This window comes from Rhinopithecus roxellana, chromosome 1 (genome assembly GCF_007565055.1).
Source record: "Rhinopithecus roxellana isolate Shanxi Qingling chromosome 1, ASM756505v1, whole genome shotgun sequence".
Classification (NCBI taxonomy): Eukaryota; Metazoa; Chordata; class Mammalia; order Primates; family Cercopithecidae; genus Rhinopithecus; species Rhinopithecus roxellana.
Window position 1 is genome coordinate 190,160,967 of NC_044549.1, and position 117,399 is coordinate 190,278,365.

A 117,399-nucleotide genomic window follows, 5' to 3' on the forward strand; every position below is an offset into this window, starting at 1 on the left:
GCCACCTCTGCCTCTCGGGTTCAAGCGATTCTCCTGCCTCAGCTCCCGAGTAGCTGGGACTACAGGCGTGTACCACCATGCCTGGCTAATTTTTGTATTTTTAGTAGAGACAGGGTTTCATCATGTTGGCCAGGCTGGTCTCAAACTTCTGACCTCAAGTGATCTGCCCACCTGGGCCTCCCAAAGTGCTGGAATTACAGGTGTGAGCCACTGCACCCGGCCATAAATCTTAAAAGGGAAAAAATGATACAAGGTACATAAGGAAAAAAGATAAGCACAAGTATTTTTTTGCCTGTAAGACTGACCATATTAGCTATTTAGATTATTAAAAGAAAAAGATTGTACAGACATGGTGGCTTACACCTGTAACCATAGCACTTTGGGAAGCCGAGGCAGGAGGATCATGAGGTCAGGAGTTCGAGACCAGCCTGGCCAATGTGGTGAAACCTCGTCTCTACTGAAAACACACACATACACACACACACACACACACACACACACACACACACACACACACATTAGCCAGATGTGATGGTGGGCACCTGTAATTCCAGCTACTCAGGAGGCTGAGGCAGGAGAATCACTTAAACCTGGGAGGCAGAGGTTGCAGTGAGCCAAGATCATGCCATTGCACTCCAGCCTGGGCAACATAGCAAGACTCGTCTCAAAAAATAAATGAATAAATAAGAATAAAAATAAAAGAGACACTGAATTTTCTTGAATCATCTGGGAAAAATCATTGCAGTTGTTCAGACTTATTTGTTCTTTCTTTCTTTCTTTTTTTTTTTTTTTGAGATGGAGTCTCGCTCTGTCACCAAGGCTGGAGTGCAGTGGCACCATCTCAGCTTGCTGCAAACTCCACCTCCTGGGTTCAAGTGATTCTCCTGCCTCAGCCTCCTGAGTAGCCGGGATTACAGGCACCTGCCACCATGCCCAGGGAATTTTTGTATTTTTAGTAGAGACGGGATTTCACCATGTTGGTCAGGCTGGTCTCAAACTCCTGACCTCGTGATCCTCCCACCTCAGCCTCCCAAAGTGCTGGGATTACAGGCACTTTGAGCCACCGTGCCTGGCCTGTTGTGTTAATAAATATTGGCGCCTGCCATGTGCCAGGCTCCATGATGGTTCTGAGACATATGCTAGGTTTTGTCTCTTTAGGATTTTTAGATTGCAAACTGTTTTTATTCCCCCTGTTTATCAGTAAATCTTCACATCTCACTGAATGAAGATGAATTTTGTACTTTCCATTTTTTCCTGTGTTTTTTGCACTGAGCATTTTTTTTTTTTTTTAATTAGGAAAAAACATAAGATTTAAAGCCAGGCAGGACCCATCATCATTGGAGGGGGGTATGTGACACATGCACAAGCTGGTACTGGCCATAACCACCCCCCAGAGAACCCACCCCTTCTCCCCAGAGGGCATCAGCCTGAGTACAGGAGTAAGGCCGTGACTCTGGGCCCAAGCCAGTGGCCTCCCTGGACAGAGCCAGCAGCTGGTGTCTGAGATTGGGCCAGGTCAGTGGTTCCACAATCTAGACCATTAACTGTCTGGTCAGGGGTGGAGTTTTCACCAAAACTCAGAGAAATGAAAGAAAGGATAATGCAGCAAGCTTTCATATGCTATTTCATATGCTATTCACTTTAAAATATGAGTAGTTAACATGTGTTCTTTCATGAGGTAGTTATATTTGACAGAATAAACACTAGAGACCCTATTAACTATCCTCAAAATTTTATTTTGAAATTTTACTGACCCATAAGATCTTAAAATCTAGGAACCCCTGGGCTGGATGACCTTGAATGACCTTCCAAGTGTAGGGAAACATTTGTGTTTCAATGGAAAACCATGCATTGTCTGGAGAAGTCTCTACAACTTTTCCTGTGAAAGACCAGATAGTAAACATTTTAGACTTCGCAGATGCAACTTCTTAACTCTGCCTTTGTCTTGTGAAAACAGCCATAGTAAGTGTTCCAATAAAACTTTGTTGGCTGGGCGCAGTGGCTCACGCCTGTAATCCCAACACTTTGGGAGGCTGAGGCGGGTATATCCTTTGAGCCCAGGAGTTTGAGAGACCAGCCTGGGCAATATGGTGAAACCCTGTCTCTACCAAAAATACAAACATTAGCTGGGCGTGGGCATAGTGGCACATGCCTATAGTCTCAGCTATTCCAGCCTGGGAGACAGAGTGAAACCCTACCTCAAAAAAAAGAAAACAAATTTTATTTACAAAAACAGGCAGTAGGGCTAGATTTGACCACAAGCAGTTTGCTGATTCTAATCATAAATTAACTCTTATTATTAACCTGACTGGGTTATCTGATTTTGTGTGTGTGTGTATTTGTGGTCACTTCTTTATTATACAAATGTACATGACACATGTCTTGACAGTCAGCCCACCCACCACCACACCGGTAGGGCCTGGCTCCTGTGAAAGAGGTGGGGCAGGAAGAGAGCTGGTGGCTGCTGCCCTCTGCCTCTCCAGCCTTCCCAGTCTGCAGCTAGGTTCCGAGGCCTCCAGAGGGTGGGACCACAGCAGGTGCAGGTAGTGAGGGTGGGTGCCGGCCTTGCAGGGATTATGGGGAGGGCACTCAGCTCCACAGCCACCAGCTGAGTCGGGGACCCCAGGGGGAGCCAGCTCTAGGCTCAGGTGCTCAGTCCTCTGCCCTGACCAGCACACATTCCCCCTCCACATGGGAGAAGGAGGAGAGATGGAGGGAAGTGGTTTCGATTTAAGTTCATAGAGAAAGGACGTGAGCAGGGGAGGGATCAGGGAGGGAGCGGACAGGATCACAGCTGGTTACTGGGCAGTCCCTGGTTGTAGGTGGGGAAGGGAAGCTGACCCCCACGCTGGTCCCCTCACCCCTCAAAACTCAGATGGACCAGGCCTCCAGAACAGCACTGCCGCCCGCACACTCAGCTGGCACGCAGGGACACTTAGTGACCACAAAGTTCAAATTAAGGGGTGGGGAAGAAGAAAGGGGGGAAAAAAAAAAGACTTTCCAGTGTTTGCTGCTGGGGACCCCAGCACACAGGTTGGGCCTGTGCCCTAGGCAGGGGCCCTTTGGCATTAAAGGAGAGCAGCAAGGGGCTGGTGGCTACAGGGCGGGGACATCCACGGAGACTATGAAAAAAGGAGGGGATGCCCCTGCTCAGCCTCTGATAGGGTTGAACTGGCTCCTGGGGATGGGGCACGTAGTAGGGAGAGCTGCCCCACTTGGAGTGTCGCCACTCACCCCTTTGCGGAGAATCAGGGGCCAGGAGTGCTGCCTTGTAGGCCCCTGCTCTCTAGGAGAGTGGGGGAATGTATGGAATATGGGGGACAGAAGCTCCTGCCACCCCACCTTGCCATCCTTTGGGGCTCGACAGGGGTGGGCACGAGGGCACTTGGCTGCCAGGGAGTGGGTTATCTGATTCTAAGGGAGCTATTTTACAACTCCACAAATTATAGGTAACTAATGGGAACTGAAAATGGTTCTCATCTATAGACATGCAAATAACCCTTTCACCTCTGTATTAGTGTGTTTGGGCTACCATAATAAAGTGCCACACGCTGAGTGCCTTAAACACTCAAAATTTATTTTTTCACTGTTCTAGGGGCTTGAAGTCTGAGATCAAGGTGCTGCCTGGGTTGACTTCCTCCAAGGCCTTGTCTTTGGCTTGTAGATGGTTGTTCTCTCGTGTCGTCTCATGGTCTTCCTGCTGTATGTGTCAAACTCAAACCTTCTTTTATAGGAACCAGTGATCCTGGATCAGGACCCACCCTAATGACCTACACATTCTGAAGTTCTGGGCGTTAGGACTTCAACATATGAATTTTGGGGAACACAATTCAGCCCATGACACCTCCAAGCCAGTTTTGTATCCATTTGCTTATTCAACATTCCTTTACTCCATATAAATTTGTGCTTTTTTTTCTTTTTACTTATCTGAACTTATTGTAACATCTTACCAGTTTCCTCATTACAGAGTTAAATAAAATCTTTAACATGTGTTCATTTTTATTTCTGTATGACAATCATGATTTTACCATTTTTTTTTCTTTGAGGTTATCGGTTAACATAACCCAGATTGTCACAATGAGATAAAAGAACCTGAGGCTTGTTTTAGAAATTCTGGTTCCAGAAGCAAAAGTTCTCTGCAAGAGCCCACTCTCCTTTTGTTCTCTTATGAAACACATATCAGACAGAAGAGCCCCTAAACAGAGGGCTGGTTGAGGTGGTGGCAACCCCAGAAGGCAGCCAGTATTTCCTTGGGAGTTTGGTTGAGGGACATGGGGCCAGCTGACTATTGTGTAATTTTAAACCAGTTCACTCCACCCTGCCTCTCCCATCTGCATTGCACTGCCAGCTGTCATGTCCATTCCTGCACCAGGAGAAGCTGTTGGAGAGGGTGGGAGGAGAAAGCCAGGAGCCAAAACAACCAGGGAAAGCTTCAGCGGTTCACCTGCTAGTTGTGCAGAGTGCTGAGCCTCAGGGGCCATCAGTGCAAATGTGCATTCCAGAGGCACACCCAAAGCAGGCACCACTTTAGAGTCCCTGTACTACAACTCCCCTCCGAGGGTTGCCAGATAAAACGCAGGATATCCAGTCAAGTCTGAATTGCAAATAAGCAATGAAAAATGGTTTTCTGGTATAAGTATGTCCCAAATGTTGCGTGAGACATACTTAGTGTAAAAAATTATCATGTAGTACATGAGAATAGATAATTGATGAAGAATTGTCTGTGGTCATGATTAGTTAAAATGCTGGGAAACTCCTGCACACACAGTCAGGGCCCCACGTGGGTTATGTGCATCTGAATCTGACATGAGTCTGTCAAATCTGTCCTCGGATACAGCTTCTGGATATTTTTTGCTGCAAGTCCACGTGCGTGTTCTCACCTAAAGATTGTTGGCTGGTTGGTTCTGTCAACATCACCACTACTATCAGCAATAATAGTAACACAAGAAAAGCTTCCATTTAGTGAGCACATACTATGTGCCAGGCACTGTCACTGGCACTTCTTGTGAATTACTTCCAATGTTCACAATGATCCTGTCAAGTAAGTATTATTATATGCACATTATAGAAGAAGAAAGGAAAATCCAGAAGTTAACTGACCTGCCCAACGATACAGTAAGTGCTGAGTTAACCCAGGTCTATTTGACAACACTTAGCGATGAGGTCACTGGTTTCCCAAAGTAGAAACTGCTTCTGTTCCTATTCCCTAAAATGTCTCCTAAAGGGCTTAGAAAGAGGTAGTGAGCTAAGCGCATGGAAGAAACAATTTTTGAAAAATATATTTTAATCCCTAAATGGATTGGCAGGGCTGGGATGACAGTGAGGCACCTAGGGCACAATATTTAAGGTGGCACTCCCCCTCAGGGTTGTGCGAGCACAATGGCAAAATCTGCACAAACCTGACAGTGCAAGCATCCTTAAACTTTGCACTTTAGAATCCTCATTCCACTCACCCTAATTCTGGTCCGAGGTTGTCCAGAATTGGTCCAGAATTGTTGTAGATGATGGGGGAAAAAGCACAAGGCAAACCAAGCCTACCCTGAATATGTCCCCCCCATTCCCCACCCAGATTGTTGGATATTTTACATTTCACCCTATGGCTGGATATCCTTATTAGCCAATTTGGATCTATACTTTTTCTTGATTCTCTTGTTACCTTTTAATCGATGTGAGGACCAAGAGGCACAATGTCCTAGGGGTATTTAGTAACCAAACTTCAGTTTCCCCTCCTTTACTCTTTAGAAGAATTTCTCCCAGGTTTATGCTTTAGAATCCTTGTTTTCAACTGTGAAATTAGGACTCGTGAACCCCTTATTACCTCTCCCTGAAAGTGGAAAGTTACAGTCAGGCTGTAAGACACATCCAGATTGCATTTCGGTGAATGCTCTTTTAACAAATGCCAGTGGAATGAGTGGGAGAAGGCTAATCTGGCGCATGTCATAACCAGTAAGGCAGCAGACAATGGAGAAAGAGCAGCTCAACCAAACAAACATTCAGATGTCCTTGTCTGTACCTTGCTTCCAGGGAGCGGTGTGCCCTCCAGGCTTGGCCTCTGCTTGGTTGTGTTTTAGGGCAAGGCCAATAAAACAGCGCAGCAGACACTGTGATGCAGAGCTTTGTTCAGACATGTGGATTTTTCAACATCATTATACCTTTTCATGTCTTCGTCAGCAACATTTACTGTTACAGTTCCATGTTTGATCAATTCTCAGTCACTTAGTTCTTCTTCTTCTTTTTTTTTTTTTTTTCTGGAAACGAGTCTTGCTCTGTCGCCCAGGCTGGAGTGCAGTGGCATGATCTCAGCTCATGCAACCTCCACCTCCTGGGTTCAAGCAATTCTCCTGCCTAAGCCTCCCAAGCAGCTGGGACTACAGGTGCCCACCACCATGGCCAGCTGTCAGTCACTTAGTTCTGACATGCAGTTTGTGGACTATCTGGTTACCTTGACTCTCCACTCCACAGCTCATTTTTGGTGATTTTGTCATTCACTGTGCCCCACTCCATTATGTGTAGAGATGGAGAAAGGAAGAAAAATAAATGTATCCATTTGATTTTGGAACAGGAATTTAAGAAGGTCAAAGTCATTAATTGAAATCTGGATACTCTAAGAACATAAATAACATATTCTGCCTACCTTCTCTCACCCTCTTTCTTTCTTTTCTTCTCTCTCTTTCTCTCTCTCTTTCTTTTCTTTCTTTCTTTCTTTCTTTCTTTTTTTCTTTCTTTCTTTCTTTCTTTCTTTCTTTCTTTCTTCTCTCTCTCTCTCTCTCTCTCTCTCTCTCTTTCTTTTTCTTTTTTTTTTCATAGCCATAGACTAATTAGCTCAGCTAATGTGCCTTGGCCGTTGCAACGAGTTGACCATTTTCCTTCTGTGTAACACTCACATCACACAGGAGCAGATCGCCTCCATCAGCCCTTTCACATCCCCTTCATGGTGAGTGTCTGGCCAGTAAGCCAGCGTGACTTCACACAAGAAAGAAGGAAGGACAGTGGGAAAGATTGAAGAGCAAAATGGAGTTCCAACTCAAAGCGGGGACTGTGACTATGCTGAAGATTTCCTTTGGAACAGATTCCAGAGAGTGTGTTTGATGAGTTTTTCTCTGTCATGGAAGAGGTGGCTTCTCCTTTGCTTGGCCCCAGTGTTCTGGAGCTGATTGTGCTCACCTCTTCTGGACTCCACGTTCGGATTGACACTATATTGACAGCTTGAAACAGACACAGTGGGTGTATTTGCATCACAAAATAGGCAAATCCTACAGATTGGAATTTGTTTCTTTCTGCAGAGCCAGTTGTTAGTATTTACCAGTGCATTACTGACTTGCCCCTGAAATATATTCTGGTTGCTCAGGACCCAGCAGGGTCTCCCCCAAGCTTTGGTTCCATTTGCAGAGAGAGGGTGAGGCTGTATGGACCTCTGCCCAGGATCCAGCAGGGTCTCCCCCAAGCTTTGGTTCCATTTGCAGAGAGAGGGTAAGGCTGTATGGGAGAAACCAATAGAGGAGTCAAAAGTCATCCCCCATGGGAGACACTCAGCAGGCAGAAAGGTGAAGAAGTGCACCTCAAAAGCTGGATGCAAGGCTTCCAATATCTAAAAGATGACAGTAAGGTCATGAAAGTCAGGGGCAAGCACCAGAGCTACAACAAAAGGAAAGGACACACAGAGAAGAAAACAAGGCTGAGTGGTCTGTAACCTGAGTGCACAAATTCTACGTGTTAACCCAAGAGCTTGCATCATTGCCTCACAAAATAGGTTCATTCAAAATGTTATGAAACTGGCTGGCACAGTGGCTCATGCCTGTAATCCCAGTACTTTGGGAGGCTGAGGTGAGTGGATCTCTTGAGGTCAGGAGTTCTAGACCAGCCTGACCAACACGGTGAAACAATGCCTCTGCTAAAAATACAGAAATTAGCCAGGCGTGTGGTGGGCACCTGTAATCTCAGCTACTCAGGAAGCTGAGGCAGGAGAATCACTTGAACCCAGAAGGCCGAGATTGCAATGAGCCGAGATCGCACCATTGCACTCCAGCCTGGGTGACAGAGCAAGACTCTATCTCAAAAAAAAAAAAAAAAAAAGTTATGAAGCTAATGTCAGCATGTGATTTGATGAAAGTCACTTTGAGTTATTGGGATCTGCTACCTTCTTTCATATTCACTCTAGCAAATGTCACTTGTTTATCTGCAAAGACACAAAACACACAGTTAAAAGTGTTCCCCACTGGCTCCCGAGAAAGATGGCCTTCTGATGGGATCCTGTTCTTCACGCACAAACGTCCTTCCAAGCACCTACCACAAACCTAAGCCACACAGGCCCCAAAACCACAATCACGAGCTGCTGAATGTTACTGAGAAGACACTGGCACTCAGATTGCACTCTGTCTCCCTCCTGCCCTGTAAGCTGTCCTGTAAGGGGATTTGGAGGGTAAGGTGCTGGGATGTGTGGGTGGGCTGAATAATGGCCCCTAAAGATATTCATGTCTTACTCCCTGGAACCTGTGGATATTACATTACATGGCAAAAGGGACTTTGCAGATGTGACTAGCTGAAGGGTCTTGAGATGGGGAGATTGTCCTAGACTATCCAAGCAGGTCTAACGTAATCACAACCCTCCTCATGAAAGGGAGGGGGGAGGAATCAGAGTCAGGAGAGGAAGACAAATGCTCGCTGAAAATGGAGGAGGGGGCACAAGCCAAGGAACAGAGGAAGGCACTAGAAGTTGAAACGGCAAGGAAAGGGATCTCCCTGTGAAAGCTGCAGATACCAGGATGGAGTGACTTTGGTCAGACCCAGACAAAAATTGGGCTGGGAAGGCCCAAAAAAGGCATGATCTCATGTCTGAGATAAGAATTGTTTCCAAGGACTTTCTAAAAACCCTTTCACACCTTTCACCCATCTCCCGCTTTGATGAGGTTTATCACTAGATATTCTTTAGAGCTGCATTTTTTTTTTTTTTTTTGAGACTGGAGAGAGGAGACAGGAGTCTCACTCTGTTGCCCAGGCTGGAGTACAGTGGCACGATCTTGGCTCACTGCAACTTCCACCTCTAGGGCTCAAGTGATTCTCCCGCCACAGCCTCCTGAGTAGCTGGAACTACAGGCCTGCAGCACCACGCCTGGCTAATTTTTTGTATTTTTAGTAGACACAGGGTTTTGCCATATTGCCCAGGCTGGTCTCGAATTCCTGGCCTCAAGCTATCCACACGCCTTGGCCTCCCAAAGTGCTGGGATTACAGGTGTTGCCCTGCCGTGAACTGCATTCCTTAGGACTTCCGATAACACGTTCTTGAGAACACTTGCCCTAGCAACAGCGTCTCCACCAATGAACTGACAACTCTGGCTCTGAACCTCTGGAACTAATGAACTCTTTTTTTTTTCTTTTTTCTTTTTGAGATGGAGTCTCGCTCCATCACCCAGGCTGGAGTGCAGTGGCACGATCTTGGCTCAATGCAACCTCCGCCTCCCGGGTTCAAGTGATTCTCCTGCCTCAGCCTCCTGAGTAGCTGGGATTACAGGCATCTGCCACCACACCCGGATAATGTTTTGTATTTTTAGTAGAGACAGGTTTTCCCCATGCTGGCCATGCTGGTCTCAAACTCCTGGCCTCAAGTGATCCGCCCGCCTTGGCCTCCCAAAGTGCTGGGATTACAGGTGTGAGCCACCACGCCCGGCCATGAACTCTGTGTTTCTAAGCAGCTTAGGTAAATCTCTTTTTTCTAGTAAAAGCTCCCCTTTACCATTCTCTCACCGAATACACTGGTGGTTGCCTAGTGTCTTTTTTTTTTTTTTTTGGTTCAAGTCCCCTAGAAGCTCCAGAAGAAACCAGCCCAGCCAACACCTTGACTTTAGCCCAGGGAATTGATTCTGGATTTCTGGCATCCAGAACTGTAAGAAGACAAATCTGTATTGTTTTAAGCCACTACATCTGTGGCAATTTGTTACAGCAGCCATAGAAAATTAATACAGTGTTCTTGGCCGTGGAATTTAAGAATTTTCTGAAGCTTTAGAAGTTAGGAAAAAGAGGTCAATTATTCTATGAAGGAATAATTCATAGAATTATAAAAAGAAATATAAATTTATATTTATATTATTTTATATTATTTATATTAAATTTATATTATATATTATATAAATATAAAAAGAAATATAAATTTCACTAATGAGCAAACCACCTCCCCTACTCTCCAACCATGACCTTCTTCTTGCCCCAGGCTTTCTACTTTTTAGGACTTTTGGGAACAGGGACATGAGAGGTAGGAGAAAGGGTTTTATAAGGCGGCCTACCAAACAGCCATCTCTACTTCCTTCCATACAGACGCCAAATATTGCTCAGGGAAGACATGTGCCCTTGCCCCAGGAGGTGAGTCATGATTGGTCTGAGCCCAATACCCACTTTGCCAATGATTGGTCCAGGCATAGCCATGTGACCTCATCCTGGCCAATGAGAAGTAAACAAATGTCTGTGGGGTTGCTTGTTGGATGGGTTTTCTTTGCTCAAATAGGAGCAAACCGTATGAAATAAACTCTTTTGCGGCCCCTTCTCTCTCTCTCCCTCTCCCTCTCCTCTCTTTCTCTCTTTTCTCTCTCTCCTCTTTCTCTCACTATCTCTTTCTCTTTCCCTATCTCTCTCGTTCTCTTTCCCTCTCTCTCTCTTCCTCTGTCTCCTCTCTCTCTCTTCCCTCTGTCCTCTCTTTTTTTTTTTTTTTTTTTTTGAGGTGGAGTCTTGTTCTGTCGCCCAGGCTGGAGTGGTGGGATCTCCGCTCACTGCAACCTCCGCCTCCCAGGTTCAAGTGATTCTCCTGCCTCAGCCTCCCTAGTAGCTGGGATAACAGGCGCCCGCCACCACGCCCGGTTCATTTTTGTATTTTTAGTAGAGACGGGATTTCGCCATGTTGGCCAGGCTGGTTCTCGAACTCCTTGATCTCAGGTGATCTGCCTGCCTCGGCCTCCCAAAGTGCTGGGATTACAGGCGTGAACCACCACGCCCAGCCCTCTCCTCTCTTTTTAAAAAATGTTTACATTATGTTATAAGAGGACAATGATACCCGACCCTGTAGCGGCCAACTTGAAACCACAGGGTATGAACTCGAGAAGTGGACCCATGAAGAGGTAGGGTGGCAAGGTGGACCAGACTGCTTAAGACAATAGGCCTCTTTAGGGTTTCCATTTACACTGACAGTCAAGTTTCTGATTACTCACTGCCAAACCCATTTAATAAATTAAAAGAGGGGCCGGGCACAGTGGCTCATGCCTGTAATCCCAGCACTTTGGGAGGCCGAGGCGGGTGGATCATTTGAGATTAGGAGTTCGAGACCAGCCTGGCCAACATAGAGAAACTGTGTTCCACTAAAAATACAAAAAATTAGCCAGGCGTGGTAGTTCCACGTGTCTGTAATCCCAGCTACTCGGGAGGCCGAAGCAGGAGAATCGCTTGAACCTGGGAGGCAGAAGTTGCTGTCAGCCGAAATCATGCCACTGCACTCCAGCCTGGACGACAGAGTGAGACCCTGTCTTAAAAAAACAAAAACAAAAAACAAAAAAGGAAAGAAAGAAAGAAAAAAAGAAAGGAGAAAGGAAAGAAGGAAAAAGAAAAGCAAGTGTGGGACGTGTGTCACTCCCTTTATGGAAGCGGGCTGCTAGGCCTATAAGGCAGCCAGAGCCCCCAAAGTGAGAGCCAATGGGGCTGGGGGACTCCCTGCGCAGTGGCAGGGGGTACAGAGGCACTTGCACGTGTGCACTGCCTGCTCACTACCAACCCCTTCACAAACCCTGGGACCAGTTATCCAAGTAACAAAGTGTTACTCAGGGCTCCAGCACCAAAACCATGAGAAACGCAAGCAATTAGCAAGTCATTGTAGGAAAAACGAAACGGTGTTTTTTTTTTTGTTTCTTTGTTTGTTTTAACTTTCTTACTGTAATTCAGAGTTGAGCATGATTTGGATTTAGATTACATAAATCTATGGTAAGAGGCACCACCATATTTTCAGTGTTTAGAACCTCAAACAGTGGAATCACATAGTGGCTAATGGCACAGGCTCTGGGTCCAGGCTGCCTAGCTTTGAATCCTGGTTCCATCACTTTCTAGTTCTGTGACTTTGGGCAAGTCACTTGATCTCTTTTGGCCTCTTTCCCATCTCTAAAATAGGGGTAATGATGCTAACAGCATCTGCCTGTTAGGGTTGTGTGAGGCTGAAATGCCTATATACACGTAATGTCTACACAGTGCCTGGCACAGAGGGGATGCTGTAGATTTTTAAGTGGTTGCTGTTATTATTATTGTTGTTGTTGGAACTTCTATACACCTCAGTGTTGTAGGGAAAAGAAAAAAAGATTAGACTGTTACTGTTTCTGTGTAGAAAGGGAAGACATAAGAAATTCCACTTTGACCTGTACCTCAAAAAATTGCTTTGCTTAAATGCTGTTAATTTGTAACTTTGCCCCAGCCACTTTGCCCCAACCTTGTGCTCACAGAAACATGTCTTGTATGGATTCAAGTTTTAAGGGATCTAGGGCTGTGCAGGACGTGCCTTGTTAACAAAATGTTTACAAGCAGTATGCTTGGTAAAAGTCATCGCCGTTCTCTAGTCTCAATAAACCAGGAGCACAATGCACTGCGAAAAGCCGCAGGGACCTCTGCCTTGGAAAGCCGAGTATTGTCTAAGGTTTATCCCCATGTGATAGTCTGAAATATGGCCTCGTGGGATGAGAAAGACCTGACCGTCCCCCAGCCTGAAACCAGTGAAGGGTCTGTGCTGAGGTAAATTAGTAAAAGAGGAAAGCCTCTTACAGTTGAGATAGAGGAAGGCCACTGTCTCCTGCCCGCTCCGGGAATTGAATGTCTCGGTATAAAACCCGATTGTACATTTGCTCAATTATGAGATAGGAGAAAAACTACCCTATGGCGGGAGGTGAGACATGTTGGCAGCAATGCTGCTCTGTTATTCTTTACTCCGCTAAGATTTTTTGGTGGAGAGAAACATAAATCTGGCCTATGTGCACATCCAGGCATAGTACCTCCCCTTGAACTTAATTATAACATGGATTCTTTTGCTCACATGTTTTCTTGCTCACTTTCTCCCTATTATCACCCTGCTCTCCTACCACATTCCTCTTGCTAAGATAATAAAAATAATAATCAATAAAAACGGAGGGAACTCAGAGACCGGTGCCAGTGCCGGTTCTTGGTATGCTGAGTGCCGGTCTCCTGGGCCCACTGTTGCTTCTCTATACTTCGTCTCTGTGCCTTATTTCTTTTCTCAGTCTCTCCTCCCACCTGACGAGATATACCCACAGGTGTGGAGGGGCAGGCCACCCCTTCAATTGTGATCCTGGATCTCTGCCACCTGGCAACAAGGAACTGACTTGACCCCATAGCCCACCAGACAGAGGCCACTCCAGGTTTTATGACTGGCAGCAGTGAGATGCCCTTTCTGTGTCATGAGACTATGAGCTGACATGCCCAGGATTCAGGTTAGAGGCCTGAGAGGAGTGGGCCCAAGGACCTGGGGAACACTTTGCATCCCAGCATCGTTCTTTACCTCTACCTCTGCCTGCCTTCCTTTGGGGGATCACAAGAGCCAACTACTTCCCACATGCACTTCTTTTTTTTTTTTTTGATACAGAATCTCGCTCTGTCGCCCAGGCTGGAGGGCAGTGGCATGATCTCAGCTCACTGCAACCTCTGCCTCCCAGGTTCAAGCGATTCTCATGCCTCAGCCGCTGGAGTAGCTGGGATTACAGGTGTGCACCACCATGCCTGGCAAATATTTGTATTTTTAGTAGAAATAGGGTTTCACCATGTTGGCCAAGCTGGTCTCGAAGTCCCAACCTCTGGTGATCTTCCTGTCTCGGCCTCCCAAAGTGCTGGGATTACAGGCATGAGCCACTATACCAGGCCGGCTTGTGATCTTCTGATAAGATAACAGACTAACTGCAGTGAAAGACTGGTGACAAGCTACCTCTTTGGCCTGAATGTTGCTGGGTTGCCATGTGTTGAGAACAGATACTGCTTATTTTACTTAGTATTTCCACTAAGAAAATGAAAAGAGTATACCCAGCACAGTGGCTCACACCTGTAATCCCAGCACTTTGGGAGGCCAAGGTGGGTGGATCACCCACCAGGAGTTCAAGACCACCCTGGTCAATATGGCAGAACTCCCATCTCTATTAAAAATACAAAAATTAGCTGGGCATGGTGGTATGCACCTGTAATCCCAGCTACTCTAGAGGCTGAGGCAGGAGAATTGCTTGAACCCTGGAGGTAGAGGTTGCAGTGAGCCGAGATCACACTACTGCACCCCAGCCTAGATGACAGGGCAAGACTCCATCTCAAAAACAAAAAAAGAAAATAAAAGTATAATCCCAGATTTTCCAGGTCAATTTAGACTTGATCTGAGACAGCTTCCTCATTTTGCAGATGAGAAAATTCAGCCCCAAGATCATACAGCTAATTAAAAATTGAAACTTCTGGCTAATTTGTGCTACAGAAGAGCTATTGTAATGTCACAGCCTTAATGATAGTTAATAGTCAACATCTGTTGAGTACTTACTCCATGAGTCAATCATCTGATCCTGCCCCAGCCCCATGGTGTTTGTACTATTCTATCCCCACTGTATTTTTTTTTTTTTTTTTTTTGAGACGGGGTCTCACTCTGTTGCCCAGGCTGGAGTGCAGTGGTGCAATCTCGACTCACTGCAACCTCCACCTCCCAGGTTCATGTCATTCTCCTGCCTCAGCCTCCCAAGTAGCTGGGACTACAGGCGCCCGCCATCATGCCTGGCTAATTTTTTATATTTTTAGTAGAGATGGGATTTCACCGTATTAGCCAGGATGGTCTTGATCTCCTGACCTGGTGATCTGCCTGCCTCAGCCTCCCAAAGTGCTGGGATTACAGGCGTGAGCCACTGCACCCAGCCTATCTCCATTGTACTTTTAAGTGAAGGGGTGCTAAGAGGCGAAGTAACCAGCCTAAGAACACAAAGACTTTCAGGATCCCAGCAAACAATTTCTAAAGCCTAGATTTAACCATTAGATTATCAGCACAGATTCTTAACTGAGGAAGGGAAATTTTATCCCTAAGTCGCTTTCAGGCCAGACTGGTCCCCACCCAATTTTACAGGAACACAAGTGTGACTGGAATCTTGTCCCTGCTATTTTATGCCACCACCCAGCCTCACCCTGTCACTGTTCACCTCTCCATAAGAGAAGGATTTTTTAAATCTAACTTCATGTGTTTTTCTTAAATTCATCTGAACGATGATTAGAAAAAAAAAAAAAAAACACTACATCACCATCCTGGCCAACATGGCGAAATCCAGTCTCTACTAAAAATACAAAAATTAGGCCGGGTGCGGTGGCTCAAGCCTGTAATCCCAGCACTTAGGGAGGCCGAGACGGGCGGATCACGAGGTCAGGAGATCGAGACCATCCTGGCTAACACGGTGAAACCCCGTCTCTACTAAAAAATACAAAAAAAAAAAAACTAGCCGGGCGAGGTGGCGGGCGCCTGTAGTCCCAGCTACTCGGGAGGCTGAGGCAGGAGAATGGCATAAACCCGGGAGGCGGAGCTTGCAGTGAGCTGAGATCCGGCCACTGCACTCCAGCCTGGGCGACAGAGCGAGACTCCGTCTCAAAAAAAAAAAAAAAAAAAAAATACAAAAATTAGCGGGGCATTATGGCGCATGCCTGTAAGCAGGAGGCTGAGGCAGGAGAATTGCTTGAATCTGGGAGGTGGAGGTTGCAGTGAGCCAAGATCACATCACTGTGTTCCTGCCTGGGTGACATAGAGAGACTCTCAAAAATGAACAAACAGAAAAACCACTACTATTGTCAGGTGCGGTGGCTCACCCTTGTAATCCCAGCACTTTGGGAGGCCGAGGCGGACAGATCACCTGAGATCGGGAGTTCGAGACCAGCCTGACCAACATGGAGAAACCCTGTCTCTACTACAATACAAAATTAGCCCGGTGTGGTGGCGCACGCCTGTAATCCAAGCTACTTGGGAGGCTGAGGCAGGAGAATCGCTTGAACCCGGGAGGCGGAAGTTGCGGTGAGCCAAGATCGCGGCATTGCACTCCAGCCTGGACAACAAGAGTGAAACTCCATCTCAAAAAACAAAACAAAACAACAACAACAAAAACCCCACTACTATTCTTGAAACAGAACCTCAGAACTTCTCAGAGTTAGCCCATGGAGGACGATGTTTGCAATATCCCTCTCCTTCATCTGGTCAAAGTTGGCTGCCCAGACTCACTCTTCTGCAGCACTGGAAATGACAGACACTCATCAATTGTATATTGTGAATGGTTACTAATTGATGGCTTTTCCTGGGGTCTTCCTGTCCCAAGAAAAGAGTCCTGGCTGCACTTGGGCTATTATTGGTTAAAACAATGAAAGTGCTCACAATAACAATGAGGAAAAAGTTACTGAGCCCGGAAAGAATGTAATCTGCAAATAATCCCCAGGTCTCTTTGGAGCAAACCAAGGCAGATTTTAAAATCACTTTCCTTCTTCTGTCCTCAAAGGTAACAAAACATAATTAATCACCATGACTTAGTTGCAGGGCTGGCATTGAAATGGCCATGTCCATAGTCCTCACCGCAAGGAACAGCAGAGGAAGTGGACCCACTTATGATAAAGAGTTCTTCATTTCAAATCTTTCCCATTCTCAGGCATAACCTACACTTAGAATTCTGAAAGAGAACATGCTCATTAAAGAACAAGACAGCTATAGGCAGATTTCAATCTTATAATAATATTTTTTTTTTTTTTTTTTTTTTTTTTTTTTTTTTTGCCAGAAAGGAGCACCCCGCCTCATGAATCATCCAACCACTATTCTTTGTTTCGCTTTTTCTCAGCTCGTTTCCTTGGTTCTGTCAATCACCAATTTTTTTTTCTGCTTGAAGAAAAACCTTGCTTTGAGTAATCCCCCGTCTCTGATGCCAAAACCCGCCAGCAATACAACCCACAAGAGGTAGGGTGTGTCTTCATCATGAGTATTGCAAAGGAGTGGTGGTTAACATGTCCCATGACATCTGGGGCTATAACCTGGGGACAGAGCACCTGGACACCCTTGACCTTTGCCCCAGCATGAGTGGGCAGTCACACAGCTCCCTTGCCATGGGGTAGTCTGCCAATTCACTTATTTCTAGTTGAAGCTGAGAAGGCAATTAAGGAAGGGATGTTAAGATAAAAGGGGAGAGGGCCGGGTGCAGTGGCTCACGCCTGTAATCCCAGCACTTTGGAAGGCCGAGGCAGGTGGATCACCTGAGGCCAGGAGTTCGAGACCAGCCTGGCCAACATGGAGAAACCTCATCTCTACTAAAAATACCAAAAAAAAAAAAAAAAAAAAAAAAAAAAAAAAAAGCTGAGCATGATGGCATGTGCCTGTAGCCCCAGCTACTCAGGAGGCTGAGGCAGGAGAATCGCTTAAACCCAGGAGACAGAGGTTGCAGTGAGCCAAGATCACGCCACTGCACCCCAGCCTGGGCAGCTAAGCAAGACTCTGTCTCAAAATAATAATAATAATAATAATAATAATGAAGATTACAGGGGAGAGATCACCCTAGACAAACCAGCTAAATTTTTGTAACCTATTTCTGTGTTCTAGTGGGCTGTTCAGACAGATCTCAATGGTTATTCATTAAACATTATTATTTCTATCACTATGTGCAATGCTAGTCTTTAGCATCCCGCATGAAAGAGCATTGTGCCTGTGGATTATGGCTTGCTAATTCTTTTGTTAGGTGAGGGCTGTGGCTCTCAGGCTCAGAATCATTCCCAGGTTCTCCTCTTCATTCTTTTCTCTCCGTCTTCGCCATTATCACCATTGCTTCATGTCAGTCCCTGCCCATTACTCTCTCCTCAGTGGTTTCACTAAAATTTCTCAATGTTCTTGAACATGGGTCAGCCATTTTTATATTTTCCGAAACTCTGAAAACTCTGAGCAAGGAAAAAAGCATTTGAAACACCTCTCAGAGATACAGGTGACTCTCACAAACATTCTGTCCACAGCACTGAATTCTAAGTAGGTGACAAAAGTTTGACTTTAAGGAGTATAGCAATTCTAGGCTGAATTTCAAAAAGATAAGTAAATCATCTTCTTGTAAATGGTCACTGTCATTGATAAATGTACCAGGCTGAAAGGCAGTAGAGGGAAAAGGAAATCATGTGAACTCCAGAATCAGACCTGCCTGGGTTCAAATCTCACTTCTTTTACTAGCTAAAGGTCCGTGGCCAAATTACCTAAGGTCCCTCCATCTGCAAAATGGAAGTGAGCAAGGTAGCCCACCTCACAGGATTGTTGTGATGATTAACAATATTTTTATAATTAATTTAATAGTAAGAAATCAATTAAAACATCATCTAAAAGTGTCTGGCACATAGTAAGCCCACAGGAAGTGTTGGCTCTTTGTATTTCCAGAGGATTCTAAGATGCCAGGAGGATATGAATGGTTTGGCTAAAAAAAGTCAGTTTTGTTCATGAGCTTTTCCCAGAAGGTGAGTTCATCCTTACCCCCTTATATGTTTATATTTGGTGTCAACAAATCCTGGACATTTAGAGTTTGTGTTAAAAATTCTATTCTTATTCACAACAAACTTTAATTTTCAAATTTTAGCCTAACATTATATCTAGTTTATAAAATTATATCTACACTCTAGGTTTCATTGGATGTGCTAAGACTCTTCCAGGTCAGTATTTCCAGGAATTTCCCTTTGTTCTCCTGTGCCCCAGGCTTGGGAATGGTCTATGTTGGTCAAAAAGTAAAATCATGATTTCCACTTTTACCCACAGACATATGCCAAGTTTAAGATTTTCGCTGGGTACTGAAACACACACACATACACGTACACACACACACACACAGAGTCTTAAATTTGTATAATACTGGCCAATTCATAGAACATTTTCAAATATACTCTCCTTCAATCCTTGGAATAACACTTTAAAATAAGAAGAGGAGGGACCAGGTGCAGTGGTTTATGCCTGTAATCCCAGCACTTTCGGAAGCCGAGGCAGGTGGATCACTTGAGGTCAGGAGTTCAAGACTAGCCTGGCCAACATATGGTGAAACCCCATCTGTACCAAAAATACAAAAAATATCTGGGCGTGGTGGCAGGCGTCTATAATCCCAGCTACTCAGGAGGCTGGGGCATGAGAATCACTTGAACTGGGAGGCAGAAGCTGTAATGAGTGAAGATCGCGCCACCGCACTCCAGCCTGGGTGACAGAGCGAGATTCTGTCTCAAAATATAAATAAATAAAATAAGCAGAGCAGGTATTCTTACCTTAATTCCGTGTATATGGAACCCAACACTGAGATAAATTAAGTGACTTAATCATTCACCCACTGTTCACCAATGATGCTACGAATTTTCACACTCTGAGGCTGGGCCTGTAGTCACTCTTCCGCCTATCATGCCTCTCCTCTTCTTCAGGGGTCAGCTCAAATGTCACATTCTCTGTGAAATGCCTTCCCACTTCAGACTGTGAACTAGTCTCGCTGCATAGACCTCCCACAGTCTAGACTCCTACTATAACACAGCTAGTCAAGAGTGTCCTGGACTTTAAGAGAGAAACACCCAGGTTTGAATGTCTAGTCCTCCCTTTACTAACAGATGACCTTAGGCAAGTTCCAACACCACCCAGGCGCTGTGCTTTCTTGAGTAAAATGAGGATATTTCTAACATTTATTGAGCATCAAAATGTGTCAGGCACTTTACAAATTACCTCATTTATTCCTCTCCAGAGCCCTAGAAAGAGGTATTATGCTCGGTTTTATAGATTTCTCAGGCATAGACAAGTTTTGACCTCAGGCTATCTGACTCTAACAGATGGGAATTTCTTTCTAGTAGATTATCTTCTGCCTAAACTGGAATGATTCTTTTGTAATCCCTGCCGCCCTGAGTTTAAATGCCCTGAGAGGCTTACATGAGGTAAGTGTGTGAACAGCTTTGTGGCTCAGTAGTTGGGTCGATCTCCTTCTTTCTCTGCCCCATCACACAGTCTTATTGATTGTCATCCACTAGAGTGGCCTAACAAAGCACAGACTCAGAGGAGTCCTTGATATGCATCACAGATGTGCACTGCAGATATGCGATATTTGAGTCAATGTGTGACTTACCCGGTTAAATGCTGGCCCTTTATCGTTTTAAACACATACAGACACAAGAGTACACAACTACACACATCTGAAAAATGCACAAAATAGAAGGATGCAGCTTAAAGAATTACTGTAAAGCGGGAATCCATCTGTGTAACTACCTCTTGGGTCAAGAAATAACTCAACACCAGCACCCAGAAGCCACCTCACGCCCCTTCCCAATCACAGCCTCTATCCTCTCTTCTACCAAGGGTAACCACTACCTTGAATTTTACGGAAATCACAACTTTACTTTTCTTTATAGTTTATCACTTAACAGGCATCCCTAAACTCTTGGCAGTATTGAACTTTTATATCGATAGAGTCATACAACATGTGCTCTTCTGCGTCAGGCTTTTTCACCCAACATTAGGTTTGTGAGAGCCACTTATATTCTGTGTGAGGTTGCTTGGTTTTTTCATTGCTGTATAGTATTCCGTTGGACAAATACACCACAATTTATCTGTTCTACGATTGCTAGGTATAGAGGTTGTTCTAATCTGGGGTTGTTATGAATAACAGTGTTCTGAAGACCTCTAGTATAATGAATCTAGTGGTCTTTCTCACTATTCTAGAGGTGTTTTCTAACACTCTACTGTCCAGAAGCAATGCTTCCCCTACCCACACACACTACTCCAACCCTACCACCTTGTCTGCCGTCCAGCTTGGAAATGTTAAAACATTATAGTACAAGCTGGGAACCACAAGCTATTGAAGAAATTGGAGGTCAAAGACTTTCCGGAGACCTTCCTTCCTTTCTGCCTCAGATTTGACTTCTGATAACAATAGCAAGAACAACAACAACAAAAAGAATACTTAAAAGCGTAATGAGATTTCTTATTCATTTACTCTAGGTCCGGGGGGTGGGAAATGGGGGAGAAGGTGCTGAACTTACTGATATTGCCGGTAAGGCTGGGCCCGGGCTCTTAAAAGCCTCAAGCAGGGAAAGGGGTCCCACTTCTGCCCAGGGGAGGTGACTAGAGAAGTGGCTGGCAGCACCCCCTGCTGTCTGCGCTTCTGCTCCTATGCAGGACTTGATCTCGAGCCAGTTTTCAGATAATTTGGAGAGAAGAATGGTGAGACCTGCAGCAAAGTGGCTTAATCTAACCACAGGCCCTCAAGCTGGCTGGGCAGGCCAGGTTATCAGCTTGCTTCATTGACCTGGCTCAGAGAAAGTGGAGCTGGGTGAGCTGAAGGTAGGGGCTCCTTTCCTGCTTATGCCAAAAGGTGCCTAAGTGAACTTTGCCCCAGTGGAGAAGGTGTATCTGACCTAATGGGCTTCTCACTAGGGAGCTAAACATAGAGGGTGTGAGTAGATTAAGACTTCCCTACAGGGTCCAAGCCAGCTCATGAGGCTCCCCCTCAACCCAGGGCTTCCCAGCTCATCTGACACAGAAACCATCCCAGAAACCAGCTGCTACAGTTTATCTTGAATTTCCATTGTTTCAATGTGCTGGACTTAAATTTTTTCAAAAATAGACTGTTGGCAGGAACACAACTGGTACCGTGTTTCAGGAGGGCACTTTGGTAAAGAGAATCAGAGGGCTGGAAAATGTCCTTTCCCTTTAACCCAGCAATTCCACTTCTAAGAAGCCATCCTAAGGAAATAATCAGACAATAGACACAAGAATATGCACCACAGTATTGTTTATAATATGAAAAACCTGGAAACAACCCAGACAGCCACAATAAGGAACCAGTTAAGTAAATCTCTGTACTTCCTTATAGGAATGTTATTAAAGAATGTTGAATAGCATGGAATGATGTTTACAATGAAAAAAATTACAAAATGATATTTAATGACATGATTCCAAAGGAGCAAAGAGCCTGAAAGAATATATGTCTTCATGGAAATATCTCTACAGATTAATATGTAGTTATAGGACTGGTATATACCATATGTAATTTTTTTTTTTTTTTTTTTTTTTTTTTGAGGCAGAGTCTTGCCCTTTCACCAGGCTGGAGTGCAGTGGTGCCATCTCAGCTCACTGCAACTTCCGCCTTCCAGGTCCGAGCGATTCTAATGCCTCAGCCTCCCGAGTAGCTGAGACTACAGGCGCATGCCACCACGCCTGGCTAATTTTGTGTTTTTGGTAGAGACAGGGTTTCACCATGTTGGCCAGGCTGGCCTCGAACTCCTGGCCTCAAGTAATCTGCCCATCTCAGCCTCCCAAAGTGCTGGGATTTCAGGCATGAGCCACTGCACTCAGCCTATCTATATATGATATTTTTAAAACTCTCTTTATTTTATTATATTTTATTTTATGTTTTGAGACGGAGTCTCAGTCTGTCACCCAGGCTGAGGTGCAATGGCATGGTCTTGACTCACCACCACCTCTGCCTACCAGGTTCAAGCAATTCTCCTGCCTCAGCCTCCTGAGTAGATGGGATTACAGACATGGGCCACCACGCCTGGCTAATTTTGTATTTTTAGTAGAGACCGAGTTTCTCCATGTTGGTCAGGCTGGTCTCACACTCCCGACCTCAGGTGATCTGCCTGCCTGTCTTCCAAAGTGCTGGGATTGCAGGTGTGATAAAACTTTATTTTTTATTGCAAGAGTGTTACATGCTCACTGAAAACATTTGAGGTGAAAGCACCACTCTGTCTTGATCAATGACTTCTCCATGGACATAACCACTATCCATCACTAGCTTTGGTGTATTTCCTTCCAGGCTTGTTTACATTTGCAAGTGCTTTACAATTTATAAAACAAACATCACTTAATTTTCACAATAACACCTATGGCATAGTATTTTTCTTTTCCTGACTCTTTTTCTTTTTTTTTTTTTTTTTTTTTGAGACAGAGTCTCGCTCTTTCACCCAGGCTGGAGTACAGTGGCACGATCTCAGCTCACTGCAAGCTCCACCTCCCAGGTTCAAGTGATTCTAATACCTCAGCCTCCCAAGTAGCTAGAACTACAGGTGCACACCACCAAGCCCAGCTAAATTGTTGTATTTTTATTAGAGACAAGGTTTTGCCATATTGTCCAGGCTGGTCTCAAACTCCTGACCTCGTGATCCGCCCACCTTGGCCTCCCAAAATGCTGGGATTACAGGCGTGAGCCAACGCGCCCAGCTATTTTCCTGACTGTTACAGCTGAAGAAACAGGCTCAAATGGTTAAATCTGAAACACGATCACTATTTTCTGGAATGCAAAATGGATCATCAGCATAAAGGTCTGTGTCCTTGACTGACGCCCTAGATCACTTTCTGCGGTCAGTTCTCGGTCCCACGGGAGATTAGATGTGGAAGAAATTGTCAAGATGATGGTTTTCAACTCCCTCACGGTGCAAGAGTTCCCTTTGCTCCATGCCCAGAGGTGGCCCTGCAGCTGCTTTTGCACATGCCCAGCGACAGGGTACTTACTTCAGTTCACGGAGCTGAAATCTGCCCATCTACAACTTGAATTCCCTCACCCCAGTTTCTCTTCTGTGTCCAAGTCCTATGGGTGGATCCTGGCAAACCCAGCAGGGTATGTGCCATCACGATGAAGGAAAAAGGAGTTAGGCCAGAGGTTGGATCAAGGATCAGGTTTTTTAAAAAAAGGATCAGGGTTGAAAACCAGCTTCCAGGCCTCAAACAGCAAATGAATCAGGTGGACCAGGCATGGTGGCTCATGCCTGTAATCCCAGCACTTTAGGAGGCCAAGGCGGATCACGAGGTCAGGAGGAACCAGCCTGGCCAACATGGTGAAAACCCGTCTCTATCAAAAATACAAAAATTAGCCGGGCATGGTGGCGTGCGCCTGATTTCCAGCTGCTAGGGAGGCTTAGGCAGGAGAATCACTTGAATCCAGGAGGCAGAGGCTACAGTGAGCCAAGATCCTGCCACTGCACTCCAGCCTGGGAGACAGAGTGAGACTCCATCTAAAAAAAAAAAAAAAAAAGAGCCGGAGCCGGGTGTGGTTGCTCACGCCTGTAATCCCAGCACTTTGGGAGGCCGAGGCAGGTGGATCATGTGGTCAGGAGTTCAAGACCAGCCTGGCCAATATGGTGAAACCCCATCTCTACTAAAAATACAAAAATTAGCTGGGCGTGGTGGCACATGCCTGTAGTCCCAGCTGCTTGGGAGGCAAAGGCAGGAGAATCGCTTGAACCTGGGAGGTGGAGGTTTCAGTGACCTGAGATTGTGCCACTATACTCCAGCCTGGACAACAGAGTGAGACTCTGTCTCAAAAAAAAAAAAAAAAAAAAGAAAATGAGTCTGGTGAACTAGAGGTTGAAGAAATTACACACACACACACTCACACACAAACACAGCAGTCTACAACTGGCCTGTGTGTTAGGGCAAGGATACTGGTGTTGGACTCCATTCAACATGTAGCCTTGCGTAGATAGTCTAGGTACTTGCTTGAATGGGACATGGGGAAGCCTTCAGGGGTACTGGAAATGCTCTATATCTTGATCTGGGTGGCAGTAACACAGGGATTTACATATGCAAAAGTTCACCAAACAACATATTTTAGATTGGGGTTCTGCACTGAATTTACAGAAAATACATATTTTAAAAGTCTAAAACAAAATAAAAGTGATTCAGGAAAAAGAGGCACAGTTGCTGGCATGTGTGAGGGGTGAGAGGGGACGGGCTACAGTGCAGAGGTTGCTTGGGTGGCTGCAGGAGCACATGGAGTGTCTTTTTTTTTTTTTTTTTTTGAGACAGAGTCTTACTCTGTCACCCAGGCTGGAGTGCAGTAGTCCAATCTCGGCTCACTTCTACCTCTGCCTCCCGGGCTCAAGTGATTCTCCTGCCTCAGCCTCCAGAGTAGCTGGGATTACAGTCATGTGCCAAAATGACCTGCTAATTTTTGTATTTTTAGTAGAGACAGGGTTTTACCATGTTGGCCAAGCTGGCCTTGAACTTCTGACCTCAAGTGATCCGCCCGCCTCGGCCTCCCAAAGTGCTGGGATTACAGATGTGAGCCACCGCGCCCAGCCTTGAGTGGCTCTTTTGATTGCTGATATCTTGTTGGAAACAGGGAGCTCAGGTAGAAGCTGATAAGTAGAAGCGGGAGGGGGAGGAGGAGGGAAGGGTTGAAGAGAAGAGAAACTGGGAAACAGCATTCTAGAATGCAAATGGAGGAGGATTTCCAGCAGTACTAAAGAAAGGCCAGATGGTGATTTCTTTTCCATCCAGTTAACCTTTCTTGACTAAGGTGCTTTGAATCTTTTCCTTGCTAATTTGATTTGAATTAGCCATGAATTCCTATATAAAAGGAATTCAACATGTTTGCTTGTTAAAGTGAGGCAAGTAGCGTGGTTCTGGGTGTCCACATTCAGCTGAGTACAGGTAGAAAATCTCCACCGCAGCTGTGGTTTTGCTAGGAGACACAGTTAAAGGAGGCAGGGCCAAGGAATTGAGGATGTATGAAGGGAGTAGAAAGCGATGATGAGGGCCGATGGGCAAGGAGGAGAATGGGGCCAACACATTACTACAATTGCAGTATTAGAAGAAAGGAGCTGAAAATATGGCAGGTGAGGAGAGAAGGAGGATTGAATAGAGGTTATGGAGGAGGCAGAGCTATTGGTAATAACAATGTCTGACCATGGAGGGTGGTAGTCAAGGTTGTTTACTGGTACAAGCTAATTGTTGTAACAAACAATTCCTCATTCTTAGTGGCTCAGCATGTAAAGGTTTATTTCTTATTCAAATCACAACCCAATGCTTTTTGGTGGGGTGGGGGTCTGCTCCCTACCGTCATTCAGGGTCCTGGGCTCTTTCCATGGAGGCTTGAACTGCATTGTTTAATACGGTAGCCACCAGCTACATGTGGTTACTGAACATTGGAAATGTGACTTGTGCAACTAAGAAACTGAATTTTTCATTTAAAAAATTTAAATTTTGGCCAGGCATGGTGGCTCACACCTGTAATCCCAGCACTTTGGGAGGCTGAGGCGGGTGGGTCACGAGGTCAGGAGTTTGAGACCAGCCTGGCCAACATGGTGAAACATCGTCTCTACTAAAAATACAAAAAAATTAACCAGGCATGGTGGCATGCACCTGTAATCCCAGCTATTCAGGAGGCTGAGGCAGGAGAATCACTTGAACCTGGGAGGCAGAGGTTGCAGTGAGCTGAAATCACGCCATTGCACTCCAGCCTGGGAGACAGAGCGAGACTCCATCTCCAAAAAAAAAAAAAAAAAAAAAAAAAAAAAAAAAAAAAAAAATTTAATTTTAATTTAAAATTTTTAAAGTCTGTTTGGAACAATTTGGATATGTGCGACTACTTTATAAAGTTAAATACAGATTGGCTGTTCTGCCTATGGAGTAGCTACTCTTTCATTTCTTTACTTTCTTAATAAACTTGCTTTCACTTTACTATAAAAAAAAATTAAATACAGGTCAACTTTTTGTTGTGATTTTTTTAAAGAGATGGGGTCTCACTCTGTGACCTGGGCTGGAGTACCGTGGCACAATTACAGCTCACTGCAGCCTCCAACTCCTGGGCTCACAAGATTCTCCCACCTCAGCCTCCCGAGTAGTTAGGAGTACAGGCTCACATCACCATCCCCAGCTAATTTTTAAAATTTATTTTTGTGGAGATGGGGGTCTCACTATGTTGCTCAGGCTGGTCCTGAACTCTTGGCCTTAAGCAATCCTCCTTGGCCTGCCAAAGAGCTGGGATTACAGGTGTGAGCCACCATAACCAGCCCAGGTCAAGTATTTTTGATGTAAACTTAATATTTGAATTGATAGGTGCTGTAAGTATAAATTACACACTAGATTTCAAAGACTTAATATGAAAACAAGATATAAAATACCTCACTTATAATTTTTATATTGATAACATGTTGAAATGATATTTTTAATATACTGAATGAAATAAAATGTACTATTAAAATTAATTTTACTTTTTTTTTTTTTTTAGACAGAATCTCCTTCTGTTGCCCACCCTGGAGTGCAGTGGTGCAATCTCAGCTCACTGCAGCCTCTGCCTCCCAGGTTCAAGCTTTTCTCATGTCTCTGCTTTCTGAGTAGCTGGGATTGCAGGCATGCACCACCACACCCGGCTAATTTTTGTATTTTTAGTAGAGACGGGGTTTCGCCATGTTGGTCGGGCTGGTCTCGAACTCCTGACCTCAAGTGATCTGCCCGCCTCTGCCTCCCAAAGTGCTGGGATTACTGGCATGAGCCACCACGCCCAGCCACACCTGTTTCTTTTTTGCATTTTTTAATATGGCTACTTGAAAATTTAAAATCACATAATGTGGCTTGCCTTCCATTTCTATTGGACAGCGCTGTTCCAGGGCCTTGGAACACTCCATTGCATCCTCTCCATCTGGCTAGCAAATAATGAGAGAGCAAGCAGAGGATTGCAAATCCCTTTGTCCAGAACTCAGTCATGAGGCCATTCCTACAAAGCAGAAGTGCATATGTAGTCTGTCCAGAAAGGAGAGGAAACAGATTTGGTGAGAAATGAGCTGGCCTCTGGCACAGGTCCAGGGAAGAATGACAACACTGTTGGAGGTGAGGTGGTGAAGACACTGGCAGGCGGGGCATTTGGAAAGACTGTTTGTGAAGTCACCAAGAATCTGAAGTGACAGGGAATAGAACTCTTCAAGGAATTCAGAGCAGTGACCCCAGAATATATAGTAAATATTTAGATGACAGCTTCAAAACGGAAAGCTTTTAAGGAGAGAGGAATGGTGCTCTTGAAGCAGCAGTTGGGAGAAATGAGGATACCTCCTTCGCCTCCAGGCCAGTGGTCCAAGATGAGTAGGGGAGAGAAAAAAAGGCCCCATTTGAAAGGGTGTCTGGGAAAGAAGTGTCCTTATGGAGAATAGGTTTGAGTACATGACCTTAACCAAGTTATTTCACCATTCTGTTTGAGGTTTCCTTGGTTTAAAATAGGGATAAGAATAATACTTATCTCACAAGGTTGTTGTATTAAATACTGAAATACAGATGCTCCTCAACTTATGATGGGGTTGCATCCCAATACACTCATGGTTAAGTTGAAAATATCATAAATCAAAAATGCACTTAATACACCTAACTGCCTAATGTCGTAGCTTAGCCTAGCCTACCTTAAACACAATCAACGTTCTTACATTACCTGCAGCTGAGCAACACAGTTCATGGTGTGGCTGACAGAGACTGGCCCAGCATGTCAAAAGAGTATCATACTGCTTTCTACTGAATGTATAGCACTTTCACGCCATCTTAAAGGTGGACCATTGTCAGGGACTGTCTCTACCCGCAAAATATTTAGCATGTCGAAATGGCTATGTTAAATAATTTTCTAACATTGTACTAAAAGCACGCTGGTTTCTCTTTTTTTTGTTAGTTTTTTGTTTTTCGTTTTGAGACAGAGTCTCACTCTGTCATCCAGGCTGGAGTGCGGTGGCGCGATCTCAGCTCACTGCAACCTCCACCTCCCAGGTTTGAGCAATTCTCCTGCCTCAGCCTCCCAAGTAGCTGAGATTACAGTTGCGTACCACCACGCCTGCCTAATTTTTTTTTTTTTTTTTTGAGACGGAGTCTCGCTCTGTCTCCCAGGCTGGAGTGCAGTGGCACGATCTCGGCTCACCGTAGGCTCCGCCTCCCGGGTTCACGCCATTCTCCTGCCTCAGCCTCCGAAGTAGCTGGGACTACAGGCGGCTGCCATCACGCCCAGATAATTTTTTGTATTTTTAGTAGAGATGGGGTTTCACCATGTTGGCCAGGATATTCTCCATCTCCTGATCTCCTGATCCACCTGCCTCGGCCTCCCAAAGTGCTGAGATTACAGGCGTGAGCCACCGCGCCCGGCCCTAATTGTTGTATTTTTAGTAGAGAGGGGGTTTCACCATGTTGGCCAGGTTGGTCTTGAATTCCTGACCTCAAATGATCGACCCACCTCAGCCTCCCAAAGTGCTTGGATTACAGGCGTGAGTCACTGCGCCTGGCTTCTCCTTTGTTTCTCTCTTCTTCCTTCGCATATTAACTTTCCTTTGTGTTAATTCCTTTGTGCCTTCAATCTGGCCTTGCTCTCAGATAAATGAAGGCAATTTATTAACTTTGCCCTTGTTCTAGGACATGATGCACTGGCAAAATTCACTGGGTCCATGGAAATTTATGTTGCAGAAGAAGGTGGTTAGCTTGGATGTAATGTGAAGCTGATGTAATCTTAGACAATAGTTTGAGAAAGAAGCACACATTTCTTCCTATAAATAGAATACAAATTTCATTTTCAAAAGGAAAAAGCTTTGTGTGTGAAGAAGGAAGTTCTGGAAGGAGGGTGTGGCTACTTTCCAGATTACAGTTAATACAATTGCACAGACTTTTCCTTTTGCCTAATAGAGACTTGTCTATGAATGGCAAATGAGGAATGATCCATTCTTTTACACCATTTCTAGAGCAGTACCCTGAGAATCAACTGCTTCTGTTAATACTGTCTATGGTAAGATCTACACAGAACCTCCTAGGAACAACAATTAAGTTAGTGCTCTGTATCATGGCTTGCTTTCCAGAGGTGACACTCCACAAATCCCTCTCCAAACCTCACACCAGAAACTCAAGAGCTCACCACACCTTCCTCTGAAATATGACTGTGTCAGGGGCCTGATACTGGGCAAAGGGTCGGGCTGGGGAGGGAGGCAGGCGATTCTTCTGTTCCCCATGGCTGGATAAAACCAGCACACCCCAGCCTCTCAGAAAGCTTCATCCTGTGCATAATTTGTAAAAATTGCTTAGTTACTTGTTCTTAGAGAGGGGAAATCTGATGCCTTGTGATGGAAATTTGTAGTTTCCATCCACGCCTGGCCTGCCGAGGAACTCTGCTGAGCAGTGGCTGCATCTGCCAGGTCTGCCTGTTAACCTCACCGGCGCTACATGTCCCCGTTTAAAAATTGGAACTGAATCTACAGAGTTCAAGGCATTTTCAGAACATGAAACATTTTTGACGTAATCATTTTTTAAAAGTTTCTGCAGGGCACAGTGACTTGCACCGATAATCCCAGCACTTTGAGAGACTGAGGAGGAGGATCACTTGAGCCCAGGAGTTTGAGACCAGCCTGGGCAACAGAGTGAGACACTATCTCTTTAAAGATAAAAATAAAAAATTGTTTTCAAAGTTTCACTTACATGGTGCTTTTTTTTTTTTTTTTAAACGGAGTTTCATTCTTGTTGCCCAGACTAGAGTGCAATGGCATGATCTCGGCTCACTGCAACCTCCACCTCCCAGGTTCAACCAATTCTCCTGCCTCAGTAGCTGGGATTACAGGCACCCATCACTACACCCGGCTAATTTTTGTATTTTTAGTAGAGACGTGGTTTCACCATGTTGGCCAGGCTGGTCTCAAACTCTTGACCTCAAGTGGTCTGCCCACCTCAGCCTTCCACAGTGTTGGGATTACAGGTGTGAGCCACTGTGCCTGATCCACATGGTGCTTTATATCATCTTCATGTAGGTTCTCATCAAACCCCTATAAGGGATGTTTTCTTGTCCTTGTTTTACAGATGAGGGAGTTGAGTCTTGGAGGATGGCGTCTCTCCTAAGGTCACATAGTCACACATAGCCATAGAAAGGCAGCAGAGGCTGGGTCATAAGGACCCTCTGACATCACGTCCTGTGCTCTTGTACAACACCCATCCTCTCTTGTGATTAAAAACTAAACCAAATCAAAATGAAATTAAATACTGCTTCCTCATCTAGCTAATTTTGTCATGGAATCACTGTAACCAGTGATTTGGAGTAAATGGCACCCAGTTTCTCTACTGGGAGGCAGCCATGGCCACCAGTGGCTCCTGCATTCTTCCAGAGATAATCTGTGTGTAAAATCTTAGATGTGCACATCTAACACAAATGCAAGGAAACTGCCCTGTAGGTAGCTTTTTTTCAATTTATATTTTTTCAGTGATTCTTCCGTATTAGTCATCAACAAATTAGAAGAGGGGAGTGGATTTCTGAGCCTGATCCTTACAACTTAAATTCAAAAGCCTGGCCATCATTCCCTCCCCCTTATACTGAAAACACCCACAGTAGTTCTCTATTACTTACAATATCCCATCCAAATGTTTAGCCAGGAATTCAAAGGCATATATAATCTGGCGATAAAACACTGAAGTTTATATGCCAATAATCCTATATAAAACTCTCTGTCCTCTCCTGCTGGTACTCCCTGTCCCATGGGCTGGGTACTACCCTTCCAACCCCATCTTCATATAATAAACTACCACCCAGTCTTCCAGGCCTCACTCCAACCCCATCTCTTTCAATGTAATGCCCAAGACCTCTACAGCTAGAAGGGCTTCCTTCCTCTTTAGAGTCTCAGTAGTGCTGACGGCACGATAGCTAATATTTATTGTCCCATCATCTTTTTTTTTTCTTTTTTAGACAAGATCTCACTCTGTCACCCAGGCTGGAGTGCAGTGGCCCAATCTCGGACCCTGCAACCTCCACCTCCTGGATGCAAGTGATGCTCCCACCTCAGGGTACCAAGTAGCTGGGACCACAGGGACACGCCACCACACCCAGCTAATTTTTGAACTTTTTGTAGAGATGGGGTTTCATTCACCATGTTGGCCAGACTGGTCTCGAATTTCTTTTCTGCTTTTCTTTTCTTTCCTTTTCTTTTTTTGTTTTTTGAGATGGAGTTTCACTCTTGTTTCCCAGGCTGGAGTGCAATGGTGTGATCTCAGCTCACCATAACCGGCGCCTCCCGGGTTCAAGCAATTCTCCTGCCTCGGCGTCCCGAGTAGGTGGGATGACAGGCATGCGTCACCATGCCCAGCCAATTTTTGAATTTTTAGTAGAGACAGGGTTTCACCATGTTGGTCAGGCTGGTCTCAAACTCCTGACCTCAGGTGATCCACCTGCCTCAGCCTCCCAAAGTGCTGGGATTACAGGTATGAGCCACTGCGCCCAGCCTTTTTTTTTTGAGACAGAATCCGCTCTGTTGCCCAGACCAGGGTGCAACGGCACAATCTTGGCTCACTGCAACCTCTGCCTCCAGAGTTCAAGCGATCCTCCTGCCTCAGCCTCCAGAGTAGCTGGGACTATAGGCACGTGCCACCACTCTTGGCTAATTTTTGTATTTTTAGTAGAGATGGGGTTTCACCGTGTTGGCCAGGCTGGTCTCAAACTCCTGACCTCAGGTTATCCACCTGCCTCAGCCTCCCAAAGCGCTGGGATTACAGGCGCGAGCCACCGTGCCTAGCCCTGTTGTCCCGTCATCTTAACAGTAAATATTTGTTAACTCAGTGACTATTCCCAAACAGGTTGTTTACTTTTATTTTTTAGAGACAATGCCTCCTTGTGTTGCCCAGACTGGTCTCGAACCCCTCTGAGCTTAAGTAATCCTCCTGCCTCAGCCTCCTGAGTAGCTGGAACTACAGCTGTGTGCCACCACAGCCTGGCACCAAATAGATTGTTAATCACTGAAGGTGTGCAACTAGTTCTTTAGCTCACCTACACAGTGTGTTAGCTTGAAGGGGCATGAGCTGGTGAAGCAGTTTGGCTGTTTAGGTGAACAATGATGATTCTGGGGTGGTTCTTTCTAAGAGCTAACATTGCCTGTGGCCTTCTGTTTTTTGGAGTGCTACAAGAAGGGACAAATCAGATTTCTGCTGTACACAGTGATGCACTGTGCCCCTCTCAGGCAGACTGTGGCTATGGTCCTGCCTATCTGTCTTGTGTTTTCTCCCCTTTTTATCATTTCGAGGGACTTACTGAGTCCAATGACTGGTTTCTGTGCTTTTGTTTCCCCATGTGAAGAATTCTACTAGGATTAATAATTTCACTGGGGGACGGGCACAGTGGCTCATGCCTGTAATCCCAGCACTTTGGGAGACCAAGGCGGGCAGATCACAAGGTCAGGAAATCGAGACCATCCTGGTCAACCTGGTGAAACCCTGTTTCTACTAAAAATACAAAAATTAGCTGGGCATGTCGGCACATGCCTATAATCCCAGCTACTCAGGAGGCTGAGGCAGGAGAATCGCTTGAACCAGGGAGTCAGAGGTTGCAGTGAGCCGAGATCGCGCCACTGCACTCCAGCTAAAAAAGAAAAAAAAAATCGTTAGGGATATCATAAGAAATACTTTGAACATCAAAAAAGAAAAAATCATTATGGTTGATTGAAACACATCAAATCTCCAAAAATCCAGAAGTCTATAACAGTAAGAGAAAGCCAGGGAAAAAGCTTGTGTGTCACCATTTGAAACAACTGTTTACTTTGAAAGTGGATAACGAGGAAGAAGTAGGCATTTATCCTGCCTTTCCAGTAGCAACTCTATTGCAGAAACCAAAATGACCCCAGATGACAAGGGAAAGCTCTACATATATACATTTATACATTTATAGGTTACATTTACATTTATACCGTTATTTTACACTGAAAGAATCATTTGCAGTACCTAAGGAAATTATCAGTTCAGGCAAGGATTATCAGTTGATCTTAAAGCTCTAAGAATGGGAAACTGGTTACTCATGCTGTACCAAAGTTATAGCACTTGGGTTACTCTCTGGTCACAGGAGATAAAAAACATAATTATATGATGGAGGCCTGGTCTCTTCAAAAAATCAGTGTAATAAGAAAAGAGGCTGTTCTAGTTTTAAAACAGTTAAATAATTAATAATAATAGTAATTAAATAGAATATGTGGTTCTGGGTTAGTTCATGATTTGTACAAACCAGCTATAAATGACATTTGTAAGCCAAATGAAGAAATTTGAGTATGTATTAAGTATTAGATAATATTAAGAAATCGGGCTGGGCATGGTGGCTCACACCTGTAATCCCAGCACTTTGGTAGGCCAAGACGGGGGGATCACAAGGTCAGGAGATTGAGACCATCCTGGCTAACACGGTGAAACCCCATCTCTACTAAAAATACAAAAAATTAGCCGGGCATGGTGGCACAAGCCTGTAGTCCCAGCTACTTGGGAGGCTGAGACAAGAGAATCACTTGAACCCTGGAGGCAGAGTTTGCAGTGGGCTGAGATCGTGCTACTGCACTCCAGCCTGAACAACAGAGTGAGACTCCATCTCAAAAAAAAAAAAAAAAAAAACAATGTTAATTTTGTTAGATGTGAAAATGTTATTTTGACTATATAGGAAGACGTTTAATTCTTTAGAAATGCATGCTGGAGAATTTAAGACTGTATCAGAAGATTACAAGAGATTTATTTCTCCCTCACTCCATCACCATCGCAGGTCAGCTGTCATGCTCCTCGTCATCTGCAGTCTGGTGTGCAGGCTGAAGAAACAGCCCTGTGTGGGACACTGCTGGTCTTGTGGTAGAAAGAAAAGTAAGACGATGGAATCACACTGTGATTCAGATTGTGGGCTGCACTTCCAGTCATGTTTTATTGGCTAAAGTAAGTCACATGGTAAAGTCTTCTATCAGTGGGGGTAATTTTCCCACAGGATTGGGCAGTAGGATTATTTAGAAATCAGTGACAAGGAGGATAAAGCATCTCAAACTCTGAGAAATAACAAAATTGTTTATCAGGAAGAAAATTATAACGTTAAATCCAGATGTTGAAAAGCAAGAAAGGTTGAAAATAAGTGAACTTAGCTTTCAACTCTAGAAACTAGAAAATAACAAACCAGAGAGGGTAGAAGGAAGGAATTAATAAAGATAAAACAGATAATATGAAATAGAAAACCAAAAACGATAATTTGATGTTTTAACAAGCTCAAAACATAGAAAGCCTTTGGCAAGTATGAACCAGGAAAAAAAAAGAAAGAAAAAAAAAAAAAAAGAAAGAGAAAGAAAGAAAGGAAGGAAGAAAGGAAGAAAGGAAGAAAGGAAGAAAGACACAATAACATCAAAGAGGAAAACAAGATGCAGAGATTTCAGATTTTTTAAGTGCTATGTACAACTTTATTCCAATGAATTTGAAAATCCAGACCATGAGAATGGCTTTCTAAAGAAATATAAATTACCAAAATTGACTCAAGGAACAGAAAGCCTGAACTTATCAATAGTAACATAAGAAATAGTCAAACATCTACCTTCAAGAAAGAAAACAAGTCCACATGGTCCGTAATGTAAGGTTCTACCAAGAGTTCAAGGAGGAGATAAACTCCACATAATGTGAAAGATGGAGAGTTTACCAAGAGCAGACTATCACTTTTCAGCTATAGATGCTGCATAACCAAGGTCTGGTCAATATAAATTACGAAAATTGACTCAATGGGGATGACTATGATTCTGAATTCTTAAGCTTTTGATCTCATGAAAACTAAAACAGGAGCCTTGACCAGAATGGTTGTTACAGCAGGTTCACATATTATTGAATGTTTGCACTTGTTGTTCATAACGCATTGATAATACGTTTCCTTTTGCTTATGTTATGAGGTGTCAGGTGATAGTACTGTTTATTTAGCCTGTCTTTTTTGTGTTCCTGTCAGCTGATGCAATTCAATGTTAACAATTAAATTATTTTCAGTGAGATTCAGGGCATTCAACAAATTAATAATTCAGGTGTGAATTTTTCTGCTTATTAAAAACTTTAAAAAATTAAGGCAAAGTTAAAATCTATGCCCAAAGTGAAAATATGAACACTCTTACACTTTGTTAGGTGAGTGGAGAAGTCATTCTATGCCAAGGACATCTGAGGTATATGGGAATGACTCAGGCATAGGAGTTTAGGACTCCAGGTCAGGCGAATCTAGTTACTGAAGGGGACAGAGAACAACCACCTCATTGAGAAACTGGGAGGGGACTGTAATTACCAGGGACTTAGGAACAGAGCAGGGGTCAGCCAGGAACAGGAAGGTAAGGCAGACACCAGTTACTATAAACCTGGAAACTAAGGCCAAGGCAGTTGCAGGATAGAGTCAAACCAACCCTATCCTAAGCATTGACCCCAGTGTTGAAGGAAGTGCTGAGCCTGGAGAGGAGGTGGGGATAGTTAAGAGACAGGCAAAAGTTCCGAGTCACATTTATTGCACCAGACAGATTAACTGCTTCCTTAGAATCTCAATTGCTGCCAGAAAAGACTGACAGACCACTGCTGTGAGAAGAAGACCCCTTTATTTCCTGGGTCCCTGGAAAAAAAATGATGAAGACAACAAGCCTTTTGTTTGGTGTGTGCACCCGCCTTCCAACCCCGAAGTTAACCCCAGAAATCAAAACACATTCACTTTAAAAGACTGGCACATCTAAGAAGCCCGAAGTGCCTGAGGGGCATCATGTAACTAAGCCCCCTTTACAAAGACTTGGCAAGTCAACACTTTTTTCTAACTTCCAAAGTAACAGTTTGAGGATCAGTTCTATATGTAAATCTGGGAACCACAAAAGGAAGTTAATCTCTGCTAGTACTAGCTTGTTGGAGAGAATCCATCCCCAAAGGCCACAGGCAGCAAGTGGCTGTGTCAGTTCAGAAGCCATACTCTTGGGGAATGTCCCACAGAACACAACACAAGGCCAAGATGCACACTGAAGCTAGGATTTGAGTTTCTTGGGGGCCAACTTTCATTTGTCATAGAAATAACATCCCACCTTTGTACTGGACTGCCATTTCCTCCCTCAGCACTATGTGTAAGACTCCTGTTAAAATGTTTGCTGTGGTTTTGAATTGAATCCTGGGGAGAATCAAAGGACATTTTACTTCATATCATATTCCAAATTGAGTTCCCAGGCCTGCTATTGTCTTTCCAACTTGGCCTCCCTTTTTCAGTTCTTCTCTCACTTTCTACCTTTACTTTAGGTGTGCCTGTCCTCAACCCGGAACACTGGAACAAGCACCAAAGCCTTATGAAGAGAATCAGGACATCCTACTGAGTGCCAGAACATTTCTTTCCCCAAGAAAAGGAAATACAAATGGATTTATTCTCAGGGTCTACAGATTTAGCACCAAAAAAAAAAAAAAAAAAAAAAAAAAAAAAAAAAAAGCTGCGCTTAACACCAGGCCACTGTACAATCACCAGGACCTTTCTGGATGTGGAGCAACTTCATTTGGTTATTTCAGAATGCTTTGTCAACAGCGCAGACACGGACAAAGCGCAGACACGGACAAAGCACGGTTGAAGCATTTCAGTTGCACTTGTCTCTCATTTTCTACACGTGTTTTCCCAAAGGCTGCTTTCCCAAAGGGAGCCTGGGGAGAGGCCTTAATCATCTGTTATCTCTCTTGCAGCTTCCTGCTCAGCCAGTGGCAACATCCAAAATATATATGAGCATTTCCTGTTCTTTCTCATTTTGTATAACCCACATGCTAGAGAGATTGAGTTGTCTGATCTAGCTCCACATAGGACTTAGGTGGCACGTGGGAACCTAAGTCCAACCACTAAATGCTCTAATTACCCCTCTTCTTAACCTAGGTAAAGAGTGATCTCTTTCAAGACTACAATGTGCTTATCTTTCCTTGGACGTTCAAAACAAGACAAAGCAAAACAAGAGTCTGTTTTTAAATGTCAATGTCAAATCACAATATCATTGTATATCTTGTATCCAGAAAGGATCTTAGTGAATATATAGACCACAAGGCTTAAAGTGGGGCTGTGAATAGGTTCGGAGGATGTGCTTGGGTAGGGCTTGTGGGAAGGTGGATGGTTGTTTCTCTTCCTTTCCTAGATACCTGAAAATGTAAGAAACCAGCTTAAAAATATGGAAGTTTTTGGGAAGCCTGTTTTCCTAATCACTCTCATAATTCTGATTTCAGTCTGAGGACAAGTTCTTGGCGCTTGCTCTTAAAGAGAAGCCTGGAAATGGAGTCAAGACCTTGCACATAGTGAACCCTGAAAAAATGTTTGTTGAATGCGTTAACAAGTGCATGAATGACTCTAGGTTGAAATGCTAGTTATTAAAGGCATTTAAATAGAAGGTTGTGGCTAGGTGCAGAGGCTCACACCTGTAATCCCAGCACTTTGGAAGGCTGAGGTGAGTGGATCAAGACCAGGAGTTCAAGACCAGCCTGGCCAACATGGTGAAACCACGTCTGTACTAAAAATACAAAAAATTAGCTGGGCGTGATGGCAGGTGCCTGTAATCTCAGCTATTCGGGAGGCTGAGGCAGGAGAATTGCTTGAACCAGGGAGTCAGAGGTTGCAGCGAGCCGAGATTGCGCCATTGCACTCCAGCCTGGGCAACAGAGCAAGAATCCGTCTCAAAAATTTTAAAAAAGTAATAAATAAATAAATAAATATTACAAATAGAAAATTTTAGAATTTATCTTGCCTTCCCTCTTTTTGACACTATTCCAAATTTCTGCATGATGTATTCAAGGGGCACTGACTCCACCCCCAAGGTCAAGATTAGATCCTGTTGGGCTTGACTCAACCAACACATTCCATCTGTCTGGTCTTTAATGATTAGTTTAGGATGAACACAGTAACCAAGTCAGGGCAGTGCTCACACCTGTAATCCCAGCACTTTGGGATGCTGATGCAAGATGATCACTTGAGGCCAGGAGTCTGAGACCAGCCTAGGTGACATAGCAAGACCCCATCTCTACAAAATAAAATTAAAATTAAAAATTAACCAGGTGTGGGGGTATGTACCTGGACTCAAGAGACTCAAGAAAGACTCTTGAGTCAAGAGACCCCTTAAGCCCAGGAGGTTGAGGCTGCAGTGAGCCATGATCACACCACTGCACTCTATCTTGGGTGACACAACAAGACTCTGCCTCAAAAAATATTTTTTTAAGCTATTGATAATGCTAAGTCTCTCTTTTCTATTGGATTTGAACCTGAAAGCATGTAGGCTCTGAAGCTTCTGGAAATTAACCCTGAGGTGCTAAAGACCAATAAATGGAAAGCAGGAGTTCAGGATTTGTTCATATCATTGGGGCGTTGGATCAAAACTTGCCTGAAGCCAGTAACCTCTAGAGTTTTCAGCAATATTTATCCCTGTAAATTTCCTTTTTTTTTTTTTTTCTGAGATGGAGTCTCACTCTGTTACCCAGGCTGGAGTGCAGTTGGTATGATCTTGGCTCACTGCAACCTCCACCTCCCAGGCTCAAGCAATTCTCCTGCCTCAGCCTCCCAAGCAGCTGGGATTAGAGGCACCTGCCACCATGCCCAACTAATTTTTTTTTTTTTTTTTTTTTTTTTTTTGTATCTTTAGTAGAGACAGAGTTTCACCATGTTGGCCAGGCTGGTCCCTAACTCCTGACCTCAAGTGATCTGCCTGCCTCAGTCTCCCAAAGTCCTGGGATTACATGCATGAGCCACCATGCCCAGCTGATTCCCTTATTGTATAAGTCAATTTAATTTTGCTTTCTGTTTTCTGCTATGGAAAAATAATTGACTAATACAAGCTTATGTGATTTGCAGGTAGTTGAAACATAATATGTATTCATGGATATTTCCTAACTCCCAAACCAACATTTAAACAAAAGATAATTTTCCTCATAATATTCCCAGTAAGGTAGAGTTATGTACTTGCACACAATGCATTAGAGATAGTGATTTGTGTAAAAGTAATTAAGCTATGATCTTAGAGTGAGTCAGTTGCAACACAATAACTAGAATCAAGGAACCTGAATTCCCATGCCCCTGGAGACATTATCAAGTCTCTTAGGAAATATTGTTGTGATATTGCCTAGACATTTAAAATTTCCCTCATGTTCCTCATAATAAGATTGTGAAAGGTAGTTCCTGTTTAAAAGAACGTAGTCACTTCTCTGACACAATTATTTTCCGCTAAAAACAAAAAGTCAAGCTGAAAGGAAAAGGAATTATTTAAATAATGTTAAGTCAGTTATTTCTCTTTTTTTTACCCCAAGCCAAACTGTATCCAGCTTTATTAAAGATACTTTCCATAAACGATCATGGTATTTCAGGCAGGACCTAGGCAGACAATCGTTACCAGTATACAACTTTCTTGTTTTTTTTTTCTTTTTTTTTTTTTGAGACGGAGTCTTGCTCTGTCACCCAGGCTGGAGTACAGTGGCACAGTGGCGCGATCTTGGCTCACTGCAACCCTCTGCTTCCTGGGTTCAAGTGTTTCCCCTGCCTCAGCCTCCAGAGTAGCTGAGATTACAGGCACCTGCCACCACACCCAGCTAATTTTTTTTAACTTTTAGTAGAGACGAAGTTTCACCATATTAGCCAGGATGGTCTCGATCTCCTGACCTTGTGATCCGCCCACCTCAGCCTTCCAAAGTGCTGGGATTACAGGTGGGAGCCACCACGCCCGGCCTATAACAACTTTCAAACTCCCTTCTTTAATGGATAACCAAAAATCAGGAAGCCACCATAAAACCCAATGAAGTCTTCATCCGATGCTCTGAACAGGAAGAGTATAGAGTGAGGGTTGACATTTCACGTTTAGCATGTTGTTTAACAACTTTTCACGAGCCAATCCTGACTTTCAGAAAGTGAAATGCAAATGGCAGAATTTATCTGAAGATCCACAATCTAGAAATGGAACCACTGCTCTTTTGAGGGGTGCCATCTCAGTGGCATCACCGTAAAGTCCAGATTGCCTGACACACTGGTAACCAATGACTGGGGGTCAGGTCCCAACAGATGTCTGGGTTTAAGGAAGTTAAGCCTGTGCTGAAAGGTGGCAAGGGAGAAGAGGATATAAAAACGAATTTGTTTTTCCATACCACAAGGCTTTTGTGCCAAGGGGCCATGTGTGTCAAAGTCAGGGAATCCCTCCTCCTGGGAATCAAGAGGAAGTCTCTCAAAACTAAGAGGAAAAGGTGTTTTCCCCACATCAATCCAGCTTCAGAGACATTCTGTTAGGGACATATGCCCCTTCCCCCTAAAACAACAATGAAGTGTTCTGTGTGCTCACAACAAAGCTTTAAAAAAAAAAAAAAAAAAAAAAAAAAAGGTAAAACAGAATTAGGCATTTTTATAAAACTTGATTAAAAAATAGTATTTCAAGCTGTATGGTCACCAGAAGTACACAGTTATCAAAAATGCAGACACTTCACTTGGTATCTCCAGCACTTTCAGCTTTCTGTGCCTGGTCTGTTTGGGCATCTCCATTTTTTGCAGGGTTATTCCCCTTGCCAGCGTCAGCTTTTCCCTTTTTCCCTTTGGGTACCTTCTCTCCCTTCTTTGCAGGGGCCTTTTTACGTTTGGGCTCTGGCTTTGGAGGAGCAGGTTTAGCAGACAACCTCACGGATCTTCTTTGTGGTTCATCCTTCACCTCAGCTTTATCTCCTTTAGCATCCCCTTCAGCCTTTCTCTTGGGTATGGTGGCAGCATTGGCAGGACAGGCACAGGGTGCGGGATGCAGCGGGTCGTGGGCTTTGGTTGGTCTGGGGGTCATTCTCCCCTCTTCACACTGCTCCATCAGTTATTTCTTAATAAAATCAGATAACACAATCCTAGCAACTAGGAAATTGAATTCAAATTTTGAATTGCTCCAACTTTCCGCTAAGCGTTGTCTAGCAGACACACCAGAAGCCCAGTGACTTGTTGGAATAGAAGGAATGAGTTCTGATCACTATGTGTGAGACATCTTTGTTCACATAAAGATGGAATGCGAAAGACAGGTCCTACTTTTCTTTTAGGCTACATTTCCTTATTCATAGAAGGATGCCCTAGACTTCAGGATGTGGGAAGTATTTTCTTTACCTTCATTATCCCAGACCAATGAGAGGCTTTTAAAATCATAGACTATTAAAGAATCATGATCGACCGGGCACTTTGGGAGGCCAAGGCAGGTGGATCACTTGAGCTCAGGAGTTCAAGACCACCCTGGGCAACAAGGCAAGATCCCCATCTCTACAAAAACAAAAAACAAAAAAACAAAACAATTAGCCAGGTCTGGTGGTGCACACCTGTAGTCCCAGCTACTTGGGAGGCTGAGGTGGGAAGATCACTGGAGTCTGGGAAGTTGAGGCTGCAATCCGCTGTGATCGTGCCACTGCACTCCAGTCTGGACAATAGTGTGAGACCCTGTCTCAAAAAAAAAAAAAAAGAAAGAAATCATGATTTTTCAGGTTTACAAAAGTATATTTTAGACTTTTTTTTTTTCCAGATGGAGTTTCATTCTGTCACCCAGGCTGGCGCAATCTTGGCTCAAAAAACAAAATCAAAAACAAACAATGATGAAGCATAAGACATCATTCTTTGATCTGTTTTGCCCTTCCAGAAGGAAATTCTTTCTGGCCCATCTTGAAACTCTGCCTCCCAGGTTCAAGTGATTCTCCTGCCTCAGCATCCCCCGCAGCTGGGATTACAGGGACCCGCCACCACACCCAGCTAATTTTTGTATTTTTAGTAGAAATGGAGTTTTGCCATGTTGGCCAATTTGGTCTGGAACTCCTGACTTCAGATGATCAGCCCACGTCAGCCTCCCAAAGTGCTGGGATTACAGGCATGAGCCACTGCGTCCAGATAATTTTTAAAAATACTGATATTTAATGTATGGAGAGTTTGAAAGTTTTGATCGAATTTGATAGTGAGTTTCTGAGTTAAAGAAATGAAGCAGTACATGGGCATATTGCATGATGGTGAGGTTAAAAATAGAAAAAGAAAAAAAAAAACAGCACAGAATAACAGAAAGAAAGCCTCACTAGGAGCTGAGCTCTGGTCTCATTTTATGTATCTCATTGAATTTCTGTGTAGACTCAGTTTCTCAGTCCCTCTGGGCCTCAGTTTCCTCATCCATGAACAGAGGGGCTTAAGCCAACTCATCTGGAGGGACCCTTCCCTGAAGATCTAGGAGTGGATAAGATGCTTAACCTACTACCATGTTAAGAATCATAATGTGAACGAAAAGCTACACATCCTTGGTAGCTTTTCTTCATGAGAAATAAATTGTTCTTCATGATGACAATCAGAAATAAATTGTCAAGTTTAGGATGATAAGACTTATGAAGGATTCTTGAGTAGGGAATCAAATGCCTCATATTTGGCAGGAGCATTTGAGTTTTATCAAAAAAAAAAAAAGAAACTTTTTGTTTCTTTTTTTGAGACAGAGTCTCACTCTGTCACCCAGGCTGGAGTGCAGTGGCACTATCTCAGCTCACTGCAACCTTGCCTCCCAGATTCAAGTGATTCTCCTGCTCAGGCTCCCGACTAGCTGGGATAACAGGTGCATGCCACCACAGTCAGCTAATTTTATATTTTTATTAGAGGCAAGGTTTCACCATGTTGGCCAGGCTGGTCTTGAACTCCCAACCTCAGGTGATCCACCCCTGTAGTTTCCCAAAGTGCTAGGATTACAGGCGTGAGCCACTGCACCCGGCCCTAGGGCTATTTTGAGACTCAAATACCTTCAAGGTGCTGTAAAACATTGATAAATCTCAAGAGGCAACTTAAATAAGGAAAAACAAAATTAAAAACAAACAATGATGAAGCATAAGACATCATTCTTTGGTCTGCTTTGCCCTTCCAGAAGGATATTCTTTCTGGCCCATCTTGAGTCAGTGCTCTTCACAAAAGAAGTAAATAGAAAAACTGTAGTATGTATTATTTCAGAATATTACAGGTCCAAGGGGTCTGATAATTTAATAGATACCTTCATTTTAAATTTCATGTTTGAGGCTGGGCGCAGTGGTTCACACCTTTAATCCTAGCACTTTAGGAGGCTGAGGTGGGCGGATCACAAGGTCAAGAGATTGAGACCATCCTAGCCAACATGGTGAAACCCCATATCTACTAAAAATACAAAAATTAGGAGTTCAAGACCATCTTGGGCAACATAGTGAGACCTCATCACTGAAAAAAAAAAAGTAAAAATGAAGCCAAAAACAAAACTGGGCATGGTGGTGCATGCCTGTAGTCCCAGCTACTCGGGAGGCTGAGGCAGGAGAATCGCTTGAACACAGGAGGCAGAGGTTGCAGTGAGCTGAGATCACACCACTGCACTCCAGCCTGGAGACAGAGCAAGACTCTACCTCAAAAAAATAAATAAATAAATAAATAAACAAATTCACATTTGAGGGAGCCTGTGCAAGCCTACTCTGGCTCAGGAAGCTACTGGATAATAATAAATAATAATAATAATATTTCAAATTTGAGTTAGATTTGCAGATTGTTCTGTAACTGACATATTAATCAAAAGTAAATCAAAACTCATTGGAGATTGATATCTTAGTCCCTTCTATAATTAAAAATAATTTTGTGGCCGGGCGCGGTGGCTCAAGCCTGTAATCCCAGCACTTTGGGAGGCCGAGACGGGCGGATCACGAGGTCAGGAGATCGAGACCATCCTGGCTAACACGGTGAAACCCCGTCTCTACTAAAAATACGAAAAACTAGCCGGGCGAGGTGGCAGCGCCTGTAGTCCCAGCTACTCCGGAGGCTGAGGCAGGAGAATGGCGTAAACCCGGGAGGCGGAGCTTGCAGTGAGCTGAGATCTGGCCACTGCACTCCAGCCTGGGCGACAGAGCGAGACTCCGTCTCAAAAAAAAAAAAAAAAAAAATTTGTGTTTTTGACACAACTCTGTGGGGTTTAAAAATTATATTTTTAGTTAGGTGGAAAAATCAATATAAAATACCAAGTATATAGTATACAAGAGTCCATAGCTACTGTGGTTTTGGCTTCACTCATACTTTTTTTTCAGTGACAAGGTCTCACTATGTTGCTGAGGCTGGTCTTGAACTCCTGCGCTCAAGCAATCCTGCTGCCTCAGCCTCTCAAAGTGCTAGAATTATAGACATGAACCACCGTGCCTGGCCCCATTTATACTTTTTAATGAGAAGAGCATACAATAAGTTGAATGATATGAAATTGCTATCTTCATAGGTCAAAATTTCATTTGGTTTCACCTAGTAGCTAGTAACTCAGTTTATTTAAATGTTCTTATCCTGTTACTAAATAACTTAATTTTTCTTTCTTTTTTTTTTTTTTTTTTTGCTGGAGTGCGACGGTGTGGTATCAGCTTACCTCAACCTCCGCCTCCCAGGTTTGAGCAATTCTGCTGCCTCAGCCTCCTAAGTAGCTGGGGTTACAGGTGCCCACCACCATGCCTGGCTAATTTTTTGTTTGTTTTTGTTTTGAGACAGAGTTTTGCTCTGTTGCCCAGGCTGGAGTGCAGTGGCATGACCTCCACTCACTGTAACCTCCACCTCCTGGGTTCAAGTGATTCTCCTGCCTCAACCTCCCGAGTAGCTGGGATAACAGGCACCTGCCACCACACCAGACTGATTTTTGTACTTTTAGTAGAGACGGGGTTTCACCATCAGCCTGTTGGCCAGGCTGGTCTTGAACTGCTGACCTCAGGTGATCCTCCCACCTCAGCCTCCCAAAGTGCTGGGATTACAGGCGTGAACTTAAATCTTTAAGGAGGAAAAAAGTATGCAGTTAGGAATGGTGGGGCTCAGAGTTTATAACAGGAGAAGCCAGCTTAAGTCCATTTTTCCCAACCACTTAACTTAAACCATCAAAGTAATACAACATATATACAATTTAAAGAAAATCAAAGTACAAAAGGACTAAGAATGAAAAGTACTTATATCCTGCCTATATCCCACAGAAAAATATCCAAGATCTTTCAATCCTTTCAAGTTTTATTTCATCTGCTCTCTCTTTGGCTCTAAGCAACATGCTTATATACCTATTTTTCTATTAGTCAATTCCAAACACTATTAAGTCTCTGATATGATAAATGAGCTATTTGTGTATTGTTCCACTTTATCCTCCATTTATATTTTGTTAATCATAGTACTATTTTGTTATTCTGTTGGTGATATTTACAATTTTAAAACTTTTACTTCCAGTTCCACCACCTTATTTATTTGAGACAGAGTCTCTCTCTGTCACCCTGGCTGGAGTGTGGTGGTGCCATCTCAGCTCACTGCAGCCTCTGCTTCCCAGGTTCAAGCGATTCTCCTGCCTCAGCTTCCGAGTAGGTGGGATCACAGGTGTGCGCCACCACACAGGGCTAATTTTTGCATTTTTAGTAGAGATAGGATTTCATCACATTGGCCAGGCTGGTCTCGAACTCCCGGCCTCAAGTGATCCACCTGCCTTGGCCTCCCAAAGTGTTGGAATTATAGGCGTGAACCACCACGCCTGGCCTGCTGTCTTTAAATAGGATCTCTAAACTCCTTATTATGTATGAAAAAGAAATGAACATTTCCACATCTTCCTTCAACTCTCACTTCTCTATAGACCTCCTGCCTCTGTCAGCTCCACCACTACTTTTGTATTGTCAGAGTTTACAACATGGACATTTTGCTCTATGACTGGTCATTATGCTGATCCTAAGTATTTAAAGTCAATAAACTGTAATTATATTGTTTTAATTATGTAAATAGGATTCACTGCAGAACAAAGTGCATCAGTTAGAAAAGGTAAATCTCTATCGCTAATCTATGCCACTAGAAAGAGAATGCATCAAACATCAGGGCTGAATGATTACATCTTCAAACACTCAGTTAGTGTGCTTTATATCTGGAACATAGTTTTCTGCTGTTTTTCATTGCTTTTCCTTTTGCTTCTTAACAAAAGAAGCACATGCCTTCATCATAGGACTAAATTTATCCAGGATCTTAATCCCACGCTCCATGGCACGGACTCCACTTTCTGCTTGCAGGCATTCTTCTCTGTTGGAAAGCAGTTGCTCGCTTGGCCTGCCAGACAGCTGTCATTCTAGGCCTGCCTGACATTGCACTCCTGGGTTAGGACTAGTTTTTCTTGGATCCCAAGTTTTTCTCATTCTTGGATTCCTTTGCCTTTTTAGTGGCCTCCTCTTAATTGATTTTTTTTTTTTTTTCCAGAAAAACTTTATGAGACATGAGTTTCCTGAGTTCTGACATGTCTGAATATGTGTGGCAGCTTGACTGGGTATGGTATTCTGAGACGTATTCCTCTAAAGGCGGCACTCCACTGTCTTCTGGCCCTGAGTGTAATGGGAAGACTGGTGCTGTTCAGACATTTGTTCTGTTGTAGTTGGCCTGTTGTTTGTCCTCTGGAAGCTTTCAGGATCTTCTATTAGTATTTTCTGTACTGTAAAATCAAAAGGTTATGGTTAAGTATGGGTCTATTTTTATTTCTTTTTTTTTTTGAGACGGAGTCTCGCTCTGTGGCCCAGGCTGGAGTGCAGTGGCCAGATCTCAGCTCACTACAAGCTCCGCCTCCCGGGTTTACGCCATTCTTCTGCCTCAGCCTCCCGAGTAGCTGGGACTACAGGCGCCCGCCACCTTGCCCGGCTAGTTTTTTGTATTTTTTAGTAGAGACGGGGTTTCACCGTGTTGGCCAGGATGGTCTCGATCTCCTGACCTCGTGATCCGCCCGTCTCGGCCTCCCAAAGTGCTGGGATTACAGGCTTGAGCCACCGCGCCCGGCCTATTTTTATTTCTTATGCCTGGCACCAGCATACATTTTCAGGCTGAAGACTCCTGTCCTTATCTCTAGGGAACTTTCTTCTATTATTTCTCTCATTATATTCTCCCCTGAATTTTCTTGTCTTTCTTCTGAAAACATATAAAGTGTCAATCCAGGAACTATTAGTTGAACAGCATCCTTCCTGGATTAACCCTGTATGTGTTTGGACTTCTAAAAATATTTTCAATTCCTTTTATCTTTCTGCTTTAGGCTTTAGGAGATTCCATTGACCTCTCTGTTCAGTCCTTATATTGATTTTTTAATTTTAGCAACTATATGTTTAATTTCCAATAATTTTCTTCATGTCACTGATTGTGCCTAATATATATGTATGTATATATATGAGTGTGTATATAGATATATACATACATATCTTTATGTTGATTACATATATATAATCAACATCTTACGGATAAAGTAACTTCTTAAATTTTCCTGCGGTCACTATTTAGAATACAAGAAAAATTCTCTTATGTCCCCAGAATTATCTGTTTCCTATGAAGTCAGCTTTTTAAAATACCTCCTTTTAAAAGTGTTAAATTTATACCTTCTTTTTATTTTTGAGACTGAGTCTCACTCTCAGCTCACTGCAACCTCTGCCTCCTGGGTTCAAGTGATTCTTGTGTTTCAGTCTCTCAAGTAGCTGGGATTACAAGCATGCACCACTATGCCCAGCCAAATTTATACCTTCTTTTGGTTATTTTTCAAATAAAAGAACCACGAAAATGTGTATCAGGAAAATTGGCCATCCTTTGTCCCCAATTTCTTTTTCACATCTGCTCCAATTTTTAAAAGCATTCTATTATGAAAAATTTCAAGCATATACAAAGCAAATACAGTATAATGAACCTCATGTACCCATCACCTGTTCATCTAAAAGAAAGAAGCTTAGGCAAAATTAATATAGAGAGTTTATTTAGGCCAAGGTTGAGAAGTGCAGCCCAGGACACATTTCCAGGTTGTCTAGGCGAGGGCTCCAAGGAACAAAGGAGAGGCTTAAGTTTTTAAAGAAAAAAGGATGGCCCGGCGCGGTGGCTCAAGCCTGTAATCCCAGCACTTTGGGAGGCCGAGACGGGCGGATCACGAGGTCAGGAGATCAAGACCATCCTGGCGAACATGGTGAAACCTCGTCTCTACTAAAAAATACAAAAAACTAGCCGGGCAAGGTGGCGGGCGCCTGTAGTCCCAGCTACTCTGGAGGTTGAGGCAGGAGAATGGCGTAAACCCGGGAGGCGGAGCTTGCAGTGAGCTGAGATCCGGCCACTGCACTCCAGCCTGGGCAACAGAGCGAGACTCCGTCTCAAAAAAAAAAAAAGAAAGAAAGAAAGAAAAAAGTATGAATCAGGAGAAAAGGACAATTGCAAAAGTTGTTCATCAGGAATTCACTGGTTTACAGAAATGAAGTGGCTTCAAGAGATAATGATTTAGTTCAAGGAGGAGTTTCATTCCATGGATTTAATTTCAGTGCCTCTCTGGGCCTGATAATTTAAAGGGGCTAGTACTTCCTCAGATTAAAAGCTTCTTTTTGGCCAGGCACAGTAGCTCACACCTGTAATTCCATATTTAGGGAGGTCAACTCAAGAGGATCGCTTGAAGTGAAGCCAGAAGTTCAAGACCAGCCTGGACAACGTAGTGAGATTCCCATCTCTACCAAAACAAAATAAAAATTAGCCAAATGTGGTCGGGCCTGGTGGCTCACGCCTATAATCCCAGCACTTTGGGAGGCCAAGGTGGGCGAATCATGAGGTCAGGAGGTCGTAGGAGTCCAAGACCAGCCTGGCCAGCAGAGTGAAACCCCGTCTCTACTAAAAATACAAAAAATAGCTGGGCATGGTGGCATGCACTTGTAGTCCCAGCTACTCAGGAGGCTGCAGCAGGAGAATCAATTGATCAATTAAACCTGGGAGATGGAGGTTGTGGTGAGCCAAGATTGAACTCCTGCTCTCCAGCCTGGACAACAAAGGGAGACTCCACCTCAAAAGTAATAATAATAATAATTAGCCAGATGTGGTGGCATGCCTGTAGTCCTAGCTACTCAGGAGGCTGAAGCAGGAGAATCACTTGAGTATGGGAGGTAGAGGCTACAGTGAGCTATGATTGCACCACTGCACTCCAGCCTGGGAAACAAGGCAAGACCCTGTCTCAAAAAAAAGTTTCCTCCTTTTTTTTCCACATACCCAGCTTCAATAACTCAACATTCTGCTTTTCTTTCTTTTTTTTTTTTTTTTTTTTTTTGAGATGGAGACTTGCTCTGTCACCCAGGCTGGAGTGCAGTGGCATGATCTATGATCTAGGCTTACGGCAACCTCCGCCTCCTGGTTCAAGCAATTCTCCTGCCTCAACCTCCCGAGTAGCTGGGATTACAGGAGCCCGCCACTGTGCCTGGCTAATTTTTGTAGTTTTAGTAAAGACGGGGTTTCATCATGTTGGCCATGCTGGTCTTGAACTCCTGACCTCGTGATCTGCCCTCCTCAGCCTCCCAAAGTCCTGGGATTACAGGCGTGAGCCACCTCACCTGGCCTACTGTGGAGGTATTAATAGTATTGGGTGGTGGAGGAGAGGTGGGTATTTGAATCCAGGTGCTGTCATTTGCTAGCTTCTTAACCATGGATGAGTTAATTTCTCTAATTTCAGTAATTGTAATTAGAGAATTAATTACAAAATTACCATTTTGTAAATGTAGTTCCCTCATTTACAAAATTAGGGAAACAGTACCTCCTAATTAGGGTATTTGTAAAGATTGAGAAATAAATCACACTACGCAAGTAGTACGGAGCCCAGGACTTAGTTAATTATTTATAAGAGATCTTTATTATTACTGTGGAACTCCTAAGTATCCTCTACAGGTAGGGCTGTCAAATTTGGTAAATAAAAATACAAGATAGGCCGGGCGCAGTGGCTCATGCCTATAATCCCAGGACTTTGGGAGGCTAAGGCAGGTGGATCACCTGAGGACAGGAGTTTGAGACCAGCCCGGACAACATGGTGAAACCCTGTCTCTACTAATAATACAAAAATTAGCCAGGTGTGATGGCACACACTTGTGATCCCAGCTACTCCAGAGGCTGAGGCAGGAGAATCGCTTGAACCCAGGAGGCAGAGGTTGCAGTGAGCTGAGATCGTGCCATTGCACTCCAGCCTGGGCGACAAGATTGAAACTCCGTCTCCAAAAAAACAAAAACAAAAACAAGATTTCTAGTTAAATTTGAATTTCAAACAGACAAGAATAATTCTGGGGGAGTAGCTATGTCCCAGATATTGCATGGAATGTATACCAAAAAAAAATCCATCATCTATCTGGACTTAAATTTAGGTGGGCACTCTGTATTTTATCTAGCAAAGTAACTTCTCCTTCAAAGGAGAAACTTAGAGTAAAATAAACTGACAGAGAATGTAACTGTAATTAAATTTTATGTTTCATCTGCTCACACTTGGTAGGCCAGTGGTTCTCAGTACACACACGATTTTCTCTTCCAGGTAATGCTCAACTTACCATATATCAGAGAAATAAATAGTTTCCATGTTTTGGAGTAGAATGTAAAAATGTCACCAAACTGAAATCTGTTGGATCTAGTTACTATACTGAACTAGTCATGTGTTTCAAAACTGCTTACTGAATTATATATTTCTATTTAAATCCTTATTTGGAAAACCATGAAGCACTAAATATGAAAGTCATATTAATGACAATTAAACATATACAAACTACAGGCTGGGCGTGGTGGCTCATGCCTTAATCCCAGCACTTTGGAAGGCCGAGGCGGGCGGATCACCTGAGGTCAGGAGTTCGAAACCAGCCTGGCCAACATGGTGAAACCCCATCTCTACTGAAAAATACAAAAATTAGCTGGACATGGTGGCTTGCGTCTGTAATCCCAACTACTTGGGAGGGTGAAGCAGGAGAATTGCTTGAACCCGGGAGGCGGAGATCCAAGCCACTGCACTCCAGCCTGGGCGACAAGAGCAAGACTCCGTCTCAAAAAATAAATAAACACATACAAACTACAAATCCTTGACAGCAGCCAATCTGTTTGAAACACTATTTCATAATATTCTTGTTTACCACGTTTTCTTTGTGTGCCAGGCAGTTATCAAAGCATGCTTATTATCAGCACACACACACATACATGCACACACATAATGTAAATGAAGTGGACAGGTTTTGTTTCGTTCTAAATATCTTCCATTTTACCTGAATGTAAAAGCCTGTTATGAACTCTACCAGTATTTTAGGTCTCCTCTAACCTGTAGTTATATTTGTAATGAGTTGAAAATAGTTAACTACTTCCATTTTTTTTTTTTTTTTTTTTTTTTTTTTTTGAGACGCAGTTTCGCTCTATCGCCCAGGCTGGAGCACAGTGGCCAGATCTCGGCTCACTGTAAGCTCCGCCTCCCGGGTTCACGCCATTCTCCTGCCTCAGCCTCCCCAGCAGCAAGGGCTACAGGCGCCGGCCACCACGCCCAGCTAATTTTTTTGTATTTTTAGTAGAGACGGGGTTTCGCCGTGTTAGCCAGGATGGTCTCAATCTCCTGACCTCGTGATCCGCCTGCCTCGGCCTGCCAAAGTGCTGGGATTATAGGCGTGAGCCACCTCGCCCGGCAACTACTTCCATTCTTTAATTCTTCCAATCTTGCCTATGATTTAAAGAAGTGCATTCCAGTCTGCTTGCATGGTGCTTTGCTAATTTCTAATACTGATTTCATGCCAAACTCTCCAAAATGCTTCTACAAATCTTTTGGTGTCATTGGCTCAAAATGTAAATGGATTTTGGTTATTTTCAATGTCATAATTATAAATTTAGCTTCTCAAGCGTGAAAAAAAGCACTTTATAGGAATGTATTTTACCACTTTTCCATTTGTGGGAAATATAATTCATTATTTCTTGCTTTGGTAAGAAAAGTGAGGAAAAAGGAAAATTTATCCATTTGCAGGCTGTTTAAACTTCCAGACAGATTATAATTCATCATTCCAAACAATAAGATGGCTGTTACATTTCTCCATAATTTTTATTTGCTAATAAAACGGAGGCAGCGCTTTTTTCTAAAAATAAAATAAAATAAAATAAAATAAAATAAAATAAAATAAAATAAAATAAAATAAATAAAAACAACAGACCCCCCCCCACCCCGTACCTTCTGTGCAAATTCCTATTAAGTCCTTTATCCTGTCAGTGAGTCTGAGGGCCCCGTACTCTTCAGCTCCATCTCGCGGAAGAAAACGCTATCGGCACCCTCCGCTCCGCCCAAGGGCCGCGATCTCTACAGGGGAGATGAAAAGCCGGCGACGCTACACAGGCGTGGACCCTCCACGAGTGTCCATTTCCTGTGGGTTAAGAGTAGGAGCGTCTGGGCAAAAGCTGGGAGCTTTCAGTTGCCAGGGCCCTTGGGAAAGCACGTATTTAGATTTCATTGATAAATTCAACTGAATCCGGAGAAAAATTATACTCCATTCACTGGCATATTTAGAACGGAATTCCCATTGACCCGAGGCTCCCGGTTGAATCCTTTCAAGGAGCCAAGGGAGGACGTTCTCGAAACAGCAGTGCACCATGTACACTGTGGGAGCCCCGCGCGATCGCCCGCAGAGCGTCCTGTAGGAACGTCACAGAGCCCAGAGAGCGTCCTGTAGGAACGTCACAGAGCCCAGAGAGCGTCCTGTAGGAACGTCACAGAGCCCAGAGAACGCCTGGGGACGGTCGGGGAGGCAGTTCGGGGAGGGGACGGTTAAGTTCCCTCGAAGAGGACGCCGCGGGCCGACTGGAGTCTTTTTCGTGCTCCCCGCGCCCGCCTGCCGCGGGTAGCATCTTCTCAGCGCCCCGGCGCCCAGGAACGCCCAGGAAACCCAGTCCTCCTCCTAAGCAACCTGCGGCGCGGGGACGCCCGCCTTTTGCTATTATTATAAAAGTGCGTGCGACTAAACCTTCAGATTTTTAGACGTACTTCTCGCTTCCTCTGACCCGGGGTGAGGGAGCCCCCGAGGCTACTGCGGGGCGGGGCCGGGGCGGGGTGGGGCGTCATAGCGGCCTCAGGCAGCGCCCCGGCCGCGGGCGGGAGGCGGCAGCGGCGCGGGCCGAGCGGCGCGGAGATTGGCTGTGGCAGGCGGAGACGTCAGGCTCCCGCGGCCCAAGCGGCCGCCGGGCGCGGCGCGGCGCGGCGCAGTCGGCTCCAGTACTCCCAGTAACGAGGAGGTGTTCTCGGCCGTCCCACCCTACCCTGCTGTCCCCGGGTTGCGCCGCCGGAGCCGGGACGCGCCTCCGCTGCCCTCGCCGCCTCCATCCCCGCGGCCGCAGCTCCCCTCGCAGTCAGCGCGCACACCATGACGAAGAACGAGAAGAAGTCCCTCAACCAGAGCCTGGCGGAGTGGAAGCTCTTCATCTACAACCCGACTACCGGAGAGCTCCTGGGGCGCACCGCCAAGAGCTGGGGTGAGCGGGCGGCAGCTGGGCGTCCGGGACCGAGGCTGGGCGTCCGGGGCCGGCCTCGGTCCCGGGGGCGCCAGGCGCGGTCGGGTGGGAACGGGGCGGCTCCCCGCGCCGGGGCCCCAGACCGCCCGACGCTAACCCGGGCGGCGGCGGCGCAGTGCGGCCCCATTCATTGCTCTCCGGGCCGGCCGGACTGGCCGTCTCTCGCTCCCGAAGCAGCGGGGCCCTCGGGCAGCCCGGCCTGGCCGCGCCGGTTCCTCCCTCCCTGCCGGGAGCAGGGCGCACGTGCTGCCCGGGCCTCCCGCCCGGCGCTTCGCCGGAAGCCGGGGACCCCTGCCCGGATCCGGGCCCCGAGCGTGCGGGAGCCGAGCCCCCGGGCCTCCTTTGTACGGAGCGCTCCGGCTGGAGAGGCCCTGGCGGAGGCGCCCGGCCCGCTGAGCGGTTCGGTGAAGCCAGACCCTGCCCCACTCCAGGGAAGAGGAAATTTCCACTCCCGCCGCTATCTTGTGACTCGTCCACGCTGCCACCCCGACCGGTCGGAAGAGTGCGACTGAGTGTTAAGTGTGGGTGTGGGTTCCTTAAACGTGTAGCGGTGAGTTAATCACAGAAGTACATTGTACGAGAAAATGCACTTGAATTTGGACAGTGAAAAGGCCCCTGAAAAGGTTGTTTCCTCCCGGATTCCTTTTTAATTACAGAGATTTTCTTCCTTACAAATTTGCTCCTTTGGGGAAAGTAAATCCTGTCTGAACAACACAGGTTTTTGTTTTTGTTTTTGTTTTTCCTGTGTCTTCAAAACAGGAGAGTGAGGGTTGTATGTTAGCAGCTTTTTTCTATGCGTGAGCTCTTTGTTTTAAAATATTTAAACCATCTACCATGTAGAGTTGCTTTAGGATGCCTTTTTTTTCCATAAAATTGTATCAATATCTGAATGCAGGCTAGAGCTTTTTTTTTTTTTTTTTTTTGCCTTTATACTTAAGTAAACTAACTTTACCTTTTAAAAATCTTTTTGAAATATATTTTGTTAGTGGGTCTTGAAAGACCATTTCTTTCTGAGTGAGAATAAATCTCGAGAGCTTAGAACTATTTGGACACAACATTTTTAGGATAAGCATGGAGAAATAAGCTATGACTCAGAAAATAAACTGTTGCTGCAGACTGAAGTGGACTCCTTCAGGCTGAAAAGGCGACTTCGGTCTTATCACAAACCGAATGGGGCCTTGGAGGATTTTTAGCCCAACCCCCACGTAAGAGAGATGAGAAAAATGAGACCCAGAGAGGTTGTGATTTTTGCCTTGTGTAAAATTACATATGCCACAAAGCCAAGAAAAGAACCCAGTTCTCCTTTAATCCTAGTCCAGCGGTTGTATTATTTTACAGATGCCTTGCCTAACTGCATGGTAATCACTCAAGATTTTTATTTAAATTGCTGTCTTCTTTTGGGAACCCACTAGTGTGATGAAGAAATAAATCTTGCATCCAGACTTACATGGGAACAAAAGAACAAAGAACATTTATAAAGCTTAATTGCTTGTTTCTAGAGTGTACTAACTTTTTGCTGAAGAAATTTTTGAGTGGTGGAGAGGGATTAATTTTGATAGGCTACCTTCCTCCCTTTCTCCTTCCCCAGTGCTTCCTCATTTCCAGAACAGAGTAACTCCACTTTGTGTTAGAATGACGTTTCTTACTGCAGACAGTGCTCTTCAACCTTTGTATTATATGACCTAGGGTAGAGATTTTATTTTATTGGATCAGTGCATTTAAATAGATAACATGTGCACAAATAAGTATAGGGCAGTGTGTAAGGACTGCAAAACTAGTACAAGTGAAGTTGGGATTCATTTTGGAAGAATTAAGCCAATCTCTTCAAAATCGATAAGTATTACTCTTATCAGTAAATTTTTTGTTTATTGTAATAATAGTAAACCAATGAAGAATGGCATATATAGGTGAAAATTTACCATAATCCTGTCCCAGTATGCGGATATCCCTCTAAGGATAAGTGAGGGAGTCGTGAGAGGAGGCCGAAATCCATATTCAGCTTGCCAGGCTGTGTACCCTAGACCATGGTTGGGTCTGCCTAGAGAAGGGGCACCTTGTTCTAATTCTTGCAAAGACAAGATCAGTTTGGAGAGGTCTGTGCCTCTGGGGATATGTCTGCCAGGAGGGGTTCCTTTTCTTTTTCTTTTTTTTTTTTTTTTGAGACGGAGTCTGGCTCTGTCGCCCAGGCTGGAGTGCGGTGGCCGGATCTCAGCTCACTGCAAGCTCCGCCTCCCAGGTTTACGCCATTCTCCTGCCTCCGCCTTCCAAGTAGCTGGGACTACAGGCGCCCGCCTCGTCGCCCGGCTAATTTTTTGTATTCTTTAGTAGAGACAGGGTTTCACCGTGTTAGCCAGGATGGTCTGGATCTCCTGACCTTGTGATCCGCCCGTCTCGGCCTCCCAAAGTGCTGGGATTACAGGCTTGAGCCACCGCGCCCGGCCGGGTTCCTTTTCTAATTCAAAGGGACTGTATGGGCTTCCTGCCGGATCTCATCATACCTCAGAGATACTATTAACATTCTGGTATATATCTTACTAAATTGTGTATAACATTTGCTGTTTTTTTTCTTTTAACAAAAGGATCATAAAGTGTTGTTTCATATTCTGAGTATATTGTGGTCATCTTTCCATGTTACTAAAGATTTATTTTTAGAGACAGGTTTCCCTACATTCACCCTTTTCACGTACATTTTTGCAAATTTATTTCTTTGGTATATATTTATACCGATGGGATATCTAGGCCGTTCATATGTACTTTTTACATTTTGAAAATTTGTTTTCGTGTGCCTTCCAAGAAGTTTCTAACAATTTATACTTCCAATGGTGTGTAGCGGTGTCTCATACCTTCATCAGCACTGAGGCTATTTTTACCCGTGTTATCTCTTTTAAAACCTTACATTTTTTGGGCCGGGTGCGGTGGCTCACACCTGTAATCCCAGCACTTTGGGAGGCCGAGGTGGGTGGATCACTTGAGGTCAGGAGTTCGAGACCAGCCTGGCCAACATGGTGATACCCTGTCTCTACTAAAAATGAAAATAATAATAATAATAATAATAGCCAGCTGTGGTGGCGCCTGCCTGTAATCCCAGCTACTTGGGAGGCTGAGGCAGGAGAATTGCACGAACCCAGGAGGTGGAGATTGCAGTGACCTGAGATCCACAGCACTGCACTCCAGCCTGGGTGACAAAGCAAGACTCAATCTCAAAAAAAAAAAAACCTTACATTTTTTAGTAACAGCTTTTTTTTTTTTTTTTTAAAGAAAAACAGCCTTTTGTTATTTTGTAAATTTTTTTTCTAGTTGTCTTTTTGACTTTTTTTTTTTTAATCAAATTTTATGTAGGTGGTGGTAGTAAAAGATTATGTGTTTGTTGTAGGGGGTAGAAGAAAAAAAAATTACATCTCTTTTGACCTTGTAAAGTTCCTAGGACTCCTGGTGTGTCTACTCCCAGGATTTTATCATTCATTTAAGATGTTTCCCGGTTTTATTTTTAGACATTTAAGCCTTTAGTATGTTTGTCTCATTTTGATCTGAGGTTCCTCTCCAAGTGCATTGGATACGTTAAAAAGCACACATCTTTAAAAGGTAGTTGTGCTATTTACATTTTGGGTAAAGTGAAAGTGTTGCATGTTACATTGCATTGCCTTATTTAAAACAGCTACATAAAGATTTTGAGTGGCCGCTTTATTGTGTATTCGGCTAATATCTTACAGGTGGTTACAGCAGTTTCAAAATGCTTATACATAAGTTACCTCATGTGATTTTCACAGTAACATACAGCCAACTAGTTGGGTGATCCAAGTGTACTTAGCACTGCTTTTCAAGCTGAAAAGTAAGTATACATCAGCAATAAATAGTTGCCATTTATGAATACACAGGACAAAGAAAATTGAGCACCTAGTGGCTGATGTTGCAAAATATTAAATAACTTAAGTTCATTGAATACAATTAGAGTCAAATTAATGAAGCTTAGAGATTGTCTAGTGTTATTGAAACTACTAGTAGTGGGCCATGTGTTGTTATTAACATTTTTTTAAATGATGAAATAGAATAGTAAAAATATGTTTATTTTACTTAATATGTTTATTCTAGCTAAAAAAAAAAAAAAAAAAGAAAGTGTTATTTCATGAAACTTTTGTGTATTTTGCATATATAGATACCCCAATGTAAACTGTATTTGTTACTTTGGCTCATAGTCCAAAAACTCTTGAAAGCCACTAATCTAGCCCAGTGCCTTCGTTTCATAGGTGGCAAAATTAAACCTATGGGTCATGTGATTTGCCAAAATTCACTCAGGAAGTTAGGGATGAAATCCTTGGGGCTTCAGACTCCAGGGCCAGAGATTTTTTAAAAAACAAAACAAGGCTGGACTTGGTGGCTCATGCCTGTAATCCCAGCACTTGGGAAGCCGAGGCAGGCAGATCACCTGAGGTCGGAGTTTGAGACCAGCCTGGCCAATATGGCGAAATCCGTCTCTACTAAAAATACAAAAATTAGCCCGGCATGCTGGTGGGCGCCTGTAATCCCAACTACTCTGAAGGCTCAGGCAGGAGAATTGCTCGAACCCAGGAGGCGGAGGTTGCAGTGAGCCGAGATCGCACCACTGCACTGCAGCCTGAGCGACAAGAGCGAGACTCCGTCTCCAAAAAAAAAAAAAAGAAAAACCAACCATGCCATGATGTGTTGTCATTTTATAACATCTACTTGTGAGCTTCTTCAGGATTCATTATCTTTATTAAGGTGGTCTGTCAGTAAATGCTTTGTATTACCATTAACTTAAAATTCAAGTCACTGATTTCCAAGCCTAGTCAGAATTCTGAACCAAAACTATTGGCACCTATATTTTGTTTGTGTGCCTTTTCTTTTACTATAAGTCCATGAAGTGCCATTTTCTCAGTCACTTCTAGGTCATGGCTCAGTAATTGTTCTGCTTTGGAGATCAGACTTCATCCCACCTGAGGCGTCTGACAGTAGGGGAGAAGGCAGATGTTTGTTTTTCAGTGTCACATAATTGTTGTAAGATGGTGTTCTTTGTCCTGTGGAGTGTGCCATTAACCCATTTATGCTGGAGATTGCAATTTTTTGAATTTTTGCAATCAGATCTTGGCAATGACATTGAGCAATAGGATATAACTCCCACATGCTTAGCGTTCCAATAATGGAACACAGGCATAAATAGAAGCTTTACAAACTTTACAAAAATGTGCATCACTGGGAAAGTAACAGGACTTACCATACCCTGTGTGCCAGCTATAAATGCAGGCCAATGGTACATGTGATGGCAGCAGAAGAGCAGGGCAGGTACTGAGCCATCATCTAGCAGGAGAAAGTACCTCCTGGATTGTCCAGGAAGTAGTCCTGTGGTGGGAGGGAGAGAAAGGGTAAGTTTATGTGTTGTGTTATAATACCATTGTAATTATGGTAGTACGAGTGCTTTAAGATTATTAAAGAGCCTCTCCCCACCCCTGATGTAATTTGATTTCTTTGAAATTGACTTTTGGATTTATATATATAGAATTAAACTAGTTGTATTAAAAGAAGTCTTAAAAGCCCTCCTATCTGTAGTAACAACTTTTCCATGAATTTATCATCATTTAATTAAGGACCAGTCATTTAACACTGATTGTGAAATAGGAGGAAACACCCATTTAATCTTGAAAGATAAATTATTTTCTAGTTTTGCATTCATTCTATTGGTTTTGAAGAAAAGTCACCTGTAATCTTTAACCACTTAATATAACTACTGTTAACATTTTATGTCTTTTTCCTATGTATAAATAAGTTTTTAAAACATACCTGAATGAAGTTTTAAAATGCATAATTACATACCAGATCTTGTCATTTAACATTTAAGAAGAATGGTCTTTATTCCTCTGCCTTTTTCCTAAATGTTGATGTGCTGGAGGTGTCCTTAGCTCTGTCACCTTTGTGGTGACCATATACACTTCCTGTTGAATTTATCTAAATTTCTCTGGTCTGGTGGCTTAGTTACTATCTCTGTTGGGACTCCCAAAGCTGCATATCTAATCATGATTTTTTTTTTTTTTTTGAGATGGAGTTTCACTCTTGTTGCCCAGGCTGGAGTGCAATGGTGTGATCTCAGCTCACTGCAACCTCTGCCTCCCAGATTCAAGCGATTCTCCTGTCTCAGCCTCCCAAGTAGCTGCGATTACAGGCATGTGCCACCATGCCCAGCTAATTTTTGTGTTTTTAGTAGAGATGGGGTTTCTCCATGTTGGTCAGGCTGGTCTCAAACTCCCAACCTCAGGTGATCCGCAGGCCTTGGCCTCCCAACGTGCTGGGATTACAGGCGTGAGCCACCGCTCCCGGCCTCATATGACTTTTTAATGTTGTTATAACTACCTGCCTATCAGAAATCTCCAGTTGGATGTTTCATAGGTATGTCTTCATGTAAATCTGTGTTGTTCTCAAGGGTTCCTTAGCATGACATACAAACTCTTTAAAATCTTAGTGGTTTACTTCTCTCCTGTCATCTCTCTCTACCGTTCCACATCGTTATTTTCTACCCCTTCTGGGCCATTTCCTAGCTTCTGGGCCTCTCATCCCCTTATTCCATGTTGGTCTGGCTACTCAGATGTCAGCTTTGATAGTCTAATCTCCGGAAAACGTCTTTGAACTCCTCTGCATTATGGCAGGGTGCAGTGGCTCTTGCCTGTAATCCCAGCACTTTGGGAAGCTGAGGTGGGCGAATCATTTGTGGCCAGGAGTTAGAAATTGGCCTGGGCAACATGGTGAAACCCTGTCACTACTAAAAATACAAAAAATTAGCCAGGTGTGGTCATGTAGTGAATCTTTGCAATCAGACTTTGATGATGACCTGTAGTCGAGCTACACGGGAGGCTGAGGTGGGAGGATCACCTGAGTCCAGGAGGTCGAGGCTACAGTGAGCTGTAATTGTGCCACTGCATTCCAGCCTGGGTGACAGAGTTAGCCTATCTAAAAGAAAGGTTAAGATTCAATAAAATAAAATAAATGAAAGCTTTTTCTATCATAGCATTTGTAACTTTATATATTGTTGTCATTGCCTGTTTACTAGACTATAATCTTATTCGTGTCTTATTCCTCTTGGATTCTCTAACCCCTGGCCTGTCCTAGCACTTACTAGGAATGTAATACAAACTGGTTGAATGAATGAGCAGTAGTGTGAATGTTTCCATGAAGTTAGTCTTCTGCAGTATTGTTTTTAACATCTTCACAGCGTCTGGCGTACCGTAGTATAATCGTCCCCTCAATTTTGGGGCATTTTCCTTTTTCTTTTGCTAGAGTACTGATGGGTTTTCATGGAAGTTCAGTGTTCAAAAGAAGCTTAGTGATTTTTCCACTTAACTTTCTTATTGGAGACTCAGCTGAGTTTGTGACATGCCTGGATTGTGCACCTGATAATAGTGACAGAACCAGGGCAAAATTTTATTTAGGTTTGCTTCCTGCTTTATCGCTCTTTTCAGCTTCTTATACTGCTTTTATGAGACCCTCATAAAGTCTTTTTGTCTTTTAACTTACCTGCTCTCAAATTTAATGGGTGTTTATTCAGTAGTGCCCTTCTTCCCTTATGGGGTGCTATTAGTGATAATATTTCTGAAAAAAATTTTTTAACGCAATAACCTCCCACATACCTGTTTAAACTTTGTTACTGACTCATTTGGGGAGCTTGCTCTTATTTGTGACTTCTCAGGATTTTGCTGGTGCCGTGGGTAAGATACGACTTCGGAAGTGACCTTCCTGCAAGGCATGGGGTACTTTTCTTTTGGTTTAGCATGTTGGCAGTATCTGGCTCATAAAAAAGTGGCCCTTTACATACTCCTGCTCCCACTCCCTAGCTTTCTAACCATTCCTTTCTTAATTCCTCCCTGTTTGCTCTTCCTGTCTTCTAAATGTTTGTGATGGTTAATATTATTGAGTGTCAACTTGATTGGGTTGAAGGAAAGAAAGTATTGGTCCTGGGTGTGTCTGTGAGGGTGTTGCCAAAGGAGATTAACATTTGAGTCAGTGGGCTGGGAAAGGCAGACCCACCCTTAATTGGGTGGGCACCATCTAATCAACTGCTAGAGAATATAAAGCTGGCAGAAAAACTGGCCAAGCCTCCTAGCCTGTATCTTTCTTCCGTGCTGGATGCTTCCTGCCCTCAACATCAGACTCCACGTTCTTTGGTTTTGAGATTCAGACTGGCTCTCCTTGCTCCTCAAGGAGATATATACATATCTCCTATTTAGTTCTGTCCCTCTAGGCCCTGACTAATACAATGTATATATCTCAGGTGCTGTCTTTGGCCTTGTTTTCTCTTCTTTCCTGGCAATGTCATATAATAACTGCAAAGATCATTCACAGATTTTACTTCTTGGTCGACATCTCTCTCAGGTTCCAGGCCCCTGTTTATTCTCAGCTGCTTTCTGCATATCCCACAAATCTGAGTGTGAGGCTTAGATGTCTTAACTAACTCTTATGCCAGATAACATCATCTGGTACATAGCTCGTTTCCCTTCCTCCACTGAAGTTCTGTATTGCTCCTATTTTGGCAGTTTTAAAAAACAGCTTCATTATCCTGTCATCTAGGCTCCAGACTTGGCCAAATTGTGCCGGTCCTATTCAATAACATTGCTTGAATCTCTTGAATCTTTGTGGCCCATACCCCCATTACTCGCACTACACTTATTTTAGGAATTAATTTTCTTTGACTTAGTCAACATTTTCTCTTTACTCCCATCAAAACACACATTCAGAGGACATCTGAGATGCTCACTTTTCCTAACTTCATAATCCTAGCCACCCATTCCAGATTTCATTAACACTCCCACCAAACTTGTCCTCATTTTATCGGGATCCTGTAGTGCCTTTTCTTTTTTTTTTTTTTTTTTTTTAGATGGAGTTTCGCTCTTGTTGCCCACGCTGGAGTGCAATGGCACAATCTTGGCTCACTGCAATCTCCGCCTCCCGGGTTTAAGTGATTCTCCTGTCTCAGTCTCCCGAGTTGCTGGGGTTACAGGCACATGTCACCACACCTGGCTAATTTTTGTGTTTTAAGTAGAGACGGGATTTCATCGTATTGGTCAGGCTGGTCTGGAACTCCTGACCTCAGGTGATTCGCCTGCCTCAGCCTCCCAAAGTGCTGAGATTACAGGCATGAGCTACCGTGCCCGGCCAGGGCGTGTCTTTTCTTATAAACTCTCTGATTAAAACACTTGAAGCACCAGATGAAGATCTTTGTAATTTTTTCACAGTTGTTCCAGCTTCTAATAGATGATTGGCTTTCCAACTTTTATCTGCTGCTTTAAACACACACACACACACACACACACACACACACCTGTAGTGTTGTTGACCCTGGGGAAGGTGGGTCTTACCTATTGGTGCATCTCCAGTAAGATCCAAAGAATCAGTGAGAACATTGAGACTTAAGCAATGTAGCCCATTGCTGTCAGGTTATTTCTAAAGCTGCAGCTTTGATCATATTACACTCTGTACCCCAAAACTGTGTTTGGGTTCCTGCTGCTTCCAGAAAGTTTAGGTAAGTTCCAGGCAACCTGGCATTCCAGGTTTATTGTATGTGGGCATGGAGCTGTTTCCAACCCTAAATAACCCATCATTTCCCACCTCGCCTACAAATGCACCCTATGTTGTAGCCACATAGATGTATCTGAGACCCTTAGTCTGGAACCCCTGTCTGTTCCTTCCCACATCTCTCCATTCTGTGCACATGAATTCTTCCTCATTTCACAGACCTAGCTTCAGTGCTGACTCTGCCATAAGCCTTCCCTGATATGCTCAGGTGGAAATAATACCACTTATTTCCTATAATGTCGAAAATGTTATATCTGTACATAAAGGCATAGTTCTGTCACCCAGTTCACAGTGGCTCTGCTCTACTACATTTCTAATTAAGTTTTGAAGTTTCCAGAGAGGGCATCATAATACAAAGTGAACTGGTAGGCTTATATATTTTTACTCGATGCATCTTAAAAGTACACCAATATACTGAGAAGATGACCAGATAGGACTCAAAGACCTAATTTCTAGTTCCACATCTCTGTCAAAGCTTAGATAACTCAAGATCTCTTAGCCTTGTTTCCTTTATAAAAGAAAAAAGTTCAGACAGGCATGGTGACTCATGCCTTTTAGCCCAGCACTTTGGGAGGCCAAGATGGGAGGAGCACTTCAGTCCTGGAATTCAATACCAGCCCGGATGATATAGGAAGGCCCCATCTCTACAAAAAATAATCTAAAAAATTAGCTGGCTGTGGTAGCGCACATCTTTGGTTCCAGATGTGTGCTACCACAGCCAGCTAATTTTTTAAACCAGGAGGTTGAGACTGGACAATCACTTGAGCCTGGGAAGTTGAGACTGCAGTGAGCCATGATTGTGCCACTGCACTCCAGCCTGGATGACTGAGACCATATCCCCCAAAAAAAGAAAAAACAGTTGTATGAGATAGTTTCAAATGTAACTTTGAAATTACAACAAAGCCTACTTATATAAATGCTTTAGAATGGGAGGCAGCAAGCTTCAAAGGACCATGTTATTGTAGGCTTTGCTGACCACATGGTGTTTGTTGCAACTACCTAGCTCCACTACTGTAGTTTGAAATTGACCATAGAACTAACGGGCATGGCTAGCATTTTATTTACAAAAATAGCAGCAGCCGTGGTTTGCTTTAGAAGTTAGAGTTGGTGAGTGGTCATTGTAGTCTGACTCAAGAAAGCTGGACTGGTTTTAAATGGGATGTGGACCCTTGGCTTTGTTCTTTTCATATAACAAAAGTAACACCATTGTTTTTACAGTACAGATGTGAATATCAGTAAGTCCACCATCATCCTCAGCTTCTTCCCTGGGTAGCCCCTGTTAAGTGTATAAATCGTTTTTGAAAGGTAATATGTGGCATGTCCATAAAGGTCTGGCAGTGTCTTAAAAAGGTAAATATATGCCCACCCCCTGAGCCAGGAGTTCTGCTCTTGGGTGTGCTTTATCCAAGAGAAATGAAAATATACATTCACAAAATACTCTTGTACAAAAATATTCATAGTAGCTCTATTCATAATAGTTCCAGACTTGGAACAGTTCAGGTTTTTATCAGCTAGGCGATAGATAAACTTGCATGTCTACCCCATGGTATACTACTCAGTGGTAAAAAGGAATGAACTACTGATGTACAAAATGTGATGAATCTCACAGGTTGACTGGGAACGAAAGCCTTACCAAAGAGAGGACATACTATATGGTTTTATTTATGTGAAATTCTAAAATAAGCAATTCTTACCTATGCTGGAAAAAAAAACCCAGAACAGTGGTTGCCTTTAGGGCAGTGGACAGGGAGAATGACTAGGAAGGGACGTGAGGGAACTTTCAGGGTGATGATAAGTGTTCTGTATCTTGAATAGGGCTTTGGATCATAAGTGAATGCATTTGTCAAAACTCATTAAGTGGTATATTGGAGATTTGTGTATTTCACTGAATATGCATTTTTTCTCAATTTTAGTTTTTCTCAACAACACATGCTGAAGTGTTCTCTGATGTTTGCAACTTGAATCTTAAAAATGAGATAAATAGGTGGGAATTGAACAATGAGATCACTTGGACACAGGAAAGGGAGCATCACACACAGCGTCCTATTGTGGGGAGGTACGGGGGGAGGGATAGCATTAGGAGACATACCTAATGTAAATGACGAGTTAATGGGTGCAGCACACCAACACGGCACGTGTATACATATGTAACAAACCTGCACATTGTGCACATATACCCTAGAACTTAAAGTATAATAAAAAAAGAAATGAGATAAATACAGCAAAATGTTAAATGTAGAATCTTGATGGTTTGTGGGTGTTCACTTTTAGGTTTCACTCAACTTTTCTGTGCATGGGTAAACATTCCTAATTGAGTGTTGGAGAATATGAATACACTTCGTGTGTTTCTCTCTACCTCCTTCACCAGTCGCAGAGTGTTTCCTACAGATGACTATCAGGTTTCCTGTCAGTCCTTTTTTCAGCACCATTTTTATATATGTATATAAACATGTTTCTGTATATATGTGGAGTGTATAGAAATAAGTAGGTTCTTGTCTACCTTTACATGAGTAATAGGAGACTCATATGTTCTGGAACTTGATTTTTTTTCACTTAATATATTTTGGCTGTATATATAGGTTTGTGTCATTCCTTTTCATAGCATAATGTATTAGTCCATTTTCACATTGCTACAAAGAACTACCTGAGACTGGGTAATTTATAAAGAAAAGAGGTTTAATTGACTCACGTGATATGGCTTGACTGTCCCTACCCAAATCTCATCTTGAATTGTAGCTCCCATAATCCACACATGCCATGGGAGGAACTCAGTGGGCGGTAATTGAATCATGGGGGCAGGTCTTTCCTGTGCTGTTCGTGAGATAGTAAGTCTCATGAGATCTGGTGGGTTTTATAAATGGGAGTTCCCCTGCACATGCTCTCTTGCCTGCCTCTGTGTAAGATGTGACTTTGCTTCTCATTCACTTTCCACCATGATTGTGAGGCCTCTCCAGTCATGTGGAACTGTAAGTCAGTTAAATCTCTTTCCTTTATAAGTTATCCAGTCTCTGATAGGTCTTTACTAGCAGCATGAGAAGAGACTAATAAATACACTCACAGTTCCACATGGCTGGGGAGGCGTCAGGAAACTCACAGTCATGGCAGGTGAAGGGGAAGCAAGGCATTTCTTATTCTTACATGGTGGCAGGAGAGAGAGGGAGAGAGCCAAGGGGAAAGTGCCACACACTTTCAAACAACCAAACTCATGAGAACTCATCATGAGAACCGCAAGGTAGAAGTCGGCTTCCCATGATTCAGTCACCTCCCAACAGGCCCCAACATGTGGGGATTACAATTTGAGATGAGATTTGGGTGGGGCACAGAGACAAATCATATCACATAATATTCCATAGTGTGGAGATTATGCTATAGAATATATATATTTCTTTCTGATAAATGTTTAAATTCTTTTCAATTTTTATCTTAAAAATTGCTGCAGTGCGACTTTTTATCTAGAATAAACTGAGAAATGGAATTGCCAGTTTATAATATATATTTATTTTTATTAATATATTGTTCTGAGTGGGCGCAATAGCTCATGCCTATGATCCCAGCACTTCGGGAGGCCGAGGCAGGCAGATCACCTGAGGTCAGGAGTTCAAGACTGCCTGGCCAACATGATGAAACCCCATCTCTACTAAAAATAAAAAATTAACTGGGCGTGGTGGCGGGTGCCTGTAATCCCAGCTACTTGGGAGGCTGAGGCAAGAGAATCGCTTGAACCTGAGAGGCAGAGGTTGCAGTGAGCCAAGACTGTACCACTGCACTCCAGCTTGGGCAACAAGAGTGAGACTCTGTCTCAAAAAATATACACACACACACACACGTGTATATACATATATGTGTGTGCATATACATATATGTATATATTGTTCTCCAAAAAAGCTGTACCAGTTTATACTGCCACCAGCAGTGGATTGAAGTACCTTTTCTCCTCAAGCACTGGATATTATAACAATATTGTACAGTCATACAAAAATATTGTACAGTTTTTTCCATTTTGATAGGATGCTGGTATCTATCTGGTTGGTTTAATTTGTAATTTCTTCAATATTTTTATATTTGCACAATTTTAATTTTTTAAAAATGCCTGTAGTCTAATTTTTTTCTTTTGTGGGGTTTTTTGTTTTAAGACAGGGTGTGGCCTGGTGACCCTAGCTGGAGTGCAGTGGCATGACCTCGGCTCACTCTGCCTCCTGGGCTCAAGCGATCCTCCCGCCTCAGCCTCCTGAGTAGCTGGGACTACCTGTGTATGCCACTATGCCTGGCTAATTTTTGGATTTTTATTTGTTTTTTGTGGGTTTTTTTGTTTTGTTTTGTTTTGTTTTGAGATGGAGTCTTGCTGTATCACCCAGGCGGGACTGCAGTGGCATGATTTTGGCCCACTGCAACCTCCGCCTCCTGGGTACAAGTGATTCTCCTGCCTCAGCCTCCCAAGTAGCTGGGATTACAGGTGCCTGCCACTACGCCTGGCTAATTTTTATATTTTTAGTAGAGATGGGGTTTCACCATGTTGGCCAGGCTGGTCTCAAACTCTTGACCTCAAGTGATCTGCCCGCCTCAGCCTTCCAAAGTGCTGGAATTACAGACGTGAGCCACCATACCCACCTAATTTTTGTATTTTTAGTAGAGACTGCGTTTCGCCATGTTGCCCAGTCTGGTCTCAAACTCCTGAGCTGAAACGATCTGCCTGCCTCAGCCTCCCAAAGTGCTGGGATCACAGGGGTGGGTCACAGCCCTCTAACCTCTGTTGTGTTCTTACTGGTTAAAGGAAATTTTGATACACTTTGAATATTAAAGCCTTTATTATACTTGTAAATATTCTTTATGGACTCTTTTTGCTCTGTTGTCTCTTAACTCTTATTTTGGTTTATTTTTTAAATTGTAATGGTTTTAAACGAACATTATCACAGATATAACAGTCTTCTGTGGGTTTTCTTAATCACTTATCCCTATATATTATATAATCCATCATTTCCCCACTGATTGGAGTTGGCAACTCTGTTACATGAAAAATTCTATTTTATATGGATTCTTTTTAGGATATTGTTTTGTTTATCTGTATCTTGATTCCTGTGTATCATCACACTATATAGTATTTAGACTCTATATTCGTGATTGTAAAGTAAAATACATGTGTAAATTTTGTGTCAATACTATCTGTTCAGTTTTAGTATCCACTTACAGAGCGTACAAAAAGAATAGTTTTATGTATGGAAAATAGTCTATTCTTTCCATTTTGAGAGAACCAACTAAAGCCATTTGGACTTGGTGTCTCTTACTGGGGTAAAGCTCTGTTTTGTAAAAATTTATGGTTTGAATGTTTTAATTTTCCTAAAATATTTTGTATTTCATCTGTTTTCACATTTACTAATTGAAAACACTTTTGATCAAATTGATTTATTATTTAAATTTATTGAATGGTTTTGGTGTGGTTTTTCATTACATTTTGTGTCCGTTAACTTGTGTTTTTATCTTAAATCTCTCCTACTTTCTTTGGATTTATTTTAGTCTTGAGCTGAAAATCCGGCTTTTTTGTTAGTCGTGTATTTTAATGATGTTTTAATGAATGCATCTAAGGCTATGGGTTTTACTTTGAGTTCTACTCTGATTACATTATTGTTTTGAATTTTTGGATATTTATTTTTATTGTCTTTTTAATTCAAGGATTAAGACACAATTTTCTAAATTTGTATTGTTAATTTCTAATGTATTTTGAGATGTTAGAGAATGTGGCCTCTTTTTGTGTGTGTGTGTGTTTTAGTTTTGAATTGTGTTTTGTTTTTGTAATGTAAGTCATGGTCAGTTTGGGGGCAGTGTTCCAAGTTTGTAGAGCGTACATTTCTTGGTGACTACAAAATTCTACATATACTAGGTATCTGTTGTGTTTTAAAAATACACATTGCCCTTTTTGTTATTCTTTACTCAGTCTGTGGGTTTCTGGAGAGGTATGTTGACATCTCTGGTCATGATTGTGGTGAATTTTGTAACTCTGCTTTTGCTTTAATCATTTGAAGCCACTTAGCATCACAGAGGTTCATGGCTGTTACGCTGTATCTTCTTGGTATGTTTTTATTTACTTTTATTTTTTTTTTTTTAATTTTTTTTTTTTTTTTTTTTTTTTTTTTTTGAGACGGAGTCTGGCTCTGTCTCCCAGTCTGGAGTGCAGTGGCCGGATCTCAGCTCACTGCAAGCTCCGCCTCCCGGGTTCACGCCATTCTCCTGCCTCAGCCTCCCGAGTAGCTGGGACTACAGGCGCCCGCCACCTCGCCCGGCTAGTTTTTTGTATCTTTTTTTTTTTAGTAGAGACGGGGTTTCACCGTGTTAGCCAGGATGGTCTCGATCTCCTGACCTTGTGATCCGCCCGTCTCGGCCTCCCAAAGTGCTGGGATTACAGGCTTGAGCCACCGCGCCCGGCCTTTATTTACTTTTATTAAACACACAGTATCTTCACCCTTGCAAATGCTTTTTTACTTGAATTCTAGTTTGCATACAGTAATAATGCCATATCTGCATTTCCTTTTGTTAGCCAAGACCTATTTTATTTTCCTGTTTATTTCAACCATTGGTGTTTTAATTTTAGGTTGTCTTCTATAACAGCTTTAAGTGGATTTTTTAACTGACTCTGATAATGTCCTTTATTGTTTCACCACTTTTAAATCATTCCTGCCATATTATTGACATTTTAATTACAAATTGTTATTGAATATAGGCCAGGTGCAGTGACGCACACCTGTAATGCCAGCTACTCGGGAGGCTGAGGCACAAGTATGGCTTGAACTGGGAGGCAGAGGTTGCAGCAAGTGGAGATCGAGCCACTGCACTGCAGCCTAGGTGACAATGAGGCTATCTCAAAAAAAAAGTTATCAAATGTAAACAAATTTAAAACTTTAGCCTTTTGTAAAATACAAATACAGTGACAAAATCATTGGCTGCCTGGTGAAGGGTGAAAAGGAGCATTTTAGACGTGATGGTAATGTTCTATATCTTCAATGGAGTGGTAGCCTCACAGATTTTACAACAGTCAAAACTCAGTGGAATTGTATACCTGAAGTAGAGGAAACTTACTATATGCAAATTATTCCTCAGAATTGATAAGGAAAAGCAATCAAAACATGTTATTTAGCTGTTACCAGTAAGTCTTAGCAGATCTCTGCTCACCATTGCCTTACGTAGTTTTCCTCTTTGCCGTATTGTTGTTATTATTTTTTTTCACCCAGGCTGGAGTGTAGTGGTGCTGTTGGTTCATTGCAGCCTCCACAAGCTTCCACCTCTCGGGTTAAAGCGATTCTCCTGCCTCAGCCTCCCAAGTAGCTGGGATTACAGGCATGCACCACCACACCCAACTAATTTTTGTGTTTTTAGTAGAGATGGGGTTTCACCATGTTGGCCAAGCTGGTCTCAAGCTCCTGATCTCAAGCTATCTGCCCACCTCAGCCTCCCAAAGTGCTGAGGTTACAGGCGTGAGCCACTACACCCAGCTCTCTTTATTCTTGACGTTCTAAAATTTTACCTTTTAGTGTCTAGGTATAGGATGTTTTCCAGTATTTTTTAACATTTCCAATCTAGACACAAGTTTGTTATTTCTTTGAGAGTTCTTGCCCCACCCTCTTTTCCTGTGAAGTTCCTATTAGATTTGTTTGTATTTCTGGTTCTCTCCCCAGTGTCTCAACAATTTTTCATATACTCCCTTTCTGTTAGCTCAGTGTTATAGAATACCTGACTTGATCTTTAGCTCACTGAATTTTTCTTCAACTTGACCAGTTCTCCTGAGGTTAAATTTTTGTCTTTAACAGCTTTATTTAGGTATAATTAACATACAATAAACTGCACGTGTTTGAAGTGTACATAGTTTTGGCATACACTCATGTATATGTGTGTGCATATGCTATATGCATTAAACTATCACTGTAATCAAGATAATGAACATTTATCATCCCAAATATTTCCTCCTGTAACCCATCTCTGTTCTTAACTCTCCAGGCTACAAGCAAAAGTAAATCTGCTTTTTGACACTCTGTGTTAAATACAGTCATGCCTTCTGAGAAATGTGCTTAGCTGTTTTCATTGATTTCATTGTATTACAAAGTGGACTTGCACAAATCTAGATGGCATAGTGCACTACACGTATAGGCCATATGGTATAGACTGTTGCTCCTAGCTACAAACTTGTACAACATTTTACTGGATGAATACTGCCGGCAGTTGTAACACAATGGTAAGTATTTGTCTATAAACATATCTCAGCATAGAAAAGGTACAGTAAAAATGCCATGTAAACATGAAAAATGGTATACCTATATAGGACACTGACCTTGAATGGAGCTTGGCAGGACTGCAGTTGCAGTGAGTGAGTGGTGAGTGAATGTGAAGGCCTAGAACATTACCGTACACTACTGTAGACTTTATAAACACTGTACACTTAGGCTACACTAAATTTATTAAAATTTTTTTTACTTCAGTAATAACCTTATCTTACTGTAATGTTTTACAACTTTTTTTTTAATTGAGATGGGGTCTTGCTATGTTGCCCAGGCTGGTCTCGAACTCCTGGCTTTAAGCGATCTTCTCACCTCAGCCTCCCAAAGCTATGGGATTGCAGGTGTGAGCCTCCATACCCAGTGACTTTGTATACTTTTAATAACACTTAGCTTTTAAAGCACAAACATACTGTACAGCTGCACAAAAATATTTTCTTTATATGGTTATTCTATAACCTTTTATCTATTTAAAATTTTTTGTTAAAAACTAAGATACAAACATGCACATTAGCCTAGGCCTACACAGAGTCAGGATCATCAGTATCACCGTCTTCCACCTTCATATCTTGCCCCACTGGAAGGTCTTCAGGGGCGGCAACACATATGGAGCTGTCCTCTGTGATGACAGTGCCTTCTTCTGGATACCTCCTGAAAGATTGCCTGAGGCTTTTTACAGTTAACTGTGTAAGTAGAAGGAGTACACTGTAAAATAACAATAAAAAGTATAGCATAGTAAATACATAAACCCATAGCAGTTTATCATCATTATTAAGTATTATGCATTGTACATTGTTGTTACATACTACACTTTATGTGACTGGTAAGTTTGTTTATACCAGCGTTGCTACAAACACGTGAGTAATACATTGTGTTGCGACATCACTAGGCCATAGGAATTTTTCAGCTTTATTATGAGCTTAATGGGACTATTGTTGTGTATGCAGTCTGTCACTGATTGAAATGTTTCATGGTGTATGTCTGTGTGTGGAATCATGCAGTATTTTTTTGCGGGGGGAGGATCTGACTGTCATAGAAGATGACAGGTCATGTGCATGTTATTGTCTCTTTTTTCTTTCATTTTCTTTTCTTTCTTTCTTTTTTTTTTTTTTTTTTAAAGACAGAGTCTCACACTGTCGCCCGGGCTGGAGTGCAGTGGCGCGATCTCAGCTCGCTGCAACCTCCGCCTCCTGTGTTCAAGCAATTCTCCTGCCTCAGCCTCCCAAGTAGCTAGGATTACAGGTGCCTGCTACCATGCCTGGCTAATTTTTTGTATTTTTAGTAGAGACCGGGTTTCACCATGTTGGCCAGGCTGGTCTTGAACTCCTGATCTCAGGTGATCCACCTGCCTCGGCCTCTCAAAGTACTGGGATTAGAGGCATGAGCCACTGTGCCCTGCCTCTTTTTTCTTTAGCATAATTATTTTGAGATCCATCTGTGTTTCCATGTGTATCCATAGTTCTTATTGCTGAATAGTATTGCATTGTATGGATATAGCCAAATTTATTAATTCATCTGTTGGTGGATATTTGGGTTGTTTGCAGTTTTCAGTGATTACAAATAAAGTGTCTGAACATTCGCGTTTCCCTGCTGTGTGAACATGTGCTTTTATTTTTCTTGGGTAAGTATCTAGGAGTAGATTGGCTGGATCTTTTGGTAGGTGTGCATGTTGCTAACTTTTCAAAAGATTGTCAAACTTTTTCTTTTCTTTTAAAAATAAAAAAATTAAAAAAACATTCCCACCAGCAAGATGTGAGTTTCAGTTGCTCCACTTCTGGGTCATTACGTGGTATGGTCAGTCTTTAAAATTTCTAGCATTCTGGTGGGTACGTAGTGGTAGCTCATTATAGCTTCGATTTGCCCTTTCCTGGTGACTAATGATTTGGAACACCCTTTTTATGGGCTTATTTTTGCAATCCTTATATCTTGGTGACGTTTCTGTTCAGATCTTTTGCCTGTTTCAAAAAATGTGTCTTGGACTGGGTGTGTTGGCTCACACCTGTAACCCCAGCACTTTGGGAGGCCAGGGTGGGAGGATCATTTGAGCCCAGGAGTTTGAGAGCAGCCTGGACAACAGAGCAAGATTCCCCTTCTCGCCTGGGCATGATGGTTCACACCTGTAATCCCAGCAGTTTGGGAGGCTGAGGCAGGAGGATCACTTGAAGTCAGGAGTTCAAGAACAGCCTGGCCAATATGGTGAAACCCCATCTCTAGTAAAATTACAAAAAAAAAGACCCCCCCATCTCTACAGAAGAACAATTTGTTTTTAATTAGCTGAGCATGGTGGTATGTGCCTGTAGTCCTAGCTACTGGGGAGGCTGGGGCAGGAGGGTTACTTGAGCCCAGGAGTTTGAGGCTGCAGTGAGCTGTGATTGTGCCACTGCACTCCAGCTTGGGCAGCAGAACGAGACCCTGTCTCTAAAATAAAATAATATGTTTTGTTGTAAAAGTTCTTTGTATATTCTAGATATGAGTGAGACATTTATTTTATGTTTTGCAAATATTTTTTCCCAGTCTTTGGTTTGCTTTTTCATTTTAGTAACTGGGTTCTTCTGTAGTTTGATTCTTCTTCAGTTAAGCTTTTCTACTAAGTTTTTTATTTCAATAATCAGAATATGATACCTGATTTTTAAAAATTATCCTTCACCTTCTACTGTTTTAATTATGCTTATTTTTCTTTGTTCTATTTGCTGATATGGCCTAGTGTTTTCAGGTATTGCTGTCTTTGTTGAGTTTCGTACTTTTCTTTATGGATTAGTTTTATCTTGAATGTGTGATAATAACTGGTTTTGTGCTCCTCTTCTGTGTGTTTAGACTTTCCTATTACAACATTCAAGGATGGAGGTAGCCTGTAGAGCCAAGAGCAGCCTGGGTGTGGAGGTTGTCTGCTCCTTTAACCTTTCACCAACCCTGTCAGAACATTGCCCACTTTTTCAGCCCAAGCACCCAAGCTCCCTGTTCCCACTTCAAGCAGATGCTGCTGCTACTGTTGCTAGTTGCTTGGCACCAGGGGCTCATGCATACTGAGAGAAGCAAAGCTGTGCTCACCTGACTGCTCCTGCTGTGGTACTCCATCTCATAACCTAGTCTTTGACCCAGAGCTCCCTCCTTCTCTCCATCTTTGGTGAGCCAACTACTTTATTTCTGGGTGGCCTTCTCTGATGTCCCTTTTCTTCCTCTCCCTGCTAGAGAGGATTCTTTTTCTGTTTTTTTCCTAGCATCCAGTATCTATAATTCATTGTTTACATGTCTGTCATTTGTAATAACTAAACTCTTGTAGAGAAGCAGCAGATATTATTCACATGTGAGTTTCTATCACCCTGAGTAAACAGAATATTTGAATGAGACATTTTTATTTAGAGAATGGGAGTTTTCATTAGAAAAGACAATAGAGCCTGAGACTCCCTGGGAGAGCAGGCCAGGTAAGGTACCACATGGAGGAGCAGGCCAGGTAAGGTACCACATGGAGGAGCAGGCCAGGTAAGGTACCACATGGAGGAGCAGGCCAGGTAAGGTACCACATGGAGGAGCAGGCCAGGTAAGGTACCACATGGAGGAGCAGGCCAGGTAAGGTACCACATGGAGGAGCAGGCCAGGTAAGGTACCACATGGAGGAGCAGGCCAGGTAAGGTACCACATGGAGGAGCAGGCCAGGTAAGGTACCACATGGAGGAGCAGGCCAGGTAAGGTACCACATGGAGGAGCAGGCCAGGTAAGGTACCACATGGAGGAGCAGGCCAGGTAAGGTACCACATGGAGGAGCAGGCCAGGTAAGGTACCACATGGAGGAGCAGGCCAGGTAAGGTACCACATGGAGGAGTAGGCCAGGTAAGGTACCACATGGAGGAGTAGGCCAGGTAAGGTACCACATGGAGGAGTAGGCCAGGTAAGGTACCACATGGAGGAGTAGGCCAGGTAAGGTACCACATGGAGAGCAGGCCAGGTAAGGTACCATATGGAGGAGCAGGCCAGGTAAGGTACCATATGAAGAGATACTGGTCTGTTTCTTTTACTGGTAGGTTAATCTTAGGCAGGTTATTTAATCTTGCTTAATCTTTTTATATTACAATAATTTTAATTATATAAAATGCGAGAATGTGTGTATACATACATATATCTGCATACATTTTATTAAAACAGTACATGTTCATTGGGTTTCGGTTTTTGTTTTTTGTTTGGAGACAGAGTCTCACTCTGTCACCCAGACTGGAGTGCAATGGCACAATCTTGGCTCACTGCAACCTCTGCCTTCCCAGACTCAAGCGATTCTCCCACCTCAGCTTCCCGAGTAGCTAGGATTACAGGTGCATGCCACCATGCCCAGCTAATTTTTGTATTTTTAGTAGAGACCAGTTTTCACCATGTTGGCCAGGCTGGTCTCGAACTCCTGACCTCAGGTGATCTGCTTGCTTTGGCCTCCCAAAGTGCTGGGATTATAGGCATGAGCCACTGTGCCTGGCCAACAAATGGTTTTTTAAACAGTACTGGGACAACTGGATATTTCCATGCAGAACAATGAAGGTGGACCCCTACCTTAAACCGTATACAAAAATTAACTCAAAATGGATAAAAGACCCAAACTTGAGAGCTAATTTATGAAATTCTTAGAAGTAAACATAGACGCAAGTCTTTATGACCTTGGATTAGTCAGTGTTATTTTAGATATGCCACCAAAAGCACAAGCAACCAAAGAAAAAATAGATAAGTGGTGCTTCATCAAAATTAATAACTTTTTTGCTTAAATAACATTATTATGAAAGTAAAAGGATAACTCGTGGAATGGGAGAAAATAATTGTACATTATATATTTGATAAGGGGCTTGCATCTATATATAAAGAACTTAATAAAAAAGGCACATAACCAAATTTAAAAATGAGAAAATGATCTGAATAGACGGTTCTCCATAGAAAATATACAAATAACCAATAAGTTTATGAAAAAATGCCCAGCATCATTAGCCATTAGGGAAAATGCAAATTAAACCCACAAAGAGATATTACATTGTATCCACTAGGATAGCTGTTTGAAAACACAGTAAGAGAAGCGTTAATGAGGATGAGGAGGAATTGGATCCCTGCTGTAGGAGTGTAAAATGGTGAAACTGCTTTGGAAGACAGTCTGCCGGTTACTCAAAAGGCTAGAGTTACCATATGACCTGGCAGTTTCACTTCTAGGTATATACCCAAGAGAAATGAAAGCATTTCTTTACACAAAAACTTGTGCATGAATGTTTATAACATTATTCACAATGGCCAAAAGGTATAAACAACTCACATGCACATCATCTGATTAATGAATTAATCAAATATTATATATCCATACACAGTGGGATATTAGCCATAAAAAGGAATGGAGTACTGATATATGCTGTAGCAAAAATGAACCTTGAAAACACCTTATGTGGAAGAAGCCAGTGACAAAGGCCATGTATTACATGATTCCATTTCTAGGAAATGTCTAGAAAATAGATCTATAGAGACAAAGTAAACTAGTGATTGCCAGGAGCTGGGTGCAGGAAAGGAGAGGAATGGGAATGGGTATGGAGTTTTGGAAGGAGGTATTGAAAATATTTTAAAATTTATTGTGGTGATGGTTGTACAACACTGAATATAAAATGTAAACTTCACACTTTATATATGTGAATGGTATGCAAATAACATTTTTAAAAATCAGCATTATTTTTAAAAATTCAAATATACAAAAGATTATAAACTTGCACCTGTTCATATAATGGATTTTTTTAGAAATTACACATGTCTCTGCTTTAAAATGTTTTAAACTATAAATGGAATACTGGTTTATTTACCAAATGGAAATGGTTGCTAGTCATCAGAATTTTCTGAGAGGCCCAATCTTTCTAGTGTCTAGGTCCCTGAAGATAACTAGAAAGTATGCAGAGGTTGGGAGTAAGATCACAGGGTCTAGTCACGTGTTGAGGGGGCATGTTTCCAGGCCGCATGAAGTCCAGTGACTTTTCCCTATGTCCAGATTATGTGTGCTGGTGTTGCAGCTGGACGCAGTGGTTCACACCTGTAATCCCACCACTTTGGGAGGCCGAGGCAGGCAGATCACCTGAGGTCGGTAGTTCGAGACCAGCCTGACAAACATGGAGAAGCCTCATCTCTACTAAAAATACAAAATTAGCCAGGTGTGGTGGCGCATGCCTGTAATCCCAGCTACCCAGGAGGCTGAGGCAGGAGAAACCAGGAGGCCCAGGTTGTGGTGAGCTGAGATCGTGTCATTGCTCTCCAGCCTAGGCAACAAGAGAGGAACTCCATCTCAAAAAAAAAAAAAGGATCATTTGAGTGTGGTGGCACACAGCTTCTTGGTATTCCCAACTTCTCAGGAGGCTGACACTGGAGAATCACTTGAGCCAAGGATTCTAAGGATGCAGTGAGCTTTGATTGTACCACTGTACTCCACTCCAGCCTGGGTGACAGAGAAAGACCCTGTCTCAAAAAAAAAAAATTTTTTTTTGTTTGGTGTGTTTTCCAGATTCCTGACATAGAGCTTCTAAAGACCCTGGAATTTGAGTAGTAGGAGTGTCTTCATTATGCTAATGAAGTGATTGGCAGTGGGTCCAGATAGCTTCAAGATGGAGGCTCGTCCCCCAGAAAGTCCAAACCAAGTCCCAGCATGGTTGGGACTTTAAGCTAGCCAGACCTCCAAGGACGGCAGGAGAGAGGGCTGGAAATTGAGCTCTATTGTGTGGCCTATGGTTTAGTCAATCATACCTACATAATGAAACCCCAGTAAAAACTCTGGACACTGAAGGTCAGTGGAGCTGCCAGGTTGGGAAACACATGTGCTGGGAGGGAGATTGCCCGATTCCTCAAGGAGAGGACACAGAAGCTGCATTGCCTCCCAGACCCCTTTCTATGTGTATCCTTTATAATAAAACTGGAGTCCTAACTTGAGCACTTACTTTCCTGAGCTCTGTGAGTCATTCTAGTGAACAAACTTGAGGGTGCAGTGGAAACCTCCTGTATTAGTTACTAGTTGGTCAGAAGTGTGGGTAGTGCGAGGACCTCTACAGTGGCATTTCTATGGAGGACTGAGCCCGTAGTGTGGGGTAGTTGGTGCCAGAACTGAATTGTATGCCCAGTGTGGTTGAGGCAGAAGAGCTGGACAGGGCCCGTTTCTCCTTCCCCTGGATGACATGGTGGTAAGCCTTGCCAGGTTTCTTTTTGTTTGTTTGTTTGTTTTTGTTTTTTGAAAAGGAGTCTCTCTATGTCACCCAGGTCGGAGCACAGTGGCGCATTCTCGGCTCACTGCAGCCTCCGCCTCCTGGGTTCAAGCAATTCTCCCATCTCAGCCTCTCAAGTAGCTGGGATTACAGGAGTGCACCACCACGCCCAGCTATTTTTTGCATTTTTAGTAGAGACGGTTTCATCATGTTGGCCAGGCTGGTCTCAAACTTCTGACCTCAGGTGATCTCCCCACCTCGGCCTCCCAAAGTGTTGGGATTACAAGTGCAAGCCACTGCGCCCAGGCTTGGTTTTTTCTTTTGTAGAGTCCACATGAATCAAACCTCATTTGTCAAAACATTTTTTGAGAGTAAAATGCAATTCACTGGGTACCTAATATCTGGGCACCTGAGGGTAACTGGAGTGATACGCTTCCATGAAGTCTAGTTGCATTATCATTCCAAAATGTTTTTAGTTTGTTGCTTTTTTCCCCCATTAGGAGTCTTGTTTTTATTTCGTCAAATCTCTTGACTTTTATTTTCCTTTCTATAATGTGAATAATTAAATAGATACTACCTTTACTACTTTTTTCCAGATGGGGCTAGAAATTAGGACACTTACCCAAAGTCACAGGAAAGAGGTCAGGCCAGGATTTGAGCCCTGTTGGATTCTCTAGTACAGCCCATGTATATGACCATTCTGCTGCACTGCCTCCAGGTGGATCTCTGTCTCACACCCACTTTCCCCCTTATCAAAACTACGAGGAGAGAAAGAAGGAACAGAAATGAAGAGGGGTGCTGGGTACAGTGGCCCACACCTGTAATCCCAACACTTTGGGAGGACAAGCTGGGTGGATCACTTGAGGTCAGGAGTTTGAGACCAGCCTGGCCATGGCCAACATGGTGAAACCCTGTCTCTTCTAAAAATACAAAAATTAGCCAGGAGCGGTGGCAGGCGCCTGTAAATCCCAGCTACTTGGGAGGCTGAAGTAGGAGAATCACTTGAACCTGAGAGGCAGAGGTCACAGTGAGCCAAGATTGCACCACTGCACCCAATCCTGGGCAACAAGAGTGAAACTCCGTCTCAAATAAATAAATAAAATAGTGATGTTTCTTCATCATTTAAGTCCATGTTAGTTTTTTTTTTTTTTTTTTTTTTGGTTTGGTTTTTGAGATGGAGTCTCATTCTGTCGCCCAGGCTGGAGTGCAGTGGCATAATTTTTAGTGCACTGCAGCCTCTGCCTTCCAGGCTCAAGTGATCATCCCGCCTCAGCCTCCCAAGTAGCTGGGACTATAGGCATGCGCCACCATGCCCAGCTAATTTTTTGTATTTTTAGTAGAGACGGGGTTTCGCCATGTTGGCCAGGCTGGTCTTGAACTCCTGACCTCAACTGATCTGCCCACCTTGGCCTCCCAAAGTGCTGGGATTATAGGCGTGAGCCACTGCGCCTGGCCCATGTTAGTTTCTTTAGTTGGATAATGACTTAAGGAAATTCCTTGAAAGATTTTAAACTAGGGAACGTTAGTAATATGATAGGCACTATTTAGGCTGTGTTTGCTGTTTTCTGCTTACATCAAGTAGCACTGAGGCGGGCATGGTACATTGAACAGGTTCCATGAACACTATCCATGACTAAGTCAGGACGCCACCCTTTAGATCCCCATCAGCAAACTACATCTGAATAACTAACTTAACTGCCATTTTACACCTGGGTAAGAGTAGCAATTTACAACTTCTGTTTTTATTTTCTGGTATTTTTTCTCTTAGTGGGGGAAGAGGTAGTTGATAAAGTATCATATTTATATGTGAGACTTAACTAGTTTAAGTTTTTAAAAATTAGGTTTGGTTCTTGGCAGAAGGATCTTGTTCAAGTAAGGAAAATTCACTTCAGTGCTGGAAATAACTTTTTTACTTGTTTCTAATGACCACTAGTATATGGCATTAGATTTGGGACATAGCTGTTAATTTGTGTACATACTGTGTGAACGTAATTCTTTGTACTCATTATTTTCATTGTGTAGTGGTTCTTTAGAAAGCAGATTTGGAGAGACAGTTTGTTCATATCTGCTATATATTTATTTGCTTTGTAACTATTTTGTAAATATAATTTACATTATTTTCCTAGAAATTTAAAGTCAAAATGTTCAAAACAGTATTGTGATAAGAATATTTTAAGGTGACTTACAAACACTGCTAAATAAACTCTTAGCACTTTTGTTTCAGACATTTCCACTTTAGTGTTAACTGCATAGGTCAGCAAACTACTGTGGCCCCAATCTGACTATTTTTGTAAGCAAAACTTTATTGGAATACAGCCACACTCATTACATTTATGTTTCTGTCATCCCTGGCGTAGAGGATTTTATCCCTTCATTCCTGCAAATACCTGGATCTCAAAGAATTTCTCTTCTGTATCTTATTAAACTGGCCTGTGGGCTTTCTGTGTGTTTCATTTCCCTCTATAGCAAACCGATTACTTCTTTGAGATTGGTCTTCCTTTTCTTTTTCTGCAACAGGATCGCAGTATGTGGTAGGGAAGTGATGCTGTCTGAAGGTGACATCCTGTTCTCCTCTCTTCTGTCCTCTCGATCCTTATTTTGGCCACCTGGTAATTGTGGGGGAGGGGTAGAATGCTAGTCTAAATTATAAAATGAAATTGCTTGGGGTTGGGGGAGATTCCTGCCATGCAGTTGAGAAATAAAAGTTACCTAGCTTTCAGTACAATCTGGTTTGGGGTCATGGGGTCTTTTGAGAATCAGAAGAAAGTTGTGGAACCACTCCCCTGGGGGTGGGAAAGAATATATTCAGAAATGTATTATTACAGAAATCTTTGATCAGTTTTTAAACATTGAAATACAAGTGACTTTACCAATGTATTCTAATATACTTGTCGGCAGCCACTTCTGATGTTAGAACTTTGAATATAAACATTTGAGAAAAATAATTGATTTTAAGTGTTCCCAAAATAAGTCACTGGTTCAGGATAGATCTATCTTAGTGTTCCCAAATTGTGAAAGGAAAAAGATTAAGCCCTTCATGTTGAAACGTGGGTTTCCCAAATCTTGGACTGTGCTTGGCAGTAGAGCTATGAAATTCCGTTGATCAGAGGGCTTGTTCCTGGCCTTGTTCTTTTTCACTTCTGCACGAGCCCTTCCATTTGACCAGTGTGTCCTAAGCTTTATTCATTGAATGCTATCTTCATGAGTTTGCCTTCTCTGCATATTTCCTGATATTCTTTCAATGAACTCAGTTTTTAAAATATATATATTTAAAATTTTTAAATATGGAACGACTCACAGATTTGCATGTCATCCTTGCACGAGGGCCGTGCTCATCTTCTCTGTATCGTTCCGCTGTTAGTATATGTGCTGCTGAAGTGAGCACTTAATATTTTGTAAAGACAAAGTGTTGCCCGGCCTGGTCCCAACTCCTGGGCTCAGGCGATCCTCCCATCTCAGCCTCTCGAAGTGCTGGGATTACAGGTGTGAGCCGTCAACTCACTTTTTAAAACTTAAATTTAAGCAAATAATTACTGTCTGTGAAATATGGGTTTCATGTACTAGTTCTTTTATATTTGTCACTTAAAGGAACATGTAAATATTGGGGGTTTTGTTTACCTAAAACCATCTTTTATCTTTTTAGAGGGCATCAAGTTCATTTTGGGAAACATTTCCCTATGTGCTGGAATTTTAAAGCTTTGATTTTGAACCAGAGTATGAATGGTGGAAGCTGCTTTAACTTGGAAATACCAGAGGAAAGGAGGGATCATGGGATGGGTGGGTGCTGCCTGCTGAAATACCCCTTGCTTGGGCAAATTTATGTGTCCTGAATATGAGGATATTTGGCTATGTGCATGGCAAAGCTTGGGATCATACCCTTGCAAGAATAGTTGGTTTGTTCTTTAACCTGGCCAAACATGTATACACACACACATGCGTGCACATTTCATACATTTTATTTTCTTTTACAGGTTTGATCTTACTCTTCTACCTAGTTTTTTATGGGTTCCTGGCTGCACTCTTCTCATTCACGATGTGGGTTATGCTTCAGACTCTCAACGATGAGGTTCCGAAATACCGTGACCAGATTCCTAGCCCAGGTAATTATCTTGCAGTTATGACTTTTTTTTTTTTTTTTTTTTGAGACAGAGTTTTGCTCTTGTTGTCCAGGCTGGAGTGCAATGGTATGATCTCGGCTCACTGCAACCTCCGCCTCCTGGGTTCAAGCGATTGTCCTGCCTCAGCCTCCCAGGTAGCTGGGGTTACAGGCATGTGCCACCACGCCCGCCTAATTTTGTATTTTTAGTAGAGAAGGGGTTTCACCACATTGGCCAGGCTGGTCTCGAACTCCTGACCTCAGGTGATCCACCCACCTCGGCCTCCCAAAGTGCTGGGATTACAGGGGTGAGCCACCACACCCAGCCTCAACAGTCTTTGAATGCCAGCTCTCCCTTGGTGATTGGACATGACCCTTGTCCTCAGATGCTGGTAATTCTTAGAAAAGTAAGAAATAGTAATGTGCAGAACTTCAGTGTGTGTAATTCCAAAAACTGTAAACTAACTGCTAGAGATGACAGAGAAAGGAAGGTTCTACCTAGAGAAGAAGGTTCAGTCCTAGAGGAGTGGGATTTAGAGGGCAGGAGAGTGGGGAATCGGGCCAGGAAGGTGGGAGTCTAGCAGGTTTCTCTCTAGAGCAGCAGTTTTCAACCACTGGGTCATATGGCAGCATCTGGAAATATTTTTGGTTGTTACAGCTGGAGAGGGTACTGTGAGTAGAGGCCAGGGATGTTGCTAAACATCCTACAGTGCATAGGACAACCCCCACAACAAAGAATTAGTCAGCTCAAAATGCCAATAATGCCGAGATGGAAGCACCCTTATCTAGATCTTTGCTCACTGTATAGACTTCTGAGCTCTATCACCAGCCAAACTGAACTAATTTCCTCAACCATTTTTTTCCCTAGAAGAACAATTTTTTCTAATGACTTCTTTTGTTTACACCTAATTTTAGTCTAAATATCCTGAATAACTCTTTTAAAACTCTTCGTGTATTGGAGCCAGGGTCAGAGATTAGCTCCAATGCTACTTTTCCCTCATCTCTCATTGTAGTCCTGTTTTTTTTCTACCTTAGACTAATTCTAAGATTTTTCTTTACTTGCTGTTTAAGTGATGTGACTTACCGTTGAACATAGTCTGATCTATTTCAAAACCACTGAACTCTGTTTATAATTGCATGAAATATATAAGTGTATGTGTTAAATATTTTTAAGTACACAGTTTTAAACTGAGTTTCTTAAAATTATTTGTCGATTATTTTAGTACTTAAAGTATCATTAGTTTAAATATATATACATACATACACATGTACATATGTATATATTACATATGGGATATACTAAACATTTCCATGTTTAATATATCACATGTGTACATGTAATACATATATAATATGTATGTGTCATATATTACACACATATGTATCGTATGTACATGTGTGATATATTAAATATGGGAATGTTTGAAGGCTAGAGAAAATTTTAGGATTGTTTTAAAGCCTATGTGCAAGGTTTAATTAATAATCTAGATCTAATGCTTTTTGTTTGTTTGTTTGTTTGTTTGTTTGTTTGTTTGTTTTTTGAGACGGACTCTCGCTCTGTCGCCCAGGCTGGAGTGCAATGGCACGATCTCGGCTCACTGCAAGCAACCTCTGCCTCCCGGGTGCAAGCCATTCTCCTGCCTCAGCCTCCCAAGTAACTGGGACTACAGGCATGCGACACTACACCCGCCTAATTTTTGTATTTTTAGTAGAGACAGGGTTTCACTATGTTGTCCAGGCTGGTCTTGACCTCCTGACCTCAAGTGATCTGCCTGCCTCGGCCTCCCAAAGTGCTGGGATTATAGGCGTGAGCTACTGCACCCAGCTGGTCTAATGCTTTTTAAACAAGGAAAGCTTATATTAAAATTGGAAGCCTGATTGTTTCTTACAGATAAATCTGCTTGCCTTTTCTTCATTAGTAAGCTTAAGCAATGTGGTCTGTATTACATGGGTGTCGACTTCTGATAGGAAATTGTTGGTGGTTATACTCCAAATTCAGTATGTGAAGACCACATTTTGATAACAGAGCAATATCTGCTATTGAAGGAAGAAGATTTGCCATAAAGTTTAAAATGCATAGACATTTTTCACTGAAAAGGAGTTAGCTGTCTTATGAATGTTTCCATACAGTTGTAATTTAAATGACAAAAGTACTTAGGTTTTGATTTGCTGAAACTTTTTCTTTGTATTAATGGCACATTGACAAAACCTAAAAATGTTACTTGATTTTTTAAAAATGAATATAGAAAGTTCAAAGTAAAATTGCATCTTTTAAAAAGGAAGATTATAATTAACTGTAGATAATCAAATTTAGGGACAGTTTCTAATCGGTAATGTCTGAGATGGTTTTGAAGGTTTGAATTCTTTTTAATTTTAGATGTCTATGCCTTCATAATTAGAATTGGGAAGTTCTTGATAGTTTCAGCATACTGTCAACACAATTTTCCATGTAATTTGCTGAGATCTGCTTTTTAGAGATAAGAGTAAGGAAAAGAAGAGAAGGAAATTTGATAATCTCTCCCTTTTATCTCTTTATAGGACTTATGGTTTTTCCAAAACCAGTGACTGCATTGGAATATACATTCAGTAGGTCTGATCCAACTTCGTATGCAGGGTACATTGAAGACCTTAAGGAGTTTCTGAAACGTGAGTATGTTTTCTTAGAGTAAGGTCAGAGATTTTAGTTATAGAAATTAGTACCAAATTGTGGGCCAGGCGCGGTGACTCACGCCTGTAATCCCAGCACTTTGGGAAGCCGAGGCGGGCAGATCACCTGAGGTCAGGAGTCTGAGACCAGCCTGGCCAACATGGTGAAACCCCGTCTCTACTAAATATACAAAATTAGCCGGGCGTGGTGGCATGTGCCTATAATTCCAGCTACTCGGGAGGCTGAGGCAGAATAATCGCTTGAACCTGGGAAGCAGAGGTTGCAGTGAGCCGAGTTCGCGCCACTACACTCCAGCCTGGGCAACAAGAGCAAAACTCTGTCTCAAAAACAATAAAAAGTACCAAGTTTGTGATTACATTTAGAGATATCATTCTTAGAATGTGTATTACCTTTTGGGCCGGGTGCGGTGGCTCACACCTGTAATCCCAGCACTTTGGGAGGCCGAGGCAGGTGGATCATGAGGTCAGAAGATCGAGACCATCCTGGCTAACACGGTGAAACCCCGTCTCTACTAAAAATACAAAAAATTAGCTGGCGAAGTGGCAGGCGCCTGTAGTCCCAGCTACTTGGGAGGCTGAGGGAAGAGAACAGCGTGAACCCAGGAGGCGGACCATGCAGTGAGCCGAGATTGCACCACTGTACTCCAGCCTGGGCAACAGAGCGAGACTCCGTCTCAAAAAAAAAAAGCATGTGAAAGAATGTGTATTACCTTTTATTTCCTTCTGTTAAACAGACAACTGAGCAAGTGCATTTTATAATAACTTGTGAGACTATTCTAACTATAGAAAGACACAGGGGCTTACTAATGGGCAGTAGATTTGATTTTTCTCCCTTTAATAAGTACACTAAGTTTCTTGAGATGTAACATTTATTCTGCATTAAAACTAAATATTTTAATTAATAGAGCAAATCTATATTGTATGAAGTAGTTCCTCTGAGGACTTGGATCTTTTGCATCCAATGTAGTGTTTGTGTCGGGGATGGGAAATGGTTTATTATTTTAAAGTTATGTCTGTGTCTGATTTTTAGTACATCAGTTTTTCAAAGTTACCAGTTTGTAACGTTCTTTGATAGCCATCCTAGCCCAACTTTTCCTCCTGTTTTGTTTGGCCCAACCATTTATGTGAATAGTGTTAACAGTCACGTGAGTAATCATCGAATACCCTGGCCTGCTGGTTCATGATCAGCTCATCTCTTCCTCAGCCACACACAGCTGCAACTGCTCCCTAGAACATTACCTTGTCTCATCTCCCACCCCATCTTCCCTTTTATGTAGCTTAATTCCATGGTTTTTATTTCAGTTTTACTTTTACTGGTGCTCTAAAATTCCAGACCTGTCAGTCTTCATGTCACACCCTGTGGCAGAACCCCACTCCTGGATAAAGCCATATAATTACTGGATGTAGCTCATCCTTCTGTGCCCCTGCCCCTGAGCAGATACTGAGCAGGACTAATTAGCACTGTGAGTATTTGAGCACTTCCCTCAAATGGACTTGCTTAACTGCTTGGTAATCCTATGGAATTTCTCTGGATAATTCTCTGAAAGGATTATTTCCAACTTTCACTCAAGCCTCTAACCCCGTACCTTTTTCCTTATAAACTCATTCTCTTCATATAACCTGATTTCTTGCTTCAAGAGATAATAGAAGAACTCAGATGGGAGCTCCTCCAGTTTCCCCATTACCAGTAAAACAAATCTACAGTGGCAGCCATTTTATGTCACATTCCTCCTGCTCTGATCAGGGGCTGCCCTTCCTCTCACTTGAGGCCACCTGTGTCACTCCTGCTTTGGATCTCATCCTCTCTCAATGTCTAAGAAACATACTATGTACTCTCTCTTCTTGTGTATATTTAGTCTTTCTGTCTATTGGATCCTTCCTATCAACTTGAAAAAATCTTCAACTCTCTCCTATCTTAAACCAAAAGCTGCTTTTGATCCCACATTATCTACTAACTGTCTTCCTGATCTCTTTTCCTTGACAGTTAAATATGTATTATTTAAAAAAGACTTTTGTGAAAGTATTATCTGTGGTTTAATAGCTTAAAAGGTCTGCAATGAAGTGTTCCCTGCCCTCCTCCCTTCTAGCAGAAGTCCTATTAATTTATTCACATATTTTTTGAGGGCCTGCTTTGTGGCAGGCACTCATTTGGGTTCCAACAATGAATAGAAGAAAAATTCATGTCTTTCTGGAGCTTAGTCTCATGGTGAATTAGAAGATAATACGTCCTGAGGGGGAAAATAAAGCAGAAAAAGGAGATAGGGTAAGTTGGGAAGGATTGTGGTTTTACATGCAGAGTGGTCTAGGAAAGCCTTATTGAAAGGGAACCTTGAGGGAAGAGCTGAAGGAGGTGAAAGAACTAGGCATGGAAATGTCCAGCAGAGGAAACAGTAGGTGCAAAGGCCCTGAGGCTTATGGTGCTGATGTGTTGAACATTCATCAAGGAAGCGAGAGGGGGTGAATGGAGTGAACCAGGGGAGAGTAGTAGGAGATTGAGGTTAGGGAGTTAAAGGAGGTCCAGACTGTAGGTCCTTAGAACCTGTTGTTAAGTTCTTTGGCTTTTACAGTGACCGTGATGGGGAATTTTAAGTAGTGAATAATAACATGATCTAATTTGGATTTTTAAAGGATCCTACAAGCAGTTCTTTGAAACTAGACTAGAAGGGGGAATTGGGGAAGCTAGTTAGGCTCTTACAGTAATCCAGGTAAGTGGAGACGGTGGCTTGGCAAGGGAGAGAGCAATGGAGTTTGTGAAAAATAGTCTGATTCTGGACACATTTCTTTTCTCTTTCTTTCCTTTGTCTATTTGTCTGAGATGGGGTCTCTATCACCTAATGGCACAATCACAGCTCACTGTAGCCTCAGTCTCCTGGGCTCAAGTGATCCTCCTGTCTCAGCCTCTTGAGTAGTTAGGACTACAGGCTCACATCATCACGCCTGGCTAATTTTTTAATTTTTTGTAGAGATGGGGTCTCGCTATGTTGCCCAGGCTGGTCTTGAACTCTTGGCCTCAAGTGATCCGCCCACCTTGGCCTCCCAAAGTGCTGGGATTACAGGCATGAGCTACTGCGCCTGGCCTCTAGGTATATTTTTGGTAGGGAATAATTTCATGCTTCTGAACTTTTTCTTATGGTGTTTTCCTTCTGTATCTATAAATATTACACTTTTCCTGCTGGTTCTTGATTTTTTACTTCTATACATTATCACTTTTCTTTATTAATTACCACTTTTATACATTTTCTTAGTTCACATGTCTCAGACCTTTCCCCCTTTCTTAATTGATTACTATTTTCAGTTTCATTATTGGTTGCCTTTTTATACCTGGTCTTTATATCTTCTTCTATCATCTGTAGATACTCTCTTCTGACTTCCTTATTTGTAAACTATCATTTGAGGTATTTTCTTGAGTCTCTTTTTTCTGGAAAACGACTTCCTGGAGCCCTTTCCCTCCTGCTGCAGTCTGTACTATTTCTACATCAGCCTTTTACTCCCAACTGTCCTTTGGGGAACTTCCTTCTACCACTTTCTTTTGTTGGATCTACTGTTTCTTGGCTCTTGCCCTGCCCTTTTTATTTTTATTTTTATTTTTTCTCTTAATTTACTCCTTAGTTTTGATGGAGTACATTCTCAGGTAATTTTATAAGAAAAGACACCTGAAATGTAAATTTGAACCCTTTTATTTCTGAAAATGGCTTGTTTCTGCCTTTATATTTGCTGTGTACCTCCATGTAGATAGAACTCAGTTCTTTGTATTTGCCTTTTTTCTTCTCTGAAAGTTTTTCATTGTCTTTTTCAATTTTCTTTATCTCTTTTGGGTTCTAAAATTTCTGTCTGGATCTCTGTCTCTAAAATATTTTGCTGAGACTTGATTGCAGGTCTCTCAGGATGAAGACTTAAGTTCTTCAGTTCAGGGAAATTATCCTCTGTTACCCCTTTGATAATTTCTTCAACTCAATTTTCTGGTTTTCTCTTTCTAGAACTATTCTGTTTGTTGTGTCTTAGACCTCTTGTTTTTCTCTTATTTTGTTTTTACTTAATTAGACTTTCTGGGGAATTCACTTTAATTTTAAACTCTTTTGTTTGTTTCTTAAAACTTTCAATTGCTGTTGATCCTTATGTGCTCCTTTTTCGTGTTTGAAAGATACTATATCTGGTTAAAAAATAATATCTTCTCTGTTTTTTTCCTGCAGATACTAATTGGACTTAAAGTTTTATTTTGTTCCAATTATCTCTTTCCTTTAGGGTCATTCATTCCTCCTGTTATCTTGGTCTTTTTTTTTTTTTTTTTTTTTTTTCTTCATTGAGACAGTCTTAATCTGTTGCCCAGGCTGGGGTGCAGTGGCTTGATCTCAGCTCACTGCAACCTCACCTCCTGGGTGACCCTCATGCCTCAGCCTTCCAAGCAGCTAGGATTACAGGCTTGTGCCACCACACCTGGCTGATTTTGGTATTTTTAGTAGAGACAGGGTTTCACCATGTTGGCCAGGCTGGCCTCGAACTCCTGGCCTCAAGTAATCTGCCCATCTCAGCCTCCCAAAGTGCTGGGATTTCAGGCATGAGCCGTTGCGCTTAGCCTTTGGTCTTTCTTATTTTAGGCTTTCTTCAGATGCATAGGGCTCTTTGGTTACTCTGGGGTCAGTGACCTTTCTATGTTCCCATCATGCCTTCTGCATAATCTAACTGGTCATCATACAGTTCCTTACACTTAATAGTATAGAAGTGGAAGTCAGCATAATGAAAAAAAAAATGAAAGGTCATTGATGAACTGACCTATACCAGCAGAGTCTATGCAGTAGAAGCCCTTGGGGAAATTGGTGAAGGACTTACTTTTTTTTGCAAAGTGTTGAGTGTCATGATGCTGTTTTGTTATAAAGTTTATCTCTACCCCCACAAAATACCTGAATCATTCTTTGCTTTTAAATGAGTACATAGTTCCCACAATAACCTAGTTTCGGATAAGCATAAGATGAAACCAAACATTTTGACAGTGATTTTTTTCCCCCCAAGGTAAAGACTTTACACTTCCTTTTTGAGGCATACTCTTTGAAATTTGGTTCTTATTTTGGTTGAATTCAATACCTTTTTCTGGTACCAATTGCACCCACACACCAATAGTTCTTACTGAGGCACTGTTATATCTTAATATTTATTAGTAAGTGTTGTTCACTAGATTAAGCTCATTGAGGGCAGGGGTCACATCAGGCTTGCTCACTGTGTGCCTCTTGGACTAAACACTGCCAAGTACAGAGCAGAATTGTATTGTCTGTTGCATATTTCTCCTCCCTCTTCCCTCCCACTGCCAAGTTCTAACCATTTTACTCCTTTATCACTTTAGACTCCATCTCTGCTAAAAATCCCCTTCTATGAACTAGTTGTCTCACCTGGGCTGTTTTAATAGTTTCCTAACTCGTTTTCCGGGTCCTTTCTTTTTCCCTTCTGGACTGACCCCACAGAAAAGTCAGAGTTAATTTCAAAAGTATGTTCATACTATCCACTTGCCCTGGTTTAAAATATTTTAGTGGATTGTTAATTGCTGTTTGGCAGAACACTCACCCACCCCCCTCAAAATTCTTTAACATAGTTTACAAGACTGTGTGGTCTGGCTTCTACCTTCCTTCATTGGAAGTGCTTCTCCTAAGCTTCATTAACTACCTCATTCCCTTCTGCATTCAGCTCAGTTGCTTTTTTTCTTTTTTTTTTTTTTTTTAAGTGTAGGTTGTCATAACACTATGTCTTCATACCTCTGCAATTCTGATTTTATACTCACTTAGTGTCTGTCTTCCCCATAAAACCATAAGCTCCATTAGGGCAGCAGCAGTGCCTTTTTACATCCTCTCCGTTGTATCACCAAGCATGCAGAAGGCATTCAGATAATTTTATCGCTTTAGCCATGGCTGGTACCGCCACCTAATGGTGACAGAAGAGATGGATCTATAATCCAGTTTGTATGATTATTGAAATGCAGTAACTTTAGAGCACTAGTTAGCTGTTAAAAGGTAAAGGGGCAAACTTAACATTCTTTTCCTAAAGTTATCTGGTAATTGACATTGCTGTTTTTGTCTTTGAAGAACATTTTCTAAAGGTTTATATATTCCTGGTTGTTTTTAATACCTTTTTTGGCTGATCTAGTGCACATGTATGTTTCCTTTTTAGCATATACTTTAGAAGAACAGAAGAACCTCACAGTCTGTCCTGATGGAGCACTTTTTGAACAGAAGGGTCCAGTTTATGTTGCATGTCAGTTTCCTATTTCATTACTTCAAGCATGCAGTGGTATGAATGATCCTGATTTTGGCTATTCCCAAGGAAACCCTTGTATTCTTGTGAAAATGAACAGAGTACGTACATATTTTACCTCTGCTGCTGCTTTTTTTCTAGTATTCTCTTTTAAGGAGGCAACTATTTTTAGATTGTTTGGGTTGGGTTAATGCCTTCCTTATTAAAAGTTATCATTTGGGGGGTAGCTTGCTTTAAAGGCTAGCAGTGATGTTTATTAATCACTGGAAGAAAGTTCATACGGCAAAAAAAAGAGGTTCATAGATTAATCATGGAGTAAGGAGTTAAGTAACTTAAACTTTTCTTCTTTGGAAACGCCTACGTGCATTTCACCAGATTAATGCTCCAAGGGGCAAGTGTTCTCCTTGTCATAACCAAAGCAGAGTCTTGTTAGGGTGCAGTGCTCATCCTTGAATCCTGTGTTGTGAAATAATTTAAAATTCTGCAGACTCCATAAAGTTTAAGCTTATTTAACTTTTCCGAAATACTCAGTAGCAAAGCATAGTTTTATAGTATATGTATATGTATATGTAATTAAGTAACAGAAATACAAATAAATCCCATTCTAACGAGTTCAGCGGGATGTTGCACTTGTATCCAGAGTAGCAGCATTTTGCTGTTTTACAGAAGGGCTCCCTGAATTGTGTAGTAATGAGCAAAGTAAGAAGCTAATGAATTAGGGTCATTGTGCAAAAGAATCTGATAACAGCTTTTCTTGAGTCACAAAGTGATCCCTAGCCCCCGTGCCTTGTTGCTCTGTAAATGTACTTCAGAGTTGTGTTCTGATGCACTTACTGTTTTGAGGACTGCAGGGTCTCCATTGAAGAGTGAAGTCATGCCTGGTCATTTAAACAGGTGTAGACTTCTCAGAATCATGAGTTTATAAGTCATCATTGGTGAGCAAATTGCCACTAGCCTTAATAAAAGTAAAACTTGAGTCTTTTGAAGTTGGCACTGCTAAATAAGGAGCTTCCCTATAGGGAGAACCAGCTAGGCCCTGAGGTGCCCAGACTGACACCCCTCCAGCCTCTCCTTCATCCCTTTGGGAGGCCTTGGACAACTGACAGCTTCCAGATTGTCCCATAGCATTCTAGATGCTCAGTAAATGACTAGTGGGATGTTTCAAGTAGACTTTATTCAGAAGTAAGAATTGAAGTTAACAAAGTAAGCTAAAAGTAATGTGAAACTAGATCTAGTTTATAAAATGAATTAAATTTGTTTTAACAGAGATGCCTTTTGTAATCCCAGTCTACTAGAAGTATCCTCACAACATCTAGATTGCTGAAGATTTGTTCCCAGTAGAAAGCCAGGAGAGGATCAACCTCCAGGGTTTGTTTTCTTTCTCAAGATGGCCTCCTTGAATGATAATGGTCTGAGACCATACTTGCTGATGACTCAGGGCCTGACTTTGGCAGGAGGACAGCATCAGATACACAGGAATCAGTGATGAGATGAGCTTATGTAGTGTAACAGGGGATTTCATACCAGTACAGTTCCCAGTTAGCGCTATTGACATTAGGTCACAACAATACTTGTCTTTTGAGAGGAATATTTAGATTTTACATGCATTCACATGGAAACTGCGTATAAATTCAGAATGCCAAAAAATTATCTCACAAAATGTATAAATATGTTAGGATTCAATTCTGTCAGCTGCGTACATGAAAGGAGTCTTAAAATAGGGCTCTCCCAGTGCGTGCCTTTTGGGGAGCAGATGGGTTGTGAGATACAGTGAGGCTCAGTGGGGCCCTCATGGAAATACGGAGAGTGTGACCTAATATAGTTTTGTGAAGAACAGTTAATTATTGTGCCTCTGCAGTTCTTATTATTTACATTAAATTATTTGTTCATATAAATATTAATAATTAGATTTAAGGGTTTCTGTTTGTTTCTTATTTTAAGGGTAGCAAAGGGTACTTTTGTTTCAGTTAAATCTTTGGTAATTGATTTATTTTCTAAATTGCCCAGGATAGTAATAAGATACCTGATTGCTGAAGTTATTTTATTTAAAAGTTCATTTTAATCCCCTCAAATAAGATTAAAGTAAAAGGCAGGTGTAACTCACTGGGTTAATATACAGTTGGTGTTAATCTCAAAGTCTTCATCCCTTGTCCCCAGCAACAGAGGGAGGAAGTTCCATTGCATACTTATGTGATGTTTAAATTTATCACTATTTCTTAACCTTAGATAATTGGATTAAAGCCTGAAGGAGTGCCAAGGATAGATTGTGTTTCCAAGGTTAGTATTCAAAAAATAACTCCTGTTAAATCTTTGATGTTTCTTAAAATACTTTAAAAGTCTAAGGATTTAGTTGTCTTTTTTCTTCCCTGTCACATTTGAAAGTCCTTTGTAGTGCCTTAGAATAAAATTCCACCAACCTTTTTGAGAGTAGTCTTCCTCTTCCTTAATGATAATTCAGAAAGACATTGTCCATGTGTATTTGATTTGCACACATTGCCTTTATTTTCACATATACCATATTTCATCAATTCTAAGATTCACTTTTTTTCTGCCAGCTCAGTAACACTGAAATTGGGATTACCCTTATAATTGATGGTGTCTTAATATTGTATCATGACATTTTTCTCTTTCTTAATAGTTTGTTAGTTGGCATGCTAGCTATCAATGCTATCTGAGATTTAATGAAATATGGTACGTTTTCCTTAAAGTAGAAGCATTATTTATCTCTCCTGTCCCTACTTAATTTTTTTTCCAGAATACTGTGCAGTTTTCATCTCGTAACTTTCTTTTGTTTTCTCTCCATGCTGCAAATGCCACTAAGACAAATAATGTAAAAGATGGGTAAGAGTTCTGAGGAGACATTAAGTTCTAAATTCATCATTGTGCTAAATATTAACATTTCAACTCCAATAGTAGGACAGAAATATTTTACTTAAAATGTTACATTAAAATCACTTTTAAAGTTGTGAAAAATTCTTTTTACTGTTAATGGACTTCTTATTTGGGCAGAAACTTCTTGCTCAGTGGCTCTCAAACTTGATCATTCATCAGAATCACGTTGGCTTGTTGGGCTCCATTCCCATAGTTTCTGACTCAGTAGGTCTGAGATAGGGCCCAAAATTTGCATTTTCTTTTTTTCTTTTTTTGTTTTTGTTTTTGTTTTTGAGACAGAGTCTCGCTCTGTCACCCAGGCTGGAGTGCACTGGCGTGATCTTGGCTCACTGCAAGCTCCGCCTCCCGGGTTCACACCATTCTCCTGCCTCTTAAGTAGCTGGGACTACAGGCGCCCAACACCACGCCAGGCTAATTTTTTGTGTGCTTTTTTTTTTTAGTAGAGACGGGGTTTCACCGTGTTAGCCAGGATGGTCTCGATCTCCTGACCTCGTGATCTGCCCACTTACAGGCGTGAGCCACCATACAGGCCCAAAATTTGCATTTCTAACTGAAGTTTCCAGGTGATGGTGATGCTGCTGGTCTGAGGCTCACATTTTGGGAACTCCCGATTTGGAGTGTCCTTACTAATTTTTTAAGAGTATTCACTATTTAGAGTAGCATAAAAAGCCAGGAAGTTTATGGTTTCTCATCTGGGTTGAAAATATGTGTGTGTGACCACTGGCAATTCACTTTACCTCTTTATGCCACAGACAGCTCAGTGGAAAACTTGTACAAAAGGCCAGAGTCGGCCAGGTGCGGTGCTCACTCACGCCTGTAATCCCAGCACTTTGGGAGGCCGAGGTGGGCGGATCACGAGGTCAGGAGATCGAGACCATCCTGGCCAACATGGTGAAACCCTGTCTCTACCAAAATACAAAAAATTATCATGGCATGGTGGCGGGCGCCTGTAGACCCAGCTACTCAGGAGACTGAGGCAAGGGAATCGCTTGAACTGAGGAGGCGGAGGTTGCAGTGAGCCGAGATCACGCTTCTGCACTCCAGCCTGGCGACAGAGCAAGACTCTGTCACACACACACACACACACACACACACAAAAAAAAAAAAAAAAAAAGCAAGCCAGAATCTCACTTAAAACCAGATACCATATCTAAGCTGAGCCTTTCTTTACTTCCTTTCTTTTTTTTTTTTTTTTTTATGGGAACAGAGTCTCGCTTTGTCGCCCAGGCTGGAGTGCACTGGCGCGATCTTGGCTCACTGCAAGCTCCACCTGCGGGTTCACACCATTCCCCGTCCGCAGGCTCCCGAGTAACTGGGATTACAGGCATGAGCCACCTCACCCTGCTCATTTTTTGTATTTTTTAGTAGAGACGGGGTTTCACCGTGTTAGCCAGGATGGTCTCGATCTCCTGACCTCATGATCCGCCCGCCTCGGCCTCCCAAAGTGCTGGGATTACAGGCATAAGCCACCGCGCCCGGCTGAGTTTTTCTTGATGAATTCTTATAAAAATCTAGTGGGCAGCATATACTGTCAGTTCTCAAGTCAGAACATTATAGCTACAAGATACATTTAGAAAAAATGTTGGGTAACCCTTTATGAGCCTCAGGGCTTGCTCACAAAGCTTTCTGGTAGGAAGTTCTTGGGGCTTGAGTGCTAGGCTTCAGCTGGGTAGAAGTGCTAATTTCATGATAGTGCGCCTGTATACAGGAGCCTATGAGCAGGCTGCATGTATAAGCTTGTATGGAATCCTGGGTCAACAAAGCCATTATCACCTGAAAGGAAAAAACATTCAAGCCATAAGCGCAAAAGCTTTAAATTATTTTCCTAAGCTTTAAATTGTGTAAGCCTTTGGCCAGTATAAACAATTCCATATACCTCTTCCCTTAAGGTGTGTTTTTGTTTTTTTGTTTTTTTGGTTTTTTTTTTGAGACGGAGTCTTTCTCTGTTGCCCAGGCTGGAGTGCAGTGGTGCAATCTTGGCTCACTGCAACCTTCGCCTCGCGGCTTCAGGCAATTCTCCTGCCTCAGCCTCCCAAGTAGCTGGGACTATAGGCACGAACTACCACGCCTGGCTAATTTTTTGTATTGTAGTAGAGACGGGGTTTTACCATGTTGGCCGGGATGGTCTTGATCCCCTGACCTTGTGATCCGCCTGCCTCGGCCTCCCAAAGTACTGGGATTACAGGCGTGAGCCACTGCGCCCAGCCCCCTTAAGGTTTTAAATGCATTTTTCTTGTTGTTTATCTATTATGTATCCTTCGCTTCTAGAATAGTTGGGGGAAATGTTAATGAAAAATCCAGATTTAATGATTCCGATTTCAGTTAGCTTTCCCTTTTGCTTTGGAGAGATGTGTGTGAAGTACATAAAATAATCAAAGCAGGTGGGTTTTTAATTTTGTTTATTTAGTTGTGGAATTTTTTTTTTTTTTTTTTTTTTTTGCTTTTAGAAAAACATAAAAGTGGAAGAAATGTTTGTAAAATTTGGCATTTTATCCCTGGGCTAGTTACAAGTAGTAAACCAGTTAGAACCCATAAATTTTAGAGATGTGGCTCTCCAGAACAGATGGAAGCATTTACGACGTATCATAATTGCAATTTGCTATTAGATTTGTCTATATCAAGTGTTCTTTAAATTCTTTAGTTCTTTTTGTAATATATGTCTTTTATTTGTCTTGTATTGATTTTGTTCTGCCTTAATTGCTTTTATACAAATTAGAGTCCTGAAAATACAAATACTGACCATACTTGGAGGTGCCTTTTTTTTCTCTCTCTCTCTCCGTAGAGACAGGGTTTCGCCATGTTGCCAGGCTCGTCTTGAACTCCTAGCCTCAAGCAATCCACCCACCTCTGTCTTTGAAAGTGCTGGGATTACAGGCGTGAACCACCACAGGTGGCCAAGGTGGCCTTTTAATATATATCAGCTTAAAAGATGATTCCTGCAAAAGGTGTAATGTTCATATTTATGACATTTTTTCCCAGTATTTTATTTTATTATGAAAATGAATCATATTAAGAAAATCAAAAGTGGGAAGAAACAAAATGCATTATTTTTTAAACTTCATTTTGTTTTGGTGGAACTTAGTGACCATCAGTAGGTTCTTAGAGTTAGTTGTTCATAGTTTACAATATGATACTATTGCCTGGCACGGTGGCTCACACCTGTAATCCCAGCACTTTGCGAGGCCAAGGTAGGCAGATCACCAGAGGTCAGGAATTTGAGACCAGCCTGGCCAACATGGCCAAACGCTGTCTCTACTAAAAATTAAAAAATGGCCTGACGTGGTGGCACATGCCTGTAATCCCAGCTATTCGGGAGTCTTAGGCAAGAGAATCGCTTGTACCCAGGAGGCAGAGGTTGCAGTGAGCCATGATTGCGCCACTCCGCTCCATCCTATGCAACAGAGCGAGACTCTGTCTCAAAAAGAAAAAAAAAAATGATGTTATTCATATACTTAGCAAATTATGACATATATGCTTCACCCTGAGTATCTCATTATTCAGATACTCATTTTAATATTTCACAATTTCTAAATGTTTATTTTCACAGAAGGTATAAATTAAAAGATTAAGAAAAATCCTGCCAAGATCATGGTTTAGGCCCACACTGAGAGAACAGTTGAGCGTCTGCCACACCTGGTGGTCTTGAGCACCTGGCCTTAACTCTGAGCCCCAGTGCCCTGCTCTGTCATTGATGCTGCCCACTAAGACTTGTTAGGCCTAAAGGAGGGAAGTGTAAGCTAAGTGTGGTATCTGGTGGGAAACGCTGGGCTGGGCGTAGTGACTCACGCCTGTAATCCCAGCACTTTGGGAGGCTGAGGCAGGTGGATCACTTGAGGTAAGGAGTTCAAGACCAGCCTGGCCAACATGACAAAACCCCGTCTCTACTAAAAATACAAAAATTACCCATGCGTGGTGGCAAACACTTGCAATCCCAGCTATTCAGGAGGCTGAGGCAGGAAAATCACTTGATCACTTGAACCCGGGAGAAGGAGGCTGCAGTGAGCCGAAATCGGGCCATTGCACTCCAGCCTAGGCAACAGAATGAGAACTCTGTCTCAAAAAAAAAAAAAAAGAAAGAAAGAGAACACACTCCAAGGTACTCCAAACTGTTTCTCAAAGAAAAACCTTTTTTTCATTTTGGGGAAATGCGTTCTGTAAATAAAGGTCATATATTAAGGTAAAATATGTTCAACAAAAGCAATTACTGCAGAAAAGCACTGATATCAAAGTGACTAGTTTTTCTCTAATATAAAATGTTATCTTTGATTTTAAGCTTATTTTTTAAGTTAAAGAGTACAAATGAAGGGTGGAGTTTGAGTAGTGATTGAAAATTGCTTTTGCGATTTCTCCTAGCATTGTTACTTCCTGCCCTTTCCACATATTCTTCATCTGGATCATTAGAGCTTGTCTGGTGGGTGGGGCGCATCACCACTCTGTGCTTTGTGCTGTCTGGCCGGTGCCTTTCATCTGTTTCTTATCCCACCCCACAGCCATATGCTGCTTCATAATGAAATGAAATGAGCAGAATCTACAACTCCTTAGAGTGGATTCTTAGTTCTGCTTTATGCTGTTTCATGTGTGCTTTCAACCCTGTCTCAAAAAAATTTTTTTAATATATAGATATAAAATTCAAGTATTTAATAATGTTTTATTGTAACTAGTGCTCCGTAAACCCAGCACTGATTTTAATCATTGTGGTCCATTTGCTACTACTCAGTCTGTGTTGAAGTTACACTCATTAGAATTAGGCCCATTTGGAAAGTGTTACATGCAAATTTTCATAAATTGCTAATTTATCATGAATGATACTAGAAATAACTAATAGCATGAATGAATTGGACTATAGGTGATGCTTGATTTATATGTTGATAAGCATGGAATATGTCTGTATATGTTGGTAAACATGGAATTCCAGTAGACAAGTAATACTTAATGATTTGTATATACTCATAAATTTATCCCTGAGAAATATAGTATTTAAATTTGTCGAGGAGAGTTTTGCTTGGAGTACCTTAAGTTTTCCCTCGTGCTTCCCCTCTGGTTGCAGTTCTGGTTATTAATCACATGAAACTGACACCTGCTGTCTCCCAGGCCTGAGTGCTGCATTCTAGGTTGGCACCTTGTGTTGGCCATTGCTTTCCAGTCTGGAAGCACAGTATTTTCTTCATTTCAGGAAAACACTGGTCCCAAACCTACTGGTGCATTCCTGCTGTTAGGTAGAAAGGCTGGCATTTGGTATTTGGAGGGCAGGTAAGATTTTACAGGAGTACATGAGTGGAACTGGCTATAATTAAGAAGGGACTCTCATGAAAGAGTATAGAGTGTATCTAGAAGTATAAGAACCAGGATAGTTCATGTGGAAGGGTTTAGTTAGATAATATTTGCAATCAAGATGAGCAAGTTTCTTCTCAGAAATACACTTGTAATGATAATATAGTTGGAGCAGTTTCTCCAAACTATTCATGATTGATACTGCTTTAATTACAAACATAGTTTTTAGAAATTCTTTTTGTGAGCCTAAAGAGGATTTCTTTTGTTTTCAACTTTAGAATGAAGATATACCAAATGTAGCAGTTTATCCTCATAATGGAATGATAGACTTAAAATATTTCCCATATTATGGGAAAAAACTGCATGTAAGTATTTAGAAGTTCGTATGTGGTAATTACTCTTTTGGGAAGCTGTAGCATCTGTGTGCGTACCCCTTGTCTGGGGTAGGTAGACCCAAGCTCTGTTTAATTTGTGCATCATCTGTTCAGGTTTTGTTTTATTTTAATGGTGATGGTAAATGGAATTCCCACATCTACAATTCAGAACACAGAACCCAAGCAGATAAATTAAAGTTAGATGATTATTTCTAAAATGTCATTTTCTTTTTCATCATAGAGGTAGTAGTATATGCTTATGTAGAGAAAGTAGAAAAGTACTTAAAAAGAAAATCAAGGCTGGGTGCGGTGGCTTACTCCTGTAATCACAGCATTTTGAGAGGCCAAGGCGGGTGGATCACCTGAGGTCAGGAGTTCGAGACCAGCCCAGCCAACTTTGTGAAACCCTCTCTCTACTGAAAATACCAAAATTAGCTGGGCGTGGTGGCGTGTGCCTATAGTGCCAGCTACTCAGGAGGCTGAGGCAGGAGAATCGCTTGAACCCAGGAGGTGGAGGTTGCAGTGAGCCAAGATTGTACCACCACAGTCCAGACTGGGCAACAGAATGGGATTCTGTCCCCACCACCTCCCCCCCACCCCCCCCAAAAAATAAAATCAAGGCCAGGTGCCATGGCTCATGCCTGTAATCCCAGCACTTTGGGAGGCCGAGTCGGGCAGATCACGAGGTCAGGAGATGAAGACCATCCTGGCTAACACGGTGAAACCCTGTCTCTACTAAAAATTACAAAAAATTAGCTGGGCATGGTGTTGGGCGCCTGTAGTCCCAGCTACTCAGGAGGCTGAGGCAGGAGAATGGCATGAACCTGGGCGTTGGAGGTTGCAGTGAGCTGAGATCGTGCCACTGTACTCCAGCCTAGGCAACAGAGAGACTCCATCTCAAAAAAGAAAACCAAAAGCTCATTGCGGCTGGGTGCGGTAGCTCACGCCTATAATCGCAGCATTTTGGGAGGCCGAGGTGGGCAGATCACCTGAGGTCAGGAGTTCTAGACCAGCCTGACTAGCATGGTGAAACACCATCTCTACTGAAAATACAAAAATTAGCCAGGCATAGTGGTGGGTGCGTGTAATCCCGGCTACTCGGGAGGCTGAGGCAGGAGAATCACTTCAACCTAGGAGGCAGAGATTGCAGTGAGCCAAGACTGCACCATTGCACTCCAGCCTGGGCGAGAAAGCGAGACTCTGTCTCAAAAAAAAAAAAAAAAAAGGTTAGTGGACTAATGAGTTATCATAGGAGTGGGACTAGCAGCTTTATAAGAAGAGGAGGAGAGACCTGAGCTAGCAGGTTAGCATGCTCAGTCCCCGGCCATGTGATGCCTTGCACCACCTCAGAACTCTGTTGAAAGTCCCCAGCAGCAAAGAAGGCTCTCACCAGATGCAGCTGCTTGATCTTGGCCTTCTCAGCCTCCATTAACTGTAAGAAATAAATTCCTTTCTTTATAAATTACCCAGTTTCAAGTATTGTGTTATAAGCAACAGAAAACAAAGACAATAACCATAGTACAGTTAACAAAGGAAGGTAACATATAGTACTCTTATGAATCTGTAGACTTTGTTGAAAATCCATCAGTTGTTGCAGTAATTTTTTTTTTTTTTTTTTTGAGACGGAGTCTCGCTCTGTCGCCCGGGCTGGAGTGCGGTGGCCGGATCTCAGCTCACTGCAAGCTCCGTCTCCCGGGTTTACACCATTTTCCTGCCTCAGCCTCCCGAGTAGCTGGGACTACAGGCGCCTGCCACCTCGCCCGGCTAGGTTTTTGCATTTTTTAGTAGAGACGGGGTTTCACCGTGTTAGCCAGGATGGTCTCGATCTCCTGACCTCGTGATCCGCCCGTCTCGGCCTCCCAAAGTGCTGGGATTACAGGCTTGAGCCACCGTGCCCGGCCAGTAATATTCTTTATAGTGAAAGACAAGAGTGTTTTCCTGATCCAAGATGTCACACTGTTAATATGTTTAGCAACCTATAGTCTGGAATATTTCCTCAGTCTCTTCATGCCTTTGTACTCTTGAAGAATAAGTACAGGCCTTTTATGGCTTATTTTATGTTCATTAGTTTGAGTTTGTGGTTTTTCATGATTAAATGTAGGTTGTGCGTTTTGGCATGAGTGCCTCAGAAGAAATGTTGAGTTCTCAAAGAGTGTCAGGAGGGACATGGTATCATTTCGTTCCATTAATGGTGATATTACCTTGATTGCTTGGTTAAGGTGGTGTCAGCCAGGTTTCTACAATACAAAGTTACTTTTTTTCCTCTGTCATCAATAAGTATCATGTGAGGGGAAAATAAAAAAGCTCATTACTGCCTGGCACGGTGGCTTACGCCTGTAACCCCAGCACTTTGGGAGGCTGAGGCGGGCGGATCACCTGAGGTCAAGAGTTCGAGACCAGCCTGACCAACATGGAGAACCCCTGTCTCTACTGAAAATACAGAATTAGCTGGGCATGGGGGCACATACCTGTAATCCTAGCTACTTGGGAGGCTGAGGCAGGAGAATCCCTTATACCTAGGAGGCAGAGTTTGCAGTGAGCCGAGATCGTGCCATTGTACTCCAGCTTGGAGAATAAGAACAAATCTGTCTCAAAATCAATTAATAAATAACAATAAATAATAATAAAATCTTTTAAGTTCCATAAAAGTAGAAATATATTACAATTACAATCAATACATTGTGATTACAATGCAATAAAACTAAAAATTATTAAAAAGACCCTTCTATATGGGGGGAGGGACAAGTGGAAGCTGTCGCTTAAACAACTTACAGATGAAAAGGTAAATTAAAATCAAGATTATAGAATATTAAAAATTAAGGCCGGGCACAGTGACTCATGCCTGTAATCTCAGCACTTTGGGAGGCCGAGGTGGGCGGATCACGAGGTCAGGAGTACGAGACCAGCCTGACCAACATGGCGAAACCCTGTCTCTACTAAAAATACAAAAATTAACTGGGCATGGTGGCACCCTCCTGTAATCCCAGTTACTCAGGAGGCTGAGGCAGGAGAATCGCTTGAACCCGGGAGGCAGAGGTTGCAGTGAGCCGAGATTGCATCATTGCACTCCAGCCTGGTAACAGAGTGCAATGTCTCAAAAAAAAAAAAAAAAAGGCTGGTGCGGTGGCTCACGCCTATAATCCCAGCACTTTGGGAGGCCGAGATGGATGGATCACCTGAGGTCAGGAGTTCGCAACCAGCCTGGCCAGCTTTAGTAACAATGGCAAAGCCCTGTCTCTACTAAAAATACAACAATTAGCTGGGTATGGTGGTGGGCACCTGTGATTCCAGCTACATGAGAGACTGAGGCAGGAGAATCGCTTGAACCTGGGAGGTGGAGGTTGCAATGAGCTGAGATGGTGCCACTGCACTGCAACCTGGGCAACAGACTCCATTTCAAAAAAGAATATTAAAAAATAATGATAAGGGTAGGGTGTGGTGGCTCACGCCTGTAATCCCAAGCCCTTTGGGAGGCTGAGGTAGATGAATCACGAGGTCAGGAGATTGAGACCATCCTGGCCAACATGGTGAAACCCCGTCTCTATTAAAAATACAAAAGTTAGCTGGGCGTGGTGGCAGGTGCCTGTAATCCCACCTACTTGGGAGGCTGAGGCAGGAGAATCACTTGAACCCAGGAGTCGGGGGTTGCAGGGAGCTGAGATTGTGCCACTGCACTCCAGCCTGGGTGACAGAGCAAGACTCCGTCTCACACACACAAAAAAAGTAATGATAATAGGCTGGGTGTGGTGGCTAGGATCATGCCTGTAATCCTAGCACTTTGGGAGGACAAGGCAAGAGGATCACTTGAGCTCAGGGGCATGAGCTGTCACACACAGCCAACATTTTTATCAGTAGTTACAGGTATGGACTTACGGCTCCAAGAAATTAAAAAGAATGCAGAGAACAGAAAATAATAGATCTAAATTATTTTATTATTATTATTTTAATTTACAAGCCACATGCGGTGGCTCACACCTGTCATCCCAGCACTTTGGGAGGGCATGGTGGAAGGGCCATTTGAAGCCAGGAGTTTGAGACTAGCCTGGGCAGGGAGACCCTGTGTCTACAAAAAAGTGTAAAAAGGAGTGGGCTGTGGTGGCATGCACCTGCAGTCCCAGCTGCTTAGGAAACTGAGGTGGGAGGATTGCTTGAGGCTTCAGTGAGCCATGATTGCACCACTGCACTGCAGCCTGGGCGACAGAGTCTCAAAAAGAAAATTTACAGAATAAGCCGATTCCTGGTAGAGAAAAGTATAAAGTTTCCATAGAGTTTGAATTAATGTCTTTTCCTTTTATTGCCAGGTGGGGTATCTACAGCCATTGGTTGCTGTTCAGGTCAGCTTTGCTCCTAACAACACTGGGAAAGAAGTAACAGTTGAGTGCAAGATTGATGGATCAGCCAACCTAAAAAGTCAGGATGATCGTGACAAGTTTTTGGGACGAGTTATGTTCAAAATCACAGCACGTGCATAGGATGAGTAGGATATCTCCCCAGTAAATGTTGTGTTGTCTGTCTTCATTTTATATCAGCTGGACCTTCCATTCTAGAATTATGAGACCACCTTGGAGAAAGGTGTGTGGTACATGACACTGGGTTACATCATAACGTGCTTCCAGATCATAGTGTTCAGTGTCCTCTGAAGTAACTGCCTGTTGCCTCTGCTGCCCTTTGAACCAGTGTACAGTCGCCAGATAGGGACCTGTGAACACCTGATTCCAAACATGTAGGATGGGGGTCTTGTCCTCTTTTTATGTGGTTTAATTGCCAAGTGTCTAAAGCTTAATACGCTGTGCTATGTAAATATTTTATGGATATAACACTGTCATATTTTGATGTCAACAGAGTTTTAGGGATAAAATGGTACCCGGCCAACATCAAGTGACTTTATAGCTGCAAGAAATGTGGTATGTGGAGAAGTTCTGTATGTGAGGAAGGAAAAAAAGAAAATAAAAGTGTATTTGAAAAATATTATCTTGGGTTCTTTGTAAAATTTATTTTTTACATGCTGAATTAGTCTGGATCTTTTTGATTAAGAGCACAAACTTTTTGTTGTAAAACCTGTAAAAAAACAAAAACTGGGATTAATTTTTAGTGCTGGAACTGTCTCTTATAAAATATTTTAGGCTGTAGATAAAATAGCATTTTTAGGTTAGCCAGTATGACTATGCACCTAATTTTTTATGAGATTAAATTCATAAGACTTAATTTGTACAATAGTTTGTGAAATATCTTGTTACTGCTTTTATTTAGCAGACTGTGGACTATAATAAAGTATATAAATTGTGAAATATAAAAACTTGGAACTTATTCGTATCTTCAAAGCAAACAGCAGTTGTGTGTAAGCATTCTTTCCCTCCAGTATTAGGTGTGTTCTTGGTAGGATTATTCGTCATAATTTGGGTTACTGTGGTGAGAAAGTTGTGCTTCCCATATGATCTGTGTTGTTTCTTGGTTTTTCTTCAGGTTATTGTTTGTCGTTACTTTTCTCCTTTTTTTAAAAAAAAAAAAAAAAGCGGCCGTGTGCAGTGGCTCATGCCTGTAATCCCAACACTTGGGGAGACCAAGGTGGGTGGATCATGAGGTCAAGAGATCGAGACCATCCTGGCCAGCATGGTGGAATCCCATCTCTACTAAAAATACAAAAGTTAGCTGGGCGTAGTGGTGCGTGCCTGTAGTGCCAGCTACTCGGGAGGCTGAGGCAGGAGAATTGCTTGAACCTGGCAGGCAGAGGTTGCAGTGAGCTGAGATCACGCCATTGCACTCTAGCCTGGTGACAGAGGGAGACACTGTGTCTCAAAAAAAAAAAAAAAAAAAAAAAAAAAAAAAAAAATGCAAAGCAGATATTCTTGAGGTTTTGTTTGTGGTGGTACAAGCCAGAAGGGATGGGACCCAACCCAGCTGGCTCAAGAATGACCATTTGGAGTAAATGTGAGGGCTGTGGGTGGCCTTGCCTGGCCAGATGGGCCTTGGTGGCCTGGTGGCAGCCTCTGCCCTTTGCTAGTGAGCACTCAGCCCCACGTGAGAGCTCTGTTTGTCCCTCTATCACTAAAATCATAGTGATAAAGAGATTTTCACTGAAGGAAATTATTTTGGAGTAATTACAGCAAACCTCTTCTGGGTTTTGATTTTCTTTATGCTATCGCTTAAGAATGTAAAACAAGGATAAAAGAAGGCCACGAGGTGAGAGAGGTGACATGACTTTAGTTGAGCCAGTGTGACCTCATCCTCAACAGCTGTAAACTTTGGTGCCTGTGAAATTCATAGTATTCTATTAAATTTGTATTTTTGAGTCTTTTGAAGTAAATATGGATGGAATTTCTGTTTTAATGAGCTTAGATAAAAGACTCATTCTCAGAATATGAAAGAAGAATTGAGATGGCATCCAACATAAGGTGGGTTTTGGAGAGAAACAAAAATGGCACACACACGTAAGTCACCAAAGCATCTTGTATGCCTCCCTGGTTCAGAAGCTTGGACGTGGATCAGCCCCTGACTGCCCAGTGATCTTAGCTGATCTCCCCAACTTTTCCTGGCTCTGCTTGCTTCATCTATCGAAATCAAGGCAGTTTAACAACAATTTAGCAGACCTGCTATATACCAGGACTGTATCAGCCAGACTGAGGTTTCTCAAAAGATCTTAAACTAGGAGGGAACAGCCTCTGAGACACAGCACGTGGCTTGATGATGGTGATGGCACTTATATGCGAGGGGCCATGAGGTGGGGGAAGACAGGATTATTCCAAAGGCCCCGCCCTTCCCTAAAGTTTTATTTTTGTGAAAGGTCTCTAGAGACAGGTGGTGCTTGATGGAGGAGGAAGAGTGGCCGGGAGCTGGGTCTGTATGGGCCGGGTAAGGACTGGACTAGGAACGAAGGCTGCCTGGACACAGCTGGAATCCGCCTTTCTGCTGCTGATTTCGGGTTTTCCTCAGGATTTCAGGATGTGCTTACAGATCACCTGGATGTCTCATTAAAATGCAGATTCCAGTTCGCTAGGAGGGATTCTATAGAGGTAGCAACTCCAAGGTAATACCTACCACTGCCCATTCACAGCCCAGTTTGGAAAGGACCAAACACAACCAGCTTTGCATCCTTGGCCGTGGAGCCTAGCACCAATTTGATTTAGTAGATGGAGAAGATTGAGCCATCATTTGACTTTAGCTGATATGTGGAATTGTGCACTCCTGCTAGCTGGCCACCTGTCTGGGCGAGGGAATCCTGAGAATACCCAAAGACCGCGCCATTGGCCCGTGGGAGAACCCGAGTGGTGTTGCTTCTGGGGTTGCTGCCTGGCAGGTCACATTCCCAGGTTGTGCTGAGAGAGTGTGGGGTGGAATGAGATATGTCCCCACGTTTTTCCACATGAGCATTTTTGATCCTTTTTTCTGGGTAGCTGAGAACAGCTGGGGATAGTGTGGAAAGATGGAGTTTCCTGCGGAATGATGCGTGTCCTCAGGTAAGAGCTCTTCAGGGGCAGGAGGGAACTGGGATGTGCTGAGAGGCCGTATGGCAGCATGGACGTGGGCGATGGCTAGATGGGATCAAACAGCCAGAGCCGGGGAGGAGGAACCCAGTGGGGTGTGGCCGGCGGAGATGGCCGAAACTTCAGCTGGGGCGCTTGAGACCACCCTTCAGAGGCGATTCATCCCGAACTGGACCTGTTGCTGATGAAGTCACTGTGGTAGGCAGAATTTCGGCCCCCATGACCTTCACCTTCTCGGGCCGTGCCCGTGGTTATGCTCTATCACGTGGCAAGAGGGGCTTTGCAGATGAAATTAAGGTAACTGGTGGGTTGACCTTAAAATAGGGAGATTATCCTGGATTATCCAACAGTCTAATGTGATCACGGGAGCTATAAGCAGAAGTGAGATCTGAAGCCTCTAGGTTTGGACACGTCCTTGCTGTTTTCAATGGGGCCGTGTGGGAAGCGGAAGGAAATGCATTCTGCCAACAGCCAGCGAGCTTGGAAGCCAGATCCTCCCCAGAGCCTTCAGATCCCAGCCCTGAGGCCCTGCATAAAGGACCCAGCCGGGCTACATTGTGCCCAGACCGCTGACCTACAGAAATGGGAGATTATGAATATTGTTTTAAGCCACCAGTTTCGTGATAATTTGTTATGGAGGCAAATAGAATGCTGATATGGTCATCTCAGTGACGATTACTACTCCAACCCAGTGCTTCTCAAACCAATCTATCAAGGGCTCCTGTTTAAAATGCAGATTCTGATTGGACAGTGCCCAGGGTGGGGCCCGAGATTCTGTTTCCTAACAGGCTTCCAGGTACTGCTGTTGCTTCCAGGGCTACATCTGAGCACAAGGCCCTTTTGTGTACGACTGTGGTTGGTGTAATGCCTGGAATTCAGAACCCAGGTAAGGAGGGAGGAAGAGGGATCTGAGAGAAGGCAGGCCTGGGATAGAACTTGTTCAGCTACGAAATCACACGGAGGCTGCGGAGAGGTGCCCTGTGTTGGGCCCCTGGCTTTGAGACACTCAGCTTTGCCGGTGTGGTCTCAGAGCTTGGGTATGGATGGGACATTTTCACTTCCTTTGCTATTTTCTGTGGCCCCGTGGGAGGACAGGGGCCTGCAACCATGAGTTCAGCTTCCTGAGGATGGCATGGTTCGGGCCTATTAATGGGGTCCTTGTCAGCACCCTCTTGCTCCTAACTGAATGGGTGAGGTTCTGGGGACCACTGGCTTGGAGATGAAGTGAACTCAACTCATCTGTGCAAAGTTGCTGTCATGTCACTTAGTGAGATTTCATTTAAAAAATTAATTTAGGGCTGGGTGTTGTAGGGCACACCTATATTCCCAGCTACTTGGGAGGCTGAAGCAGGAGGATCACTTGATCCCAGGAGTTCAAGACCAGCCTGGGAAACAGTGAGACCCCATCTCTTTAAAGAAATATTCAGGCCGGGTGCGGTGGCTCACACCTGTAATCCCAACACTTTGAAAGGCCAAGGCGAGTGGACCACTTGAGGTCAGGAGTTCAAGACCAGCCTGGCCAACATGGCAAAACCTCATCTCTACTGAAAATACAAAAAAAAAACACCTTGCCTAGCGTGGGGGTGCACACCTGTCGTCCCAGCTACTCGGGAGGCTGAGGAAGGAGAACCGCTTGAACCCTACAGGTGGAGGTTGCAGTGAGCCAAGATCACACCACTGCACTCCAGCCTGGACAACAGAGTGAGACTGTCTCAAAAAAAAAAAAAAAATTCCTACCAAAATTCACTCTAAAATGTGTATTGAGGCCGGTTGCAGTGTCTCATGCCTGTAATCCCAGCACTTTGGGAGTCCAAGGCAGGTGGATGGCCTGAGGTTAGGAGTTCAAGACCAGCCTGATCAACATAATGAAACCCCATCTCTACCAAAAATACAAAAAAGTTATCTGGGCGTGGTTGTAGGCACCTGTAGTCCCAGCTACTTGGGAGGCTGAGGCAGGAGAATCACTTGAACCCAGGAGGCGGAGGTTGCAGTGAGTGGAGATCACGCCATTGCACTCCAGCCTGGGTGACAGAGCAAGACTCCGTTTAAGAAAAAAAAAACGTGTATTGGGCACCACTATGTGCTAGGCACTGTGTGAGGAGCCTGGGATATACTGGGGATCAAAACATAATTCCTGCCCTCATGTAACTTACAGATTAGCAACTACTGTGAGGCCCAGGCTGCTTCTGCCTGGTACTCTGGCTGTCTTCTTGGTTCCTAAGGGATGGAGTCAGTTTGGCAAGCTTCTGTCTCCAGCTGGGCCAGGCCGGCCCTCAGCTGGCACTCTCCACTCTCCACACTGAGAAGCCTCTTAGAAGACATGCAGGAACAGTGTTTCCATGACTTTACATCCAGAGCCATCCAGCGGGAGGGCGAGACCCTTGCCTATACACATTCCTCAGGGCACTTTACTCTTCAAAAATACCCAAAGGCTCAGCTGCAGTGGTTCACGCCTGTAATCCCAGCACTTTGGGAGGCCGAGGCAGGTGGATCACAAGGTCAGGAGTTCAAGACCAGTCTGGCCAACATGGTAAAACCCCATCTCTACTGAAAATACAAAAATTACCTGGGCGTGGTGGTGGGTGCCTGTAATCCCAGCTACTTGGGAGGTTGAGGCAGGAGAATCATTTGAACCTGGGAGGCAGAGATTGCAGTGAGCCGAGATGGTACCACTACACTCCAGCCTAGGTGACAGGGTGAGACTCCATCTCAAAAATAAATAAATAAAATAAATAAAAATGAAAATACCCAAAGACAGTGAAGGGTTGCAGAAGATTCTTTTAGATCCATAACAACAGATAACTCCAATAGACCAGGCTACCTTGTGTGGCAAGCAGAATTTTAAAATCCATATTAACCGTAAAAGAATATTGTGATGTGGGCCGGGCGCAGTGGCTCACGCCTGTAATCCCAGCACTTTGGGAGGCTGAGGCGGATGGATTATGAGGTCAGATCGAGACCATCCTGGCTAACATGGTGAAACTCTGTCTCTAGTAAAAGTACAAAAAAATTAGCTGGGCATGGTGGCAGGCGCCTGTAGTCACAGCTACTCTGGAGGCTGAGGCAGGAGAATGGCGTGAACCTGGGAGGTGGAGCTTGCAGTGAGCCAAGATGGCACCACTGCACTCCAGCCTGGGCGACAGAGTGAGACTCTATCTCAAAAGAAAAAAAAAAAAAAAGAATATTGTGATGTGTATAAGTGTGTTGCAAGAAACAAAGATACGGCCAAGCGGGGTGGCTCACACCTATAATCCCAGCACTTTGGGAGGCCAAGACGGGTGAATTGCCTAAGGTCAGAAGTTCGAGACCAGCCTGGTCAAAATAGTGAAACCCTGTCTCTATTAAAAATACAAAATGAGCTAGGCATGGTGACACACGCCTGTAATCCCAGCTACTCAGGAGGCTGAGGCAGGAGAATCACTTGAACCCAGGAGATGGAGGTTGCAGTGAGTCGATATCGTGCCACTGCACTCCAGCCTGGGCGACAGAGCAAGACTCCATCTCAAAAAAATAAAAGTTATATGGGCCAGGTGTGGTGGCTCATTCCTGTAGTCCTAACACTTTTGGAGGCCGAGGAGGGAGCATCACTTGAGGCCAAGAGTTTGAGACCAGCCTGGGCAACATAGTGAGCCCACATCTCTACAAAAAATTTTACAAATTAGCTGGGCATGGTGGTGCACACCTGCAGTTCTAGCTACTCCAGAGGCTGAGGCAGGGGGATCCCTTGAGCCCAGGAGGTCAAAGCTGTGGTGAGCTATGATTGCACCACTGCACTCCAGCCTGGGCAACAGAGGAAGACCCTGTCTCTAAATGAATGAATGAATGAATGAATGAATGGAATGAATGAATGAATTTGGGGGAACCCGTGTTTTGCGCTGCGGCCAGCCACAGAGCCCTCATTAGCCCAGACACATCCCCTGAGCTCCTACCAGCACCTTCATCAGGAGCCCCAGCCAGCTTGGAGACTTCCTCAGGGCTTGTGACACTTCCCTGGGGGGAATAGAAACACATTTTGCTCAAAGATGAGTTGTTAATTCAACTCACAGGCTAACAGTCAAAAAAGTGTTATCCCCAAAGAAGTAGCAATAAAATAAGCCAATCCAAGGGGGAAAAAAAAGGACTCTTGGGGAGAGGGAGGAGTACAGAACCTTAACAGCTCCAGCCCATGGATTCTAGAGACTGAATTCCTCGTCCTTTCATCCCAAAAGAGGTGCACTGCTGGCCTATGAATACACCTGTGGGTGCAAAGAATAGGAGGGAAACGCTCTGTGCATGGTGCAGGAGGCTTTTTTTTTTCTTTTTTCTTTTTGAGATGGAGTCTTGCTCTGTCGCCCAGGCTAGAGTGCAGCGATCTCAGCTCACTGCAACCTCCACCTCCTGGGTTCAAGCGATTCTCCTGCCTCAGCCTCCTGAGTAACTGGGATTATAGGCACCCGCCACCGCACCTGGCTAATTTTTGTATTTTTAGTAGAGACAGGGTTTCACCATCTTGGCCAGGCTGGTCTTGAACTCCTGACCTCGTGATCCACCTGCCTCGGCCTCCCAAAGTGCTGGGATTACAGGCGTGGGCCACCGCGCCCGGCCAGGAGGACTTTTTAACTTGGCTTCTAAGCAGGTGTCCATCCCTGTGCACTGCTCACTTTTTTGTTTTTTGAAATGGAGTTTCGCTCTTGTCACCCAGGCTGGAGTATGATGGCGTGATCTTGGCTCACTGCAACCTCTGCCTCCTGGGTCCAAGAGATTCTCCTGCCTCAGCCTCCTGAGTAGCTGGGATTACAGACATGCATCACCATACCCAGGTAATTTTGTGTTTTTAGTAGAGACGGGGTTTCACCATGTTGGCCAGGCTGGTCTCAAACTCCTGACCTCAGGTAATCTACCAGCCTCGGCCTCCCAAAGTGCTGGGATTACAGGCATGAACCACCATACCTGGCCTCCACTTACCTTTTAAACCAGGGCTCTTGGCCGGGCGCAGTGGCTCACGTATGTAATCCCAGCCACTTTGGGAGGCCAAAGCAGGCAGATCACAAGGTCAGGAGCTTGAGACCATCGTGGTTAACACGATGAAAACCCGTCTCTACTAAAAATATAAAAAATTAGCCAGGTATGGTGTCAGGCGCCTGTAGTCCCAGCTACTCGGGAGGCTAAGACAGGAGAATCACTTGAACCCAGGAAGCTGGGGTTGCAGTGAACTGAGATTGTGCCACTGCACTCCAGACTGGGTGACAGAGCAAGACCAGTTTCAACAACAAAAAAAAAAAAAAAGAAGAAAGAAAGAAAAAGGAAACCCCAGGGCTCTCAAACACTGTTATTGAACAAGAATAGGGATGGCGGAAATGCTTCTCAGCCCCTCAGGACCCATTACCTGAGGGATGACCTGAAACCTAGTGTGGGGCCCTCTGGCATTTGAGGGCTTTCTTTGCCCTGGGGATACTGGCTGGCGGGGAAAGCCCTTGGGCTGGAACTTTAGAGTTGAGGTACCTGCTCTGTGTGACCTTGGGACGTTCCCCCTCTCTACTGCACAAGCTTCAGGGAAGACGTTACAGACACATTCACACAGAAAGCGGCTGGAACCATTAAGCACTTCTGGATCTAGTTCTGAGTCATCTGTTTTTTACTGTATATTCCAGATTTCTGGGACCAAAGAGGTTGAAACTCATTCCCTGCCATGCCCAGTGGCTTCTCTGGGCAAGTGTTCTCTTAATAGCTGCCCATACTCTACGGAAAAATCCAGCGGCTGCTGGTTAGAATGCGCTTGTTAATGGCAGCAGGCAGCCAGCTGGCTGGTGCCCGCCCGGGTGGGGTGGCGGAGGAAGCAGCTGTTTTGGTCTTTGAACCACAGCTTGGGACTTACGGAAGATAAGTAGCTCTATGGTCTTTTTCTGGCTTATAGAAAACAGTTTGCCTTGCTGGTGGGGAGAGAAACGGTGCAGTGTGTGGGGACCTGGGCTGGTGGGAAAAGCAGTCGGATTATTGTCTGCGTGCCACAAAGGATGAGGAATTCGGTCCCCAGGATCCACGGGAGGAGCTGGCTGAGACCCTGGGGCCCCACCTTCTTTCCAAGAGTCCATTTTCCCCTTGGATTAGCTTATTTTATTGTTCCTACCGTCCCATGACTTCTGAGGTAAGGCAAGGCCACACTTTGCGATTTTGAATTCTTTTCTCCATCTTGTTCCCTCTTGACAGAGGCTCGTAAGAGGCCAATTTTTCAAACTTGCCTGGGTCATCTGCATTAAAAGTGTGAGCACTGTTTGGTTATTTGAAACTAACCAAAAGGTCAATATGCTTTGAAAAAATGTGTTGTTCACTCATTCACTCATTCACTCATTCACTTCACTCATTCACTCATTCACTCATTCGACACTGACAACTTACATATCAGGGGCCAGGCCCTGAATTTTACGCAGATGAAAGTCCTTAACAAGATCCTGATCATGTTATTTTCCAGATCATTTTTATTTTATTTTTTTGAGATGGAGTTTCTCTCTTGTCACCCAGGCTGGAGTGCACTGGCACGATCTCGGCTAACTGCAACACCCCCTCCCGGGTTCAAGCGATTCTCCTGCTTCAGCCTCCGGATTAGCTGGGATGACAGGTGCCACCACCACGTCCGGCTTTTTTGTTGTTGTTGTTGTTATTTTCAGTAGAGACGGGGTTTTACCATGTTGGCCAGGCTGGTCTCAATTTCCTGACCTCAGGTGATCCACCCACCTCGGCCTCCCAAAGTGCTGGATTACAGGCATGGGCCACTGTACCCAGCCGAATTTCCTTATTTTTTAAAGTTAGACAACACCTCCTTCTATGCCACGGAATGAGTGTTCCCTGTTTTCACAGAATTTCTCATCTCAGAGATTTTTCATTTTTTTCTCTCACACTGAAGTTAAGCTGGAGAATTCCTGAAGGGGATGGATGGTGGCTTATTATGCCTGCAGCCTGCAAGCAGTGATGACCTTTTCTCCCTCCTCTTCCAAGCGAGTGTTCTGGCCATAAAGGTCTAGAGCCATTCACAAAACCCAATACACGAGGTATGGGGGGAGATACACACATACACACACACACACACAGCCTCGTAGGAGGGAGCAAGACAGGGTGTGCCAAGTACACCCTTTCCTTTCACCTACTGACAGTGTTGTCTCGCTTCATTTAAACATTTGTGTAACTAGGTGCGGTGGCTCATGCCTATAATCCCTATACATTGGGAGGCTAAGGCAGACTGATCACTTGAGCCCAAGAGTTGCCTGGGCAACATGGCAAAACCCCGTCTATACCAAAAATACAAAAAAATTAGGTGTGGTGGCGCACATCTGTGGTCCCAGATATTTGGGAAGCTGAGGCAGGAGGATCACTTGAGCTCAAGGAGGTGGAGGTTGCAGTGAGCTGAGATCACACCACTGCACTCCAGCCTGGGCCACAGAGCAAGACTCTGTCTCAAACAACAACAAACACAAAAAAACAAAAAGCACAACAAAAAATAATAATTCTTGAAACAAAAGATAAAATTAAGGCCGGGTGCCATGGCTTATGCTGGTAATCCCAACAGGCACCCCAGGAGGCCGAGGCAGGCAGATCACGAGGTCAGGAGTTTGAGACCAGCCTGACCAACATGGTGAAACCCCGTCTCTACTAAAAAGACAAAAATTAGCCGGGCGTGGTGGTGTGTGCCTGTAATCCCAGCTACTCAGGAGGCTGAGGCAGGAGAATCGCTTGAACCCGGGAGGCGGAGGTTGTAGTGAGCCAAGATCATGCCACTGCACTCCAGCCTGGGTGACAGACCAAACAAAAAACAGCAGCAACAACAACAAATTAGGCCAGGCAAGGTGGCTCCTGTCTGTAATCCCAGCACTTTGGGAGGCCAAGCTGGGTGGATCACAAAGTCAGGAGTTCAAGACCAGCCTGGCCAAGATGGTGAAACCCCATCTCTACTAAAAATACAAAAATTGGCCGGGCGCGGTGGCTCAAGCCTGTAATCCCAGCACTTTGGGAGGCTGAGACGGGTGGATCACGAGGTCAGGAGATCGAGACCATCCTGGCTAACACGGTGAAACCCCGTCTCTACTAAAAATACAAAAACTAGCCGGGCAAGGTGGCGGGCGCCTGTAGTCCCAGCTATTCGGGAGGCTGAGGCAGGAGAATGGCGTAAACCCGGAGGCGGAGCTTGCAGTGAGCTGAGATCTGGCCACTGCACTCCAGTCCGGGCGACAGAGTGAGACTCCGCCTCAAAAAAAAAAAAAAAAAAAAAAAAAAATACAAAAGTTAGCCGGTGCATGGTGGCAGGCACCTGTGACCCCAGCTACTCGGGAAGCTGAGGCAGAGAATTTCTTGAACCTGGGAGGTGGAGGTTGCAGTGAGCCGAGATCATGCCATCGCACTGCAGCCTGGGCGACAGAGCGAGACTCTGTCTAAAAAAAAAAAAAAGAAAAAGAAAATCTGTAGTTAACAGACTGTCAACTGCAGAGTGTGTTCTAATACTGTTTATTAAACATGACAAAGTCCTATAGAAAAATTAGAATTTTGATATACTATGGGATTATGCATGGGAAGTACTTTATGGGATCTGGAATATATGATATATATCATATGTAAAGAGATGTCAATTAAAGTTACTCAAATGACAGCTCATCTAAGTTCAGATGAGGAGACTTGTTTGTCAGTCTTTTGGTTGATACCCAGTAGTACTTTCTTTCTTTATTTTCTTTCTTTTTTTTTTGAGACAGAGTTTCACTCTTGTAGCCCAGGTGGGAGTGCAATGGTGTGATCTGGGCTCACTGCAACCTCCACTTCCCAGGTTCAAGGGATTCTCCTGCCTCAGCCTCCTGAGTAGCTGGGATTACAGGCTCGTGCCACCATGCCCAGCTAATTTTGTATTTTTAGTAGAGACAGGGGTTTTACCATGTTGGTCAGGCTGGTCTCAAGTTACTGACCGCAGGTGATCCACCCGCCTCGGCCTCCCAAAGTGCCGGGATTAGATGTCAGCCACCGGGCCCGGCTCACTGCAACCTCCGACTCCCTGGTTCAAGTGATTCTTCTGCCTCAGCCTCCCAAGTAGCTGGGATTATAGGCACATGTCACCACGCCCAGCTAATTTTTGTATTTTTTGTAGAGACGGGGTTTCGCCACGTTGGCCAGGATAATAGTCTCCTGACCTTGCGATCTACCTGCCTTGGCCTCCCAAAGTGCTGGGATGACAGGCGTGAGCCACCGCACCCGGTGTGCCCGTTTTACCAACTGCTGCAGCTGCTGCTGGGTTTCTCATCCCCTCAGCAGAACCACCAGCCCCTCCCTCAGCACTTGGAAGGAGAAACCTGGCCTCTTGCTGGTGGGCTACTGCCCTGCAGCGCCTCCATGGTTCCCTGGCTGATAACAAAGGGGTGTTGTAAACTTACATTTCTGTGGTTTTCTGCCCATGTTGTTTCTCCCCAGACTTTTCTCTCATCTGCTTCTGTGTCATCTTTTGTTACGATGACTGGGAGTGGTCCCAGCCTGCCCTGGCAGGCACCTGCCTCCCTGGCCAAGCCCCAGCCCGGCAAATTGCTCATGCTGTGCCCTCCAGGCTCTGAGAAACCTTTCAGAGATTGGGGTGGGGAAGGAAATA

General features: G+C 43.3%; 1 protein-coding gene, 1 non-coding gene and 1 pseudogene across 3 annotated transcripts; 1 reads left to right on the forward strand and 2 right to left on the reverse strand.

Annotated features, from left to right (window-relative positions):
* Positions 1-40,950: 40,950 nt before the first annotated feature.
* On the reverse strand, positions 40,951-41,309 carry LOC104674073 (annotated as a pseudogene).
* Positions 41,310-52,895: 11,586 nt separating this feature from the next.
* Positions 52,896-105,297, forward strand: ATP1B3 (ATPase Na+/K+ transporting subunit beta 3). 2 transcript variants are annotated; one of them, XM_010378272.2, is made up of 7 exons: positions 52,896-53,732; positions 82,761-82,889; positions 85,424-85,531; positions 91,706-91,890; positions 94,016-94,066; positions 100,231-100,317; positions 104,628-105,297. In XM_010378272.2, the coding sequence occupies exons 1-7, from the start codon at positions 53,624-53,626 to the stop codon at positions 104,796-104,798; spliced, it is 840 nt and encodes a 279-aa protein (XP_010376574.1). In that variant the 5' UTR covers positions 52,896-53,623; the 3' UTR covers positions 104,799-105,297. The 2 variants fall into 2 exon arrangements, with proteins under 2 accessions (XP_010376574.1, XP_010376575.1); XM_010378273.2 differs by lacking the exon at positions 52,896-53,732 and adding an exon at positions 81,312-81,398 and having other exon boundaries at positions 104,628-105,184.
* On the reverse strand, positions 82,068-82,174 carry LOC115900861. The gene has a single exon (XR_004051946.1). It is a non-coding gene; the product is annotated as a U6 spliceosomal RNA (small nuclear RNA).
* Positions 105,298-117,399: the final 12,102 nt, after the last annotated feature.

What these genes read in the sequence shown, in the direction of transcription:
- ATP1B3 (XM_010378272.2), top strand. Translation starts at nt 53,624, where the DNA reads ATGACGAAGAACGAGAAGAAGTCCCTCAACCAGAGCCTGGCGGAGTGG. An exon ending in TTCTTGTGAAAATGAACAGA is followed by an intron (nt 91,891 to 94,015) that starts GTACGTACATAT and finishes TCTTAACCTTAG; the next exon opens with ATAATTGGATTAAAGCCTGA. An exon ending in ATTATGGGAAAAAACTGCAT is followed by an intron (nt 100,318 to 104,627) that starts GTAAGTATTTAG and finishes TTTTATTGCCAG; the next exon opens with GTGGGGTATCTACAGCCATT.